This window comes from Rhinatrema bivittatum, chromosome 8, assembly GCF_901001135.1.
Source record: "Rhinatrema bivittatum chromosome 8, aRhiBiv1.1, whole genome shotgun sequence".
NCBI classification, from domain to species: Eukaryota; Metazoa; Chordata; class Amphibia; order Gymnophiona; family Rhinatrematidae; genus Rhinatrema; species Rhinatrema bivittatum.
Genome location: NC_042622.1, coordinates 46752180 through 46858898, shown reverse-complemented (window position 1 = coordinate 46858898; position 106719 = coordinate 46752180). Strand labels below are relative to the sequence as shown.

Sequence of the window (106719 nt, the reverse complement as noted above, 5' to 3'; positions counted from 1 at the left end):
CCACAAACCAGTCTGGTTTTCAGGATATCACTAATGAATATGCATGAGAGAGATTTGCATGCCCTCTGCCTCAGTTGTATCCAAATCTATGTCATGCATATTCATTAGGATATCCTAAAACCTCAACAGGTTTGTGGCCCTCGAGGACTGGAATTGCCCACCCCTGCTCTAGAGCCTCCTTTCCATTGAAAAAGGTTCACTTCTGTCATATATCCCCTATCTTACCTTTTCTCTAGGGCAGTGATGGCGAACTCCAGTCCCTAAATGCCACAAACAGGCCAGGTTTTCAGGATATCCGCAATGAACATGCATGAGATAGATCTGCATATAATGGAGGTAGTGCTACAAATCTCTCTTATGCATATTCATTGCAGATATCCTGAAAACCCAGCCTATTTTTGGCTCTCAAAGACTAGAGTTCACCATCCCTGCTCTAGGGTATATATGTTTAGATCTTTAAGTCTATCACCATATGCTTTAGAACAAAGACCACTAATCATTTTAGTAGCCACCCTCTGGACAGACTCCATTTTGTTTATATCCTTTTGAAGGTACCAGCCTTCAGAACTGTACACAGTATTCGGAGGTCTCGCCAGGGACCTATACAGGGGCAATATCATATCCCTTTTTCTGCTGACCATTCCTCTCCCTGTGCAGCCAAGCATCTTTCTGGCTTTTACCATTGTTTTATGCACCTGTTTGGCCACCTTAAGATCATCAGTTACAATTACCCCCAGATCCCGCTCATCTTGTGTGCTTAGAAGAATGTCACCTCCAATATGGTACCTTTCCCTTGGGTTTTTGAATCCTAAATGCATTACTCTGTATTTTTTACCATGAAATCTTAGCTGCCAGACCTAGGAGATTACCTTCCATTTCACCCTGAGGAGACAGTCTCTGCTGAAGGGAGCAGGCATTCATGGTTCCAGTCGTATGCTGGGCTAAGGCTGGTCTGAGCCCTGGAGAAGAAAAAGACAGGTTCAAGACAAACAGGTAACAGGAGAACTTCTTAAAGGCACAGGACACTGGAGCTCATCTGCTTCATTGCAGGGAGAGGCAGGGGTGAATCTTTGGGTATTGTCTTCTGCTGGTGTGTATGGCATTTTCTTCTGCCAGTCACTCCCCCTTTTCACTCTCTTCCTTGCTACTTTTAACAACCCAGACATGCATATGAAAACAACTCGTAGATAGTCAAGCAGCAGGAATAATGGGGTTGCTTCTTCATTTCAGACCACCAGCCCTCCCTTCTCCATTGGAGGGGGGGGGGGGGTTTACTGTTCCTGCTGCATGGCACCTCAGACATGAGTCTAGTCTTAGTCCTGTCACCTCTTGACCAGCAGTCCTCTGCCACGTCAGTGCTTTTCTGTCTGATAATTGCACTTGGCTAGGCTGGTTTTTGTCTCTGGGTAGATTTGAGTTGTTTTCGGTTCTGTCCTGGGCTTAGCTTCTGTTTAATAGAAAGCACCTATAGCGCTTAAGTCCACAGACAGATCAGATAACCTGGACATGTATTGTCATTCTGTATTGTCATTCTGATCTTGTTTTTCTGTTGAAACATATATGCCAGCATCCCTTATATGAAGTCAGCAGAGAACCCAAAGCAAACAGGGACACCAAGCAACTAGCACTGCTAAAGAAGGAGACCTGTTGTGAAGGCACTGGATAATGATTCTGAGCTTCCTTTTATACAAGGCAGGGAGTGATCTCATGTGTACTTGTCACAGGAAGTCCCGACTGTAGGACCTATAAAAGGGCTCAAGGGCTACAGGAAGTTCAGCCATGTTCCTAGGATGCTTTATGTTGCTGGAGGCTATACCAGAGGGTAGGGGCATTACACTCAACTGTGAATATTCTCCCAATCCTCCTCAAACGTACATTGAAGGTCCTTGCCCATTTTACCTCATGGTTAAGCTTCCCTTCCACTGGTGGGAATAACCAGATATACATTTTGGTGATAAAACCCCTTTAGCTTCCCCCTTTCCACACTAAAGACTTTAAAACTGGTTTTCCTTCCTTGTTCTAAATGCTTACTTGGTGAAATCAGTCAGTAGCAGAATCAGATGTGATACTGAGTGCCACCAGGCTATCATCAAACTTAATGGAAGGGCAATTGTACACAATCTGAGCCATTGTTTGGCTCTCTCCACTTACAATTAAGGATGTGCTGGGAAAAACATTTGTTTTAGTTGTTTTGTAATTCATTTTTGTTTTGTTTGATGTTTATTACAGTTTGTTTAATTTAATTAAAAAAAACATCAATTCAAAAACAAATAGAAACAAAACAACAAAGAACAAAAGGAAAAGAAGGGTCATATAGTACCATGAGTGGTCCTGGACTAGCCAGAGTTCAGACTCAGCCTGGACTCTGGTTGATTTTTTTAATCATCTTCTTTATTAATGAGAAGAAAACAAAATAAAAACAGTTCTGCTTTTCTTTGCAATTCACAAAATAAAGACAACAGCATAACTCACAGTTCAGCAGTATTAGCCTTCATTTTCTCTTCCCTGGGGCCCTCTGAGTTCTATGGGCCTAGGTTGATATCCCCTTCTAAGGAGAACGTTCCTCAGAGCAGAACTCCCTTTCTTCTGTGACTTAAGGTGGACCAGGCTTTTAAGGAGGGTCTAACATACACTCCTTCTCAGGTCCTCCTACTGCTGATAATCACCAGTGTTGTGAACTTAAATAAAATTAGCTATCCACCCCCCACCCACCACTGGGCAATCTCAGGGTGGGTGCAAGCTTTTTTGCTTCTGTGTGTGAAAAATTACTGTGCTGCCCCACCCCCAATTAATTCAGTGTCTGTCCCGGGCTCATCACATAAAGCCCAGCTCCATCCTGCAATCTATATTTTTAAAAACTGACACCCCCCCCCCTGCCCAGAACCCATGGATAGGGAAGGGTATTAGGTACCCTAGGCAGTCTTACAGCCTTGCACACACGCCACCCCACACACCCCCACATCCTTTACAGACACACACAATTCAATTATGCATTTATAATAAATTTTACCTGAAAAAGAACATTCAAAAGTACAGTTTGCTGAAGCAAACATAACACTTACAACCTGCATATTATATTTACATGCACTCCTGTGGTGCCAACCAGAAAACTCTGCAAAAAAGACACTTGAACTTCTATGGAATTAGACTTTTTGTAATGCGTATTGGGTGAGAGCTTGGTCCTCAGAAAGTCATGAACAAACAGAATTACCAGTACAATATAATAAACCTCCCATACCAAAAGAATCCTACCAACCTTATCAATGAAAAGGCAACACTGCACACATTACACCAGGCTCTAGAACACCAATAAAAGAGCTTATTAGGAAACCAGGCTGCTTTACATCCCTACACAGAAATTACATGCTAGCAAAATATCTCACCTTGGTCACATATGCAGAACACAGAGAGACCTCGCCAAATACAGAATAAAGAGATCAGAAAGTATAAACAGAAATGTTCTGAGAAGAACTGAACTGGAACCCACAACATGCCAGCCTCAACATGCAGAGCAACAATGGAAAAACAGAAACTTACCATTCTTCATAAAAACATTAAATAATAAAATCAAGAAATATAAAACAATCATTATAGTAAATCATATTCATAAAAAGAATATTTCAAACAGTTAATGAATAGAATATACAAAATTTCCCAAACACCAAGAAAATATTTCTAAATATCTGATGAATTAAAAAATCCAATAATTAAAAAATGTTCTATTCCCCCCCAAAAATAAATAGTTTGAAAGAGCAAAATTATCAAATTACACTCAATAATTTAAACTAATAAGGATTAAAAAAAAATCTCCTGCTCTCCATACCTGTGATCTTCTGATTTCCAGTCACCCTGAAACTGTGGTGGACTGGGGGAGGTAGGGATGCCCAAATGTTATCTTCTCTCTCACACACATGCACAATAACACATTCATTCTCTCACACATTCCCTCTCTCTAACATACACAGGCTCTCTCTCCCTCACAGATACATTATGTATATGTGTGTGTGTGTGCACGCCTGCCTCTGAGAGCCTATATGTGACACATGGGCTCTCACAGGCATACAAACATACACACAGGCTCTCACACAGACACATTCACAGGCTCACAGGCTCTCATACACACACATGCTCCCAGCCACTCACACACATGGCCTCCTGTTGTCTTCGGGTCATGTGGGATGAGCTCCACTATGGCCCTAGGCCTCCTGATGTCTTCGGGCCGGCCCTGTGGGGCTTCCTGTTTGGGGGGGATGTGGAAGCTGTGCAAGCTCATGGATGTGCATGCAAGCAACTGGAAGACGGGCCTCTTCGACAGCCGCCAGCGGCTTGAGTGCTAGCGGCTTGCAGCCTCTCTGCTTCTTTGGCTGCTGGCGGCCCCGCGGTCTTTCCTGCTGCCACCAGCTTGCCGCCTCCCCCAGGTATGCTGCCCCATGCAAATGCATGGTATGCTCACCTGGTTGCACCAGGCCTGGGCCTCCCCCTAGCCTGCTGATTGGTCCTGCCCCATTAGTACCAGCTGGCTGCTTTGTTGTACAGTTTTATGCACTATGGCTGTACAACACAATGGTGCCAGCCTCAGGGCCAGCTGGGGCCATTTTGAAGCCAGGACTCAGTGTGGCAAGAGCAACTGGGGATAGCTCCTGCCCTATTTTGCATTGGGAGATGCTGTGGATGAGGTGAGAAGGGGTTATTTAAAGTCTATGATGCTGAGGCTTTCTTTTTGCTTCTGAAAGGAAAGGAAATTAATCAAAAACCCTGAATTTTGGCTGTTTTTTTCTTTTGTAATGCTGCATTTTTCATTTACTTAGAAACTGAAAGCATACTCCTACAGACAATGGGGGTCATTACAATACATTGCAATAGACCTATCTGTGCTCACTGGCATGTCTTTACTGAAAGAGTGCCGGACATTAGTCAAGTTGACTTAGGGACTAGTCACTGTTTATTACTGGCATCAGTAGCATGGGATCTATTTAATGTTTGGGTACTTGCCAGATACTTGTAACCTGCATTGGGCTTGATGGACCCTCGATCTGACCCAGTATGGCAAATTCTTATGTTCTTAACAGTCTTGTTTATTTATTTATTTATTTATTTAATTGCATGTCTTCCATAAAAATCCAAGCAATGTGCAATAAAAAATAAATATTAATTAATTAATTTATAAAAACATAAAACATAAGCTGAGTAAAAAAAAAACCAATAACCATAACAGTGTAGGTTCATTAAAATAAACATCTTAACTAAGAACTAATGCAAATATCTTCAATTATAGATCAAATGCTTTCAAAAATAGTGCAGTTTTGAGGCCTTTCCTAAATTTGTTAAAATCTCTTCCAGGCATAGTGTGAGAGGAAGGGAATTCCACAACCTGGGAAGCTAGATAAGAGAGAGGCATTTCTGGGGTTCTTTCCATCCTGAAGTCCTTAAAAGACAGAAGCTAAAGCTGTGACCAAGCTCAAGCCTGCTTGGGATAGACACAAATGCCATTCAGTGGCAGGGCAGGTTAGGGAAGAGAAGAGGCATTCACTCAGTGAAGGCTGAGTCGGCACGGGACGGAACCTACTGACGGGCAGACTGGGTGGACTCCTCATATATTTCTTCTTTACACGTGTGAGAAGACATAAATGACTGCCACCTTTTGATAAAGCATCAGTCTTCAAGGGAGTCGATCACAAGTTGCAGGTGTTGAAACATCATACTGCCTAGGACCTGAACATTAAAAAGCCTGTTGTTCAACAGATGGGTGGTATAATATATGAGACATAAATACAGTTTATAGAAAACATGGGAAAATACTTCTTTGCTGAGAGGGTGGTAGATGTCTGTAGTAACCTTAAGGCAGAGGTGGTGCAGTCCAATGCTGTGACAAAATTCAGTCGTGTTTGGAACAGATGTAATAGCAACAGACTTTGGAGGTTGCAGTAGCTCAAACAATCCATTCTTTACATCTTCCGAGCAGAGGCAAGGGAAATCAGGTTTGAGTAAAAATAAGAACATAAGACGTTGCCATACTGGGTCAGACCAAGGGTCCATCAAGCCCAGCATCCTGTTTCCAACAGTGGCCAATCCAAGTCACAAGTATCTGGCAAGTACCCAAACATTAAATAAATCTCTAGCTACTATTGCTTAATAATTAATAGCAGTTTATGGATTTTTCCTCTAGGAACTTATCCAAACCTTTTTTCAAACCCAGCTACACTAACAGCTGTAACCACATCCTCTGGCAATGAATTCCAGAACTTAATTATGTGCTGAGTAAAAAAAGAATTTTCTTCGATTTGTTTTAAATGAGCTACTTGCTAACTTCATACAGTGCCCCCTAGTCCTTCTATTATCTGAGAGAGTAAATAACCGATTTATATTAACTTGTTCAAGTCCTTTCATGATTTTGTAGACCTTTATCTTATCCTCCCTCAGTCACCTCTTCTCCAAACTGAGCAGCCCTAACTTCCTTAGCTTTACCTCTTAGGGCAGCCGTTCCATGAGAATGGGAAGTGATAAAATGAAAACAAATGGCATATAAAGGAAGCAGAGCCTAGTGACACCATAGACCATGGGGTAGCCTGATTGGAACCAGGATGCCACAACTCTCCAGAAACCACCCAGGTTGATGCTGGCAGGTTGGTGGTGGTTGGGTACCCTCCAATCAGGTGATAAGGAGAGAAAACTACAACCAGTTATAAGGCAGCACATCCTGGCAACAGTTCAATTTAATCCGGCCATGAGGTAGCCAGATTAAAACAAGCATCCTAAATCTCCCCAGAAATCAGCCCAGTCAGTGCCAAAAGGTTATTGTCTGTTGTTCTGGCAATAGCCTCACTACTGTTGGTAGCCATTTAGATGATTACAATAATCTTGATGGTAACAAATGGGAAGGGGTGGGTTGGCTTGGGTGCTGCATTACGGGAATTTGTATGCCCACTCGGTATTTATCTGACTTCATTTACTGTTAGGTTTGTTGTATTGTTTGTAGTATGCAGAAAGTGCATGATGGTGGGGAGTGTCACAGCTGCTAGATTACAAGTTTAATGGAACTAACTGGTAAAATAATGCAGAATTTATATTCAGTGACTTTTCTAAATGTACGAAATAATGGGACAAGACCATGTGGATATGAGTGGTTATTTTTTTGGGGGTAGGGAGGGATGGAAATTTAACCTGCAAAGCCGGATATGGAGCTGTTTTAAGCAAATTATGCAATGTTAAAGAACATTAAAAGCAGATACGGGCATGAGTCCTCTGTATGGCCCGTGGGAGCACACCAACAAAAATATAAATCATTCATCGATTTCAGTATTTAATTGAGCAGAAAAAAATTGTTCTTTCCTTTTCTCCACAGAGAAATACCAGAAGGCAAAGAGCCTGTATGAACATAAAAAAAAAATAAAAAAATTTGCAGTCCCTTTATTGATGGGGAAGCTGAAAACAAATATTGAATTTCCTAACGAGAACAAATGCGGTAAGCAGACTGGATTTAGTTTATTGCTTCTTCTAGGTAGCTTCCCTTTATTTATTTTAGCAATATGCTATATTTCTTCGGTAACAGGTCCTGTGGGCTCGCCAGCGCACTCCTCCCCCCTACCCCCAGCCCCTCTGGGTTGTTTTCTCTTCCCCTCCCTGCCCTCCTTCCTCGTTACAGCCCGATCCGCCAGAAAGTTGTCAGTACGGCTTTAAATACGCCTGTCCTGGAAAAAAAAAAAAAAAAAAAACTTTGCTGATAAATCAACCATTCAGATCCCTCCGCCTCACTGGAGGCTCGGGGCTGAGGCTACTGCTCCCACCGCAAGCACAGCGCCTTCCGCCGGAGGAAAGAGTTCTGCAGTCTGGCACCGCACGGAGCGGGGAGCGAGCTGGGAGGCGATTGCTCTCCGCCCTGCCAGCGAGGAGGGAGCGCCCAGCTTCCGCGGTGAGGGCACGAGGACTCTGCTCCCCCCCCTCCCCCCGACAGTTTTTCTTTTTGTTGTTGCTGTCGCCGCTCCCCCCCACATGTGAGACCGGACGAGGTTGCCTGGGACCAAGATGGGAGCTTTCGGAGTGACCCTGGGGATCTTACACTACCTCGGACTTTACATCCAGCTCAGTGACACTTCCAGGCAGGGTGGACACCCACAGTGGGAGAATCACATTTCTGCAAATGGTAAGCAGCCTTTTATAGAGGGGGGTGGGCATCAGAAGCTCCGTTCTGTAACTCACCGAAAGGGCAATGGTAATAAAGTGTCTCCCTCCAATGCAAAGACGAAAGACGGTGATCTCTACTAGTACACTTGTTTTATCTTGATTTAGTTTGAACAAATCAAGCCCAAATGATGCAGTTTAAATATCACTTTCTGCCTATTTTCAGAATGTACTAAAGCGATAGGGCAGAGGGTAAGATATATCGCCGTGCTTTGGCTGCTAAATAGCTTTTCAGAAGGCTCGTCTCTGTCACACAAGATTGTTCAGAGAGCTGGTCATCCTTTCCTCCGTCTGTCCGAAAGGGGAAAAAAAGAAAGTAAATGTAAAATAATACAGCAAGCCTGAGAAGTGCCGCGTTCAGTGGGGGGGATGTTGCAGGCAGCTGGCTCGGCTCCTGGATCTCTCCTCATTGAACCTTTTCTGAATCTACACGGCTTGGTTTGAGTCTTCTGCTACCATAGTTTGACTAAAAGTAGTAAAAAAAAAAAAAAAAAAAAAAAGCACTTCCTGACAGATGCTGCCTTTAGGAGAGCAGTGTTGCAGGAGGTGTGAGCAAGCTTTCTGTGCTTATGCAGTCAGGCCGATATTTGTTGGATTTCATGTGCTCATTTTTTTTTTTATCTGTTTTATTTTTTGCCTTTACAGAAGCAGTCAGACTTTTTGTCGTGCAGATTTTCTGTGCCGTGTGCTAACTAAGCCACCACCTAACCTAAGCAATGTGTGTTAAATATTAGAAAAATTCTGTTTGCTCTCCCTCCCTTCCTATCTATTTACCCCTTCCTCTCTTTTCTTTGCTGTCTTCCTCTGTTCTCTCTGCCTCTCGTATGTCTTCTCTGTTGCACTCTTTCACTGTCACTCTTGTCATAAATGTATTCTCTCTTAGCTGTTTTAACATGAATGAGATTGTCTACGGTGGCATCAGACTGTGAAGGAACGGCTGCACCTCATTTGCTTCTCTTCGGGACCTAATTGAGGATGCCAGGCGTGGGGTCGAGTTCTATACTTAGGTCTCTGCAACAGAGCTCAATTTTTAGTTTGTAACTAAGTGTTTTGAGCCTGTAGCTGGCATAAACCCTATGAGGAAGATGGAAGAACTGCTGGGCATATTCTGTTTATCAATTAGCAAAGGCCTCCTTTTTTTTTTTTTTTTTTTCCTTCTTCTTTGCCTTTCAAATATGTTTATCTGTGTTCCTGTTGTAACCAGTCTGCAGGACAATAAGTTCTGAGAGCATAGAATGAAATTTGGTTAAAATAGCTGCGGTGTGAAATTTTTATTGAAGGTAGAAAAGATTGTGAGTTAAAGGTCTTCCTAAAGAAGAATCTCAGTAAGTGTAGGAAATGCATATTTAAAGAATTTTTTTGTGTGTGTTTACACAACTGCTAATGAGGTCAAGGTTCCAGATACTGTAATTCAATGAGATATACGATCATTCAGTGCATTTTTGCTACCAAATCCAACTTTTGGAAACCTTATAAAGTTTTTATATTCTGACATCTAGTTATAAATACCCTTGTTATAACCAGGCTGGATTCTACGGTTGTCTTGCTTTTTTGAGAAAGTTTAGCTTAAAAAACCATTTTATCTGTTCAGTTGGGTCATTATAAGATGCAACTGATGCATTACCACCAAACTCTTAGTTGACAGCAATGTTTCTTTCCCAGATCTCACTGCACAGAGCATGGTTGGGTACATAAGTGAGGAAAAGCTACATTGGGCAGGTAGGGACTCAGAACTCAGCTGCAGTGAATTCTAATGGCTTTGTCTGAACAGAGAGAAATATTGTTACAGAACTGTGAGTTAGTGGGGGGTTTAAGCCTTTTCATGTTTTTCTATATGAAAGGCGATAACTGTGTCCTCTGAAATTTTGTGTGGGTAGAAACGTATCTACTGCTTTTTACTTTCATCTCTCTGGAGTCATCATGCAACCAGCCACCAGCCTCTAATGCAGGGCTTCCTTAACCTGTCTCAGTAACCCCACAGCCAGTTGGGTTTGCAGGATATCCACAATGAATATGCATGAAATAAACATGCATATACAGGGCAGCAGTGGGGTATGCAAAGAAATCTCATGCATCTTTATTGTGGATAGTTTGAAATCCTGACCGGTTGGGGTTCGCTAGGATTGGTTTGGGAAGCCTAAGAACATAAGAACAAGGTGATCCTCTCCTCTCAGTGCTCCCACTGGCTCTGATGGGATCATTTCCTGTCTACTTCTGCTGGTAGAGGTTGGGAACACATGGACAGTCCCTCTGCTTTATTCTGCTTCACAGAAGAGTAAAGGGAAAAAAAAATTAAGTAGTGACATTTTTTTTCAAATTGCTTGAATGCATTGTAGAGCCCTGGGGTAAGACAGGTCTGTAGCAATCTAGTTTAGCGCAAGACAGACACCCCATATTAATGATCCTGTAGTAACGGTGATGAGGGGATGTTAAATAACCCATCACATGAGCACCTGAACTCTTCCAGTTTATGTGCAACAGAGGGGAGCCTGCTCTGCACATTTTCTTCAGTGCCATGTTCCCTGAAAAGTATATGAAGAGCAAGTGCGAGCCTTCCTTATCGGCTGGCTTCAAAATGCTGAATGATTTAATAAAACATATAGCACTCAAAAATGTACAACTTACTACTCAAAATTCCTTCGTCCCATTCTATTCTGTTACCTTAAGCATGCTGCATTAAAACATATGAACAAGGTACCCAAATCAGAGCCAGGATCCAGAAAGTCTTTAACGAGACCAGTAGGGTTGGCCTGTTGGCGCAGGAGATGGGCTGTATTTTGGTTCAAGATTGCAAACCAAGACCATCTCTTCTTTTGAGTTGGTGCAGAAGGGGAGCTGTGTTCACAGGAAGGGGGGGGGGGGGGAAGGTGGGAATGGAAGGAAGGCAAAGAGCTGGTTTATCTTGGGCTCTACTCTGTCTTCAAGGTTACAAAGCTTTAATTTCCAACAAGGAACCTTCGAGTGCACCTCCAAAGGGGAGAAGAGTGTAAAGGCAGGGTTCTTAGCAGAAGCCAAGTTTGGGTCCTGTTGCCATTGATATGGGGATGGAGAGTATTGCCTGATGCTTCGACGCTCCCCACAGAAATGTCAGAGCCAGGGATCACTGAGCCACTTCTGTCCTTCTGCCTTATGAGTTCATCCTAAGAGGTCCCTTAGCTTTAATAGAGCTCTCTTCTGAATAATTGTAAATATACTTATCATAAGTCTAAGGTGTTCTTTAGAGATTTCTCTCATAAGTATTATGTATTTGGTTTTGGATATAGAAGTATCGGTCTTATAGTAACGCCTTTTGTGCGAAAGTTTTGTTATATGTAAACCGACCTGATTCGATACTTGTATTGAGAATGTCGGTATATAAAAATCCGAAATAAATAAATAAATAAATAAATAAATAAATAAATATAGTGCTAAGGATTTAATTTATACCAAAGGCTTTCCGGAGTGCAGGATCAATTTCCATTGAACATGAAACAAGAATCTCCTTTAAACGTATTAGTCATGCAGAGGAAATATAATCTGCATGCCTCCTTTTGCCTCAAAGTGCAGCTGTTCTGTTAATATTTGTCTGTGATCTTATGAACTCCTCCTTGCATCTCAACAAGGGGCACTTTACACTGCATTGCTCGCCTGGAAGGCACCACAGGCCTTGGATGTGATCCTTATTAGTAAACGGCAATCCGTGTAAGACAGCTACAAATGCTGAACAAAAAGGTCCAGGCAAAAGATCCGATCAAAATTTCCTTGCCATCCCAACTCTACCAGTGTGGTACTCATTGCATCAAAGGGCAGGTGTAGATGGATGAGTTTGACTGTGTCTTGGATCCTATCCTAAGGTAGAGCCCAGCACCTCAACTGGTTTGCTATATCCCAAAGAAACCTTACCATTGATGGAAGAAAGCTGGAGTTTCTATGAGCTTCACTAGATTTGGACATACTTTTGAAATGTGGGAGGGCATTACAAATGTGCCCAGAATCATGTACGTGAAATTTTTGACACTGTCTGCGAGTATAGACTGACCCATCCATTTCACATCAGTAAATGAGTGAGTCAGCCTGAAGCTTCCTCAGAGCGTGTTGGGTTGGGAGAAGGAAGACAGGACTCTCGTAGGGAATGGCTTATCCCAAGCCGACTCTAGATGCCTTTTGTTCATATTCCAGTTAAGATCATTGTGGCAGGTTTACAACTCCCAAAAATGTTTGAAGACCGCCTTAGAGTAGAAGTGGGAGGGGCAGTGATTCATTTTGAAAATATGGTCTTTTAAAAACGGGAGCCTTCTCATGATTCTGACTTGAATATGAAAACATTTGCAACTGCGGGCATGGGAAATCCTTTTACAGCTGTAAGTGACGGGAAGGTTTTGGTGCATCTCGGTTGTGAAATAGATTTGCACCCAGATGTAGGAGAAAAAGAATTGAATAGAACACTTTGGGCCTGATTTTAAAAAAAGCATTTACATACTTAAAATTGGGGTTTACATCTGTAAATGCACTTAACTCATGTAAGTGGGCTTTTGCAAATTGCTACAATATATGCCACTGAATTGTCCATAGGCTTTACTCGCATAAGTGCATTTTACTTAAGTAATGGCTTCTGCAAATTGCTACGCTAGTATGTTACATTTACATGCACAGCTCCTTTGGAAATTGCCTCCTTTGCTCCCTTCTGCCCTTGAAATTACTGTAAAATTCTAAATATCAGTACTAGAAAGCGTTAGGAAACTGCTGATAGACCACACTTGCGATTTGGGTGGGAGAGGTTATTTAAACTGCAAAAGGTAGGTTAAAAATGGAAGCAGGAAAGAACAAGATCTGTGGAAAAAGTCTCCAGAAACGCAGCCAGTTTCTTCGTGACTTGCATCTTCGGCCTCTTGATTGAATTCCTTTAGTTGCAGTTTCTCTTCCTTTTAACGTCAACAAACTAGTTCATTTGGTAAGTGAGAGATTAAGGAGCCTAAGCCCATATCCCCCAAGGTTCGGATATTAAATTGTCTTCTCCTGTACTGGTGCGTTGTTGTTTATTTCAATAATTACTCACACAAACACTTACAATTCTGTAAAGGTTTTTGCGGAAGCCTCCTGATGAGAATTAACCCCCCTGCTGTGACTGTCCAACTGCTGTTTGCTAAGTATTTCAGCTTAATTACTTATGACACTTATTCCTTCTAGTTGACCTGCTGCTGGGTGGTGAGATCCATCTTTTTCTTCATTGCTCATATTAATGCTGCCATATTTCCTGTTAGGATTTCCCACATCTAGCTTGACTTACCCTCGGCTGTTTTGGCCACCAGGAGGTGAATACCATTAACAATGAACTATCGGGTTTCCCCCCAGATCTGTCCTGTGGTAAAAGGAGATGTTCAGCCGCTGTCCATATTCACAGCCAGCAGTAGCTTGAGACCACCAATATTTTCCATTGTCGCGATTTCCGCCCCCTGGTGATCCACCTTACTGGGTCCCAGGTTTGATTTCACCCCCAACCTGTCCCCAGAGGCCTCCACCCTGAACTCCAGCTCAGAAGAGGAGGGGCGCTGGCCACTCTCCCCTTATTATATCCTATGGGAGGAAAAATGATTTTTTTAGTTTTCTTTTTTGTTTCCATAGAAAATCACAAGAGCTGGCCCATGTCATTCAGTTTTTTTTTTGTTTTTTTTTACTCTATTTGATTATATTGGCATGAGTGCCAAAAACGGCTTATAAAATTTAAAAAGCGCCTGTTTGCAGTCATATCTAATTCTAAAGAGAAAATACCATGACCTCCTCAGCACATCACAGCATTTGTCTGTTATAAAGTGGCATTGACAGTCCCTACCTCTTGCACAGGCATCTTGACGCACTATTCACTTATGCTCCTCTCCCCAGTTACATACTATTGGGACCCACCCTTTACCCATGCACTTACATCCCGTTACACTTGATGTGGCTGGGCAGACTAGATAGGTCATAATGGTCTTTCTCTGCCACATACACACACACAAAGATGAAAATGGGTGTGTGAATCATGCTTCCACTGCTGGAGGCTCTTGCTACTGCTGGCAGAATACGTGCATGCTGGGTGAGGCTAGGAGCGAGAATAAAGGTCATTAATCTGGATGTCTCTTAGATAAATCAGCAAGCAGCAGATGCAAAGTGGGACACAAGGTAGCATGTACCGCTACACTGCCAAGAGGGTCATCTCTTCACCTCCAGGGAATGTATGGGTGCCTCCCCCGGTGGCATGCCTAGTTGATAGGGCAATGGCCATTTGGACATGCTGTTCCATGCTCTGGGTAGTCAGTGGAGAAAAAAACCCTAAACTTTAGATAAAAGAGAATTACAGTAACACTAAGAAGCATGAATAAAGAATGCAGAGGTAAGGTGCACAGAAGACATTCAATTAACTAAGGAAAAAAGACAAGTAATGTGACAGACTATTCAGGGAAGATAGAAACAGCATGTGCTTTTCTAATGCATGCAACAGAGGACCATACTCAGAGCACTCACACACAAAGGCACAGGCACAACAGAGAGACAGAGGGGGAGAGCAGGCCCAAATAACACACCCATACAAGACAGGAAAGCCCAGCAAATGCCACACCAACATCCCAGATACGGCCAGACATCCCACAAAAAGACATTTGCAAACACATGCCTGCCCCCATTGATGCTCGGCGACAAATATGTATAGGGACTTACCCATTGGGATGAATCTTCTCCAACAGCCATAGGTGGTCTTCTGTGCCCTTGTATCCTTGAGTGTCCTCCATCAATGAGCAGACCCTTTTGTAACCTTCTAGCTTCTGATGCCCAGGGCAGTGGTTCTCAACCCAGGCCTTGGAACACATCCACTGTTTTCAGAATATCCACAATGAATATGAATGCGACATATTTGTATGCGTTGTCTCCATTGTATGCAACTCTTATTTATTTCTTGCATATTCATTAGAGGTTTCCTGAAAACCAGACTGAGCAGGTAGTCATGAGGACCAGGTTGAGAACTACTGCCCTAGAGGATCAGTTGCAAGAATGCAGGCAGCAGCTGGGGGGTTACAATAAAGGTGCTGGTCCTGGCTAGCATCCTGGGTCTTAGTTAAGCAATGAATATACACATGTGATGCTTATATTTTTATACTGTGTCCAGTGGCACATTTAGCTTCTTTTAAAGGGCTCAGATTTGCTTGTGCTGCCCAGGTACACCTGAGAGCCTTCCTGTGCTTTTTGTATCTAAACAGCAGCCTCTAGCAAAGAAGCAAGAGAGCATCCAGCATAGAAAAAAAAAAATCACTTTTTGGCCTCCAGATGTGCTCGTTGGGTGTTGCATGGCATGTTTGCCTTCATCAGTATGCATGCAGCTCTATTCAGAGCAGCGACTGTAGGAGATATGCAGGAAATCCTGGCCTCTAAGGATTGTGTTGTAGAAGATAGTAGGGTAATTTCAAGAGTAGGATGGCTAAAGGCAGCACCTCATCTACTATGTCATGACTTCAGGGATATAGGGTAAATGATGCAGTGATGGGGTTCTTGTGTGGGATAGATAATGCTGTAGTTGCCAGGGTCCCTAGCCTTGCTGGCATGTGTGGAAAGGGGTTGCCATAACAGCAGTGCAGGGGTTGAGGATGGCATAGTGTGTGTAAGGAAAAGGTGTGTGATTAGTGTCCTGTGAATGCTGTTCCTTCAAGAAAAAAAAAAAGGGATGGGTGAATGATGGAGAAGAGAGAATATGCAGGTGAGCAAGTGTGTTCCATTTGGACCTTGTGTCCTTGCACTCTAGAAGTTCCTCATGCTCTGTAGCTTTCTAAAGCTTTTGGGGTTTGTTACTTGACTAATTAAGTGGTGTGTTTTTTGTTTATTTTTTTTTTTGCCATGTATGGGAGTGCTGGAATTTATCCAATTGATTCCTCTGGAGCTGGAGTGAATAACTGTTTCAGTGAGTATGCATATAGTCTGGAGCTATAAGTGTGGACAGGCATTTGTGACATCTTGACTTTAGATTGGGCAGATATCGTGGCCTGAGAATGCTGGGTGTGATTTCTCTGCCTTTTTCTACAAAAGTACTACTAATATAACAATTTGTAGATTAGTCACAATAATACAAGTAATCATCATACACACAGTAATATAATGACTTTTATTCAGGGCAACAACTATGGTGCTTTAATCCTAAGGCATACCATTTGAAGTCTTGTCCCATTTGTCTTCAGCTATCTGCAATAAAAAAGGAGCCAACACATCTGAAAGAGAAATTGCTGATGACTGAAAAAAAAAATCCCTGATTATGCAGCATCCAGAATATCTGCCCAAACTCCCAAAGAAGAATCGGAAGCCCAGGAATTAATGGATTACAGTGGGCTCTGATAGGATTAGACCTGTGGACCAGAAACACCCAATCTCCCCAATTGTGCAGCATCCAGAATCTGTCCCCACTTCCACAGAGGATTCAGAAGCCCAGGAATACATGGATTACAGTGGACTGTGTTATGGTAAGACCTGTAACACAGACACCAACTCTTCCAAACGATATCCATAAAAAGTGCTTTTTCTGCATTGGACAATGAAGATACTCCAGAAATGGAAAATGAAATAGTATCTGAAAAGAATCCCCCAAATACTTTCAAACATAACAAGAAGCCCTTTGAATGGCAAAATCAGCAGTGGCCCACAGAAACCCAAAATACTACCAAACAACATATCAGAAATCTAATTCTGCTGGGTGACTCTATCATTAGAAGCATCAACCTGGAGACTCATTTTGAGGGACAAACAGTAGTTAAATGCCTTCCAGGATTCCCTGAAAAAGAAATCAAGGAGTATAAAACTGATGTTATCATTTTATATGGGGGACCAATGACCTCACTGGAAACAGCATCGAAATAGTAGAGAAATTTCCAGACTTTGGGGAAGCAGCTTGGGTACATGGCAAAGACAATTGCCTTCTCAGAAGTATTACCTGTTTATGGGAAGGGAAAGGCTAAGAGATGTAGATTACTCCAAGTTTTGAGTCATGTATTTAAGTTAAGAAGAAGGATTTGGATATACTGAGGGCTAGAGCTGTGTATGGAATAGTAAGACTCTATGGTAAAGGTGGCCCACATTTTGTCTGTGGCAGGGAAAAGGATTCTAAGTGAGAAACTCAGAAAATATGTCATCAGACAATTACACTAGAGGATGAGGATGGCAGAAGGAAGTCAATGGAGTTGAAACTTTGCCCCAACACATACAAATATAGAAAATGAGTGGAGAAAACTACAAAATTAGTCCACTATTAAGCAGAAGTGAAAAAATGATGCCCAGGAAAAGCAGCAATCCAACAAAAGAAAGCTGAAAAGATGTGTGCACAAATGTTCATGGTCTGAGGAACAAAGTTCTAGATTTGCAGGCCCTAATGTGTTATGTTTGCCAGTTGCGGGAGCTACTCACCCAACTGGTGGTATTCGTCTCTTTACTGTTGGGAAACATCCAACAAGCTCATCATGGCAAGATGCCACCAGTGCCTCATACTTCTCTGTAGGCTGTCCCTAGGCACGCATGCTCTACACCATTCCACCTTTTTAAGGGGCCCGCAACCAGCACCTCCCAATGATGTCGTATGGCTGGGTACCTAAGGCTTAGCTTCGCACCCTAATATCATCTTAGCAATGGGTCGTCTACACTGTCAAGTGTGGTGTGTGCTGCTGCTCCTTCATTCCAGTCTTGCTTCATCTTTCCTGTCCAGCCTGCCTTGTCTTGTCTTGTCCAGCATTGCCTCCCTGCCTGCCCTCAGACTGACTTCTGGATCTGATCCTAGCCTGGACCTTGACACCCTTGTTCGTTGGCTGCCCTTGACCCTTGCCTGGACATTGATCATTCTAGTTTATTGCCTGCCTCTGACCCTAGTCTGGCCCTGGACCTGTGCTTACATCACTTCCACAGAGACTCACGCCTAAGACCTTCTGGCCACCGGAACCCAAGGGGAAAGGGGTTGGTATAGGTGAAGCTCCTTTTCTGTCTCTTCCCTGCGTAGATCTACCAGCCATCAGTGAGGGCCTACAGTGCCTTCCCCGTAGATTGAGCCCACAGTAACAAGGGTCCACAAATCTTACATAATGATGGAAGTAGTCTTGTATATTGTTGCTATTATGGAGTCATGGTTTAGCCTCATGAATGGGATATGGCCAGTCCAGTCTATAACCTGTTGAGGAAGGATAGAGGGGACAGGAAAGGAGGAGGAAAAGCTCTTTATGACAAAACAATATCCTAGTAACTGAAATACAGGGGGTGTGGGAAAACAGGAAGCATTATGGGCTGTCTTAAAAAATATGATGGTGCTTCCATTCATACTAGTGTTGTCTAGAGGCTTCCAAACCATACATAAGAATTGGACAGAGATCTGGCTGAAGACATCCAAAAGATGGGAAGGAAGGGGGATGTGTTTCTTGTTAGAGATGTTAATCTCCCAGATGTGAACTGGAGTATCCCTGCTGCAAAATCTGTAAGAGCAGAGAGATTGTGGATGCCCTTCAAGGAGTTCTGCTTAGACACATGGTGAAGGAACCCATGAGAGGAGGAGTGAATCTGGACATGATGCTTTCAAATGGAGATAATGTCTCTCATGTCTGAGTAGGTGCTCACCTGAGCACCAATGACAGCAGCCAAGACGGAGGGAAGTCACACAAAAATCAAGGTCCTGGGTTTCAAAAATACAGACTTTGCTAAAATGGGGAAGTACTTTGAGGGAGGAGCCAGAAGACTGGATGAAACTTAGTGAGGTGGAACAACAAAAGGAGCTATGATAAAGGCAACAAATCTTCATGAAAGAAAACTTAATAAAAGTAAGTGGAAAAGGAAACCAATATGGTTCTCCAAAGAGGCGGCTAAAAAATAATGGCAGAAAAGATCAACATTAAAAGTACACAGAACCTCAAAAAGGAACGCCCGGTGAAGCTGAAAGACACGTGGAAAGAAAGAGGTAAAGACAGACAGGAGGAAGGCCAGAAGTGGTGTAGTAAGATTGAAAGAAGACAAGGGTCATTGTGTGGAGAAAAATGAGCAAAAAGCAGAAATATTAAATACTTCAGTTCAGTTTTCACTAAATAAGACTTTGGAGGAGGCCCTTTGCTGGTCAACGAGAGTAGAGATGGCTGCCCAGAGAAAGAAATAACCGTGCTGGGGAGACTGGACTACTGTGGGTCTTTTTTTTTAGCCATTGTTTACTATGTTACTGTATGACAGATATTACCAGAGCCACTTTGCATCTCTGGAAAGAGATAAGGAAGCTTAAGCAAATGCACTCTGTGGCTCAGAGCTGGATGGGCCTAAAATACGTCAGTGAACACCCCCATCTTTGCCTAATCTGCTGCTGTTTGGCTTCCCACAGAGCCCCTGCTCTGGATTTGAACAGCAAAATTCTTATTTGCTGTCCAGCCCGAAGAATGACTTGCTTCTGGCTGTGTGTCAGCAGCAAAATAAATAAATGGATCCTGTGCACAACGCATTGCTCAAAACTCCACAACCAGATTTTCACAGCTCTGGAGCATGAAACTGAAACGTAAATCATAAAACTCTTAACTCGGCCTCGGTTTTCTGCCTCCCTCCTAATGCAGTCTAGTCTTTGCTGTCGTATGCAATGGGTCTTAGGCAACCAGGACTGGCCAAGAGTTTATGAGGTTTTGGAGTTGTATTGACTGCGTGATCACCGGTTTATCCGGAAGAGGAGGAATGCACTTTGTCAAGCAGCTTCCAAATATTTCTTCACTGACATTTCAGTAGTAGGAACCGTCTTTACCTGCCTGAGAAGAATCAGATTATGGTACTGGAAATGTCGCTTTCAGCATGGAAACAATTAACATAGTCCATCATATAAAAATAATACATGCAAAGGAGGGAACAAATGAGAATATTTTTCCTCCCTAATGCATTTCTCTCCTGCTGTATGGAACCCTTTGAGACAAATAGGATTACAGAAGTAATAGCGATGCATGCATTCTTCACTAGAAAGCAGGCAAGAGTATAATCTGGTTCCTTAAATTAAAACAGTGAAGAAAACATCATTTAGATTGATGTGCTGTGCTTAGGAGAAGTGGAACTGCTAAGGGTTAATCCTTATGAACAGGTGGGGAAGGCAAGAGCTTGAAGATGTGTATATGTGTATAGATATATATTTTGTAAAGAGCAGCACATGAAAAACATAATGAGTTACAAATAAAGCCAACTATCTTTCATTAATGGCTGGTCTACATCAAGTTTGTTCCCGATGCTGCATGAGTCGGGGGTGAGAGAGCAACCGTTCATATTCAGACCCGGCAGAAACTCTGCCACCTCCTTCCCAGGGATCCTCGGGCGCCCGCCTGAAAGAGATGAAGTATTTATGTAATTCAGTTTGATATTCCCAGAAAGCCCAGAGCCTGATTCCATAAAAACATAGTGCAATCAAATAGATTTTTTTTTTTAAATATGTATTTTATTAAGAGGCACCTCATTGAGAGCAACAAGCTGCGGGTTATAAATATTTTAAATAAATATAATGCACATATAAAAACAATAGTCTGAAAAGAAATCCAATCCTGCCATAAGGCAAGGGCTGGCTTCCCAATGCCTAGCCCTAGGTCTGTGCAAGGAAGCAGGTCTTAGTGTTCCTTCGGGAAGGCAGCGGGCACCCTCCCACGCCTCTCGAGGACAAGACGTCTACAGCCGAGTTCTCGGGGGGGGAGCTAATCGCACCTGGAGATCCCGTCCAGAGGAGCTGAAGGACGCACTAGGCAGGCATCCCTGCAGGAGGAGGCTTACATAAGATGATCCGCCTTAATCCAAACCTTTGAAAGAGCAGCCAGAGGATTTTAAATTCAGGTTGGCTCTGCAGGGGTAACCAATGTCGTTTCTCCAGAACCGTTTTTGTAGAGTTTTTTTTAGCATTTTCATAAGTACTAACTCTGGGATCGCCTCATTATTCTGAGTTGCCCCAACCCAGGACAGACTTTTTCTGAATTTAACACTTGGTTCAAGACAAAAAAAAAAAAAAATGCAGGAGAGAGGGGAAGCTGATGCAAGTCCCGAGCCCTGATAGTAATGGGTAAGTAACTGGACACGCACCTTGTGTTGAGTTGTACGATACTGGGAGGGGAAGCGGGAGCAGGACCCCCAGCTAATGCCACAATCGGCTCAGCTGCAGTCAAACTTTCAAGGGGTTTGTTTTTGTTTTTGAAGCTTGTATGTTGAAGCCCTTTATTGTGCGTTTTTTCAATGGATTCCGTAACTTTGGGACTAAACCCAGGATTGGCTGACACGGAATACATCCTGACTCTTTTACAAAAGGCTCTAATAAGAGAAACATAAAACTTGATGGCAAATGCCCACCACTGAGTAGGTGGGGCTGCATCAATCTCGCTCTCCTCCTTGACACCTAAGCCACAGATACAGATGCAAGAGAAGGTGAAAGGCCAGTGCCCAGATGCATTCCCTCCGCCCTGAGCCCAGCTTCTTCCCGTGCAGGAAAGCTGGCCCTTGCCTGGAAGACGAAGCACGAGAATCCCCACAGAGAGAAAAATCCAGAGCAGCAGCAGCTCAAGGCCCCGAACTTGCGTCGGTGTTAGGTGGGAGGCTCGCTGGGACCTGATCCACAGATTAGAATGATGCTTTTAATATTTGTTCATCTCTAATGCAAATGTGAGATCATTAGCCTGACAGTTATTAGGGCTGGAAGGAATGACATCTCCATGCAGGTTATGAAAGCAATAAAGCTTCCAAGCTCTCCTCTTGTCAACTGTGCATGGGGGGGGGGGGGGTGGAAAAAAAACCCAAGAGAGGGGCTCCTCAGGTCTGACACCTTCATTTATCACAGGCCAAGGGCGTAATTAGAGGAGGAAAGCAGGCCCGCAGTGTTACCCAGACTCGTTTTTAGGGGGGGAAATGATCCGCACGCCAGGTCGGGCGACTTTTGCGTTGCCAGCTTTGGAGTCAGGGATGGCAGCAGCTCTTAAAAATGTTTTCAGGAGAGCTGAAACAAAGACTTCTGCTGGAAGAAAGGGTAGCTTTTGTCTTTTTTTTTCCTTTCACCTCAGAGCTGGATATACATGAGACGGTTTGTTTTCAGTGGAGGGTTACACTAATAACGTTAGATTTAAGCCCTAAGACACAAAAGCAGCTGTTCAGCCTTCTTGTCTTTTTTTGTTCTTTTTCAATCTCCTAAGAAAAGCAGCCGCTTTAGACCCTTCCTCTTCCTTTACTGGATATTGTAAGAGATGGTTGAATATAAGCGGCTACTTTTTGTTGTGAAAGCTGGGTGGTGGCCCAAATTGCTGTGAGCCAGAATGAGATGGTGGACCCCTCCTTATGCCGATGATGGGCCTGAGTCTTGGCAGTTCTGTTGGAAATATAAAAATATCTTCCCCAGAGCTGAAACTGAAGGTAAGAAGTGCCGTGCTCTGCCAGAGCACTAGCCTAGCATCCTGTCACCGACAGCGCTCGCTTCCTTGCTGCTCCTTCCCAGATGTAAGAGATGCTAATCCCCCACCTCTGCCTAACTAATAAGTATTTAATGGCAGGGCCCGATTTCCCATCCTGGAGTGTTCATAGGCAGAATGGTGGAGATGGGGGATTTCGCCCCCAGACACATAAGGTCAGCAGGGTAGTCCCAAAGGTTTTGGTGCTTTCAGAATTTCGTGCCCTGGGCACTTGCCTATGTTGTCTATGCCTAAATCCGGACCTGGTTAAGGGACCTCTCTTCCAGAAACTTGTCCAAATCATTTTTTAAACTCAGCCGTGCTATTTTGACCACCTCCTCCAGCACCAAATTCCACAGCTTAATTGTGGGTTGGCTGCTTAAAAAATGCTGAATATAGATAAGGTTATATTGAAGAATCCCATTGGGCTGGGTAAGCTACAGCCTGAGGCAGCATGATGGAAACTCTCAATCTGTGACTCAGTCATTCCTTACATTCTCGCATCATTTCATGATGGAAACTCTCAATCTGTGACTCGGTCATTCCTTACATTCTCGCATCATTCCATGATGGAAGCTCTCAATCTGTGACTCGGTCATTCCTTACATTCTCGCATCATTCCATGATGGAAACTCTCAATCTGTGACTCGGTCATTCCTTAAATCCTCGCATCATTTTATGATGGAAACTCTCAATCTGTGATGCGGTCATTCCTTAAATTCTTGCATCATTTCATAATGGAAACTCTCAATCTGTGACTCGGTCATTCCTTACATTCTCGCATCATTTCATGATGGAAACTCTCAATCTGTGACTCGGTCATTCCTTACATTCTCGCATCATTCCATGATGGAAGCTCTCAATCTGTGACTCGGTCATTCCTTACATTCTCGCATCATTCCATGATGGAAACTCTCAATCTGTGACTCGGTCATTCCTTAAATCCTCGCATCATTTTATGATGGAAACTCTCAATCTGTGATGCGGTCATTCCTTACATTCTCGCATCATTTCATGATGGAAACTCTCAATCTGTGACTCGGTCATTCCTTACATTCTCGCATCATTTCATGATGGAAACTCTCAATCTGTGACTCGGTCAGTCCTTAAATTCTCACATCATTTCAGAGTCGGCATTTATAACTTCTGACAGGTCAGCTTGCCCAAGCACTGCTCTTAATGGGACACTCACAATCTCGGAAGAGGCTGTGTCCCACTTTTCTTAGCGACATATGTATCTGGCCAAAGGAGAAAGCATGTAAATTCATGCTGCAGTAACTCAAGGAAGGGCTCCGCCTTTAGCCTCCCTATCAAGACAGGTGGATTGTGTGTCACAATCCCACCCATTTTGTGGGGTTTTACTCTGAGAAAGGTTTGATGATGCTGGATGTTTAGATGAGAAGGGCAATGATGTAGACTCCTGAGGGCGTGGGGTGAGGGAGGAAGGAGGATCTTTTGGCTACATAGATCACCTAAATATATTAAAAGTGCAGCCTGTACAAAGTTCATGGTCTGGGGTCAGGACCAGATGTGAAGGTGGGGGCTGCTGTGATTAAATCCGGGCGGGCTGGGTTTCCCAGCGATAGCCGCCCTGAACCACAGCACCTGCCGTGCAGCTCCGTCACTGAGCTTCTGTTTGTGAAAGAAATCCAACCCCGTTTAAAGGCCTTGGACGCCGTACATAAGTGTTCAGCCTTTAGCGAGACCCGAGGCTTCGTGCTGTTGGCCCATCTTCTCTGGCCTCTTCCTCCATGCAGTGTTGAAGATGTTGATGTGGGTGGTTTCCTGCAGAAGAATGAATGTCTGTCTGAGCTGATAATTAGTTCTGAGAGCACCTTGACTCAGGGCAGCTATAATAAAAATGCCAGGATTATGCTAGTAAGATGTATGGGGGTAGTGAGATACTCTATCACAGCACATAAATAAGAATAATATTAACAGGATGACCTCAGTCTTCTTTCTTCCCTTTATCTGGTGTTACTGTTGATTCTTTCTCGTCCCTCCCTAGCACTTTGTTCATGCATTTAGCTTTCAATGTGCATTTATTATTTTTTTTTCTCTTTTTGCAAAGGATGTGTTTGAGATTTTCTTTGTATGTCAATAATCTCCAAGTTGAGGTTCTTCCTCTGTCACTATGTTTCCCTTAACTTTTCTTCTCTGCCATGCTACCATTCTCTTGCTGTTTTCTCTGCTTAGTGATTTTTTTTTATTATTCTTTAGACATTTCTCTTGTTCCTTCTGTCTATCCGCATATCCCTGCCACTCGTTCACTTCCCTTCCCTTCTCGTTTTTTTTTTCTTGCCTCTCCCTAGTTTGTCCATAAGGTAGAGCGATCCCTCTCATGCTCCAAGTTTTCGGGGTATTTTTTTTTCCCCTATAGGTCTCCTTTTTTCCTTTTTCTCTTCATGCCAGTGCCGACGCGGATGTTGCTCTTATGCATTTCCTATCTGTTTCCAAAAGAATCTCTCCCCCTCCTCCTCCGAGCTCACTAATGCAAACCATGCTCGGTAATAAGGTGTGAAATTCCACAGAGAAAGCAGCTCAAATTACCCAATCCTGCAAGTGGCAAAGTGCTTCAGGCCCCCCTCCCCCCATGCAAATCTCTCTAGATTTGTAATTCCGATGCTTGTCTTCTCCAATCTTCCTGCAGGCACCCTGCGAGCTCCCGTTCCTTTGGCTGCAGCCAGAGAACGGTGCAGGTTGGAAGAATATCTGTCGGGGGGTGGCCTGGAGTCCAGGAGAAATAAAGGCTCTTGCAATCAGAAATTGATTTATTTATAACATGGATTAACTGCTTTCCAGGTTTTGCAGTAAAAATCTTTCAGAGCGATATACACATTATCAACTAAAAACTTAAGACAGCAATAAAATCAGTAAACATAAAAATAACACACAAAAAACACAGTCTACAAAGGTGTTCCGTACAGCCTGCATTATTTGTCCCTTCCTGCAGATTTCACGACCTCCAACCTCGTCACTCGTGCCTTTACCCTTAGGGCCAGAGTCGCCTCGGAACAAGTCAAAATCAAACAGTTCCCAGGCTCGGATCCCATCAGCCAAGAAATAAGGCGAAGGTATTTTATTGCCGTCATATCAACCCCATACAGGTTCACAGTAAAAGGAAGCCCTCCCTCGAATTATGAACGGAATAGAAGATTGCTGCAATAAAGGTCGCCTGTTTCTCAGTGCTCGGACATAAAGCAGCTTTGACTTGGCTGTAACAGCGCCGGGGAGAATGTGAGCTCCAGCCTTTACCCTGTACCTGTCTCGGTGCCTGTGTTTGTGTCTGCAAGGAGTACAAATACGACAGAAAGCTCCATCATATCTGTGTGATAATTGCTGAGAAATGCCATTACCGTCTACATTCCCTTCTCCTTGCTTCACTTACATCTTTTTCCGTGGAAAGGGCTCATGTCTGACTAGGCTTGGTATCAGCTGAGGGTGCTTGGTCCCTAGTGCAACTCTAACGTTGGAAAGTGGCGATCTCGGGCTAGAATTAGATGGAGCAAGTGGCTGGAGTCTGGTGTGCAGCCAAGATAAGGAAGAGAAATAAATCTGAATTTCTGGGGAGGAGGAAAGCTGAAAGCTTTGCCGTCGGCTGGGAATCTCTCACAGGCCAGAGTTTGAGGCGAGAATGTGTTTAGAGGGACTAAACCCGGTCTATCTTGGGGGGCGAGGTTGGGATCGGGGATCCTTCAGGAACGAGGGGGCTGGTCTTGTAACACATTCTGGCAGGCTCGGATATACTGCGGTTGCACGGTTCTCTCAGAGCAATTCGGTTGGAGTAGAAAACGCGCCTCTTCCCTCCCAACATCCCCCATGAAGCCTGGATGAAGCTTTCCTGCTTATAGGCAAGACTGCATAACATTTAAACACTGCCCCACCCTTCTGTTAAATGCCTGCAATGGATGCAAATGTCAAATATTTAACACAGGCTAATGAGGGGCCGCGCACAGCCTGCCTTTGCCTCCAGGGGGCAGGCTCTCTCCCTCACCAGCTCAGAGAGCCAAGGAATGAGTCTCGGACAGACAGAAGGACAGAAGGCTGTTTCGGTGGGACCGGAAGGACAGCAGCTGAGATTCTGCTGGCAAAGAAGAACCCAGCCAGGCCGGGGTCACTGCCCCGATGACCTGAAAATGGAGCTCCCGGCAGCTAAGGCGACCCCTTCTCGGGCATCTCAGCCCTTAGCAAAAGCCTTTAATGATCAGCAGTCAATTCTAGTCCCCAGAGTCCAGGCCTTTTCCGTTTTCTTTTTTTAGATACATTTTGGGTTAATTCTTTTGCTGACATACAGTAGAAGGTAAAGCCGCTGACAGTGACAAGCCTGGGAGAAGCTGCAGAGCAATTATTAGGCATCAAATCCAATTCTAAATTCATTTTCATGATCTTTTTTTCTCTCCCAGAATAACCCAGTGGCTGTGTAATGTGAAGACAGCAGAGTTATTTTGATTAATGAAAAAGACTGTGCTTTTCTGGCTCAGACTGATTCGTGGTCCTGTCAGCTCCAAGGTAACACCTGGGAAGTTTAGGAGCAGCTGGTGACCCTGCCAGTTGGTTTCTTTATCGCTGAAGCAGGCATTCATTTCATTTCCCCCTTCTTTTTTTTTTCTGATTCATTCTCTTTTTTGTTTTTTTGTATTTTTGGTTCAGCAGTTTCCTCCTCCTGCTCCTCTGGTCTTCCAACTCAATTGGACACCGCCTCTATTGGGAAATGGCACCATGAGCCTTCATTTGCAGCTAACTGGGATTATCCCCCCCTATTTTATAACCACCCCCTCCCCCCAACTAGTGCAGCCATTGCATTGATGGTCCTAGGTTAGGGGCTACAGATTGCGGCGACTTTTTCTGTAGCCTGGTCCATGTGCATGCTAAGTCTGGACAGTAAGTGTCTTCACTGAGCAATGCCTGGGACTGCCTCCCTCCCGGGGACTGTTTAATGTGGCCTAGCATTCCCAGCCAGGCCGGGGAGTCCTGGTACCATAGTCAATGAGGCAGATAAAGGATCAGCACCGGGCCACATGAGGCACTGCCAATAAAGCCAGTGCCCTTGCTGGTTTTTCTTTCATTTTATTATAATAATAATTATTATTTTTTGTCATTGCTACCCGTGCCCCTCCCCCCCCCCCCCCCCCAGGATGATTATCCCGGGTGATCACAGGCATTGTTCCCGCTAGCATTTGCCTCCTGCCTGTGTGACACGGTTTTGCACCTACGCGCTGCTTTCCAGGGTTTCAGCTGCAGTCTAACCTAAGTATAGTGCAAAGTATACTCCATCTGGAATCTTTTCAAGCCCTGGCATTTAATTAGTTTTGCTTTACGCCAGTTCTATTGACTTATTTTGAATTTTTCAATCTTTTTTAATAAATATTTCCCTACCTCTGTTCTGTATGTCTGGATGATTGTTCTGTTTTTATGATCACATCAAAAATTTGAAACATGCTATTAATTTTAATGAGGCTGGCTTTCTGTCACAGGAGCTGTTCAGACCACGGTGCTGAAGAGTGAAATGTAACCCCTAGCTTTCTGGTCAGTTATGGTGGTTTTGTACATTTTGTTGATCTGTTTCAGTTCTTTATTTCCTTTCTTGACTTTCTCTCAATTTTCATTTTTCTTTCACTCCCCTTTTTGTCTGTCTTCTCGCTCACCCTCCTTTTTTTTTCCGTCATATTCTCCAAGTGTCTTTCATTTCACTAGAGTTGCGGATGCTTTCATTATCTGTTGTCCTCCCTTGACTCTTATATTGTTTTAACTGTTCCCTCTCCTTTATGTTCATTTGTCCCTTTCCCTCTTCTTCACTTCTTCACCCTGCTCTTTGTATATCTCCAGTCCCCCCCCCCCCCCATCTCTCTGCTTCATCTCTCTCCCAACCCTCTTTTTTTTTTTTTGTTGCCTTTCCATTCTCTTCTTCCCTTTCTGCTGTGTACCTCTGTTCCCTATCATGCCTCTTGGTGCCTCTAAGGCAACCCCCTGGTCTCCTGTGATTCCGTGGCTGCAGTAAGGGCCATGAAAATGAGGTCCTTGCTATAGAATTGCCCAACCTTGGCCAGATTGCCACAGGAGCCTAGGGACCCTTGGTGGCAGTGGGACAGTGCATGGCTCCTATAATGGTTCCTCCCTCTTCCTGGAAGTAAGAATTGGTGGCAGTGGGATGATTCAACCTTTCCCCTCCGCATCCCCCTTCTCCCAGATCCATTCACTCACCCGCTCCATTCATAGAACAGGAGAAGGAAAGCAGCCTTGCAGCAACTCTAGTTCATCCTCTTTCTTCCCCTTGGGTTCTGAATGGTGCACTTTGAGCCATGTGGTTTAAAGCATGATGCTCAGACCCTGACAGGGGCAGAGGGAGGATGCACTGGAGTTACTGCATGGTCGTCATCTTCCTCCTCCTCTTGTTTTATGATTTGAGTGGATGAATGAGGAGATTTGGGGGCACAGAGGGTGTGAGTAATGAACCAGGGATTGCTGGGGGGGGGGGGGGGCAGGTAGTAAATGAACTGTGGATTGCTGTTTGGAGGGTGGGAATAAATGAACCGGGGATCATCATTTTTATTTGGGGGGGGGGGGGAATTAGTGAGTGAATAAACCAGGGATCGCCATGGGGAGGAATACTTGCATAAGTGAATGACCCAGGGATTGGGGTAGGGTAGGGAGGGAGTAAATGAACTGTTCAAGGGGTAGAAGAGGGAGAGGAGTAAGGGGAGGGAACCAGAATGAGTGAGGGGTGGGGATCCAGGGTTTGTGAGGGGTGTGGGAAGGAGGGAATGGTGGAGAAGGGAATTGAAAAAGAAAGCAAGAGGATCAAAAGGGATTTGGAAGGAGGGATAAGGGAAATAGGTGATGGTGTGATTTTGGGGGGGGGGGGCATGTGGCTTCCTTCTTCCTCCTCCTCCTCTTTCACACCCATTCCTAGTCCTCCCTCCTCTACTTAATCTCAATCCTCTCCTTTTCTTCCACCCCATCCCCAATACTCCCTTTTTCCCCACCTCCTCACTCCTGATCACTCTTACCTCCCTTCCCTCCCCCTCCTCCTCTCATTCATTATCTTCCCTGAATCCCCCATCCTCTCCCTCTGCCTCCCTCATCCCTTATTCCTCTTTCCCTACTGCCTAAGATTCCTTCTTCATTTCTCTCCTCGGCAATCTCCCTATTCCCAGATCCCTTCCACTTCTTCCTCCTCGGCCCCATTCACTAAGATTCCTTTTCCTCTAATAAAGAACCAAATTAACTTGATACAGAACTATCAGAAAAGGACTTTGTTTTTATAAAATGAAAAAAAAAATTTTAAATTGCAAATATATACAAAATTATGCAAATCTGCCACATAATTGCTGCAGAGCTTTGAAAATTCTGCCACAGGAAAGTGCGAGCTCTGCTCTGAGGCCAAGCAGTTATAAACAGTGCAGGTTGTAACTTACCTGCACAGTGGCCTATAGTTTAAAAGGATCTCGCAATGCAAGTCTTTTGCTGGAAGGGAAGCTGCCTCTGTGGATGAACTCTCAGTGCCAGCATGGCTTCTGCAGGGACAGGGTATCTTCAATTTGAATCGCAGCTCTTGTCTTTACAAATCTGAGGCAGTCACCTGGGGTGCCAACATTTTGGGAAGGAGTGGAAACTCTCCCCCAAACCTCTAGCTGCCACCTGGCATGGCACCACAAGAGAGAAGGAAATGGATGCTGGCTAGATGTGGGGGTGGGGTGTAGATGGAGAGTTGTGATGGACAGCTGAGGGTGGAGTGGAGAAAGAGAGAGAGAGAGAGATTGAAGGGGAGAAAATGGAGGGTGCTTGTGGGGAGGGAGAAGAAGAGACTGGATGAGAAAAGGGATGCTGGGCACTATGGACTTTGCTTTGCTGGGCCAGAGCTGCTGCTGATAGGCAGGTGTGTAAGGGGGAGGGCACACAATTTCATAGAGACATAGATACAGATGGCAGAAAAAGACCAGATGGTCCATCGAGTCTGCCCTGCAATCTTGTTTTGAATTTGAATCTCAGACCAATAGTCTGGGCCCTTTCAATGTCTCAAGTTAACCCTATGCTTCTTTGCTTTAGGTCCTTAGGGGGTCCACAGAGTCTAACCCATTCCCTATTGATGTCCTACCCTTTGCAATTCTCTTTTTACTCCCCTCCCCCCTCTTACTGCTCCTCCCTCAGACTTTTGGAAGCTCCTGGAATCAATTCCTTAAGGATCTACCTATTGGGAATGCCTTGGATTATTTCCTTAGGGATCCACATAACCTATCCCATGCCTTTTTAAAGTCCTTTACAGTCTTCATCCTCTCCATCTACTCTGGCAGGGCATGCCAAGTGTCCACTACCCTCTCTATGAAGAAACATTTCCTGACCTTCAATTTGATTGATCGAAGGTTCACGGAGAGTGCCTAATGCTCTTGCACTGGCCCTGGCGAGGAAAGTTACAAATTCAGGTATCAGTGGATCTTTCCCTACACCAGAGGGCTCACAATCTAAGGGCCTGATTTACTAAGGTTTTCTCCCATTCTGTGTCTTTGGGAAAAATGCTTAGCAATTGAGGCCCTAATTTGTACCTGAGACAGTGGAGGGCAAAATGATTTGCCCAAGATCACAAGGAGTAAACAGTGAGAGATGTGAGGTTTGAACTTTGGTTTGCTTATTTCCCTGGCCACTGTTCTACCTCCTCTGCCCTCTTCCCCACCTCCATGATGCGCTGATGTTCTGACCCAGCCATCACAAAGTGTCAAAGAAATACCATAGTACCCTCTGGTTCTCCCAGTATGACAGAGACTGGATGCCAGCAGCAAGTAAATCCGCATTAATAGTCATAGCAAAGTTATGTAATAAGAAAAAGCAGAACGTAAGACATTTATTTTCTCAACCTGGGTGAGTGAGGAGTGGCTAGAGGAAAATATTTACAAGCTAGACTGGAGTCATTTTAGACGTTGATTTTATACTGTGGCTCCCAGCCTCTGAAAGCTTTGCAGAGAGTCATTACCTATGGAAATGCTAGTCATATAAATTCTGGTCATGTCTTAAATTTCAGTTGAAGTACATTGAACTAAATTAACTTTTCAGCTGGTTGGAATGCAAAATTGATAATGTATATTTACTCCAAAAACTGGTCTGATCTTTCTAAAAGGGGGTCATCTTCAAGCTGTGCGTCAGGACACGTCCGGACATTGACATCGGTTGTTGTGACATCTTCTCTGGGGGCATACACAGTTCTAATTGTTAAGTGCTTCGAGATTCTGTCTGGATGAAAAACAGTCCATAAAACCTCTTGGCAAGTATCTCACTGAGAGATGGTCACGTTCAGTTAGCGTTGGTGTCAGAGCAGAACGTAAGAGAGGTTCTCTCAGCCTGTGCTCATGTCTGACGTGTAAGGTGAGCACCTCTGTGCTGGCATAGGGGCCCATTCAGTCCTGACGAGTGTCTGATAAGAAGACAGACTCTAGCTGTGCATCATCAGTCAGGGGAGAAGGGACTCTGTATTTCTTTTTTTTTTTCCGTCTGGAATAATATCACCAGATGGTGTTCCTCTGGATGGGTTACAGTTTGACAAGGAGGGGAACTTTACTCAATACAATGGAGATGCCAAGCCCAGGACAGAATTATTTGAATGCTGCCCTGGTGCCTGCTCTAGGTCAGGGGTGAGAAACTGCTATCCCGGAGGGCCACAAATGGGCCACGTTTTCAGGATAATCCTTACAAATATGCATGAGATGGATCTGTGTGTACTGATACCATTGTATGCAAATTTGTCGCATATTCATTAAGGGCCGGATTTTAAAACCTACGCGCGGGGGGTACATTGTGCTTGCTACCTGGCGCGCACAAATGTACGCCCGATTTTATAACATGGGCGCGCAGCTGCGCACATGTTATAAAATCAGGGGTCAGTGCGCACAAGGGGGTGCACACTAGTGCGCCTTGCGCGTGCCGAGCCCTCGGGGAGACCAGCTGGCTTTCCCCGTTCCCCCCCCCACCTTCCCCTCCTTTCCCCTACCTGTCTCGCCCCCCAGCCCCCCCAAAAAAACCCCGGTACCTTTATTTCAGAAGTTATGCCTGCCAGAGGCCAACTGCCGGCGTGCGATCCTCCGGCCCCGCCCCTGGACCGCCCATTTTTTCAAGCCCCGGGACTTACATGCGTCCCGGGGCTTTACACACGCTGCCGGGCCTTTTGAAAATAGCCCCGGCTCGCGTAATCCCCCTAAGCACGTAAATTCTCCAGGATTTACGTGCGTAGGTTTTTAAAATCTGCCCCTAAGAATACATGAAAACCTGATTCATGGCTCTCAGAGCAGTTCAGACTAAGGATGTACAGAGGGAAAATGTTTAAATTAGGTCTTTTTTTTTGGGGGGGGGGGGATTTTTTAGTTCATGAAAACATTTACTTGGTTTGGTTCATTTGCTGTTCGAAAATAAATATTAAGGGCCCAATTTTCAAATAAACATAATCACAGTAACCGTTTCTGCATGTAAATTGCCTTTTGAAAATCAGTTCAGGGTCTATATGCATAACTGTGTGTGCATAATAAGTAGGCGAGGACATGCTTTCCACACAGTCTGCATATCAGCAGTGGTTCCGCGCATACCTGCAAATCTTCAAAGCAGTTTCATGAGCATAAATTAGCTTTGGAAATGCGCGCCAGGATCTGCAGGTAAAACAGTATCCGTAGACTTTTAGGGGCAGATTTTTAAAAAGTACGTGCGAGCGTACTTTTGTTCGCTCACCTGGCGCAAACAAGAGTACGCCGGATTTTAATAGATACGCGCGTACCCCTTTGAAAATCTGCCCCTTAGCCTAAGCAGCTTATTTGAGAATTGCCCTCTAAACTTGAATCCCCCCACAAAAATATAATAACAATAAAAAGAAAAGCCTCCTTGTGATCCCTTTGCAGCCCCTGTTACCCCTTCTGCGGGGTATCCGAAGATGAATGAGTCACTCCTGCCTCACTGGCTGGGGTTAAAAAAAATGGTGCTGGCCAGCCTTGAGCCTGGCACCAAACTGTTTTTCAGCCCGAAAGCAATGCAGCAGTGAAACAAGTTGGCATCGCTCTTGGGGTCATCTGGAAGTCATTTTTAACCAGAGCTGGTAGGGTAGGAGCACTTGCCCCGTTCTTCATCACAGACCCCATGGAAAGGGTATGGGAGGGGGGGGGCGTTCTTTTTTTTTTTTTTTTTTTTTTTCAAATTTGCAGACAAATACCGTGTGCTGGTTTGCCAAAATGAAAATATCCCAAAAATATTGAATATTTTTGAATGAGCTGATGGTTCGGTTGCCACGAACTGAAGTGAAAACCAACTCATTTGTCGGTTTCCCCCCCTTCAAATAAAATAAATTTGCAACCACACGACATGAAGAACCTGTGGTACATGGAAAGCAGTGGAGTCTTATGACAGCCGCATTGCTTCTGAGAAACTTTGGAGATTACGGCAGATTAATAAGAACTCATTTTCCCTATCCATCCTTCCATCGGTTAAACTTCAGCAGCCTGTTGGAAAAGGAATGCGGCGACATTTTCTGTTGGAGGTGGTGGCGAAGGCACGGGGAAATAGCCATGCTTTCTTTCTCATAGAGGGAGTCCGGTTTTCTGAGAGCTGACGAATATGGGAGAGGAAAGGAATCTGCTTATAGCCAGTGTCTGAGAGCGCCAAGTGCTAGAAGCGAGCATTTTCAGTTCAGTTCATCTGTGTTTTCCTGCAGAGTTCATTTGACTTCCTGACACTATTTTTGGTTCCCCTTCAATTTATTGACGCTGGTTTCTTCAGCTTCTGGCATGTAATGCACCAGTATAAGCTCAGAAGCCACAGAGAGCCTACGAAGAATCTGAAGACCCTTTAGGGCAGTGGCTGCTTTCAGCGTAAAAGCAGATCTGTCATCCCTGTAGATCCCGTGAATCTGTGGCCGAATTACAACTTATTTAGAGAGAATATTATAAATATGGCTGCTTTGGGGGGGGGGGGGGCAATTCTCAAAGGGATTCAGCCCAGGATATTTACCAGCAGAGAAGGCCCTTTTGAAAATTGCTCCCCGTACCCAGGATCTAGGCTGCCTCCGTAAGTTGCACGTGGAGCGTGAATTTTTAACTCCCGCAATGTACTGCGAGTACACTACTTATACCCTGTGGCTTCGGTCAGGCCACCAATTTTTAAAAGAAAATTCTGTGAAATTTCCCTTTAAAAACTGGTTTATAGCCCCATTGGCCTGCAAGTAGCACAGGAGGTTCAAAACTGGCTGCCCCGTGAATGCTTGTGGGGGGCAGCTACTACCTTAAATGTTTTTTGAATGTCCTTGAAAATGAAAGTATGGCTAGGGGTCATAATGTCTGAGCATCGCAAGGTAGTGAAACAGGGTGATAAGGCAGTAGCCGGAGCCAAAGGGATGCTAGGATGTATAGGAAAAGGCATAACCAGCAGGAAAAAGGAGATGATGATGCCTTTATGCAGGTCATTGATGAGACCCGATCGAGAATATTTTGTCGGCCGCACCTCCAAGATGATATAGCCAGGTTAGAGTTGGTCTGGAGAAGAGCTACCGGGACGGAGCAGGTGCTGCACTAAAACCCTTATGAAAGGAGGCTTCAGGGCCTGAGTATGTGCAACCTAAAGGAGAGGAGGGACGAGAGAGAAACGACAGATTCAAAGAAATGAAAAGTATAAATTGGGCTCAAGAAGCAAACCTCTTTCAGAAGACAAAATGCTTTAGGCCATGGGTTAGACTCGGGAACCTCATAAAATATTTCTTCACTGAAGGCGTGGTAGCTGCATGGGATGGCCTCCAGGGGAAGTTGTGAAGATAAAAGCACAAACAAGTAAGGGGATTATTTAACCAAATCATGGGATTAAAAGCAGAGGGTCCCTTGTGGTGAAGAAATGCAGGAAAGCGCAGATACCGCTGGGGGTCTGATATTGCACCAGGAGTGAAACTGGGCAGACTGGATAGGTCTAATGGTCCTTATTTGCGGTCAAATGCTATGACGGAGGCAAGAACAGGGCTGGGAATATTGCAAACAATCCACTCCTCAACAGCAGAGGCAAAGGGGGATTACTATATATTTTATTTTGTATTCTGCATGACAGTGCATTTTGTATCTTATGATTGTAGTCGTATTTTTACTGCTATAAACCACGCTGAGGTATTTTTTTGTGAAATAGGTCGGGGAAAAAAAGAAGCACAACCTAGTGATACTGCATGGTTATGGGGTAACCAGGCTGATAGCAGGCTCTGTCCCCAGAAATCAACTGGGTTGGTTCCAGCAGGTTGGTGATGGCTAGGTACTATCTAGCAAGGCCATAGGATCCTAAGAGGCCAAACGTTTGGACAACAGCTGCATTCATTTTGGATTGTTGCAGGGCTTGTTGTGGGACATGGGTAGGGGAGGGTGGGTATTGGGTTACGTATGGGATGGTCATCAACCAAGGATGGTAGAGTACCAATGAGGAAACCAACAAAAACTAACTTGGTTAAGGAGGGATATCTTACCAGCAGTCAGACTTCTCTGGCTGGCAGCTGGGGTATATCCTTGTGGTGTGGACAAGAATATCTGGACAGAATAAATGGGCCAATCTGGTCTTTTTTTTCTGCCATCATCTATGATACTACATTACAATGAAAACCTAAAAGGCATGCATGCTAAAAAGACTAAGAAACAGTTATCAGCTTTATTAATCACTGTCATGTATTCCTCAGTAATAGACCAACTTCTCATATCTTCTTTTCCCACATGTTTGAATGCTGTTTCTTAGCAACAGACATTTCATGTGCCAAAACTATGAGCTATTGCCCTGTGCTCAAATACTATTGACTGCTCCTTAGCTGAAAATATTCAGTCATCGTACAATGATCCTGGCTGCTGTGCAACCCCCCCCCCCCCCCCTGCCTGTAGAAGCCCTCAGTGGGCCTTAGTCTGAGCCACGCAGGCTTGTCTTGAGGGCACATGAGTCAGCACTGATATTCCTTAAAAACCTGCCTCACAGCGCCTTGTCTCCTCTTGGAGTTTCTTGGTCCTTGTGATGGCTCTCTCTGTTAGGAGGCTTTCTTGCTCTGCGTATTTCTATTCTTAGTTCCTGTCTTGTTTGTTCCTGTTTGTCTTAGTTTAGACTTCTGGTTTAGCTGTTCTTTGTGTGGCCAATCTAGCAACCTTCTTTGGTCCTTGTTTGTGTCTTGTGTCCTGCTTGTTTGGCCTTAGTGTTGGCCTTCTGGTGTCTTGTTAGTCTTATCCCTGTCTTGCCTTGCACTCTCTCAGCTTTGTCTTGTCTTGTCTATCTGTCCTTGGTTCTCTCTCTGTTCCCTGGTTTCTGGGGACACCTTCTAGTTTCCTACAACCTGCTCAGCCTCATTGGGTGTCCTTCTGTGCTCTGTATTCCAGGGCACCTCCAGCTAAGTCCAGAACCTTCAGGCTCAACCCATGGGGAGGTGGCCAGTCAGGCAGAAGACCCTGCATTGCCCTGTTCCTGAGTCCTGTGCTGTTCCTGCCTGGGGGTTACCTATAGCCAGTGCTGTTCCTGAGTCCTGTATTGCCTCTACCCTTGGGCTACCTAAAATCATGGCCATGACACCGCCAGTATTTCAGAAGCCTTAATTGTAGCTTCTTCCAGGGTGGATATCCTGGAAGCACCTATCAGCTACTTGAGCTGCATGGCAGAATCCTATAGGGAGTGCAAAGAAGGAACAATATTATCCATCATAATTATATATGGGTAAGTCAAGGTGCTGTGCAATTAGGGGGCAACTTTCAAACAGCCCGCCTGGGTGCAAAGTTTGCAGGTGCTTTGCATCAGGAAAGTAACAAACTTGCTTTCCCTTCCAAACCTGTCTTGGATACAAAGGAAAGAGATAGCAATATCAAAGAGCAGTATCTGTTTCGAATTTATGTATCTGTATTGTTTTAAATTCCATGAATGTTTTTAAAATTGTGAACACCATGATTGAATTTTGTACAGAGTGTCTGTATATAATAAATAAATAAAGTAACTGCAGACTTTTGCACCTGTTTGAGGTAGGAGTAAAGTTTCTCAGCAAACTCGCATAAAATAAAAAAAAAAAGACATAATCTGTGTTATTTTCTGATGCAACCCAAAAACCATGTCCCTCCCTCACCTCCAAATGTGGCAGAAAAATGTGCATGTCGTGAAATTGTGCATCATTTTTTTTTTTTAAAGACTCTATGTATCATTTTCCAACATATTACAGCCAACTAGCTAATAAGGTACGGACAAAAAACAGCAAGCAACATTAGAAATTCCCTCTATTTCCCTCAGTTGCTCAACTCCCCTGACACTAACAAGTCCTTTTCTAGAGTAGCAGAAGCATCCAGTCTGATGAGCCACTGTCTCGTTCCTTAAGAATGGATGTAAGTTGACTATCTCATGAGGTCCCACCCAAGAGTCACATTTGAGCTTAATTGGCCTGGAGGCTCTATGAGGAGGACTAGGAATCACTGAGAAATGCTTGAAGAATATGCACGGGCTTCCATCATCGCAGGTCTAGTAAGTCATTCCATGCCTTAACACTCAGCGATGTCAGGTAGGCTTGCCAGATGTCTAAAAAGGAGGCACACGCCCGAGGGGAAGATCTGCGTGCCATCAAGTGTTAAACCACCATTTTATGTAGTCTCAATCAGCAATATGTTAAAGAAGGAGGCTCAGCAACTTTCCAATGATCCAAAATCGATTTCTTAGCCAGAAGGAAAGGGAATGATGAATAAAATGGAAAATGTCATAATGCCTCTGTATCGCACCATGGTGAGACCACACCTTGAATACTGTGTACAATTCTGGTTGCCGCATCTCAAAAAAGATATAGATGCGATGGAGAAGGTACAGAGAAGGGCGACCAAAATGAAAAGGGGAATGGAACAGCTCCCCTATGAGGAAAGACTAAAGAGCTTAGGACTTTTCAGCTTGGAAAAGAGATGGCAGAGGGGGGTTATGATAGAGGTGTTTAAAATCATGAGAGGTCTAGAATGGATAAATGTGAATCGGTTATTTACTCTTTTGGATAATAGAAGGACTAGGGGGCACTCCATGAAGTTAGCATGTGGCACATTTACAACTAATTGGAGAAAGTTCTTTTTCACTCAATGCACAATTTAAACTCTGGAATTTGTTGCCAGTGGATGTGGTTACTACAGTTAATGTAGCTGGGTTTAATAAAGGTTTGGATAAGTTCTTGGAGGAGAAATCCATTACCTGCTATTAATTAAGTTGACTTAGAAAATAGCAACTGCTATTACTAGCAACAGTAACATGGGATAGACTTAGTTTTTGGGTACTTGCCAGGTTCTTATGGCCTGGATTGGCCACTGTTGGAGACAGGATGCTGGGCTTGATGGACCCTTGGTCTGACCCAGTATGGCATGTTATTATGTTCTTATGTAAGGAATGTTTTCCACAAGAACATCCCTTTAAAAGATGTGATGAAATCAGAAAATTCCTCCAGGTTATCAAATAGGTATAAAAGAGAAGATTCACATATCTCCTTATGTAGTAGATTACTTAAGAAACCCAGGACCGCCCTCCAAAACTTATGCAATATAACATAATCCCAAAAACAATGGAGGAAAGTACCCAGAATAACATTACATTTTATACAGCAAACTGAACTTATTATTTTGGCCTTAAAAACCCAGCAATTCTATTAAGATGCACAAAACAATCTTTTAACATTTTGTAGGTGATCGAGGGTCTAGCTCCCAATTCCAAAGGTTTACCAAGTCCTGAATTTCATCTGGGACCCGTATACCCTTAAGAGTTTTTGTTAGAAAGGCACAAGACATCTTCCTCCCCAGGGGTACTGAAAAGAAAACCTCCAGCCGATGAAGATCAGTTAGCTGAGATCTTTTAAGTAAATCAATTTCAATGAAATACCGAACCTGTAAGTAGGCATAAAATTCCCCATGAACAACTCCAAACTCAGTCTGGAGATCTCTAAAAAGGCAAATAATCCCTAGATCATCCTGGAGGAATTGTTGCATAAACGACAACCCTTTGCGAGCCCACAAGGAAAACAGTATTTCCAGTGCCCAGTGAGAACTGTGGATGCCCCACTATAGACAAAAAAAGGAGAGACTTCCCAAGATAGTTGCAGCCTGTTGTACAACATCTTCCAAGCCTTTCTACATGCTATAATGATTGGATTAAACTGGACCTAATTTGGAAGGAGATGGCCTGGAACATGTAATTGATTCCCCACTTGAAATGGTTTACACTATGCTTTGTAAAAAAAAAACTAAGGGGGGAAAATAGCTCAGAGTCAAACACCCAATCTTGTACATGTCTCAATAAACAAACAAGATTGTACCATTTTTAAATTCGGGCAATCCATCCCATCATCCTCCCAGGCTACCTAATTTATTAATGGCTAACCGGGCCCTTTTGTTCCATAGAAAATTACGGAGGGTTTTATCTAATTCTAGGAAGTGTTTCCATATAATCCAGACATACAGCCATCTCGGCAATTCCCTCATTTTAAATAAATGGATCCACCCACTAATGGACAGCGGAAGCATCCGCCACTCAGCCAACCTCCTCTTGGTCTTTAGCAACAGTGGGAGAATATTGCTGTGATATATATGTTTAAAATATATCAACCGGGATGTTAATCCCTAGATATTTCATCACATTTTCAACCCATCGTAGAGGAAAGGGCCCTGGCCAATTGGTTTTCAAAGTCCCAAGAACATCCAGGACTTCAGACTTGTCACAATTTATTTTTAGGCCTGAGAAAACACCAAACTGGGTTTGGAAGACATAACATGTTGTAGAAAGGCTACAGGTGAAGTTAAAAAAAAAACCCAAGATATCATCCGCAAATGTGGCTATCTTAACCGAGTCTTCATCAAACTCAAACCCATGAACGTCCGGGAAATTAGCTATTTTACGTAACAGTGGATCCAGGATGAGAACATATAAATGAGGGGATAAGGGACCACCTTGTCTTGTGCATAATTTTAGCTGCACACTTGGGTCATTTTCAAACCCAGCATTCTTCTCAAAGAAATAGGGCTTTACCTGCTCTCCTAGAAAGACATTTTGCAAGCCATTTACCTGTAAATGGTGATTTTATTTGGGCAAACTGGCCTATCTGGAAATGGCTCTCCTTCGCCTGTTTAGAAGTATGGATGAGTCTCCAGAGTGTGCACACTCTTAGCTGTTCTGCTGGAGGGTGTCCCCCAGGTTGGAAATGAATGCATGTAAATAGGATTTTCAAATCCAGGCACATTGTTTTTCAGCCAATTTTTTTGCTCACAGAAAAAGCAGGGGTGAAGTTCATGGGTGATTCTGCCCCCCCCCCTCCCCGCCAAATCGATTTCCAAAGGAAAAGTGTCCATGTGGACTTTGCAGCTGGGCATATTGTTTATCTGATGGCTGCCCCAGTTACTTGCTGAAGATGTCATAGTGAGTGAGCTGACAGCAGAGTAAGGATTTGAACTCATATTCCAGGAGTCACTCTGACTTGTACTTCAATGCTGAGCCCATTATGCCCCATCTTCTATTTATGCCAGGAACAACTCAATGGGCCTGGTGGTCTTTATCTGCTGTTCGTTTCTACATTCCTGCATTAGCATGATGAATCCTAGGGTGGTGTGGATGTCCTTGTTAACTCGTTTGTAAATGTTCTGTTCTATCACATCTGTACCCTGCCCAGAGCACCCATAGGCAGAGTGCCACAGTGATGCCCCTTTGATGTGTGCTGGCACAGATCCCTAAAGCTGTAGGCTCTTCTTTGGCCTGAATATTTTGCGCCTTCAAAATTTGGTGCCCTAGGCAGTTGCCTTTGTCTAAATGCAGGCCTGATCCCGTCTTATCGGTCCTTGACGGAGTGCCCGAAGCGGCTTAGAGTAAGAGGGACCCAAACAGTATTGTATTCTCTGGTGAGGATAGAAGTGGGAGCAAAGTAGCAGAGAGATGATGAGATCCAGCTTTGGGAGGAGAGCTCTCGGTCAGTCGTGGATTTTAGGCAGCCCCCACCCTGCATATCTTGATGCCCGCCGGGATGGATTGTTATACAAATATTTAGTAATGTGTGACCTTTAGTGAAACTCTCCAAAGCACAGCACAGCTTTTGCTTTCTTCCTGATCAATAAAAGAGGAAGAAAACACTGGTGAAGCAGCATGAGAACTGAAAACTGAGGACTATTTTTGGGGAATTGTTTTTCTCCTTCCCAGATGGCTGCTTAGAGCACAAGTTCTGGTGGAGCCGTCACTGTCAGCTTTTGAAAGCAGCGAGGATTAGAACTTTTATATTGCTTTTTCAAGCCAGTTGAAAGAGTAGATGAGCAGGAATAATTAATTATTGTTTAAAGGATAAAGATGAGTCAGATAAAAACAAAATGCACCGCACTCCTCATTCCTGTCCGCGTGCGCAAGAAAACAACCTCGGAGTTTGTACAGGCTTGGATATGAGAAGCTGAGAGACCAGAAGAATGACGAGAGCAGAGGAAAGAAATCTGCTTTATTCTAAAGACAGGGATGGGGGGGGGGAGGGCCACGGAGAAAGGACTCGGATTTAGAGCGGCGCAAACATCTAATGCAATGGGTTGTAGTTTTTATGAAACCAGTGCGTAGGAAAGAGGGACAAGACGAGCAGGCAGCAGGGCACGACTGTAAGCCAAGGACACTGGCTGATCCTTATCCTGCTCCCTGGTTGACATTCTTGTACTGTCACTTGCTGCTTTATGAACTGTCTCTGGCGAGGCCTCAAGCTGTCCATCACATTTATTCCTCTTTCTCCAGCTCAATATCTTGCTGCCAAATTCACTCAAACCAGTTGGGAAGTAATAACATAATAATCCTAATTAAAGTAATTCTTTATGTCACCTTTGCTGCTGTCAGGTGCCAGGCCTGTTGCTTCTTTTCTGCTCCCCTTTTTGCTGTGGCCGGCAGCCTTTGCTGGGATTAGATGAGCAGGCAAAGTCCTGGGGATCCTAGCTCTGGATTTCATGGCATAAGTGCGTAAGGAAGACAATAGTGAAAGCCATTTCTATGGATAAAATGCAGTTTTCCCTGAGGAGATGGGATATTTGATTATTGCTCACCCTCTTGTCGTAAATTTCCCTTTTTTTTGTATGTGTGTGTGTGTGTGTGTGTGTTGATATGATGGGGTGATAGACTTGTATCTGTGGTGGGGATCTGTTCTGTATTGTCTGTTAAATAAAAAGTTATGTTAAAAAAAAAAAAAAAAAAGTACGCAAGCACATGTAGCCATTTGTGATGGAGTACGCCGACAGCTCCCTCGTTCTACCTCAAGGAGCCCGGTTCGGGCTTTTAACTCAGGCCTCCTTAAGGCAGAAGGCTGCAAGGGATTCTGCCTTAAGGGTTGAAGGGAGGTTCTCTTCACCCTGGCATAAGAGCCCAGGCCTAGAGAGCTTGAGAGGTCTCGGGGGAGCTGGTAGGCCCTCATGGGATATCTGTATGTGCCCAATGCAAGATGAGCTATTACTTTGACTTATGCACTGTAAATAAATAATTGTTCCCGAACCAAGTTAGTTAAGTCTTGTGGTACTCCTGAAACTGTTCCTGCGGCCGCAGCCAGCATGAATATACTACATCATTGTATTCTTATTGGTGTTCCTGGGGTGGGGTTAGGTTGGGGGAGGCAACCAGGCACCTAGTTTTGAATGGCCCAAACTACGCAAGTTGTTTTGGCTTAAAAAAAAAAAAAGTGTCTACACCTAAGCAGGGGTGCAAGACTGAGGCAAAACTCCTCCGGGTAGTTTTGATTTGATTGTTGTGCTAAATCCCCCACCGCTCAAAAATTACCCAGGGCTGGATTTTCCAAAAGGCAGGTAGATTGATTTATTCACCCACAGAGGAAGAAGAGGGCGGCTCTTAGAACTTGGAGTTATATGGTTTAACTGAAGCAGCAGTAGCTTTCTAACCTCGGGGTTTGTCCCGATGCTCAGTAACTGATTTTGAGGGTTTATGGGAGTATGGAGCTCGTATCAGCGGGTGACTTCAGGGCCAGGTTAGGCCAGCTGGTTTTAGCTGGCAAGGCCAGAAGTAAAAGTGCATTGGGGGATCGGCAGGAGACGGTCAGCCTGTCCCTTATAACCTCGGACCATCTGGTTAATCGACCTGGAGTTTCTTCTTAGCCTGTTAGGAGGAAGATGTGAGGTGGTTCACTAGGTAAATCTTCAGTGGGTCACAGAAATTGGTAGTAAGCAGTAACATTGTAAAAGGGAAAGTTTGATATTAGAGGCAAGAGGTAAAACAAAGTTGTGGCTACAAGGCTTGTGTGATCCTTTCTTACCAAATCCTCCTGGTGGAGAGTGGAGGAGAATGTATAGCATTCTCATGCTCATATTTAAAGTTACGTAGCAAAATGTTCAGCTGCGTGTGAAGATGCTCTGCTTGCCTTGCCTTGTTTGTACTTGGACTGATAGGGAGGCGTCTGGTCTGTACAAAGGCAGAATGCATGACGGTAGCATTCCTATCCGCAATAGGAGCGATATGCCCATAGAAAACTTTTTTTTTTTTTAAGAAAAATATATAATATAGCCAGTTAGGAAAAGAAGATATTAGAGCAAATGCTCATTAAACAAAAATATATATTCATTTGCAAAAACTACCTGATGTTGCTAGGGTTGTCTGGTACAGAACTCATTTAAATGTTAAAATCAAAGAAAAGTGAAAAGATGAGTATCGTTTCATTTCATGAACTAATAACCACCAGAAAGCATACTAAAACTTAGAGACGCTCTCCAGTAACTACATTGACATTCTTATTGTCTGGCAGCAATAGTATATAGGACTTCTCCTTGTTGGCCAACTCTAATGAGTGCTACATGCACCTGTCCATAGGAGAACTTAGTGGCATAAAATGCTTCTACTTCCTCAGACCAATGCCAGCACTGTTCCCCATCTCTACACATTCCCTTTCTTCCCTCCTACTACATCTGTCCTCTTCCTTGCTGCCCCTTCATCCTTGCTATCTGCCTCTGACCCATGGCTTTTCTTCTCATTCCAAGGGGCATTTTCCTTGTCCCTTGGTCCCATGGCTCATAGGCATCAGAATGAGGTGGGCCTCAAGGGCCATGGCTTCTTCAAAATGTGAGCCGCCTTTTGCAATGACTCCTCCTCTCCCCCCCCCCCCCCCCACTCTTCTCCTAATTGAGCAAGTGCTACAGCTTGCTCTCAGTGGAAGTTAAATCTTAAAGACTTAACGTCTGCCACGAGACAGCTTAAAGAGGCCCTTTCTGCTCACTTGCCCTTTGCGGTCCTGCACTTCCCCCTGGAAGAGAAGCCTCATAGGTGGCAGGTGGGACGGGTATTATGTCCTATCCATGACCCCCTCTCCCCTAACTCACTTTCAATGTTGTGAAAGTGGAGGAGGATCGCGGCCTTGCAGTGCTCAGGCTTGCTTCCTCCTCCTTGGTTGCCTGAATGATGTAATTCAGGCAGCGGCAGCAGCTGAAGAGAAGGAAGTGGCTTGACATGCTCCAAGCCACAATCCTCCTCTTTCAAAACAAGGAGGGTGAGTGTGGTGATCACGGCAGCTGCCGGGAGGTACGGAAAGGCAATAATGCACTGTTCCGCCTGCCACCAGTGAGGTTTCTCTTCCAGGGGGAGTGAAGGAGGTGAGGAGATCGTGGGTGTGGAAATGAAGGGATTGTGGGTTGTGCGAGTGAAGGAGGAGATTGGGTGAGGAGTGAGTGAAAGAGAAAGGGAATTGTGGGTGGGAGTGAAGGAGATGAGAGGGGATTGTCTGGGAAGGAAGTGGAGTGTGCGGTGGGAGTGACTGAGGGGATTGTGGGGGAGAGGGAGTGGATTGTGGGAGTGAAAGAAGTGACAGGGAGAGGATTGTGAAGGGGGTCAGAGTGAAGAGATTGTGGAGAAGTGGGATGAAGGAGGTGACTGAGGGGATTGTGGGGAAGGGAGTGAGGGACTTGTGAGGAGATTGTGGGAGTAATGGAATTGGGCAAGGGAGGGAGTGAGGGTATTATAGGGGTTTGGAGTGAAGGATGTGAGGGGAATGAAAGCATGAAGGGCTTGTGGGGGTGCTAGGATGTTGGGATTGTAGGGGCAGAAGGAATGAATGAAGGTGAATGAGAAGATAACGGGGAAGGAAAGGATAGTGAACTATTTAAAATCTCATGGATTGCTGGATCTAAGGCAGCATGGATTTACCTAGGGAAGGTCCTGCTGGGTGACGAGAGAACTGGATCAAGGAAGAATGCTTTGGGTTTCAGCAAAGCTTTTGATACGGTCCCGCTGCCCGCATATGAGGCTCGTGAATAAAATGAGAAGCCTGGGAGTGGGTGCCAAAGTGGTGGAGAGGATTACAAACTGGATGACAGGCAGGAAACAATGTGAAATGGTAAATGGAACCCGCTCTGATGGGGTTAAGTGGAGTACCTCAAAGATCGGTTTCGGGACCGGTTCTGTTCACTATCTTCGTAAGTGACATTGCGGAGGGGTTAGAAGGAAAATTTTGCCTTTTTGCAGATTTGTAACAGAGTGGACATGCCTGAAGGAGTAGAGAGTGAAAAGTGATTAAGAAAACTTGAAGGGTGGTCGAAGATTTGGCAGCTGCGATGAAGTGCAGAGTCGTGCACCTGGGATGCAAAAGATCTGTATGTGATGGGGGGTGAAAGACTATCATGCATGGACCCGGAGAGGGACCTTGGGTGATTGTGTCTGGTGATCTGAAGGGGGCAAAGCAATGTGACAAGGCTAAAGCCAGAAATGATGCTGTGCTGCATAGAGAGAGGCATAACTAGCAGGAAAAGGGAAGATAATGCCCTTGTACAGGTCCTTGGTGAGGCCTCACCTGGAGTACTGTGTTCATTCTGGAGACCGTATCTCAAAAAGGATAGAGACAGGATGGAAAGTGTCCAGAGGAAGGCGACCAAAATGGTGGAGGGTCTGTTTCAGAAGACCTACAAGGAGAGACTGCAGTATCTAAATATGTATTCCCCAGGGAAGATATGATACAGACCTTCAGAAACCTGATAGGTATTAACAATGCACAAACTTTCAACTTTTTCTGCTGAAAAGGAAACAGTAGAACTAGGGGTCAAGATCTGAAACTCCAGAGGGGATGACCAAGAACCAATATCAGTAAATATTTCTTCACAGAGGGTGGTGGAAGCCTGGAATGCCCTCCCACAAGAGGTGGTGAAGACGAGAACAGTTAATGAATTCAAAAGAGCATGGGACAAACACTGTGGATCCCTAAAAAAGAAAGGGATGGTGTAACATTTCTGCATGGGGGTAACCTGCATCGAGCACTCCTGGGGGAATTCTGCACACAAAAACTTAAAATTCTGCATACTTTATATTTGTCAAGATAACACAATTTACATGTCAGTCTTTAAGTAATTTCATTTTAAATTAATATAGATAAAAAATGATTACTTAGATGCAGAATGTTAAATATTTTGAGCAGAATTTACCTAGAAATTCACCATAAGAGTGTCCCTTCCACTCACTCTCCCTACTCCCCTGGCCACTTTACCCTCTCAAGCCCCAACTCCTCCACCTGCCAGTATCTCTCCCCTCCACCTCTAGGCTCAACCCCTTTCACTCTATCGCGGCTTCCTCTATTGCTTCTTCCCTCTCTCACACACATACACACATCCTCATACAGGCTCCCTCACTCTCTCGCACACACTCACATCCCCTCATACAGGGCCCTCTCTCTTGCATACACAAGCTCCCTTTCTCTCTCACACATACATCCTCACACAGGCTACCTATGTCTGTCTCTCATGCACCCCTTCACACAGGCTCTGTCTCACACATACACAATCCCTTCACACAGGCTAGCACCCTCACACACACACTCCTTCACAATCTCCTCATATAGGATCCCTCTCTCTGAAACCCACACACCCCCTCCCCTCCTCCCCCCTCTACACACATTCACTCTCACTGGGGCCTTCATCTTCACTGCAAGTGGAGAGTGTCCCACGACACGCGGGAGCCTTCATCTTCGCTGCCAACGGCAAGCGCACCGTTCACAGCATGCCGGAGTCTCCCCTGCCATTTTCTGTGCAGAATTTGGCAATTCTGTGCGGGGGGGAGGGGGGGAATTCTGTGCTCCACAGTAGCGTAGAATTCCCCCAGGACTAAATGAGCAGCAGTTACTACCCTTAACAGAAAACATGGGGATAACCTGCATGGAGCAGCGGTTACTATCATAAGCAACTTGCTGGTAGACTAGGTGGACTACTTGGTCTTTTTCTGCCGTCATTACTATGTTATTATGTTACTCACCCTCCCAGGTTTACATAGTAAGGGAATGAGGGAAAGTGAGGGGGTTATTCTTCCTGCACTGTGTATTAACTTGATGTTATAGTTAGCATTGTATGGCTTACATGAAGAATGTATGTAAGAGAATGACAGCTGGGGGCAATTTACATAGCCCCCCATGCAAAAAGGCATTCCACTGCCCCTCCTGTGGCTTGTCTTCCAATCCCACAGGGTTTGACAGATAGAGCCTATTTCTGCAGTGCACGTTCCCCTGTTCAGAGTGCCTGGTGGCCACAGACAGACATAATAGAGTGACCAACACACATGTAAAACAAATGAAGGCTTTTAAGGTCATGCTAGCCCTGGCAGGGTAGGTAAAGTCCTGTCTCCTCATTGAAGATTATTGCAGGGTGACAATCCTGAAAGGCTATATGACCTTGGATCTAGCACAAGGCATTCCAAACCGGTCTGACTCCACTTTCATTTGGATTTTCAGGATCTCCACTATGAACATGTATAAGATGAATTTACATAAAGCAGTCTTCAATGTATGCAAATCTATCTCATTCATATTCTTGGTGGATATGCTGAAAACTCAATTGGCTGTGGGGTTTACTAGAAAAGTCCGGGGAAGCCATACTTTGTTCTAACAGCAACCCGAGTCAAGCCTTAAAAAAGTTCTATTGTGCTAGTTTGCACGGAAAGAGATAAAGATGATGCTACCAGTCGTCAAGTTTCATAACTTAGTGGCATGGTGGAGGAACAGTGTGTAGATGGAGAGATGACCATTGCTTTTAGAAACATTTTTGGTAGTTATCAACATTTTCCAAGTACCACAAAAATATATATTTCAAGAAATGGAAAAGATGCCCACAGAATTTAGGACTGAAATATAAACTGCCTTGAAAAGGAGGAATTTCCTTGCAGTCAGAATGTATGTATTTTTCCTGTTTTATAGCTAAAAGAACCAAACAAGAAGAGTCAATAGTTACCCCACACAAATGCAAAAACCGAAAAGAGAACCGCAAGGCATAAGTTTCAAAACAAGGGCCTTTACTGAAAGGTGTCTGCAAGCCTGTTGGCGTATCTGATGAAAAACAGGTGTCCCGGACATCTCAATCATGCATATTTTCAACTAGAACTATATTAGTGTTCCATCGAATACCTAATTTAGTAGGGTGATGAAATGAGTCCACGTCATCAGGGACAAGCTGAGCCAGTCTTACCACATTGCCTGCATGGACTTGTGGTTTGTATTTTTCTTGGTGAAAAAAATCAAGACCACAAGTCCCTGAGTGTAATGGGAGAAAAGCAGGACTGGATCTACTTGTCCTGAAACAGTGGTGGTAGTTAATGTTGTTAAATCAAGCAGTATTTCTGTACTCTAGTTCTAATAATGTCAAACCAGGTCTTGATTTCCAAGATAACCACAATGAATATACATGAGATATATCTGCCTACATTTGGTCTAAAAACCAGGTGAATTGCATATTTTGCTCCTCATTAAAAAGGCCTGGTAAGGTGGAGAGAGGGGGTCCCATCAGGGTCAGAGTTGGAAACCAGTGGCCTTACTATTTTATAGCGTCTTCCCAAGTTATGCTGTGTTATACCATTATATGCTTCAATAGTAATTTTTTTAATTTAAAGCTAGGGCTCCCATGTTGTCCCGTGTCTGTAGCAGGGTTACCAGTTGACTCTAGATTTCCCCGACAGAGGCTCATAGTCTCTCTTTTGTTAGGGTCTGCAATAGGGAAATCAGAACTATAGGTCCCTGCAAACAACAGGGTAAACCTAAGACCTGATCAACCCTGTCGGGAGAATCTGGAGCCAGTGCATACAAACCTATCCCATGCATCTTCATTGTGCATACCCTGAAAACCTGACTGGCTAGGTGTGTGCCGAGGCTTGGCTTGAGAAGCACTGATATACTGTGTGCCATGTTCACACTTCATATTTATCAATATGATTTCCCAGATGAGATTCTTTTTGAGACAGCACAGGACTAAGATTCATCATAGGGCAACCAGATAGCTCCATGTCTATAGGGAGAAGCTGAGCCAATCCCAGTGCATGATGGGACTTGCAGTTCCTAAGAAATTGGAACTATAAGGACACAGATGCAATGGAGATTGGCTCAGTTCAATGGTCACAATAATTCATAGTAGTGAGAGTGGCTAAGCAAGAGAATCTCAGAAGCTGAAAAACTGTCACATCCGTAGCTAAAAATTAAAATGAAAGCTCTGGATCTCAATGGCTTTGTTTGCTTTTAGTAGTAATTGAATTACTTAAAACATTTTTTCCATGAGGGTACAGGTACTTTAAGTAAGATTATCAAAAAGCTTCATGTCTCTAGGTAAAGGCTGAACCAGTCTAAATTTTTCACCAGTTCTCTGCAGGGAGCAGTAGCTCCAGTTTCATAGGAAAATGCATAGAAATGATGGCAGAAAAGGACCAAATGATCCACCCAGTCTGCCCAGCAAGCTTATGCCAGTATCTGCTGCACCTTGCGGGTTACCCTCATGCTTATCAATTTCCCAGACCGTAAAACTCAGGGCCCTCAGATGCTGTTTGAATCCAATTTCCCCTTAACCCTTGTTGTGAAAGCAGAGAGCAATGATGGAGCTGTATCAAAAGTATCAGGCTTAGTGATTAAGGTTAGTAAAAATCGCATCAGCAAGTTACCCCCATGTTTATTTGTTCCCCAAACCATAAAAGTCAGGCCCTCATTGGTTGCTATCTGAATCCTTTTCCCACTGCCGTTGAAGCAGAGAGCAATGATGGAGTTGCATTAAGCCTTGATACTGTTTTATTAAGGGTAGCAACTGCCGCACCAGCAAGTTACCCCCATGCACCCTTTTCTCTATTTCCATCCTCCAGCCTTTAGGGATCCACGGTGTTTTTCCCTTCCTCCTTTGAATTCCTTCACTGTTTTCGTCTTCACCACTCTCTCCGTGAAGAAATATTCCCTGACATTGGTTCTGGGTCGTCTCCCTGGAGTTTCATTTCATGACCTCTAGTTCTATTGATTTTCTTTTCAACAGAAAAGGTTTGACGATCGTGCATCATTAAAATCTTTCAGATATCTGAAGGTCGGTATCATATCTCCCCTACACCTCCTCTCTTCCAGGGTGTACATATTCACATGATCCTTCAGCCTCTCCTCATAAGTCTTCCAATGCTGACCCCTCGCCGTTTTGGTCGCTCTTCTTTGGTTCGCCTCTATCCTGTCTCTATCCTTTTTTGAGATAAGGGCACCAATACTGAATGCAGTATCTTAGGTGAGGCCTCACCAAGGACCTGTACAAGGGCATTGACATCTCTTTCTTTTTTTTCTTACTGGTTATTTCTCTCTCTATGCAGCCCAGCAATCTTCTGGCATTAGCTGTTCCCTGTCACATTGCTTCACCGCCTTCAGATCTTCAGACTATTCACACCAAGGTCCCTCTCCCAATCTGTCAGACCAATACAGTGAAAGTCGCGGTTTAGTATTCAAATGAGGGCCCGCAGTAAAAACAGGCGCTAGGGACACTAGCACGTCCCTATCCCTAGTGCCTCTTTTTTGACAGGAGCGGCGGCTGTCAGTGAGTTTGACAGCAGACGCTCAATTTTGCCGGTGTCGGTTCTCAAACCCGCTGACAGCCACGGGTTCGGAAACCGGACGCCGGCAAAATTGAGTGTCCGGTTTTTAACCCACAAGCCGCGGACTGATTAAATTTTTAATTATTTTTTAATTTTGGGACCTCCGACTTAATATCGCCATGATACTAAGTCGGAGGGTGTACAGAAAAGCAGTTTTTACTGCTTTTCTGTACACTTTCCCTGTGCCGGCAGAAATTAACGCCTAACTTTGAGTAGGCGCTAATTTCTGAAAGTAAAATGTGCGGCTTGGCTACACATTTTACTTACTGAATCACGCAGGAATAACTAATAGGGCCATCAACATGCATTTGCATGTTGCGGGCGCTATTAGTTTTGGGGGCTTTGGCCGCGCGTTTTCGACGCGCTATTACCCCTTACTGAATAAGGTGACTAGGGTGATTAGTATTACCCCTTACTGAATAAGGGTAAAGCTAGCGCGTCAAAAACATGCGTCCAAACGCAGGTTAACAGTGCACTCCGCCTTTCCTTCAGCAGTCTCCATTAATCTTCCCACCACTGAGGTGAGGCTAACCGGCCTGTAGTTTCCAGGCTTCTCTCTGCTCCCACTCTTGTGAAGTGGGGGCACCACTCCCATTATTAGGGATCTATTGAACAGGTCTTTCAGCGGACCACCAGCACATTTCTGAGCTCCCCCAGTATCCTGCGATGTACCTCTTCCCATACATTCTCTTCTGTAAACAGTTTTGTCTACTCCACCCCCATCCCCAGTCTTGTCAACTAGCGATGGTCCTTCTCCAGGGTCATTTTTAATGAACACCGAACTGAAGTATTTGTTTAATATTTTGACTATTTCTTCATTTCTCTCCACACATTGATCTTTATCACCTTTCAGTTTTACTATACCACTTCGGGCCTTTCTCTGATATATCTGAAAAATGATTTGTTACCTGTTTTCCTCTTTGGCAATCCTTTCGATTGAAAATGACTTTTCGCTTTCTTGATTACTTTCTTCATCTTCCTCCGTTTCACCAGATATTCTTCCCTGTGTTCCTCTTTTTGGAATCCTTTATATTTCTTGAACGCTGGGTTTTTGTGGGGGTTTTTTTTTTTTACCTTTTATTTTATAAGCCACCTCCTTTGAGAACCAGATCGGTTTCTTATTTCTCTTACTTTTGTTTACTTTTCTAACATATAGATTTGTTGCCTTTGGAATTGCTCCTTTTGGTTTGGCCCTCTGTTGTTCCACCTCTCTCATTTTCTCCCAGTCTTCTAGTTCTACCTCCAGGTACATCCCCATTTCGACACAGTGCATGCTTATAATCAGTATAACAGCAGCACTGGCACATACAATGGAAGTAGTGCATGCAGCTATATCTCATGCATATTCAATGTGGATACCCTGAAAACCTGACTGGCTAGGTGTGCCCCAAGGACTGGATTGAGGAGCACTGCAATATGCACTTACAGTTAATCTCAATGGGACCTTTTTACTAACAACCAGGGTGATCCAATAAGATGTGTGCAAAAAACAGGTGCCCGATATGAGCGCCCATTCTCCTAACGCTCGCACAACCACATCCCCTGTGCACCCGATGCAGTATTCAAATCAGCATCTCTGGTGCTCAAAAATGTATTGCATCGGGCGCATGGACATCTAAATTGTGCATTCCTAACAAAGGTGCATTGTTTACATGAAGTTATGGAAATCTGCAATGCCTATCGTTTGCCTAAAGGAATCGCCCACAATGTTTTAAGGTGTCAGTAGCTAATCATCATGCCGTGCTTATCTACTCCCTACATACATTTTTTTTTCTTCTAACCCCAAATAACTAAATCTTGTACTAATCTCTCAGTGCTCAGGGGCACATTTATTGCATCACAGAGGTCTACATGTTTTATGTTTCTCATGAGCCTTTGACTTTGATTAAACTTTACTGCACCTCCAGAGCTGGAGTTAATTTTCCCATGTAAAAAATTTTGTGCGTTGGGTGCCCAGTCTTTGGATGTGCTTCCCTGCATTGGGTGGTAATAGCTAGTGTCTTCATTTACATCAAATTTCAATGCCTTGTGCACTATCTGGTATGCATTTGTTAGGATGGGCGTTGTAGACACGCTAATCTCCTTACTGCCTCGGGAGCTATTATTGCGTGCACAAACGCACACTCAACCGCAAGTATACCCATGGGCTAACTAGACACACCTTATTGTATCCGCCTGGACGTGTGTCAGAGCGCTATTGCATTTTGAATATGCTCCACATGCTTTTATACTAATGTGCCGGCACCTTCGTATCATTTTACCAGAGCCCAAAAACGACACCCTTATCCACCCCGAGAGTGAGTGAGAGACGAGTTCATTTCTCTAAGCCATTTTCCCACTGTAAACAGTAGTCACGTTTTATGTGAAATCACCTTGAGAAAATAGTTTGGCCCAGTACAGCTGTGTTGGACTACCAGTCTCAGGGGAGGTCCATGTCGGTAGTGTTTGTTGGTGCTTGCCACATTGGACTGAGCCGGAAAAGTGGCTGCTCAATTCAGTCCTGCTGCCAGGCGAGGAAGCACCGACGTTACATCTTAGTTCTTTCTCTCTCAACTTCTAATTCTGTCTCTCTTTCTTTCCTACTTCTCTCAGGCCCTGGTCACATTTCCTTCCCTTTTGCTTTCCTCCCATTCTGTAGCGATTTCTCCTGCTGTAGAAAGCTGCATCCCATTTTTTTTGTTTTGTTTTGTTTACGGCTTGGTTGACAGATGGTGCTTTGCAGGCCTTGAAGGGCTGCAGAATGGTCTGCACCGAGCCTGGCTGGGAGGCTGCAGTTCCACCAGGAACAGCTGAGCACTGTGGCTGGGAAGGGAAAAGCAAAAACCAAGGGCTGGGCTGGGGGAAGAGAGGAGAAGGCGGGCGGGGTGCGAGCCCATGCCCAGGACACAAAAGCCTGAGACAGAAAAAAACAGAGGCGAGCAAAAGATGAATAAAAGTAGACAAAGCCAAGGACAGGAAGAGTGTGTGAGAGAGAGATAAAGAGGGATCTGTGGGTTTCCTGCCTTCCATCGGTAATTATTTATAACCCAGGTGTCACTCTCCCTTGCCTTTCACTGAATGGTTTTATGAACTGTCTCTTGTGCCTTCCTAGGCTGTCACTCAGGCTGGCTTTGCATATCCCTCCACCCCAGGGCGGTGGTGAAGCAGCGCATATTAGGATGGGAGGGGGAGGGTTAACCGCCAAGCATTTGCAATTCCTTCCTGAAGGCATGCCCTCAGGAAAGTTACAGGTTTACTTTTGGTGCTGGGATTATCTGCTTTATTTTAAACAACAGCAACACAGGCTTGGAAGAGCTTGTGCTGGGGTTTGGGAGGATGGAGCTGGGGGAGAGCAGGTGGCAGAGAGAGAGAGATGAAAGATGAGTAGAGGTTGGAGGAGGCCGAGCTGTTCGGTTCCTTTCACAGAAAATCCCCGAATAAGAAGGGAGCCCCCACTTCAGCTGCTGTGCCTCTCTTTACCCTTTCTCTGTCTTCTCTCTCTAGCAAATGTTTTCTTTTTGTCTGTTTGTCACCCCTTTCTGATGTTTCCTGCACCTTTGTTTTTCTCAATGCCTCTGTTTCTTCTCTTTCTGCCTCCTTGTATTCATTTCCCCTCATTTTCTCTCTCTCTCTCTGTCCTCATCTCTGTTTTCTCCATCACATCGCATTCCCTCTTCCTCCTTTCCTTACCTTCTCTCTGCACCCCTCTCTCGCCCTCATTCCACCTTTTACTTCTCCTAGATGTTCCCTGTCTTCGCCTCTCAGACATTCTGCTTATTACTTCATCTAGACTCGTTCCCTTTTCGATGGCGTCTCTCTCTTTCTTTCTGTAGCTTGTCAGAGTCTCCGCAGCCTCTTGCAAGCTGTCTGACTAGCACAAACATTTTTCTCCGACAGGTGTAAACAGAGTAAATAGTTGCTAGAAAGTTGTGAAAATTCTGTACTAAATAAAAACCTAAGTAATTCATTCAGGATTTTACTTCCTCTGGTAATGTATAATGTTGAAGACTTTGAATCTGTAACTCCTTTAGAAGAGGATCCAGCATCCACTTGAATACCAAATACTGTAACTGCATGGTGGAAACTAATGTTATTAGAATGACTCATACTATGAATTATGAATGAGTTTCTACTCGCATTAACTTTTTTTTTTTTAATTTATCAACTGCACAAAGCTATGGAGTCTTCCAGGCAATCTGCAGCCTTGCACAACCCAAGCCATAAGAGGAAAGTTAACTACACTTTGAGCCCAGGAAACCCTTACAGAAAATGAGGAATTGACCTAAATGACTAAAAGCATCAGTCCTAATACTGCATTAGGAAAAAACATCCATAAGATCATAGAACTTCACCAATGGTAAAGAAGCTCAAAATATGGCTTGGCCAGTTATTCATTCATCTTGTATATTTGTACTGATGTCCATAAGTAATGGACATACTTGTAAGATTCATAATCAAATCATGGGCCAGCATTTAAAGTACAACAGCTCTGGTTATGAAAATACTTTTTATGAGATTTAAAATTTACATGTTTTTGCTGGCTTCACCCTAGTCACTCTAATTTTAACAAATTTTATTGAGAGATTGAGAAGTATGAGGTACAGGGGACGTTGGTTTACATCCATGAAAAATTTCTCTGATTCCAAAACTGTTGCGCGCCCGGCCCGCGCCCGGGCCTGCTCACCTCGCTAGCTCCTCTGCAAGTCACGGGTCAGCCTCCCCAGCGGCAGCCGCGAGCTCCTCCAGGCCTCTGTGTCCTGCGGCGATGGTCGCCGGGCCTTCCACTGCGCACCAGGCCTTCACACCGGAGTTCGGCGTCCCCAGTGGCGTTGGCCATGCCCTTACGTGTGCGCGCGCGCGCAGACCACCCAGCCTCTTGTAGGGCCAGGGGCGGGTCCTAGCTCCGCGGTGCACCCTGATTGAATGTACGATATAAGGAAGTCCCTGCCTGCACTTCCTTGCCTTGGCAATTGGGTCAGCACTATAAGTGTACTACTTTGCCTCCGCGTTCACAGTCTTGCTCCAGTCTTGTTCTAGCGTCCTACTGTTCTAACATCCTTCTGTTCCAGCGTCTGTCTGTCCTGTCTCCCCAGGTAGTATCCTCAGACTGTCTCTCTGGTACTGACCTCTGCCTGCTCCTTGACCATTCTGTTCGCTGCCTGGGGAGGAGTCGGGGCGGACTCTGTGACTTTGCTGACGGCGAAAAGGTAGGACACCTTATCGCTGTCAGTAGCGAGCCCAATAGCGCCACCTTTCATGGTGGAGCTATTGGGTGCGAAAGCCGGTGGTGAGATCACTGCTGGTTTTCGCAGGCCCATCCCCCGCCTCCCGTTACCGCGAGATTTACAAATCCCTGTGGTGTTAGAAAATCCAGCCCTGAGTGATGCCTTTTATAAGAATGTAATTTTTTTTTTTTTTTTGCTAGATTTAATAGCAAATTGCACAATTGAGGCTCAGCTTTCATTATAATAATCATGGTTAGATAGTGGGTCTAGCTGTTATGCTGGACAAACCAGACATTTTTGCTGGGTCGTAATGTGGTGTACCTTATTGTGTTTCTTTTTTCTAAGTGTGGTACAATACTTCATTTATTGTGTTAAACAACAAAGCCTTCACTAACTTGACAGACCTTGGTACTTTATAATGCACAATAAAGGGCAGACTTTAAATGCCAGGCCATGCACGTAAAGACCGGGACGCGCTCAAGTCCTGGGCCTCTTGGAAGGGGTGGGCCGGATGGCGTGTTAAGGCGGGCCAGGACAGCACTATTGATCGCTGTCCTGGAGCCTCATGTGCCAGCAGCTGGCCGGCGTGTGCAAGTTACTTCAGGTCGGGCCCTGAAGTAACTGGTAAAATAAAAGGTAATAAAATTGAAAAAAGGGTTTTAGAGGGTGGGGAGGAGAAGGGAAAAGAGGTTAGGGTGGGGGGGGTAGGAAAGTTCCCTCCCAGTCCGCTCCTAAATTGGAACAGACTGGGAGGGATCTGGGGAAGGCCCCGATGTGTCACTGTGCGAAAATCGCAAAAATGTAGCCCCCCCCTTGCGTGCGCCGCCCCCGATTTTATAACATGCGTGCTGGGTAGCACGCGCACATGGACACGTGTGTGTATTTTTTTAAAAATCTACCCCTAAGTGTATCATATCTTCACAGCAGAACAAGTGAATGCATCCCAAGCCAAAATAACATTTAGACACATGTGATTCTGAACCCAGAAAATGTATTCAGGAATTCAAGTTTTAAATCGATGGAGAAACCTCGTTGCTGCAAATTATACTCATCTGAGGTATCCGTGCATGCCCAAATAAGCAATTACAATTCAATATACCTTATACCATACTTGATATCTCTTGCAGCATTTAGACATTTTTATTCTATAACAAGGCACCAACAAATTAACATATACTTTAGAATCATCTTTTAACACAATCCCTCATTCTGCTACAATGGGGAATCTTCCTGCATGCCAACACACTTTTTACAGAAAAGAAGAAATCTCGACATGCTGAGCTATTTTCTCAGTTGTATCAAATTCTGCATGCACATACCTCAATGCTGTGAACCTGAAACAGATTATTATTCTGACCTAGTGTACGTGTGGGCCTCTGGGAAGGAGGGAAGATCTTCAATCTGGCGTTTTATTAAAAAAAAAAAAAGGAACACCAACTACAAATCCTGATTATAACAGCACTCACAATTGTAGTTATAATGTGCAATAAATTAGAATATGTTGAAGCACCACAGGTAATGTCATTTACATGAGAGAGAATTGCATACCATGCAGACAAAGCCATATGGTCTTATAAGCCCCTTTCTAGAGCTAAGGTAAAGAATACTTCTACACATCAATATCTGAAAGCATTGAAGAGTGAAATTGGGCATTCACCTTGTGACTCAGGCGTAGTACTGGACATTAAGTGCAAGTGGACTCGGGCAGAGACCTCCTGATCAGCAAAACGTGTCACACTGAAAGTAGTATATTCAGAATCCAGGTAAAAGAAGGAAGAGAGGTAACAAGCAAGGGTGGCCTATGCAGTGGCACAGAAGGCAATACTGAAGGGGTCATCTACAAAAGAGGCTTCTCGCCCAACCATTGGCCAGCCGGGGCTCTTGTTGGGAACAGGCAATTGAGCTGGGGATAAGTTAGAAGAAGAAAAGGTCGAATAATAGAACAGGAAGATTTAAAACAGAGGAAGAAAGGGATGCTTTAATAGCCTATCAAAATGCATTGCAGTGAAAGAACCTACAGGGGTGAGAAAATGGGAAAATTCAATGTAATTAGTCTCCCTCTTTAAAGGAAAGAGCTGGCACCTTGCATTTCTTACATTCTGACAGATGATTAGTGATTTTTATGGGGATTTCGACTTCATGCAAGGAAAAGGGTAAGGGCTATGCCCTTGATGAAGCAAAGGTATAATGCATAATTATTCATTTGCAGTTACTGATTTATTTGGTAGCCACTTGGATTTTGTTTTTGTTTTTGTACTAGAAAGGTGGGGTATAAATGTAATGGTGATGCAGCTATGGTCAAGGTGGAAAGTAGCTCACAGAAGGAATGGGTGTTTAGCTAGTGCAGAAGAATGACTGATGGAATACTCACTGCTGCTTTATAATGGGGAAGTAACTCCGTTGGAGCCTAGACCTAGCCATCAAACAGTCTCCTAAATTGGTTTAAATTTTATGAAGTGCTATAGCAATTAGACTTGTTCACATTAGGTTCTTAGCAAAAACTATCATTCAGTCCCTTTTAATATCTATTGACTAGATCAACAGACCAAGTAAGGAGTGAAATTAAATATGATTTTGTTTAATGATGTATTGATTGAGTTATTTGTTAAGAAACTGAATTTAAGCCTTAACAAATCTTAGGCATGTTGGGTTTGCCTTATAGCTTTTTATTGACTGCTGCTCACTGAAGTGAATTCACAGCAGACACTGTTAGGTCACCTGAGGACAGTGTGAGCAGAGTTTTATGATACCAATGGAGGAGAACAGCAGAAAGGTCTACAGTTCAGGACTTTGATATGCTGGTACAGTTGTGGGAAAAAGAATGAAGTGGTAGTGGAAATAGTGAGGATTAATAGGATTCCGTCTGATATGTGTAATAATATCCCTACCTTCTTTAAAATATTCTTTATTCTAACAATTTGATATGGCTCTGTAACATGGTATCCACTATAGAATGTCCCACATATGGCTCTATTTTTTTTTTTTTTGTTAAATGTTAATTTTTTTACACTAAAAAATGTTCCCATATTTGATGGTAGTGTAATATTATTTTTTAAGTCAGAATCTGTCGTCTTATTTATATACATTATAGACATAGAAGGGGGGGTCAAGCATTTTTTGCAAGTGGCTGCCAGGGGGCATACTCTGCTGTCAACTTTAATTGCCTAACATTTATAAATGTTCTTCTTCCAGTGCTTTCTTCTTAAATATAACACCCCCAGAAATGGTGGCTGTGTTTGGTGGAAGAAAGAAGTTACCACTCTTTGCTGAACAGACCAAGTGGGAATTTCTTCCATGAACAAATGGAGGCTTTGTGGTTGAATCCTACTTTTACCTCATTTCTCTAAACCATTGCAGGCACAGCTGGTATTTTCCTGTCATTCCTTCACTAATCCCAACACTGCCAACAACATTCTTTCTTGTGCCAGAAACCCCTCCGAATCCCGTCTGTGAGGATCTCTGCACGATTGGCAGTGCCTTTGGGGACATGGGATTAGAAGCAAAATCATGTTCTGAACTCTCTCTCTCTCTCTCCTATGTTGTTGCTTTCGGGTGGAGAGACAGCATGTGTAGATCCACCTCTCTGTCTCTGCTAATAAGCTACCAGCTGGGGCCCTCCGGCTCCGTTGTGACAGCTTCATTGGAATAAGCTGCTGTAAGGTCTTAAACTTTCAGCACCATGGACACCGCGCAAGAGACAGCTACAAGGATCACATTACCCCCGGCCCCTCACCTCCATCCATCTCTCGCTCCTTCCCTTTCTCCCTCTGGCAGCTGGCAGAATCGGCTTTTCTGAAGTGCTTTCTAGCCCAACTTGGCCAGGACAATGTGTCTGGGAGGAAGGAGGCAGAGGCTGGTAATTTAGAGCGCCTGCTGTAAACACACAGAATTATTGCTGCAATCGCTACATGTTCAGGATATGTCCTGGCTGAAACATGCATGTGGCAGCTTCAGTTTTTGGGGTCGTTGTTTTTTTTCCTGGATCGCCAAGCTGGCTGTAATTTGGTTCCAAACAAAATCGAAATATTCACTTCTGACTTCGATTTGCCAGGCTTAATTTGTTTGAAAAGATTTTTTAAGTTAGCTGGCTGATATCAAATTTGATGTGGCTTACATTTTTCATGAAACAACAAAAAACAAAACCTCTACAAATCTACCAGCCAAAGATATAAAAATTATAACCATGGACCTAAATAGATAAGTAAGCAAAATGAATACCAATATATTATAAAGGGGCTGTCATAGTGCGGTGTGAATTCTTAACAGCTATTAAATCCATTCATAGAAAACGGGAAAGTTTATGATAGAAGAGACAGGATTTTGGGCTACATTTGATGTCTGAGCTACGTTTCACATCTGAAAGATAAGTGGTTTCTTTTTAGCTAAGGCATTTTGAGTTTTGTGCATTATTCGCTTGGGTCGCCCTTAGTGAACAATGTGTGAAACATAACTCCGGATATCCATGTAGCCAAAAAGTTCTGACTTTCTTATCTTAACTCACTGCCACTTTCATCAAAAGTGGATTGAGACAATTCTGTTGAGTTTTGTGCACTGCTCCCTAGGGGTGATGACTATAAACTTTGCGGGTTTTCTGTCAAAGGATTTAATATCCCGTAAGAATTCACACTACACTGTATGACAGCTAACTTAAAAAAAAAAAATCTTCTCGAACAAATTAAGCCTGGCAAATCGAAGTCAGAAGTGAGAATTTAGGTTTTGTAGAATTGCTTCAGGACACACTTGATGAACGTGGCAGTGAGTTATGAAAGAAGTGACAGGACTTTTGTTTTTAGAAACATTTGATGTCTGAGCTACATTTCAAATCTAAAAAAATAAGTGTTTCTTTTTATTTTTGACTTATGATACTTTGGCACTTTGAGATTTGGGTACTGTTCACTTAGGCCGATGATTATAAACATTGTGCTTTTCTATGAAAGGATTTAATATCCCGTAAGAATTCACATATGGCAGCCCTTTTATAATATACCGTAATTGGTATCCATTTTGCTCACTTATCCTTTTATTTAGATCCACAGTTGTATTATTTTTTAATTTTTAATGCTAGATGATACAGATTTGACTAAACAAGGCAGCGTGGATAGGAGCAATTCGCATAATATCTGCTAAATGTTAAGTTTTGGAAGTCCAAACAAATTTGGACAAAAAAGTGTGAATTTGGAAGTTATGTCGACCCCAATTTTTAAGGGAATTATTTTTTTTTTTAATGGAAGTTAAATATTACCAAATGTTTGCAGTTGCATCTCCCTCCTAACCTCTGACTTTTGGCAACAATCCTCCATGAGTATTTGAATGTGAGTTATCTATCTCGGCTTGACAATTGGTCAGTTTTAGACTTTGAACCTAAAAGGAGAGAGCCTTGAATTTAGAACATAAGAAATGCCATACTGACTGTCAGACCAAAAGTCTTTCAAGCCCAGCATCCTGTGTCTGACAGAGGCCAATCTAGATACCTGGTAGGATACTAAACAATGGGTCCAATCCTTCTTGCTTATAATTAGGGAAAAGCAGTGACTTTTCCAAGTCTACATGACTAATAGTGGTTTATGGACTCTCCAGGAACTTGTCTAGATTCTTCTTGAACCCAGCTATGCTAACTGTTTTCACCACATCCTCTGGCAAAAATTTCCATAGTTTAATGCACTGACTGAAAAATACTTTCTAATTTGTTTTAAAAGTGCTACCTATTAGCTCCATGGAGTGTGCCCTAGTCCGAATACTGTCTGAAAGGATAAAAAAACACATTCCAATTTACCTGTAGCACCCCACTCATGATTTTAGAAACCTCCATCCTATCTCCTCTTAGCCGTCTCTTCTCCAAGCTGAAGAGCCCTAAGGTGTTAAGCCTTTCCTCATAGGGGAGCTGTTCCATCTCCTTTATAATGTTTGGTCATCCTTCTCTGTACCTTTTCCTGTTTTGCTGTATCTTTTGTGAGATGAGGCGATCAGAACTGCTGGCAGTACTCAAGATGGGGTCGCATTATGATAGCTTCCATTTTTTTCCCCATTCCTTTCCTTATACTACCTAACATTATATTTGCTCATTTGGCTACCACTACACACTGAAGTGAGGATTTCAAAATATTGTCCACAGTGACTCCAAGATCCATTTCCTGGGTAGTGACACCTAATATGGAACCCAGGAACATGTAATTATAGTATGGAGTATTCTTCCCTCTATGTATCACTTTACTCTTGTCCACATTAAAGTTCATTTTCCATTTAGATACCCAATTCCCCAGTCTTTCAAGGTGTTCTTACAATTCCTCACAATCAGCTTGTGATTAAATACTATGAATAATTTTATCATCTACAAATATGATGACCTCACTCATCACTCCCTTTTCTAGATCATTTATAAATGAAAGCACCTGTCCAGTCCAGATCTCTGGGAAATGGCATTGTTTACCTTTCCTCATTGAGAGAAACAACCCTACTCTGTTTTCTTTTAGCACCAACTTGCATTTCTCCACATGTTTATTAAACCCTTAAAATAAATGTAACATATTTTTAAGATAAGACTTCCCTTTGCTAAATCCAGGCTGCCTCTGCCCCATTAATTTATATCTATCCAGATGATCGGTAATTTTGCTCTTCAGAATAGCTTCTACTATTTTGCCTGTTATGAAAAGTCAAGCTCACTGACCTGTAGTTTTCTGGCTCACCTCTGGAGCACTCTTTCAAAAATGGGCATTATCAGGGGTGGGGGGGGGGGGGGTCATTAGCACTGTGCTCAGAGTCTCCATGTCTTCAGCTGTTGGCAGAGTAAAGAGGCCCTTCAGGGCCACTGGCATTTTTTCATGCAGCCGGTGGGCAAAGAAGGGGACCTGTGGGGCTGCTGGTGATTCCCTGCAGTTGATGGCTGAGGAGGAGGCTCTGTAGTGTAGGGCTGCCAATATTTCTTGGAGCTAGCTGCCGAGAGAGAGAGAGAGAGAGAGATTCTGCAGTGCCATCAGCATTTCATGAAGCTGGCGGCTGAGGAAGAAGCCCTGCAGAGTGCTGGCATTTTTCTGGAGCCAGTGGCCAAACAAGAGGCCCTGCAGGGCTGTCAGCATTTGCTATAGCCAGCAGCTGAGGAAGAGGGAGAAGCCCAGAATGTGTATGTGCGAGAGAGTACCTCATGTCTCTGTGTGGATGTGAGAGAGTGAGTTCTTGTATGAGTGAAAGACTGTGTGTGTATGAAAGTGATGTATGGTTCTTGCCCCACTAAACTAAACATGAGACTCAGATATTTTAGAAATTTAGTAAAATGTTTATTATAGGAAATACATGATTGCCAATCACAACGAGTGTTTTTGGGAAGGAGGAACACATAAGATCCCTCCTTGTCTATGTAACAGTCTTACAAGGCTTTTATACATTTTTTTTAAGTTACTTTTGCCAGGTATTCATCATTTCTAAATACGTGACTCTGGCCTGGCTTCCGAAAGCATATGTGTGCCTGTTTGTGTGTGAGGATGAGAGATTGCCTAGGTGAATTTTGAAGGGGTGTGTGTGTAAGAGAGAGGATAAAGTTTGTGTGCCCCTCTCCAATCTATGGAAATCTAAAGTTGCAGGTATGGAGAGTAAGGAATTTTTTTTTTTTTAATCCTTATTATTTTTAATTATTGGACGTGATGTTTCTATTCTGAAATTTTATTAGGTGTGTTTGGTAATTTTTTAAACATTTTTGTATGTGTTCTTAATTATTAGATCTATTCATCAGCTGATTTGACACTTTTATTGGTATGGTTGATGGTTTATATTTGATTAACGATGAATAGTGATGTTTCTTTTTTTCTATTGTTGCATTGCATACAGAGAGCCTGGTTTGTTGTGATCTTTTTGTTCTATATTTGGCGAGGGTCTGTCTGTGTTCTGTATGTGACTGAGGTGAGGTATTTTGCTAGTATGTAGTTCTGTGTAGAGTTCTATAGCAGCGTGACTTATTCTGTTTTCCTAATAGGAAGTGTATTGGTGTTTTAGGGCCTGGTGATATTTGCAGTGTTGCATTTTCATGGGTAGGTTTTTTTTACTGTTTGAGTCTGGCAGTTAGTGTGTTATGGTATGGCAGGGTTGCTATAGGTTCTGAGTACACTTTTTTTTTCCAGGGTAATGAATTATTACACAATGTTACTGAGGTGTGCTAATGTGTTGCTTCTACAGTGAAGTGACACCAGAGTTTGAATATTATTTTTCTATGGTGAATGATAAGGGGAAGTATCTTCATTCTGCTCTGCATCCTTTATTGAGGGAGCTTCTGTGAATGCAGGGTATTTTAGGACTTGAGTTCAGGGTTTATATTGGAATTCTGTCTAGGACTGTGCATCGATAAAAGTTTCATTTTGTTTTTCTCCCTTTTTCATTGTTTTGTTTGTTTGCATTTTTTATTTAATGTGCACTGTTTGGTTTAGTACACACTATTTGATTTGTTAATAGTGTGCCATAAGTCGAAATAGTGCACACTAAATGGAAAATTCGAAAACCTACAAAATTTTGTGAATTTTTATCATTTCAATTTAGAAAGGAAATGAAACAAAAAAGGTAATATCATTTGACATTGCCTATGTCATTGAAAATGAAAGCACATCCCTAATTCTGTCCTATCCTGTATAGATCCAGACTTCACTCCCAAGAGAAGAACTTGATTGATTGATGCTCTGGAATAATTTTAGTGGCAGTTTTAGTAGATGGTTGAAATTGGCCAGGGGCTTCTTTGTTGTATAGAAGGTCCTTCTGTCTAGAGATGCCACTGACATCCATGCAACAATGGAAGCTTCCAGGGTGCCTCCTGCTTTATGAGCAAGGGTGTCCTGTTTTTGTATGGAGAGAGGTAAGAGGCAGTTGTGGAGAGAGCCATGGGGCCCCCGCTGGGTGGTTTCCCCATCACAGGGCATATAGGATGATTCCCTGAAGACAGCTGCATGGGAGTAGAGAGCAGTTAAAATTTAATATTTAAAAATGTGATGTCCCCCCGGGGAGTCCAAAATGGCCGCCACCTAGAAGGACGCTCACAACTTCGCTCCACAAATTTTCTACATTTTGCCTTTCTTCTGATTTTCTTATATTGGTCTGCTATGCCCCACACTAAAAGAAAGGCGAAATTGAAGGTAATTTCTACCTCAACGCCGGTTTCTGACTGGAGACATTCACGAATCGAATCGTTGTTAGCTGGAGCCGTGAGACAACTGCTGGTGGGAGGAACCGTGGGAGTGTTTGATGCAGAGCAGACGACAAGCCCCCAGGTAGAGGAGTCATTCCTCAGTCCCGGTGCTCCAAATCTTCCGGAACCGCCGTCAGAGATCTTCAACAGGATTGGAGACGCCACGGCTGAATGGCTGGAGGGAAAGATGTCTTCATCATTAACAGCTACCCTGAGAAAGGAAGCTAGTAAAGCTTTCCTTTCGGAGAGCCCTATTTCTCTGGGTTCCAGGGGTATGGAGACTGAACTGTAACATCAAGATGGATCGAACGGAGAACCTGTGGCTACAGGTATAGAAGAATCAGAGGTATAAGTAATATGTAATCTACCCTTAGTTAAGCCTCCAGAAATAACCCTTGATGTAATATGGAAAACACTTGTCTCAATGGACAGTTCTATTAAAGTATTGACCACAATGTTGAAAGAAAATGTGTAAAGTACTAAGAATCTTGATTGCAAAATATTAACTATGGAAAAAAATGTGAAAGAAATAGAACAAAAACTAGAGAAAAATGAAGAAATTCAGAACAACTTAATTAAATCTGAGGCAATTACCTTTACTAGAATGGAGAGAATGGAAAATGAATCCAGAAGAATTAACTTGAGAGTATTGAATTTTCCAAAGATAAAAGCCATAGCCCCGAGAGATATGTTTAAATCTTACTTAAAGAATATATTAAAATTTCCTGAAGAAGGGCTACCGGCTATTTCAAAAATCTTTTACATACCGAGGCTTAAGGAAAGGAGGGAAGACGATCAACATCTGCAAGGGAGTCAAGGGGAATCTTTGAATGCTACCGCATTTCTTGATTTGACTTTGGAAACTATTATTGAGACAAGGGAAACTCTAGTAGTAACTTTTGTCTTTATTGCTGAGAGAGACGCTGTGTTAAGGCTGTACCTTAGAAATCAAGAGCAAAATTTCCATGGTCATAGAATATGGATTTATCCGGACGTTACTAAATTTACTCAGGATAAGTGAAGGAAATTTTTACAAATGAGACAGGAAGTTATTGCAAGGGGAGTAAAATTTGTTTTATGCTTTCCGTGTAAATGTTTAGTAATATATCAAGATTCTAGGTATATATTCTTTGATCCCATGCAATTACGTGTATATCTAGATTCACATTCCTGAAAAAAACATAGGTTTCAGTAAATAGAGATTTAATCATGGTTCTATTCTAGGCGATTGGTAAATTTATTGATTTGAGAGTAATTTTTCTTTTTGACTGCTCAATGTTTAATTGGACTCCCCTATTTCCTGTAATTAGACAGATATATTATGAATATAATTGAAAATTGCTTGTGTTCCCTTAACATGTGAATACTAAGATCTGTTTTCTGAGAATTTTGAAATTCTGTAAAGAAAGTTGAAATCTTAATAAAAATAAAATTATATAAAAAAAAATAAAAATGTGATGTCCAATTTGTACTTTTACAGGATTGTTCTGGGGAAGGGGGGAAGCAGTTGATCGTGATGAGTTAATTATCAAAATCTCAGGGAGAGGGAATAGGGGAGCTTATGGGCCTGTGCCCCAGATTTTTTTAGGTACCTAGCAACGTTCCTGGGTGTTACATTGGCCACCCTCCAATCCTCAGGTAACATAGCTGATTTGAATGAGACATTGGAGATTACTAGTAATAAGTCTTCAATTTCATTTTTCAGTTCTTTCAGAATTCTGGGGTGTATACCATCCAGAACCGATGATTTGTTCTTGAGTTTGTCAGTTTACTCTATTACATCTTCCCAGTTTACAGTAATTTGCTTCAGTTCCTCTGAATCGTAACCTACAAAGAATGTCTGGCATAGGTATCTCCCTGACACCCTCCTCAAAGACTAACACACAGAATTTATTTCGTTTTGCTGCTATGGCCTTGTCTCCCTTTTACCCTTCAGTCATCTAGCAGTTCATCTGACTTCCTCATAGGCTTCTTGCTTTGAATATACTTGGAAAACCATTTTATTTGGGGTTTTTGCCTCTCTAGCAAGCTTCTTTTCAAATCCTTTTTTTGGCCTGCCTTATTAATGCGTTACGTCTAACTTGCCAGTGCTTATACTCTCTTATTTTCTTCATTTGAATCCAGTTTTTGAAAGATGTCCTTTTGGCTTTAATAGCCTCTCTCATCTCACCATTTAACCATGCTGACAGTCATTTGGTCTTCTTTCTGTCTTTTTTTAAGGCAAGGAAACATGATGGGGGTAACGTTCTGGTGGGGTGGTTACTACCTTTAACCAATAAACCTGGATACTTTTGTTGAAACTCCAACATCTCTCTGCTTCAGTGGCAGGGGAAAAGGGGTATTGGATTCAGACAGCAACTAACGAGGGCCCTGACTTTTACAATCTAGGGAACTGATAAGCATGGGGGTAACCTGGACGGTGCAGCAGATACTACCATGGGAAGCTTGCTGGGCAGACTGGATGGACCATTGACCATTTTCTGCCATCATTTCTAGGTTTCTCTGTTTATGTATCTTGTCTGGGCTTCCAGGATAGTGTGTTTAAACAGCTTCCATGCATCATGCAAACTTTAACCTTTGCAACTGCTCCTTTTAGTTTGTCTTTTAATATATAATTTCTTCACTTTATCATAGTGTCCTTGTTTACAATTGATGCTGCTGCAGTAGTTTTCCTTAAGTGATTATGTTAAGTTTTGATTAGGCTCTGGTCACTATTGCCAATCTGCCTAATCAGTTACCTTTCACACCAGATCCTGCATCATGGCGAGGAATTCTCCCTTCACATCGGTTCCAGGACCAGCTCTTCCATGAAGCAGTCGTTTATAGCATCTTGAAACTTTACCTCCCAACTACCCCACCCCATCTTCCTACACATGTTTAAAAGTCCATCTGATGGTAAATGTGAAAGTGAGACTGATAAATATTGTGGCCCCTGGAAAATGTTGCTATGTAGGATCCAGACTTAATTTCTCCTACTCAGTCTGCTAACGTCCTTGGTCCTTTTCTTTCCCCTTTGAGTCTGTTGCATCATTGTATTCTCTAATGTGCTTTGGGCTTGGAAGAACTAACTTTTAAAATTCCTTAGTAGAATAGCGAGCCCAGCATTGGTCATACCTAGATGCTGGATTCTCCCTTCATGCCTTGCAAAAATGGTCTTTTAAGGGCATGTCTACAACATTGCACACAAGTTAGCCAGCAAATGTGCACATAAATTACAGAGAGAATTTATGCTCATGCCTGTCCCCCCTATGCATGTAAAATTGTGTGCATATAATTCTGCACGTGTTTAATTTTGCATCCTTATCAGTCACTCAGTTTTCAAAAGGGACATTTCTGTAGGTAAAGCACTACTTAACCAGCATGTCACTTTTGAAAATTACCCTCCCTATAGGTTTAAGGTTGAAATTATTTCATGAAACAGTATGGACAGTCCTAGAAATGAAGGCTATATGAATTTTCTCTTAAAACTGAAAGAAGCTGCTGTTCCTCCAGGCAGGAGGTATATTGGTGAGAAGCAGCATGCAGATGTTTAGAACTGAGTGAACTTCCTGCTTCCATCACCACTAAGTGGAAGCGTGTTCAACCTCCAAGTCTCTCCAAGTGATATAATAAAGTGTGGCATATTCTAAACATGGAACATCTTTTTTTTTATTGGACGAAGTTCAATCTGCCTTCCTTGACATTAATTTTGTCTCTGTTTGTTGAATTATGCTGAACAAAACTTCTTACTCAGACATAGTTTTGATAGTGTGTCATTTATTCATTTTGACCTTTTATGAATGATGTTTAATGTTGGTTGTGAGTTTTTGTTCTGCAATCCTGTTTTATGACAATAATGCCTATTCTTATAGTAGTTATACACACAAATTTTGAAAGATTTTCTTGCTAAGGGCAGGACTACAGGATGTTATAGGATTGGTGTATAGAAATATGATGGCTGAAAAGGACCATATGGCCTATCTAGTCTGCCCATCCACACCAACTATTCAGCTTTACAATTCATACCATGCTCTCAGAGGTCCTCTGTGTTTATCCCATGCTTTCTTTAAACCAAGGTGTCATTGAGAAAATAATGTGAATAGTCCTTATTATCCCAAGCCTGACTGGTGGCCCATGTGGAGCGAGAAGACTACTTCTGAGGAAAAATAAACACAAGGGCTAGGAAGGAGATATTTATTTATTTAAAAAATTTTCTATACCGTCGTTTAGTGATATACCATCACAACGGTTTACAAATAGGCACATAAATAAATTCGAGATGGATTGTACTTTAACTAGGGGGTGCCGCAGTTGTTCAGATACATGATTCAATATTATAAGCTATATGTAAAGTGTATTAAAAAAATACAGATAAGATAATAAGATATTTATATTTCTAGCATCTTGAATGTGAAACAGATCATATTGTACTCAAAACAAACATAGCTTTATGAACGCTTAGCACCACCTGTCGATTTATGGTTTTGTAATTTTAGTAAATAGTGTTCTTATGTAACTTGGGGAACAGCACTGAGTCTTGACATTGTCTTGTCTGTGCAGCTCTGTTTACAGAAACCCCCCATGATATGACAACAAGAGCTGGAGAGGATGTGGAAATGGCTTGCTCATATCGGGGCAGCAGCTCTCTCCCCTACTCACTTGAGATTCAGTGGTGGTACTTTCGCAACCACAAGGACTGGACAGACAAAGAGACATGGGCTTCAAACCAGGTATTGCTCCTTATTGATCTTATTTCTTCTTCATGTACCATATGTGAAAGAAGGTTGGTGCTCTCTGACTGTCTGGGTGGCTAAATTGTTGAATCTTTCTCTAAGTGCTTTCATCTTGGAGACCAGAAAATAAATGGTCATGGAGATTGAACTACCCTTGACATGAAACCTTAAGAGTAGGCTTGAGAAATGTTGGCATGGTAGGACAAAGTGAAGAGCACACTAAACATTTGTCATGGTGACCTATAACTTTCAAAAATGGTTAATTTCATAGCAGAAAACGATATATGAAGTGCTCTTAATGTCTATGAAGACCAATGTCTGCTGCTGAGAAATGATATAAATGTGAATTCAAAGAACAATAATACTTACATAAAAGGCATTGTATGCCAGGATGTCAATTGATGAAGAATGCTTATAAGTGAAAATGTTTTTCACTATTAAGTAAAAATATATTTTGGTGAATTTTTGTCACTGTTAATATGAAATTCTTTTATATATTACATTTAATTATGGGCCCCCAAACTTTAGTCCTGGGGGAATTCTGCGCTACTGCAGAGCGCAGAATTGCCATTTTCTGCGCAGAATTGCCATTTTATACGCAGAAAATAGCAGAGGAGACCCTGGCATGCCGCGATCGTGCTCCGTTCACGGCAAAGGTGAAAGCCCGAGCATGCCATTCGCGGCAAAAAGGGAAGGGCCCCTGTGTGCCACGAACAGCGCTCCCGGGCCTTCATCTTCACCGTGAACAGAGCGCTTCCCACGGCACACGCGAGACACACTCCGTTCGCAGAATGCTGGTGTGAGAGTGTTTGTGTGGGGGAGGGGATAGGGGGTGTGGGGGAGGGGAGAGTGTGAGAGAGAGCATGGTTGGTAAGAGGAGGGTGGGGGGGATGCTTGAGTGTGGGTTTCAGAGAGAGGCAGCCTATATGAGGGGCAGTCATTTTCACTCAAACATGCTTGGAAGTTGGATGACAATACTGTTTATTATCTAATTCAGTGGTTCTCAACAGGTTGTCGGGACACACTAGTGTGTTGCAAAGTCCCGAGAGGTGTATTGCAGAGCCAGCAGAAGACTGTTTCCTCATCAGTCTGGGCAGGAGTTGGCTGACTTCTCTTTTATTGGGTATGACAGGAAGCGGCTCTTGCTTCCTTCTCTTCCTGATCAGTGGGAGGTTGTTCCTTCCTCCTTCACCCAGATCAGAGCGGGATATCACCAACTCCTGTTCATATGAGGCCTGGCAGGACACCAACTTTATCTTCCTCTGCCTGGCCTGGCAAAGAGGCTGCTGATGCTCTCTTCACCCCATGAGGCCTGGATGGGAAAGCAGGAGCATAAGGGAGAAAGGTGCGTGCTCTATAGATCCGCTGCTGCTGCTGCCTCCTCCTCATCTTCCTCTCCTCCTCAGTGCTTCTTGCCCTCATCTACTGCTGATTAAAGAGGGAGGGAGTCTCTGGATTGGACTGAGTGTTTTTTGCTGGCTGGGAGCCAGGAGTAAGGGGAAATGTACTGGGCAGGAAGGTGTGGGAAGATAGGAAGTCAGGGGTTGGGGAAAGGAGGTTGGGGCTTCTGGGTAGGGAGAGGCGGAGAAGGGGAGGATTGGGGCTGGTGGGCAGAGAAGAGAGATGGATATGGAAAGGTTGAGATGTGGGGTGGTTGGGTTGGGGGAGAGGGGGATGCTGAACAGGAAGGGGGTAGGAAAGAGGTGGTCAGAGGTATTCTGGTAAGGAGAGAGGGAAGGGCAGAAAGGGAGCATGGGGAAGAGAATATGGGGTGGGGGGTGTTAGGAATGTTGGACAGGGGTAGGAGCATGTGAAGGGATGACTGAGTAGTTGGGAGAAGTGAGGGGATATCGGAGCATGGAGAGGAGTGACTGAGTACAAGGGCCATACTGTGTCAGTTTTGAGAATATGCATTTCTTCTCTATTTGCTTAGTGGAGGAGGAAATATATTTTTGTTTCTAGTCTCCAATTTTGCACTGCATGTGGAAGGTAGTCTTGGGGTTTCCATTCCAGGTTTTGTTGCCACATTTGTAATTTGTGGTCTTTTATTCTATATTTGGAGTGAAGGCAGGTCTGTCTATGTTCTGTGTGCATGTGACTGAGGTGAGGTACTTTACTAGAGGTTTGTATCAGCCTTATGTGTTGTATTTTTTTCTGCTGCCTTTTCATGGGTAGGGCTAGTGCTGTTTCATTTCTTGGAGTTAGTGCTGCTGAGGTATGGCAGGTTTGATAGACATGAACAGAGCGGGGCTTGTTTGTGTTATTTTACAATGCACCTGGTAATAGAAGGCGTTTGCAATGCTATTATTGAGATGACATCAGAATCAGAATATCTTTTTTTGTATGGCGAGTTGTACAATGTCTTAGTTCTGCTCTGCACCCATTGTTAGGAAGCGGGGGGACTCCTGAGGCTGCAGAGCATGTGCTTATATTAAGGCCCATGATGGTCCTGTGTTCGGTGGGTCACGCATGTGAGCTTCATCGCTCAGGTGTGTCCTGATAGAAAAAAGGCTGAGAACCACTGCTCTAATTTACAGTCCTTCTGATGTCCTTGTGAATGTTTGCCTTTACCTGTTCATCATAGCATGGAATCATGGTACAGTATGTCAGTCTTATTTCTCAATTTTGTCTGCTGAAGACTTTTAAGGTAGAAGTATTAGAGGAAAAAAGTATTTAGCTAATTCAGCTGAAAACTGAAAACAAGCAGAATCACTAGGTTTATCTAATCTTTTAATGCAATTTCTATTTCATTTTAAAGAAGATGCTAAAGATCTTACTAGGCAAAGATTTTAGCCACCTTCCCCATCAATATGAAATGTAAATTTGTGGGGGATGGGAAAGGGCGGGTGGAGGAGAAGTGTGAGGCACTGCTGTGTTGATCTTTTTTGTTTAAATTCCATGCAAGACTAATATCTATAAATCAGGAAAAAATTATCTTTCTATATATGAAAGGCTTGTGTTGGTTGTTAGTCAGTCTGTCTGTCTGTCATAGTGTGACACTCTGGCCCCTAGATAGCATGTGGATATTGGAACTTCCTTAGAGTGACTGCAACCTCTACGTTAAAATGTGGAATTTTCTAGTTTTCGGCATCAAGTGGAGTGCGTGGAAGAGTGTGCCAGTGTATGAATGGCAATGTGACTCTGCCCAGTAGGGGAAGGTATCGGAGAGGTACACGATCAGCTGCTAGTTATTGAGGAAGGAGCCTCAGGGTGGGGGGCTTGAGTCAAGGAGAAAGGAACAGGTGCTAAGGGATTTCAGAGAGGAGAGGGAAGCTGAAAGGAGAACTGGGGTTTCCATACAGGAGTTGAGAGTTAGAAGCCAAGGCCAGAAAGGATTGGAGTAAAGTGAGAAGCTGTGTTAGAGAGTGGTCCCTGCAAGAAGTTCCACTTTCTGCTTGCTGATCCAGATTCCCCGAGCTTGCCAGACACAGACGCACACCATTGCTTCTATTTGCTCCCCTATGAAACCAATGGTGATCTCCTCTCAGCCAGCTTTCCAAAAGCTCAGGTCCCCCATGTCCTCTGCTCAGCCCTCATAGTTGCTCCCTGCCACCACAGAGCAAGCCAAGGGTTGTTTTTTTTTTTTATAATTTTTTATTTTTGCATAATTCCATTAATACATTTATCAAGTATAATGTTTAAAGAGAAAAACAGGACTATATATCATTATTTAGAGGTTAGCCATATCTTTCCAATATAGTGTTATCCAATATTCCTGAATACAAAAGAATAGCTGAAAGGAGATCCAAACATAAACCAGAGCAATTATTTAAAAAAAAAAATAAAAATTTTGACCATATACAATGAGAGGTAGCAGAATTAATATTTTAAACCAACTATTCGGAAACTGTTGCTCCTTGTACAACTCCTTGATTATGTCGGGCTTCCAAGAATTTCTCTAATTGCTCTGGATCAAAATAAAGATATTTTATGCCATCTACACGCATTACACACTTGCATGGAAACCTGACTGTTGTTTGTATCCCGAAAGTTCTAGCTTGATTTGCCAAAGCCAAAAATCTTTTTCGTCTTATTTGTGTTTCCTTGGAGACATCGGGATAGATCCATAATTTCTGAGCCAGGTAGAGAGAGGTTTGATTACGCAAATACAATTTTAACAAATTATCTCTATCCAAAGATAGTTTAAGTTTAACCAACAAAGTACCTCCTTCTTTCAACCTGAGCACTATAGGAAGTCTCAATTAAATCAGTTACATTTAATGACTCTCCTTCCACTGGCTGGTTTTCTGTTTCTCCTTCATTTTTCCAGGATAAAAAGTAAGCAGATGTTATTGATGGTAAAGCTTCAGTAGTTATTTGTCACACGTCCTGGAAATAATTCTTCAGTTGCTCTTTTGGAGAGACTAAATTTTCCAGGTTTTCAACTTTCTTGCTTAGAGTTTCTCCTTGTATAACTGAAAGTTGTACCTTTTTAATTTGGTTTATTTCTGTATCGAGTTTCTCCAATGTTGAGTTATAACAGGATTAACATTAAAAAAAACGCTGTTTGCAGTTCTCTTATAAATGTAGTTAAATTTGCCACATTATTTTGTAATGCAACTATTGCTTGCCACAATACATCCATTGTAACAATCTTTGGTTTCTCAAGCACTGAATGAGATAGTAATGTTACCGGCTGAATTAAAGTTGAACCTTGAAAGTCCTGAGTCCTCCGGAGCTGTGCAGGCTTCCTCTCAGCAGTGGCCATTTCTTCCCCGGTACGAATTTGACTTTCCTCGAATATACCTTCCACCGAGGGCGAGGAAAACATCGGTCCTCAAGTTATTCTTGGCACTGCAGCTTCTCCAACTGCTACCTTCTCGATCGGGCTCACCTCTAGCAGCGACATCTGTTGCTGGGGTCGACCTGGGTCAGTAATTCCTGCGGTGCACGGTGATAAGGGGATAGTTGGAGCCCCGGGACTGAGTGAGACTTCTCCCATGAGCATTGGTGCCTGCTCCGGGGTCAAAGTTTCTGCTTGCGGATAGAAACAAGCTATCGTGGTTTGAATAAGCGAGGGTCTCGAGGGAGTTGAGGCATCCTCTCTGACTCTGCCTTTGCGTTTCGTGTGAGGCATCGTAATCCACAGTGCCTCACAAGATGAGGTAAAATTCTTTACAAAAATCACGAGTCGGGAGCTCTTTCCGCTGCTCCTCTCAACAACAGCGCCATCTTGGATCCTCCTCACCAAGCCAAGGTTTTTAAGAGCAGAACTGATGGCCAATCACTCCTGCCCTGCTGGCTGTAACTTGCAAGATTGTGGTATCTCATCCTGGCTCCCTTGATTCCCAGTGCTTGCTCTGTGCATGCACTTGAGAGGAATAGCACATGCTAATTGCAAATAACACAGGGTAAGTGCAAATAGCATGCTTTATTTGCAATTAGTGTGCACTAATCCTCCCAAGCATGTGGGTAGCGTGCCCATGGGAAATAAATACCACTGGTGCAAACCATAACTGTCGTATATTTATCTTTAAGATTATATTATTGCCAATGCATTCCTGCAGTTAAGCTGAGGCCCTGGCTGTGCTAGGGCCTTAAAGGCTTTTACCTATGGGGGCAAAATGTGGGAGAGGCCTTGACTATGTACTTTCCCCATTCCTGCCATTGAACTCCAGCTGGCTGTCGTTTTGGGCTCAGTTCCCTGTGCAGATGCTATTTCCAGACCTGGCCGTGTTTTTACAGACCCGATGTCAGCAGCAAGAACTGTTACCTGTGCTTCTCTTCTGTGAGGGCCCAGAAGGCTTTTACACACTGAGGGAGTTTGACTGCTGACTTTTCCTGTTTCTGCTGGTGAGCTCTGCCCAGTGCTGATGCTATTTCCAGACCTGGCAGTATGATGTCAGGCAGTATGATTGTGCCAGAGACTGACCTGACTCTGGTGGCAGGGTGCCACTGAAGAAGTGCACTAAGTGGCCTGCATGTGAAGCCCATATGGCTCATCCAGTCTGCCCATCCACATCTGCCTGCTTAGCTTTCCAATCTCTTCCTCTTCCTCAGAGATTCTCTGGGCGTGTCCCATGCTTTCCTGAGTTCCACGCCTCCTACATAAAGAAATTTCCTTAGATTGCTCCTAATTTTAGACCCTTTCATTCTCCTCCCGTGACCCCTTTTTCTAAAGCCGCCTTCCCTTGAAAGATACCTTCCTCCTAAGCATGTAATCCTTGCAAGCATTTAAATGTCTATCATATCTCTCCTTTATGTATTCATGTTGAGATTTTCAAGTCTATCTCCATGTACTTTAAGATGAAAGCCATTGCTCATTTTGTTAGCTGCCCATTCAGTTTATATCATTTTAAAGATGTGGGCTCCAAAATCATACACAAATGAGGTCTCACCAGAAGCAATATCGCCTCCTTTTCCCTGCTGGCTATTCCTCTTCCTATGTACCCAAGCATCCTTCTGGCTTTTGCCGTTGCCTTATCTACCTGTTTGGCCACCTTAAGATCATCAGATATGATAATCCCTAGATCCTGCTTTTGTTCAGTACACAGAATTTCACCCCCTCTATGGTATCACTCCCTTCGGATTTTACAATCCAATTACTTCATCTTGCATTATCTTACATTAAATCTTAGCTACCAGACTCTAGTCTAAACCATTCTTCAAGTTTCACTACATCCTTCATGTTTCCATATCTTGCAGGGTGTCTACCTTGTTGCATATTTTGGTATCCTCTACAAAAAGGCAAACCTTATCTGAAAGCCCTTCCGCAATATTGCTTAAGAATACCGAAGACTGATCCCTGTGGCATACCACTGATATCTCCCACTATCCTTTTTGGGGGGGGGGGGGGTTTCACACTCAACCAGTTTCTAACTCAGTCAGTCACTTTAGGGCCAATACTTGCAGTGCTCAATTTGTTTAAAGTCGCCTATGCAGAGCTGTCTTAAAGCCCTTGCTGAAATCCAAGTGCACTACATCTAGTGCTGTCCTTTGATCTAATGCTCTGGTCGCCCAAAGAAATAGGTTTTGTCAGAAGAATCATATCAGTCTCTGGCACAATCATACTGCCTCACATCCTGTAATCCACTGGATGCCAGAAACTGCGGAATCCTCTGCTTTAACAGAGATGTCATTAATTTGTTAACCAGCGAGTTCAGATTAAGTGGCCTGTAATTCCTAACCTCCTCTTTACTACTACTTCTGTCAGGTCAATCCAGTAAAGTGCGGCCGCGTTTACCCCGCTCTTAACCCGCTTTCTACTCACTTTCCGGCCGCGTTAGCCCTTCCTGCGATCCCCAATCCCCTTTAACCTACTCTTACCGCATCCTTAAATCCCCGGGTAACCCCTTCCGCACGCGGCATGTATATTACATGTAAACGATCAAATTAGCTATTCCCTACCATCCAGTAACGCGCGCCTCGACTATCGCTTTTTTAACCTGCCGTTTTGCCGCGCATTTAACCTGCTAACTTACCGCCTACTCTTACCCCTGCGTTAGAGGCAGGGGTAAGGGTAGGCGGCAAACTTTCCCCCAGCCCCCAGCCCCCGCTCACCTGCCCTGGCTGCGTCCATGGGTGCTGGTCTCCGGGGCAGCCCCAGTCCTCTCCCCTCCTCCCGAAGCAATGAAAGCGGAAAAAATCGAAAAAGCGAAAAAAAAAGTTGCAAGAGAGAGAGGGGAGAGAGGACGGGCAATCCTACGCTCGGGATTGCCAGTCCCCTCTCCCCTCCTCCCGAAGCAAGGCGCGAAAAGCAGCCTTGCTCCGGGAGGAGGGGAGAGAGGGCTGGCAGTGTAAAGCGACGAAGCGACTTACTCTTCTTGCAGCCCCCCTCCGGAGACGGAGGAGGGGAGAGGGGACTGGCAATCCCGAGCGTAGGATTGCCCATCCTCTATCCCCTCTCTCTTGCTACTTTTGTTTTTCGCTTTTTTTTTTTTTTCAATTTTTTCCGCTTTTGTTGCTTGCCTCGGGAGGAGGGGAGAGAGGGCTGACAATCCCGAGCGTCGGAGAACTGCCCACTTCCTGGTACCTGTCATTTCAAATGTCATTTGAAATGACAGATACCAGCGTGTCCATGAAGAGTTAGGCCCGCGCACCCAGGTTACTGTATAGGCGCTCTATACAGTAAAATGGGTTGCGCGGGCCTAACTCTTCACGGACGCTTCTTAGACGCAGCTTGCATTTGCAAGCTATTTACATACAGGATCGAGCGGTAGGTGAGCTGCACTGTGCTTGCGGCAACCGCGGGTGCGCCCGGCACTAACGCAGCTCTTCCTACCGCTCGTTACTGGAAGAGACTTTTGGAATCATTCCAGATTCTAAAGAAGCACAGAGCTGCCAGAACTTCTCTAATGTGCTTGGAGGGATCCCGCCCGGTCCCATTGCTTTATCTGCTTTTAGTTTTGCTAGCTCCTCGCGAACACAGTCTCCTGGAAATTGTCTGAGCTCTACCTCAGACAATTGGTTTCTGTTGTAGCAGGTTTCCCTCTGCCAGCCTTTCCTCATGAACAGAAATATTTCTTAAGCAAATCTGCTTTCTCTTCATCAGGCTCGACAAAATTGATCCCCTTCACCTCTGAGTCGTGCAAAAGTGAGTTTGCAAACCCTCCTGTCACTGATCTCTAACTGTATGTATCTTTCACGTTTTTGACGCAATTTTCTATAGCGTAACCCGGTTCTTTCCAGTTGGGGGGGGGGGGGGAGGACTAAATTCTCCAAGGCTTTAAAGGATGTGAGTGCCCCAAAAGACTCTGGAGGTTCACATTGAGTGTCCAGAAATAAATCTTTAATGTTAGTGTTCTTGAATAGTAAAATGGCACGGTTAGCATCAGTTCTAGGCTTAAAGATGAAATTTACAGTTCTCCTATTTATCTGTGAATGTGCCTCTTCATACTGGGTAGGGAAGCTTTCACCCTCCATGGATTAGACAACAAACAAGGTTTCCAGTTGGGCACCGTATCCTTGGTTGGGATGGAAAAGCTCTTTCAAAATTACTGTTAGCAAACTAGATTCGTCTCTGCACAGTCTCTCCAAAGTCTCTCTTTCCTAGAATGAAGGCTCCAGTTGGGTGTCCTCAGAATATAATTTTAGGTCTTACTCACAGTTCTCCTCTTCATTGGTCTCCATGGGATTTTTCTTAGGGAAAAGTCCATTAGCAGGGAACACAGCAGCTCTCTACAGATGCTCCCTTTTCAGGCAGGAAGGATGGCAATAAACTTTCTCCTGGGAACTCAGAAAAAATCATCACAAAATGACAAAAAAGTAGAAGTTCTCTGCAACAAGTCACCATTTGGAATCTTCCCTAACTGGTGGATACCCCAAATTCCTCCAGCCAAGGGGACCAGGGCTCTCTCAGAAGGAATTCTCAAAATGGCAAAAACATCCAAAAATCTCAATCATAATATGGAACCACCACCAAGGCACTGATTTTTTTTTCCTCCTCTCCCCCCCCCCCCAGTAGAGTATTGGCCCAGGCTGTGAAACCCAGAACCCAAGTAGGGGAACAACTCAAGAAAAACACCCCTATAACTCCTAACCAAAATGCCAGCCTTAGTAATATTGCAGCCTGCTTTTATACAGAGCAGGGGGCTGGCCATTCCAGCAACCTCCAGTGGAGGCGCTGTTCTGAATGGTCACATTTCCCATCCTAGCTCACAGGATTCAAGCGCCATATTGTGATGATCCCAAAGAGTCCTCACAATAGCAAACAAATAGTCTCAAATTCTGCTTACCCACCAGCAGATGATGCAGCTTCTGTTCTCAGCACTTTTTTTATAGGATTTTTTCTGCTTGTATATGAGATCTGTTGCTGAGGGTTTTAAGTGTGTTGGGTTTGGGTTTTTTTTGTCTATTTTTGTGTTTGCCAGGCCAACTTCAGCACAATTTTATCATTGTGATTAGTGCTAGCAACTGATATAACCCCTCTGTGAACACCTGGTGTAATCAGCCTTCAGATAAGGGCTATAATCCTCTTTCTCTGATAGAAATTCCACAGAATGCTTCACTGAGGAATTGTGTTCCATCCCCTAAAGATGTGTTTAATTAATGCCAGATCTCATAAGTCTAAGGTCAACTGGTGATAGGCAGACTATAAAGATTTTAAATAAATACATTTACGATCATCAGGGAAGGCTTTGATTCCCTCCGTATTACGGAAACTAGGGCTTTAGCAGAGGGTGTCGCAATGTTTGTACAGCTTGTGCCCTCCCGGCTTCCATGTTTTCAACAAACTGGTAGTAGGAAGCAAGGTGAGGGTTTCATGAATGTTTTCAGCTGACTAGGCTTGCATCCTTCTCCTGTTGTGCAGCCACTGGAGGTCGAGTGTCTGTACCCTTTAAATTGCTTTTTTTGACATTTTTTTTCTGTTCTTGTCCCCCTCCCCCTTCAAATCAGGTTAGTACTTTAGTTTATTGGAGGGTCCTACTGATGATTTACAGTATCCCTGCACTCTTATTGGTGATTATTATATTCATGTTGAGTCGGTGCTACTGACTCTACTTATGATTTTTTTTGTAGGTCCTAGAATCGAGTTTTTCACAGGCTGTAAATGTTTCCATGAGATCTGATATTTTTTTCTGATCTGACATATAGTAAAATTTCTTGATAACATAATGGCAACTTCTTCAGGTACTGGAAGTATTTCCCTATCCCCAGAGGGCTTACAATCGAAGTTTGTATCTGAGGCAATGGAGGATAAAGTGACTTCAAGGTCACAAGGAGTGACAGTAGGACTTGAATCCTGGTTCACTGGGCTACTCCTCCACTCTCTTTCCTGGTTTGACCATGATTTATTATCATTTTATGTATAGGGAGGAGTGCTCTTAACGAAGGACAATCCTTGCATATTTAGAACGTCATGTTCACGATATAAGCTGAACTCGACTAGTTTCTATGAGGCATTTGAGGTCTTTCGTCTGACATCAGGAGGCACTACAGATCTTTTGAAAAATGGAATGTATGCTTAAGGGGTGCAATATAGAAACATAGAAATGATGGCAGAAGAAGACCAAAAGGCCCATCCAGTCTGCCCAGCAAGCTTTCCCACTTGTTGTTTTTTTTCCTCATACTTATCTGTTACTCTTGGCCCTTAGTAACCTTTTGGTTCTATTTCCCTTCCACCCCTGCCTTAATGTAGAGAGCAATGCTGCATCTAAGTGAAGAATCTAGCTTATTTGGTTAGGGGTAGTAACTGCCGCAATAAGCAAGCTACTTCCATGCTTATTTGTTTATCCAGCCTGTGCAATTCAGCCCTTGTTGGTTGTCTGAATATAAATCCACTTTTCTTCATTCCCCCCCTGCCGTTGAAGCAGTGAAGTGCACTGCATATGTATTTCAAATGAAGTATTAGGCTTAATTGATTCGGGGTAGTAACTGCTATAACAAGCAAGCTACACCCATGCTTATTTGTTTACCCAGACTATGTAATTCAGTCCTTGTTGGTTGCTGTCTGAATATAAATAATCTTTTCTTCATTCCCCCTGCTGTTGAAGCAGAGAGCTACGCTGGATGTGCATTGAAAGTGAAGTATCAGGCTTATTTGGTTTGGGGTAGTAACTGCCATATCAAGCAAGCTACTCCCCACTTTTTTGTGAATGCAAACCCTTTTTTCCACATTTCCTCTTGCCGTTGAAGCATAGAGCAATGTTGGAGTCGCATTAACCGTGTGTATGTTTATTGAATAAGGGTATTATCTCCAGGTAGTAGCCATCATTTCCGCTAGCAACCCCCATACCTCTTCTCTTCATTCACATCCTCTAGACTTTATGGATCCACAGTGTTAGAACCAAAACAGCCTCCTGACGTTTGCATGAGCTAGGGAACTTTAAACCCAGAGAGTAGGCAATTGGAGAGGCAAAGTAAATTGGAAGAAGATAAACCTTTGTTGGTCCTATTTGCAGTTATGTAACTCCACAATTTCAGCAGGAAAAAAAAGAACCATATTGTAATATCTATTACGAATGCTGATAATTTTTTATGGGAGTTATTTAAGATGGTAAATTCATTTATTGATGGCCACTGGGGTCTAGCTGAGAATGTGCTCTCCATTAAGCAATGTAATGGCTTTACCTTACATTTTGTTAAAAAACAAATCATGGCTATTCATTTCTCTTTAGACTGTGATTCAGTTTCTGAAATTGTGAATGACAGTGAGTTGCTCCCTCATCCTATTTTAATCTTTAAGTTGGTGAAGGTTGAGGATGTGGCAAAATGGTTGTCACACGTGAATGCAATGACTTGTCTGACCCCTGCCCATCTTGATTGGTTAGGAATGGTAGAATGGACCTAGCTGCACAGGTTGAGTTGGTCAATAATACATCTTGGACTAAAGGAAGTTATCCAGATGACTTGAAGTAAACAATGTACTCTCTTCTAAAAATCCTCTTTACTCTTCATTGGTTGAGAATTATTACCTAGTTTCTAATATTCCTTTCTTGGGGAAAAAATTGATGATTGCAGAGCAGTTATAAGAATATATTGATATGCATCATTGATATGATATGGTACAATTTGGTTATACCAGGTTTTTCCACAGAAACTGTTTTAGTTGCCCTGTTAAATGATTGCTGCTGTCAACTGGACCACAAAATTCAGTCTTATTGGTCCTATCAGATTTATCAGTGGTTTTTGAGAGCAGAATATACTGTAACATCTATCAAACTTGGGAATTGCAGAGTCAGTACTAAATTGGTTACCTTAGCTTCATGGTAGGACTCAGTATCTAGTATCAAGTGAAGCCAGCTGCTGGGCTTGGCTTCTTCTATGTTGTATCCAGTAGGGCTCTATAGATTAGCTTCTATGTTTAATTTGTATCTGGGCCTCTTTAGGAAATGTGAGTAGGGATACTGGGCTCTCCTATCATTTCTAAACTGATGTTAGCTTTCTACTCCACTTGATTCTAATGAGGAGGTGGCTGCCTCGTCTAGATTGAACAAATTGTAGATCAACAATAGTAAGGCTAAGGTCTTATGGATTAGTTAAAAACAAAACAAAAACCCTAAATGTACTATTCACCCCATCTTGCAGGGGGGTCACTGTCCTAGGTTTGTAGCCTGAGAGTGTTGCTGAATTCAACCCCCTCAATAACATCTCAAATATCATTATTGGTTGTGAAGCCTGTTTTTATCAGCTGTTAGATTTGTCTTTATTTGTAAGTTTATTACATGCTTTTATTCTAAATTGCCCTGAATACTGCAATTCACTTTTGTCTGGTTTACTGCGATGTTTTATCAAGCAATTGCAGTTAGTGCAGAATACGGCTGCACGAATGTTGGCTGGTGTAAAGTATTGTGATCATGTTACCCCGTTCCTGTGTAAGCTGCATTGGCTACCTATAGCTTACATGATAAATTTAAAATAATTATCTTGGTATTAAAAACTCTGAAGAGCATAGGCCTAGTTTGGCTATCCTCTTGACTCTCTAGCTACATCTCTTCTCAAGCATTTCACTCTGTAGGAGAGGCTTTTTTGTCCTTCTCTTCTTTGGTTGACATGATGTTATCTGGTAGTAAGTAGAAAGCCTTCTCTAGAATTGCTCCTAATTTATGAATGAAATGCCTTGGGAAGTTCAGTTTTTAAACCATGAAATGTTTTTGTAAACAACTCAAGGTATGGTTATTTTCACAAGTTTTTACTTTAATATGGTGGGTTTAATTTTTATGCTAATTTTTAAATTTACTTGTCAATTTTGTTTTGTGTTTTATGTATTAAATTATGTATATGCAGTTGTGATCCATGCAGAACAAACTGGATTAGTAGAATACAAAATGTACAAATAAAATAAATAGATCTGTTACTTTAGGATTAGAGCGATCTATTGAGTATGATTTGCTTTAGGTTGGATATTGATATTTCCCATTGTTATGTACTTGTATTGTTTTGTTTATTTGATTTTTAGTTTATTATTGTTCTTATTTGATTTATGATACTATTGAGGTCTATATTCAGTAGGCCAGTGAGTGGCAAAGTTTTATTCTGGTAACATTATTTGGATATTAGACAGCTTTAGCTGAATACTCAGCAGAATGTATCTATTTGTCTAGAATTACCTGTGTAACTTTGACGTTAGCTGGTTTACTGAATATTTTGAAAACAAATCCCCTACCTTGCCCCAAATTGTGTTTTAAAGAAAAAAGGTTGGGAACTGACCAGTCCTGAAAAGAATGCAACGAATACCTAAGTGCTGGTACCTGTCCACTGTCCTGGTGCTTATTTACCCTGCAGGAGGAGGTACAAGCTCCTCCTCCTCCTCCTCCCTCTGGGGCACAGGGATAATTTTGGAGGGATGGGTGGGGGTGGTACCACACTTAAGAAGCAGAAGGGGTGACCACCTTTATGTTTTAAACTTAGACAGGGGGTGGAGGGGCTTGGGCCATGGAAGCCACCAGCTGCTGCTGCTGTTCCTGCTACTATTTATGAGACTAATGTTCAGTAAGCTGGCGAGTGGACAAGTTACCTGGCTACAGTTAGCCAGGTAACTTGTCCCAGAATTCACTGGGCTAAATGTTCTGATTTTGTCTGCTGTGCAGCCTCATCATACCCTGATTCTGATTACTGTGCCACCTCCCCACCTGCAGAGGCCTTCGGTGAGCCCTGTTCAGCAGAGCCGTAGCCAAGCCATGTGGCACCTATAGCCAAGTGAAAAAGTGCTCCCTCACCCTGAGCACAACACACGCCACCACGAGCTGGGAGACTGTTAAATGGAGAGTGCTTCTGAGTTTTATTTTCACCCAGCAGTTTCCTCCGGCTCCAGTCAGAACCAGTACAGAGAACCTGGTGCCAGGAGCCTTCATTCACAACTCCCGGGGATTATTTTTCCTCCCCTCACCTTTATTTACTACAGTCATTGCGGAGTCAGTCCTGGGCTCTGGGAGCCATGCACCAGGGTTCCCTGCAGTCAGAGGTCCCCAGTCCAACCACTAGGTGTCGCCCTCCCCACAAAACAATTAAAGATTATTCAGATTTTGCATGGAAAATGACATTGTGGTAAAAATACCACTTACAACATGTATATTCTTGGGTGAGGCGTCCATAGTGCACAGTGGTGTACAGGCACCACCAACTTGAAAACTATCTCGTCTTCTCTGGCTGTCCTTCCAGAATAATGTGCTGCTGCCCACCACTAATGTTCTCTCTTCCCATGCATGCATGGGAAAAGCTCTGTGCACGCGTGAGGCTCTAAGCTGTACATGTGCGCTTGTGCATAACGTTTTTTTGGTGGGTGCACACAACTGCCCCCCCCCCCCCTTCCAGTGAGGGATGCCTGGCTGAGCCATGGTGGAGCTCATCCCGCCGTGGCCTGAAGTGAAGAAGAGGCCAGCAGGACTGTGACAGTGCTCACCCTGCCACAGCCTGAAGTGAAGAAGAGGCCAGTGGGGCTGTAGAGAGATCAAGTAAGATAAGGATAGAGTCGTCCCCCTTGGTCTACATTTAAATTAATTGTACTTATGATGTCTAAGAGGATAGACTCAGTTCTGTGTCCCTTGGTGGAAGTGTAGGCTGTTCCCTTCTTCAAGGAAGTCTAGCAGTTGGTGATAGACCACTTTTTCTTCTAGTTTAGATAGAAATGGGAGACAGGAACTTAATGGTCAGAGGCCTGGGTTTTTTTGTTTGTTTGGTTTTTCAGGCTAAGTTTGATTGCCACCTCTTTCAGTGTATCTGGAAGGAACCCATAAGGTGCCATTAATTGTATTGGTTAGCCATGGAGCCAGGCTACGTTTTAGGCTGCAGATGAACTTAGGGGGAATAGTGCCAAGTGGGCTGGGAGATTGACTGACTGATTCACTGGAGGATCTCTACCCCCTCTTTGGTGGGGGGGGGAGGGGTGATGGGTCTGAAACCAGTGTGTTTTTTTGTCTTGTGGGAGTTGTGGGGGGAGGGGTTCCTGCTGATGTGGAGGGTGGGCCCATTAAGAAGGGTGTGTAAGAGGAAGGTGCCAAAGGAGGAGTGGACTGCTAAGATTTTTCAGTGAAGAATATAGCAAAGTCTTTCACAATGTGATCCCCTGTGGGTATTGAGGAGAAGTGAGAAGTAGGTTTAGGGAACTTCCGTTCAAGTTCAAACAACTGAATTTGCTCAGATTGATGATAGAGAGCTTGAGTTGCTTGGAGATGTAGACACTTTTTGGCTTGTTGACTGGCTGTTCAATATCTTTTTTTTCTCATGTTCCTTCCAGTTGTGAAGGTTGGTGTCTGTTTTATGTTTCCACCGTGCACGTTCACGTTGGCAGGATTAGTGCTTGAGGAGAAGACCCTCATGGATCCAAGGGGACTTTCTAGGATGCTTGAGGTTCAGTTTAAGTGGAGCCAAGGTATTGAGTACGGAGTTGAATTCATCATTCCAGTGTTAGACAAAAGCCTCAGTTGGGTCCAAGGGAGTTTGATTCTAGGAATGTTGAGTTACAATAAGTTTTCATTTGTGATAGATGACAGGTTCCTAAAGAGTGGTTTTGGTTGGGGGGAAGGGGGAAGATGGGTTTGTTTTGGGATTGGGCTAGTGGCTTGGACCAGGTGGGGGGAGAGATACAAGAAGTTATTTTTTGGCCAGGTTAAGTTTAAGGTGATGGCAGGACTTACAGGAGGAATGTCAGAAAAGCAGGTTGAAATTTGGGACTCAATCCTGTTAAACATCTTGTGTAGAGAGGTAGATCTGGGTATCATCAGTATAAAAGTGGTACTGAAAGCCATGGGGTGAGATCTGAGCACCAAGGGATTAACTGTAGAGAGAAAAGAGCCCAGGGATAGGGTCTAAAGTCCTTTATGTTTAAGTATTTTTCAGAAATGCAGATTAAAAACAAGTGATGTGAAAACAGCCTGGCAACGCAGATTCTAATGAAGAATGAGAAGGTGTCCTGACATTGAAAATGCTTTGGCGTCACCTATTTCAGGGGAAATCCACCATAAAGGGAACTTATCTTAAAAAAGGCCTCAGTAATGGCCTAACTTGATCCCGTAATCACACTAGGAGCAACCACTTCTCAGGCGTAACTCTTAAGCTGCATTTCAATTATTTGGGCCCTTATCTCTGCGTATACAGAAAGAGAGAAAAAATTAGAGAGAGAGGAGAAGGAAGACAGAGTGGTGAGGAGGAGAGGGAGAATGGAGAGAAGGGCAAAATGCCAGATAGAAGCAGAAATGAGGGCAGTGACTTACGCCTGAGAAGTGGTGGCTGTTTGGGTGATTACAGGACTGAGTTTGGCTATTACTGAGACCTTTGAGATATGTTCCTTTTTGTGGTGATGTCCCTGAAGCGGGCGACGCCGAAACAACGCCAGTGTTGGGACAGCTTTTCATTCTTCATTAGAATCGGTTGTCAGACTATTTTCACATTGCTTGTTTTTATCTGCATTTCTAAAAAAGAATTAAAAACCTTGGACTTCAGGGGAAATGATGATGGATTGAGGAGGTTTTGAGAAAGCCCTATGACACTACTTTCCACTTTCGTCTGTTATCCCTTATATTTCAGATATTGAGAGTTGGGCCTTTAGTGCATATATTTTTCCATCATATGTGTTTGTCACCGTTTTTTTTTTGGTCACAATTATTGTTCTGAATAGTGATAAATCAAAAGCAAGAGGAGCAAATATAAATCTGAACTTAGCTAGACAAAACCCTTTGAATATGGATGTCTTTTGCTTCTAGGTTGTATTTTGTTGTTTTTTTCTGTGTTTTATTTCCATGGTCTCCAGCATCTTTTCTAGAACCTTTGTCTGTCTTACGATTGATTGACTTGTGCATTGCCTTGAACACAGGAAAAGCAGTTTATAAATAAAGTTGAATTGAATGTATATATCTATAACTACATATGAATGCAAAGGAGACTAAAAAGGAAGCAGGAGATGTGGCCATCATAAATGGTGCAAACCTTTTATAAAAAATGTATAAAATACAACAATGAGGAAAAACTATAAAAAAGATTAAGACCCAGAGAGGAAAACGGCAGTGCTAAGAAACATACAAGGAATGCAGATGCATGCTGCTGTTTTATGAATAACTCCCTGACTGGGTATCTGACCTAGTTCCCTCCTTTTTTTTTTTTTTTTTTTTAACGAGTTCCTCTCACAGGGAGTGTTTGATTTTATTTGTGAATTTGTCTCTATGTTCAGGTGTTTCTCCACCTAATCAGAGGCTCTGCCCTCCTACTCCTATCCTCTCCCCCTCTCTTCCTTGCCAATCTGTCTTCCTCCTCTCTCTCTCTCTCTCTATTTTTTCTTTTTCTGTATACACAGAGATAAGGGCCCAAATAATTGAAATGCAGCTTTTGGTATTTTAATGAGGGTTTATTGTGTCTCCAGCAATACACATTGCAACTGGCATTATCATAAATTGAGAAAAATGTCATACGGCTGCTATAAATTGAGGGTGACATTGGAGACCAGTGGGGAGAAATTGAGCTTTGAACAATAACAGTGGGACTGGGAGAACGGATTCAGCTTCTCGGGGGAGGGAGGCCTGAACTGAAGGCTGCAATTTTTGCAGCTTGGAAGTTCAGCAGCAGGGTCTTGGTTTTATTTTCTGTATGGCCTAGAAACCCAGAAAATTTACTGCCTGTGCTCTCAGAGACTGCACAGCTTGCGATACCGGTTTGTGTCATTTAAGGTGTCATTAAAAAAACAAAACAAAACCCAACTCTGAGCAGGTTAATCCAACCTGATGCCAAGAATGAGAGTTGGTTCTGCAAGCGCAGTGGGCTTGGAAGGCAAACGGATACAAGAATCCAAAAAAAGGGAAACCACAAAATCCTGCATTCTGACCTACCTCCCCCAGATGCTCGCTGCTTTTACGGAAGGCAACTGCTGCTGTTGTGGCTCCCCCTGCCGGCTGAAGGAGTCCTGCCGCTGGATAACTTTGAAGGAGGCTTCCCTTGAGTTCTCCTAGCCGGGAAGGTATCCTGTGCAATGCCCAGACCTGCCATCTGGGGTGGGCAGGGAGTTAGAGGGGGGAAAACATGGGGTTGAACAAAGGGGAAACATGACTGTGATCATTTATAGAAGCATCACATTCGTACCAATCTCCCCACTGGTCTCCAATGTCTTTATGGGATTGTACCCCCATTTCATTTGTTATGTTATTTATATGCTATTTTACTATGTGCTGAAAAGTTTTTCTTTTACTCCATGGGTTGTAAATGTTCCTTGTTTTCAAATGTTTCAAATGTTCCTTGTATCGCTCCTACGCGACGGTTCTGTTGTACTGTAAACCGGTGTGATCTGTATACTATACAGGAATGTTGGTATATAAGAATTTAAAATAAATAAATAAAATACATAACCTGGGATCACATAACCTGCCACTTGGGTGCCGTACACCAGCAGCGGGACACTGTCACTCAAGTCATGGCCTGCCCAGTCAAGCATCTTCGTTGTTTTGTTCTGGACATGGGTGTGCTGTGCTGAAACTGGTCATTCCTTCCGAGAATGTTAAGGTTGAGAGATTTTCTATGTCAATATGATGCATCCAGGAGTCAGGAGAAAGTTGTAGGGTGAGGGAGGATTTGCTTCCTAAGTTTTGACTGTGGTAACCTACAAAATCCAGGTCACAGTGGCAGATGTATTAGTAAAGGAGGACTGAATAAATAAGACAGGATGGGTCGGTTTTAGGCTCGTAACGCTGACATGGGGTAATAGATCACAAATTCTCATCTTCTGCCTGGAGATCCTAGGAAACTTGCTGATGGAGGTCACAGGATGACGTGCAATTAGGCAAAGCTGTAACCTGATGCTTTCTGAACTTAAATTGCCATCTTTGAGATAGGGTTCTCTGAAAACTGGAGGAGTTTTGCCTTGCGGCCTTCACCATACAAACCCTGAGAAACAAGAACGGTAAAGTTGTGATTGGGAATGACTTGAGTTTTGTGTTGTGGCTGGTGATTTTTGTCACAGATCACAAGCTGCTCCAAGACAGAAAAAAGCCGGTGAATGCAATGACAGATGCTTTCTGAAATATGCGTTTGTCCATTTTGAAACACACTCCCCCCTCCCCCACCCCCCCCCCCCAAAAAAAAAAAATCAAAACAAGTTTCCGATGTGATGTTTCATAAGTCGAAATCAGTGGCACAAAACTGAAGGCCTTCATGTTCAGTCCTGCTAATTTGCTCATTCTTCCTAATGCTTCCCTCCCCTCGGCTCCATTAGCAGCTCCCTCTAAAGCACACGCTACTGTCCAAAGTGTGAATTAGTCTGGTGCCTATTTTAGTTTTTCCTTTTTTTTTTTGTTTCCTGCCTAACTAATGTGTTTTTTTTCTTCCCATTCTCTTCTGCCCTTCTGACCCCCCACCTTTTCCCTTCCTTTCTGACAGTTAAAAGGATCGCAGCAGGAGGAGGCAGAGAAAGACGCCACGAAAATAAGCGTGAGTTTTGATAATGGCTTCTTGCAAGGACTTTAATCGAAGCCACAGCTGTGACTTTCCATCTCATACCAGCAACCAAAAAAAAAAAAAAACCCCCAAGACAAAACACAATACTTTCTTTTCTTTTTTTTTTTCTAAAAGTCAAATGCATTTCATCCCAGCTGGAAGCAAAAGGAAGTGCTTTAGTTTAAAAAGCATTAGGACAAAAATTCACAGTAATCCATGGAGCTAAATGAACGGAGAGTATAACAACACTTTTAGTTTTAGTTTTGGGTTGGTTTTTTTTCCTGGCGGGAAGGGCGTAGCAATGCTGTACTGCCCACATTTTAGCCATTTTCCCCTTAATATAAAGCTGCCAGTGTAGGTACCTCTTCATGCTCCTACCCCTGGACCATATACTTGTGATCATAATAGATCACAATAACATTTATAACAGCATAAAAACCAATTGCAAAGGACAAACACCATCCATAGAAATGGCAGAAACAACATTTTGGGAGAGATTGGTGTAGTGAGAAAACAGGAGACTAGGAAAACCCTAAAACATCTAGCAACCATTCTTTGAAAAGCAAAAAAATGTGATAATTGAAGAGTTATCATGAATTTTTAAAGGAATGATTAAATAAACTGTTGACTTGGAAATCAGAACGACGACAAACCCCATCCCTCAATGAATAAGAATCAGAATGATAAAAGGCCTCCTCATCTCCTTGACCACTACTGGTAAGGCATAAGAACACCAGGGACAAAGAAATGTTATAATAGCTGGACAACCCCCCCCCCATAAGAGGCTGCATACATCCCACACATGAAGCAGCTCCTAGTAGATAAAACCAACGCAAGTAGCCAGTGCCATAGACTAGCCCCTGTGAGCAATTTAGGAAGACGGGGAAAGGAAAGACCATGCTACCGACACAAGGGCCCTGGAGGTGGCGTCCGGTGAAGAGAGAGGGTCAGGACTCCAACCCCCATCCATCTCCACCAGGCAGGGAGAAGACAGAGATGAGGATCACTTGCAGAGCCTGGGCGGGGTCCTGGCACACAGGAAAAGAAGTTGTCAGGTCTGGAGAGTTGGCTGAAAACATACACAGCATAGAGACTTTTAAATAAACCCTGAGTGTGATAAGGGGAATCCAGGTCCTGAGGGTGGGAGTTACATGTCATGAAGGAGATGGTGAGGAGGGCCAGTGGTAGGGGGAGCCAGCTACATGGCAAGCACAGCACCTTCATGCTATCGTGCTGATGCTGTAGTATATTTAGTTTTTAAGAATAAGAAAATATATGAAGGACAGAGAGAAAGCTAGTAACTGAAAAGGCAGATTGATGCAGAAAGGGTAGATGCTACCCAAATCAAAGCAAGACTGAGAGGAGGAAGAAATAGGGAGGGTTAGAAGGAGAGCCAAACATATTTTTAGGTCTGCCTTCAATAAAAAGAAATATAGCAAAGACAGAGATGCCAATGAAAATCTCTTTTTGATATATTTGGCCTCTATTTTGCTATGCTTTTCCTTTTACTATCATTGAATTATAGGGTGCCCTGAAAGTCAATTGGATAGGAGAACACCATGACAACTAAACTGAACACATGTCTGACTGAACCCAGGGGCTGAACGAGAAAAACATGTGGACAACAGGAGCATCAAACGCACTATAAATTCTTCCAGAACAATTTGTCAACCTTACTACTTTATACTGCCCTCAGAAACCGGTGCAGTGAAAATAGTCAAATACTAGGAAACTATTTCATTGCATGAGACACCTTCAGAATCAGAGTTCTCAACACCTTTGTTTTCCCCCCAGGATCTTGATTGGTTCAGCATTCTAAACTAGTTAATAGTTCCCCAAGCATGAATCTCAGAGCAGGGTGTTGTTTTAATGCAGTGACTGCTGTGGGGGTAAGAGTATTTGTGAGAAGGCCTGATATGTCAACTCGCACCATCGCATTGTATGGACCAATTAGAAATGAATGCCATGTATATAAAGTCATTTGTGGCATACTTTCCCCAGAGCAGCTCCTAAGGGATTGTTTTTAAAGAATTTTAATAGTAATTACGTAAAAGAATTTTTTTTTTCAATTACACAGGGCAAGTATTATTAGTCCCGCTTGTGATCTTTGGAAGTGCTGCCCGGTGCTTAGCAAATGGAGTTTTCTTTTAAAATATTCTGTCTCGTGAAACGCCTGAGTGGATTTGGCTGTGTAATGAATCTCTGTGTTAGAGTAATTGACAATTCTCTTTCTTCCTTTGTCTACCTCTTTCTTGTTCTGTATCTTGGTTATCCCTTTGCTTAATTTTCTCTCTCCAGCCTCTTTCGCTCCACCTGATGGTTGTGGCTGGACTCCAGTCTGGTATCTAAACACTGTAAAATCCTCGGCTAACAAACATTGGCAAGTAGAAAAATGGCCTTTAACATCCAGTGTGATTATCAGGAAAGGAGCCAGGGCCTCAGGGTGGGTTATAAATCTGATTTATTGACCTAAGCCAATAGCAGCTCTGGCTTGTAGTGAGTAAGTCTTAAATTTCATGGGGTGATAAATACTAGGAGCGAATCAATTTGGTAGAAAAGCTAATTAGCCCGTGTGGTTTGCATTGATCTTCACACATAGCTGGTCTGCAAGTTCCTGCAGTTTAATCTTCAGGTGAATGAGGGAGACAGAGGTTGAAAGATGCTGTAATGCACCAGAATGGAAGGAAGATTTTTTTTTTATTTTTTTTTCCCCCCATGGAAATAAGGAAATTCTCTATGGTTAGTTACCAGACTTATATTCCTTGGAAGGAAATTCTTTTCAAAGTGTATTCTCATCGGCTGTGGTTCTTTTTGGAGACCAGCTATGATTATGTTTTATTGCATTCTTGTTGGTTTTGCTGATATCTACACCGCTTTGGTGTTATGAAAGGTGAGATATTAAATAGGATAAACTAGCACACAGGTCTCTTGGTTCAAGAAATATCTCATACACAAGAGTTTCTAATTGTTTCAACTGTTCTAATTTGCTAATTGTCTGCTGTTGCCCTTTGTTTCAGACATATACTGAGATTAAAATCTCTTTTGCTGGCTAGGTTTTTTTGCAACTGTTAGGGTTTTTTTTTTTGTGGGGGTTTTTTTTGTGGTATGTGAAGAAACTTACAGTTGTGTTCATGAGTTTACATCCCCTGGCAGAATGTGTAAGATGTATAGCATTTTAAGAAAGCAAGAGTGATCAGAAAAAAACACATTTTTTATTTTTAATGTTTCAAGTTAAACCTTTTTATGCATCACAGAATAGTACAAGCATTTAAACAAACCATAGCAATAAAGGAAATAATAAAATGGTCCTGTTCAAAGGTTTGCGTACCCTTAATTTTTAATATCGTGTACTGCCCCCTTTTTGCATCAATGACTCCTTGCAGGTTTTTTTGTGATAGTTATAAATGAAGAACTTTATTTTCTCATGTGGTAAAGCTGCCCATTCCTCTTGGCAAAAAGCGTCGAGATCCTGTAAATTCTTTGGTTGTCTAGCATGAACTGCATGTTTGACTTCTCCCCAAAGTGGTTCAATGATGTTGAGGTCAGGACACTTCTGAAGTAGCCATCACACTTTCACTTTCTTCTGCTGCAGCCGCTGAAGGGTCGACTTGGTCTTATGTTTCAAATCGTTGTCGTGTTGGAAAGTCCAAGAGCGCCCCCTGTGCAGCTTCCTGGCTGAATGCAAACTCTCCTCCAATATTTTCTGCTAAGATGTTGCATTTATTCTGCCATCAATTTTGACTACATTCCCTGTGCTACTGTAGCTCATACCCCCCCCAAAAAAAAAACAGTGGAGCTCCACCTCTGTGCTTCACGGTAGGGATGGTGTTGACCCCTCTCCAAACATAGGGGTAGATTTTCAAAGGGTTACGCGTGTAAGATACGCACGTAACCCCCGAAAACCTCTCCCTGCGCGCGCCGAGCCTAAGCCCCGGGAAGTGCGTAAGTCCTGGGGCTTGAAAAAATGGGCATTCCGGGGGCGGGGCTGGGGGTGGGGCACTGGCCCGGGGGCGGGACCAAAGCCTCCGGAACAGCCACCGGGCCGGGGGATGGAGAGCCGGCATGTGCAAGTTACGCCTGCTCAGAGGCAGGCATAATTTCTACGACAAAGGTCCGGGGGGTTTTAGTTAGGGCTGGGGGGTGGGTTAGATAGGGGAAGGTGTGTGTGTGAGGGGGGGGGGGGGCGGAGGGAACGGAGGAAGGCTGCTCGGCTTGGCGCGTGCAAGTTGCACAATTGTGCACCCCTTGCGTGCACCGACCCTGGATTTTATAACATGAGCGCGGCTGCGCACGCATGTTATAAAATCGGGCGTAGATTTGTTTGCGCCAGGTTGCGTGACCAAATCTATGCCCGCTCGCATGTTATAAAATCTGGCCCATATCGTTTATGGTTGTGACCATAAAATTCAGATTTTGTCTCATCACTCCAAATTATTTTGTTCCAAATGTATTGAGGCTTCTCTAGGTGCTGTTTTTGCGTATTGTAAGCAGGCTGTTTTGTGGTGTTGGTGCAGCAATGGCCTTTTTTCTGCCAACTCTACCATGCAGCCCATTTTTGTTCAAGTATCTCCTTATTGCTGAAACACCCATACCACTTTATTTCAGAGAAGCCTGTATTTCAGTAGAAGTTGTTTGTGGGTTTTCTTTGCGTCCCAACAAATTTTCTTTGCAGCTGTCTGCAATCTTTCTTGATCTGGCTTGGTATTAACCAAACCCATAATTTTCCAATTCTTGATCAGAGTTTGAACAGTACTGATTGGCATTTTCAAATCTTTATAAATCAGGAAAAGGATATAAAAAGAATATGCAAAGTTGAAATACTTTTGCTCACAGATTCTTTTGACAGTTGTTTTGCTTTCCCCATGCTTCAGTAATCACCAAAGTCAGTGCAGTACTGGATGAAATGCACAAGAATTTCTCAAGAGCTAAGAAATTCATTGACTATTTATACACAGACACCAATTACAATCAAACAAGGCACAGGTGTGGATACTTAACCTTTATTGCCATCTCAAGGATATGTAAACTTTTGAACAGGACCATTTTTACTGTTTTGTTTATTGCTGTGGTTTGTTTGTGCTATTCTGTGATGCATAAAATGGTTTAATTTGAAATATATTAAAAATAACAGATGTGTTTTGTCTGATCACTCATGTTTTCGTAAAATGTTATACATCTTACAAATTCTACCAGGGGTATGTAAACTTATGAGCACAACTGTATTTGAAGTCCCACTGGTGGAAAATCTGTTTAGGTCTTATATTATGACGGTAACATTTAAACAGCTGCAAGGGCGCACACATACGCATGTATGCTGGCTCGCGGTAATGGAAGTTTTGTAACATATGCACATATCTGCGCACATGATATAAAATAGGCTGTAAGTGTGCACGCAATTTTATATGGATGCACGCATGTGTGCACAAATGCCACCTCTACCACGTAAGTGGGAGGATTTTTGTATATACGCACGCTGACGCAATTGCCAGTTTGCCCAGTTACCCATTCCTTCCCCTAAAATTGCTCATGTAAATGGTGTCAGAGATAGAGCCATTTCTATTGCTGGGCCCCAACTATGGAACTCTATACCAAAGGAACTACGATTGGAACCTGACATCAAATTATTTAAAAAGGGCATCAAAACCTGGCTTTTCAAACAAGCCTTCCAAGAACTATTAAATTAATGTTTTAAGAATACTGGACATATATCGAGGTAATGTATACTTTTAAATTTATTATCTCTGCACTCATGATCCTAAACTTTATTAACAATTAGTTTACTATACTAATTAGTTAGTATTTTAGTCTACTTAATTATATTATGAAACCATGTTACTTCCTTTTTTTTTGGAAATGCAAATATTATTAAATGAATATTTGTTACCTACTGTAAACCGGTTTGATACGTTCGCATGAAAAATTCGGTATATTTTTTATTTATTTATTTATTTATTTAAACATTTTTATATACCGGCATTCGTTGTGGACATCATGTCGGTTTACAGTAAACAGGTTAAGTTTGGAAAATTACATTGTATATAAAGAATTATAAATAAATAAATAGGACTTCCTAACACCCCTAGTTAACTAGCCTACCTTTTACCCTGTTAGCCTCAACTCTTAAAACCCCGTTAATCTCTTTAGTATTTTTTTTGTTTCAGGACTTACATGCCATCCATAGCAGAAGTAAAATTGCACGGTAGGAAACTCTGGCGTGTGCTTGTGCATGTAAATACTTACGTGCAGATTTCATTGAGAAAGCTAGGAATGCCCATGCCCTGCTCCGTATACACGTACTCGCGAGCTTTTTAAAATCCGTGCAGTGTGAGCCGACTCAACTTCTGTGCGTATCTCCTGGCCTTGGCACAAGTAGGCCTCTTAAAATTCGCCTTTATAACTGTACTTTAAAACCCAAGGAACTGGCACAGAGAAGGCTCATCAAGCTGAGCAAGACCGAGATTCCTTTCCAATTGCGTTTTAGAGCGATGATCCATGTTGCTACGCTTTTGGAGGCTTAGGGGTAGGTTGAACTGTTTGGACATTTTCAGGTTGAAACGAAGGCTAGCCCATTCTTTCCATTCTGTCCTCAGATTCGACACACTTGCATGCTTGCCTTAGTGCTTTGAAAAGGATCCTGTGCTTCTTGTCTGACTGTGAGAATAAAAGCCTTTTTTGATCATACACCATCAAAATAGGAGCGGTGCATTTTAAATTAAACTGCTATTCCCTAAAATAAGATCCATGAGTCACTCAGAGTGACTTTTAGTGATTTCTATTGAAACTATAACTGAATGCAAATGAAATGAGTGAAGCCAAGAATATGAGAGATCCACTCCAGAAAAAGGACTAAAGGACCCTTAGTAGGTCTAACAGTGAGGAATTTTCTTTGGAAATGAAAGGATGTAATGTTTACATTTGATATTTAGAATAAAGTTTTATAGAAATTTAGTAGGTCTAACAGTACAAGTTAAAAATACTTTTCTCATACAAACTATAGGATAAATGTCAACAGAGTAGCAACTTTCGTGTTTTAGTAAAAAGATACATTTTTTAGATCACTTCTCTACAGAGTGAGTCTATAAATAAGTCATCTTGATTCAGAAGAATACAAAACAACCCTAAGCAAAGTGATCATTGAAGGCACGTGTAAAATGATCTCCCTGATCCTCAAACCACTTCAATTATTTTGCTTCCAAGACTAACACTCTTTAGTGTACACTCAATATACCTATTCCTCTGAATTTCTTCCTATACACGACACAAACTTAAAAGCATATTTCATTCATTATTTTTTTTTTGTAATCTTTTTTTTTTTTTTGACATGGTATTTGCTACATGGTTATCCTAGAGATGGGGCATTTCAAAATTTATCCTAAGATTGTAATTATGCACAGGAAGTAAATCTTTTCCAATGAAAAATGAGTTGTAAGAATTAGGGGTTTACTTATTCTTGTGCATTATTAAAAACCTATGATAAGAAATTTTGGACTGTTCCATCTGTATGTTTCCATTATTTCGAGAGATACCCATTATGTGTCAGAACCTTCTCATCTTCTGGGTGATGCACTCGTTTGAATTAAGTGCACCCTTTCCAAATGTTTGCCTCATCAATGCTAACCACCCTCATTAATATCCATGTAGAGAGTAATTATAATATAAAATCACTCTCGATAGTGAGGCGGTATAAAATGTGTTATCTTATTTAGAAAAACTTTAACGTGCAATAATGCTACAAAATACCCAATGCCCCCAGCATGAAGAGGTCAGCTAAAATTCCAATCTCATCTACAAGACGCAGAAAATTTCAACCAGACTGACATGGGCACTACTGCTTTTTGCCAAAGTTTCATGCATCAATTAATAGGGAGCCTAACTTTCAAACCTATTCACAGTACAGCAATTTTGCATGTAAGTGGATGCACAGAGATTAATGCAAATATTTTATAAATTGTTGTGGCAGGAGCTGCAGCGTTATAAAATACATGCTTCAACATACGTATATATTTCCAACTCAAGAAAACACATACTTTCTCTACTCATTTTATATGCACACATGCATGAAATAAATGTGACACTCTGCTAGTAAACAATCTAAATTAAATGCAAAGGTAGGTATTTTATAAAGTATGCCCAAGTCCTTGGAATCACTAGTTTACGAATACCTTGTCCTTCTCCAGTTCACTTAGATTAAGAACATAAGAAATTGCCATGCTGGGTCAGACCAAGGGTCCATCAAGCCCAGCATCCTGTTTCCAACAGAGGCCAAACCAGGTCACAAGAACCTGGCAATTACCCAAACACTAAGAAGATCCCATGCTACTGATGCAATTAATAGCAGTGGCTATTCCCTAAGTAAAATTGATTAATAGCCATTAATGGACATCTCCAACAAGAACTTATCCAAACCTTTTTTTAACCCAGCTACACTAAATGCACTAACCACATCCTCTGGAAACAAATTCCAAAGCTTTATTGTGCGTTGAGTGAAAAATAATTTTCTCCGATTAGTCTTAAATGTGCTACTTGCTAACTTCATGGAATGCCCCCTAGTCCATTATTCGAAAGTGTAAATAACCGAGTCACATCTACTCATTCAAGACCTCTCATGATCTTAAAGACCTCTATCATATCCCCCCTCAGCCGTCTCTTCTCCAAGCTGAACAGCCCTAACCTCTTCAGCCTTTCCTCATAGGGGAGCTGTTCCATCCCCTTTATCATTTTGGTTGTCCTTCTCTGTACCTTCTCCATTGCAACTATATCTTTTTTGAGATGCGGCGACCAGAATTGTACACAGTATTCAAGGTGCGGTCTCACCATGGAGCGATATAGAGGCATTATGACATTTTCCTTTCTATTAACCATTCCCTTCTTAATAATTCCTAACATTCTATTTGCTTTTTTGACTGCTGCAGCACACTGAGCCGACGATTTTAAAGTATTATCCACTATGATGCCTAGATCTTTTTCCTGGGTGGTAGCTCCTAATATGGAACCTAACATCATATAACTACAGCAAGCGTTATTTTTCCCTATATGCAACACCTTGCACTTGTCCACATTAAATTTCATCTGCCATTTGGATGCCCAATCTTCCAGTCTTGCAAGGTCCTCCTGTAATGTATCACAGTCTGCTTGTGATTTAACTACTCTGAATAATTTTGTATCATCTGCAGATTTGGTAACCTCACTCGTCGTATTCCTTTCCAGATCATTTATATATATATTGAAAGGCACCAGTCCAAGTACAGATCCCTGAGGCACTCCACTGTTTACCCTTTTCCACTGAGAAAATTGACCATTTAATCCTACTCTCTGTTTCCTGTCTTTTAACCAGTTTGTAATCCATGAAAGGACATCGCCTCCTATCCCATGACTTTTTAGTTTTCGTAGAAGCCTCTCATGAGGGACTTTGTCAAACGCCTTCTGAAAATCCAAATACACTACATCTACTAGTTCACCTTTATCCACATGTTTATTAACCCCTGCAAAAAAATGAAGCAGATTTGTTAGGCAAGACTTCCCTTGGGTAAATCCATGTTGACTGTGTCCCATTAAATCATGTCTTTCTATATGCTCTACGATTTTGATCTTGAGAATAGTTTCCACTATTTTTCCCAGCACTGAAGTCAGGCTCACTTGTCTATAGTTACCCGGATTGCCCCTGGAGCCTTTTTTAAATATTGGGGTTACGTTGGCCACCCTCCAGTCTTCAGGTACAATGGATGATTTTAATGATAGGTTATAAATTTTAACTAATAGATCAGAAATTTCATTTTTTTAGTTCCTTCAGAACCCTAGGATGCATACCATCCGGTCCAGGTGATTTGCTACTCTTTAGTTTGTCAATCTGGCCTACTGCATCTTCCAGGTTCACAGTGATTTCATTCAGTTCGTCTGATTCATCACCCCGGAAAACCATCTCCGGAACTGGTATCTCCCCAACATCCTCATTAGTAAACACAGAGGCAAAGAATTCATTTAGTCTTTCTGCAATGCCTTATCTTCCCTAAGAGCCCCTTTAACCCCTGTATCATCTAATGGTCCAACCGACTCCCTCACAGGTTTCTTGCTTTGGATATATTTAAAAAAGTTTTTATTATGAGTTTTTGCCTCTATGGCCAACTTCATTTCAAATTCTCCCTTCGCCAGTCTTATCAATGTTTTACACTTACCTTGACAATGCTTATGTTTTATCTCTAGCACTTCATCCTGAATCCCCACAAGTTAACTCTCACATCCCACCCAAAAACTGCAGACAACAGACAAGTCGATGTTCACTTGTGTGAGTCAATATGTAGGTGAAAATGTATATAAAAAAGTTTGGTAATGCATATTTCCATATCTCTTACAAAACAGCAACTACCATGCATACTTTTGAACCCTGCCCCAGAATGATCCTAATCTGCTCACCCCCATTCCCCCCCCCCCCCCCCTCCCCGGTAAAATGTATGCATGAAACCAAAAATATGTGCATACTTGTGACCTTTACAAAACAGCATTTGCTATTTTTATACACAGCCCCTTTGAAATTCCACTCATAATTGCTTTTTGGTGTGGTTCTCTCTGTGTGATAATGCTTCTTTGACTATTCATGTTGCGTCCGTCGGTCGCAGATGGCTGCGACCGCTCTGCCTTATCTCTTTTCTTCCCTTTTCTTCCTCCTTGGGCACTATGGCTGCCTCCGGTGCTGAGAGCCAAGGGCCTCGGCGTCTCCAGTCTAGCATGGGTGTTCCAATCTGCCATGCTCACTCCCATGGCCGCCTAGGGCGCGCACGCACACCTCTCCTAAGCTCAAATACACGTCATGGCAGGAACCTCGGGGGCGTCCCCACCGCATGACATCAATACCTCCGGGTATTTAAAGCCTCCGCTTCGCTGCCACCATTGAGTTAGCAAGGACTTTGGTTAAGCTACTCTGACCGCTCTAAGCTGCACGCTTAGATGCCATTCTATACTCCAAGGGCCTCGCTCCTTCAGAAGCTCAAAACACCCGCTCCTTGGGGGTCTCTCGCTTCCATCTCACTTTGGGGCCTTACTAATTGAGACAACCGCTCCTCAGGGGTCTCTCTCTAATACCTACAGGACCTCTGGACTACCAGGTACTCGCTCCTCAAGGGCCTACCATTCTAGTATCCTGTACCATGGACTTTCGGTCCCACCATCTCTACCAGGAAGACGCCTACACTCCTGTGCATACGTTTACGATCCGGTGCTCCAACTCCACCCACCAGGCTTGGTGTTGCCCGCTCTGCGGGTCTCCGCCTCTCTGTAACATCTGGGTGAGAATCATCATCAGAGACTGTTGAACGTATTGGCACCTCGTGACCTCAGTGCCTTACCTTCCTGCTTCATACCATCTATCTACAGCAGTACAATAAAGCCTTCCATTCAATATGTGTCTGCTATCTTGAGTTTAGCCAATCTCTGTGGTTCCCCATGGGGCTGCTCCCTGTGGGCAGAGTCATTTCCACAGCGACCAAGGGTCCACAATGCCGCAAACACAACAATTCAATGCTACACAAACTCCTTGGGAAACTTTAAACAAATGCCCCTCTCATGGCACCAACCAGAATATTCAATCATTGCCATTTGTATACATTTCCTATGGAATGTTAGTAGTTGTCAGTATTCAAGGAAATAGCCTCACCTGCTGAAATGTAATTAATGGATGTAGGTGACTTTGTCGAAACACGGCTCACCTTGGATGAAATCCTCTGTGTCTTATGGACCAGACTGGAGCTTTGGATGACATATTCATGTTGGGAAGTAGTTTGTAGTGTATAGCACTTTTATGCGTTACAAGGTTTTCAAATGGAGACAAATCACACACTTTAAAAATTTAACGCAGAAAATGGGACTTGTGATTATAAAATGGGATTCATTTGAATGATTCCCTGCTTGATTTATAATAGTTCCTGGCTCATTGATTCAGCCTTTTTTGTCTTCCTTCTATGATTCTGTACTTCTACCACTAATTTTGTTCTGGCCTTTAGCTGAGGTAATTTGCTGTAGCTTCCCATTTGTTTTCTGGTTTGAAAGGTATGTAATATGGATGTTCAATAATTTTATTTTGATTAGAACTATAAGAACCTAAATGTATTAGAACAGGAATAAGAAAATCAAGGCTAAAGAGAAAAACCTTATATAGTGTTAGGTTTGTAGCATATGCTTTTAAAGACATTTTTCAAATACCCATTTTGAAGACAGTTATTTAATCATACAAGTGATGTCCGACATTCTTGATGGCTTTTTAGTAGCTCTTCTACTTAACCAATATTCATTGTTATTAAGGACTCGTACATTAAAACAATGCACCTATGCATTCAGTCTAAAGACAGGGACCCATAGCAAAGCTTCAGGACAATTAGCCTTAAAGAAAAATGGATTATTGCTATTAGTACAATAAAAATAAAACCTTTAATTTTCATACTTCTATTGGCAATTTACACTTCAAAATAGAAATTTGGCATGAAGTATTTGCCTGTTGAAGCTCAGGTTGAACTGCCATAGCTGATGATAAAGCATTGTAAAATACAATATAATTTAATTCAGAAGTTGCATAAAATAACATGGTTTATGTTTGTTCAACTCTTCCCAGTCTATGCTGTCCTTTATTTAATAAAGACTTTCTTTTCCCCGTGCAGGTTGTTAAGGTCGTTGGCAGCAACATCTCCCACAAGCTTCGGCTGTCCCGAGTGAAAGTGTCAGATGAAGGAACCTATGAATGCCGAGTCATTGATTTCAGTGACGGCAAAGCACGGCACCACAAAGTCAAAGCCTACCTGCGGGTGGAGCACGAGGAGAATCCCGGGTTCCAGCAGCACAGTTCCTCCTCTCATCTGCAGGACACCCAGTTGGCAGGAGTGAACGCCGAGCTTCCACCTCGCGAGCATCTCAAACTCGTTAACCCTCACCAGCACCAGCCACACCCCCAGCACCATCAGAAACCAGGCAACGAGCTGAAGAAACGTTCAGTTGACACCTCTTGTCGTGACAGCTGTACACTCTAGACTGATCATCCCCTTGGCGGGAGCCAAGACAGCGTAATGATCCTTTTCTCTTCCATTCTTGCCCCTCCCTACCTGCCCTTTTCCCCTTGCCAATTGTACAAAGACTTGCATGAGGACCACCGTGTCCGGGTGAACTGCTGCTACTGGTCTCCTGGATGGTGCTCGGTTGAAGGAAATCAAAGCTACAAACCAGAAAAAGGAACCCACTTAGACAGATGCTACATAGACATACCAAGAAACCCAAGACTAGCATGAACACATCTATCTGTTCCATCACAGACACTACTTCTTCTCCCCCCTTTCTATAAAATTGAACTCTTTCATGACTGTGCGAGATTTAGAAACCTTAATAGCAATGTATGTATTCCATGCAGGAGAGACAATGTTGGAATGTGAATGGGAGAATTGTACAACTCACTTTCCCTCAAGATACCACCTAGAAGAAACCTGCCCCTGGAGCCTGTGTAAAATATGGTGAGGAATGGGGGGTAGGAGGAAGTTTTGTTCCAGTGGAATGAAGCCTGCTGATCCCAATATTATTCCATGCATTCCACAATGCAGGGCCACATGACCGTGTGCCAGATTTATGTCAATAGGCATAGACACTGGATTTTGGTGTTGAGTGAGGAAACAAATGGCAAAAGTAATGAAATGTATCATTTTATACTCTAGTAGTAAATATATATTAACATGAAATTTACTGTAAACTATTTTCTGTGCTATTACCATGTTGGTTGATTTTCATTTGCTATATACAGTACCCATATTGCTCTTTATTTCCATAAATTTGTGCACCTTAAAAGATTCTGTCGAAATCTGAAAATTAGACTGGGGAGATTATTGGTACAAACCCAATATTTCAAAATCCAAGAGAAAAATTTAGGAATCTCATACACTTGGTGTTCTTGTGAACATGAGGGTCATGCTATGTCAAATCAGCTATTTCTCTTTTAAGTGACTCAGTGAGTTTCTTTGTCTCTGGACGGCTCGTTTGCTTTACAAGGTAAACTCTACTTCCTTCCTCAAACACATTTTGAGTTGGTATTCCAGAACCCATTTCTATGTTACCAGATTTGTTGTACAATGCAAATAAAGCTTATGGATTTTCCTCCAGGAGGTCAAGCCTCTGTCATTGAGGGATGTGGGTCATGTCAGAACTAGATTTATCCATTAACAAAAGTTTCTGGGCTGATGATTTGGGGAGCCTATCCAAACTTTATTTATAGTGCAAAGGCAGTTCCATGGTGTTGGTACTCTGTATGTACTGGATGGATATGGCACATGCTATTTGTGATTAGCGTGCATTCATTGCAATTAGCAGGTGCTGTTTTCCTCTGGCACTTGCACACAGCAGATGCCAGAGAAAAAGGGAACTGCAGTTCAGCTGGCACTATCTTGAATGTCACAGCTGGTGGGGGCAGGAGTGGTTTGGGAGGGGGTATGGGGAAAATAGGGGACCTGAGGTTTTTCAGAGTCAGCTGGGAGCCTAAATGTGCGCTTTTATTGTACCCTGCCATTTTTCATGGAATTTTTTTCTAAATTAATCTGTTGCTATATAATCTAGTTTCTGGATACTCTGCTCTAAAATATTGTAACTTAAAAAAAAAAAAAAAAAAAAGGAAAGTGCATTACTTGCACTGTAAGCATATTTATAGTGGCATATTATAACTTTCAAAAGGATTCTTTTAGAAACATATATTTAGGGAAAAATACTGAAACCAAACCAAAAGATAAATAAGAACAAAACGACCAGCACATTCTAGAAATAAAACTGAGAGCTCCATATTCAAAAGGTAACATTCAGTAATCTATATAAAAACCTGTAATTGAAATATTTACCTCCTTTCACAGGCTAAATTTTACTGGGGTAAAGTTGTACCAAGTGAAAAAAAGACAGGGCTTAAATTTAGCCGGGAAGTGCGAAAATTGAGTCTGGTTGAAAATGCTTACCTAGTTTCCTGATTACCTTTGCCTGAGTATAGTCAGAGGCAGGCATGTCCAGGTAAGACTGATGAATTTCCGCCTATTGTCACTTGGGTAACTTCCCAATCCCCGCATTTCTGAATGTGGATCTCTTAGAAGGGCTTAATAACATACACACACAAAAAAAAAGCGTTTTGGTCCAGCTTTTATGTGATGGATGGATCAAAACATTGAGTTTGGTAATTAAACATTATCAGTTTTGTATTTCTTGAGTGCTCAGGCTATTTTTGTTCTATTATATTACAAAGTGGCCTTTATTCCTGGAGATCAGTCTTTTGAAATACTATAGCATGGTTCCAGTTCTTGAAGTCTGTTATATCCTAATGGAAAATTAACTTTTTATTCATAGGGATCATTAAAACTTTAGGGAGTACCAGGAGAAATGCCCCCTTAGCAAGCTTTAAAATCCTGCTGTTTGGAGAGGAATGGTCCAATGGTTAGAACATGGAGCTAATATTCAAAAGAAATCCTGGGTCACAAATGTTAAACTCTTCTCTGCCACGTACTCTTTACCTACCTTGAGTAAAGGAAAATTGTTTCTTACCTGCTAATTTTCATTCCTGGAATACCACAGATCAGTGCAGACTCCTGAATTTTGCCTCCCTGCCAACAGCTGGAGACAGAGAAGAAAAGCTTTACTGACACTGCCCATAGCCCAGTGTGCCACCTGCAGTCCCTCAGTATGACCTGTGCCTAAGCCAAGATGAGAATAGTCATAACAATAACTGAGTCCCTCACTGAGCAGAAGGAAGGCAGAGCCTCTATGGAAAACTCTTTTCAACAACAGAAAGCACAACATTATGTAACCAAACAAACCATTCTGCATCATTTACATACTGCCATGACGAGCGGGGTTCTGGACTGATCTGTCGTATTCCCTTCCTTTCCTGTTCATACCTCAGTTCAGTCCAGACTCTTAGGATGTACCCAAGCGCCCCTATACTGGACAGGAATATGAAAGCCCCCCCCTTTCCCCCTCCC

The 106719-nt window shown here is 43.0% G+C and overlaps 1 protein-coding gene across 1 annotated transcript; it reads left to right on the top strand.

The window, feature by feature from the left end:
* The first annotated feature begins 7757 nt into the window (after nucleotides 1–7757).
* Nucleotides 7758–105040, top strand: VSTM2L (V-set and transmembrane domain containing 2 like). The gene is made up of 4 exons (XM_029614127.1): nucleotides 7758–8140; nucleotides 70281–70450; nucleotides 90689–90739; nucleotides 103390–105040. Exons 1-4 carry the CDS (start codon nucleotides 8023–8025, stop codon nucleotides 103753–103755), a joined length of 705 nt encoding a protein of 234 aa, XP_029469987.1. The 5' UTR covers nucleotides 7758–8022; the 3' UTR covers nucleotides 103756–105040.
* The last annotated feature ends 1679 nt before the right edge of the window (nucleotides 105041–106719 follow it).

Excerpts from the sequence above, each read along its gene's own strand:
- VSTM2L (XM_029614127.1), top strand. The coding sequence starts at position 8,023 with ATGGGAGCTTTCGGAGTGACCCTGGGGATCTTACACTACCTCGGACTT. Across the intron at positions 8,141-70,280 it reads GAATCACATTTCTGCAAATG|CTCTGTTTACAGAAACCCCC; the intron begins GTAAGCAGCCTT and ends TTGTCTGTGCAG. Across the intron at positions 70,451-90,688 it reads AGACATGGGCTTCAAACCAG|TTAAAAGGATCGCAGCAGGA; the intron begins GTATTGCTCCTT and ends CCTTTCTGACAG.